We start from the raw sequence: 144179 nt of genomic DNA, 5'->3' as shown, positions 1-144179 counted from the left end.
TCGCCCTCCCGCCTCCCAGCTGCTCCTCCCTCCCACATCCCATTATATGGAGGCCGCGCAGCAGGCGCGCCACTAGTGTGCAGAAGGTGCGCCTAACGCAAGCCCGTCTGCGCCCGTCCGCACCTGGACCGCGCCCAGCACCAGGACCCCTGGCCCCCACAAATGCCTCGACACCCACCTCCGCTATGCCTCCAGCACCCTCCATGCACTCAACACCGGATGATCACGCACCTGCTGCCTGGCCGCCCCAAAGCGCACCAAAGGACCCTTCTCCTGCCGGAACTGCAGCTTCACCAGCTCTGGCCCGCCAACCCACCTACCCAAGAACCCAAACACTTCAGATGCATGATTCTCAACACCCGCTCTGCCCACAAACAGGCCGTTGAACTCTGGGACCTACTCCACACCATCACGCCAGACGTCTCCTTCCTGATGGAGACCTGGCTGAACCCCTCTCAGCACCCGACATTGCCCCAACGGAGTAGGAGGAATTGCCATCGTCCACAGAAAAACTCTCAAAATCTCAACAAACACTAATGACAACCTCAGCACTGCCGAAAAACACCTGCACTTCCAGATCCGCACCGACCCCACCACCCTCAGAGGAACCCTCATCTAAAGACCCCGCGGACCTCGACCACTATTCAGCAACTCCATCGCCGACTTCGTCAGCACACACACCCTAACTTCCACGGACTTCATCCTCCTCGGGGACTTGAACTTGAACACAAGCGCTATGCAACTCCCTGAATGACTTCTTCCGCGATAAGATCTTAATGATTAAACAGAATATCTCCACACTTCCAGCCTGCGCCCCTGTGGATGACATCTATTTTAATCCCTCAACTTTACATTTCTTTCCCCTTATCGATTTGGAAACTTTCTCGGTACTACTGTCCAGAGTCAAATCAGGCTCCCCCAAGGATGTCTGCCCCCCTCAAATCATGAAAGAAATTGGTCGAGCCTTACCCAACAGCATGATATCCTTGCTCAACGACTCTCTCACTTCAGGGATAGTGCCGAGCAGTTTTAAGCAGGCCCTACTGATTCCCCTCACCAAGAAACCCGGTATCGATCCACTGGACCTCACGAACTATCGGCCCATATCCTTACTGCCCTTCCTATCGAAAATGCTGGAGGCGCATGTTACCAACTGCCTCTCTAACTTCATGGAGGAATCGGAATACCTCCAACCCAACCAGGCAGGTTTCCGGCCTGGTCACTCCACCGAGGCAGTAATATTGGCCGTCCAGAATACCTTGAGGTCCAACGCTGATAACAACCTTCATCAGGCCCTAGTACTTCTTGACTTGTCCGCCGCATTCGACACGGTTGACTATTCCATCCTGGTCAACCGTGTCGAACAGGCGGGTCTCAGAGACTCTGCCCTAACCTGGCTGAAATCGTTCATCTCTGAACGCACTCAGTCTGTCTGCTTAGGCTCCTTTTCTGCTGCCAAAATCAAGTCTTTCTGTGGGGTGCCCCAAGGCTCTTCATTATCCCCCTTGTTATTCAACCTATACATGCGGCCCCTTCTCTTCGCTCTGAGAAAGCACAAAGTCACTGCATACAATTATGCAGATGACTTGCAGCTCGTTTTCATTCTTAACTCCCCAAATGCGGTAGAGGACTTCCAAGCCACTATGACTCTAATCCAGAGCTGGATGTCCTCAAATCACCTTAAATTAAACCCAGGGAAAACTGAGTTGATCCTGCCCGGCAAGAGCGAAATCAGTTGGAGCCCCAACTTCTGGCCTACTGATATGGGCCTCCCCCCTAAGAAATCTCTGACTGTAAAAAGTCTGGGGATTACCATCAACGAGGACCTCTCGCTAAGATCCCAAATTGGAACCGTGGTTTCTTCTGGATTTTTCCAATTGAGGAAAATTAGGAAAATCGCCCATTTCCTCACTCCCTCCGCCTTAATCCAGGTGGTCATGGCCCTAGTTCTCTCCCACATCGACTTCTCAAACAGCCTATACCTTGGCCTACCTGTAGGACAACTTAGAAGACTGCAGTACTTACAGAATCAGGCCGCCAGGCTGATCTGCAAGGTACCCAAATGGGAATCGATTAAACCAGGCATGGAGAGCCTGCACTGGCTACCTGTGGCTCAAAGAGCCGAATTCAAAGCCGGATGTATCATCTTTAAGGCTCTGCAAGGCAAGGGACCTCTATTCATCAGACAACTGATTGGAAAATACGTTCCCTCACGGAACCTTAGATCAGCCCACAAAGACCTTCTTGAAGTACCGCGCTTTAAGAAAAAACGACAAGGTGGCAGCGGCTTCCACTTCCTAGCAGCTACCCTATGGAATTCCCTGCCACTAGCCCTCAGACAGAGTAGAGACCTCCTTGCCTTCAGAAAGGCATTCAAGACTCACCTCTTTACAAAAGCCTACTTGAAATAACGCTCCCGGCAGACTCACCCTCTGTTATGTTTTTTATCTTTCCAGCGCCAAGAAGCCCTCGGGCGTATGTGCGCTTTACACATTTTTAATAACATAACATAACATAACATAACTTCACCTTCGAGAAAATTAATGACTCCAACTCCTTCTCCCTGATCGACAACCTCAGACTCAGACAACTCGTCACAACACCCACCCACTCCGCCAGCCACATGCTTGACCTCATCTTCTCAGCAAGCTCCCACGTCTTCTTCAACCACACCACCAAATTCCACTGGACCTACCACCGTTGCATCCACTTCATTTTCCGGAAACCCACCACACACCAGCGCACCCAAGAGATGCCTTGCCGCAGCTGAAGCAAGACCAGCTAACCACCACCCTCGCCCGAAGCCCACCCGCAGACCCAACTGACCCCTACGCCACAGCCCGCAACCTCAGACAGTGGATCAACGGCTGTGCCAACACCCTTGCCCCGCTCAAGAAACTCTCCAACGGCCACATCAGAAAGAAAGCGAGCTGGTTCTCCGAAGACCTCCAATCCTCTAAGCAAACCTGCCAAAAGCTAGAGAAGACCTGGATCTGGGAACGAACACCGGACATTCACAACACCTTCAACACCGCGCCAGCCGCCTTATCACCTGGACCAACATCAATGACGATGACACCATCGAGATTATGAACTCGGTCCACTTCGGATCCCCGTCAGACCCATGCCCAAACTACATCTTCAACAAAGTCAGCACCACCATCGGACCCCATCTCGTGGAAAGCCATCAGCATCTCCTTTGAAACAGCAACCCTCCCTGAGAAGTGGAAGCACGCCGAGATCAACGCCTTACTCAAGAAACCCAGTGCGGACCCCAAGGACCTCAAGAACGTCCCTGCTCCCGTTCCCGGCGAAGGTCGTCAACAAACAACTGACCAGATTCCTAGAGGAGAACAGCATCCTGGACCCGTCCCAGTCTGGATTCAGCAGCAACCTCAGCACCAAAACTGCCCTCATCACTGCCACCGACGACATCAGGACCCTGCTAGACAACGGAGAAACCACGGCTCTCATCCTCCTGGACCTGTCAGCTGTCTTCGACACGGTCTACCACCGCACACTACGAACACGCCTCCATGACGCCGGGATCCAAGAGAAGGCCCTGGACTGGACTACCTCCTTCCTCTCCAGCAAAACACAGAGCGTCTGCCTCTCCCCCTTCTGCTCCAAAACCAACGAGATCATCTGCGGAGTACCCCAGGGCTCATCCCAACGCTGTTCAACATCTACATGGCACCGCTCACCCACGTCGCACGACTGCATGACTTCAACATCATCTCTTATGCCGATGACACCCAGAGGATCCTCTCCCTCACCAAAGACCCCCACACCACCAAAACCAACCTCCACGAGGGAATGAAGGCCGCCGCCAACTGGATGAGAAACAGTCGACTGAAGCTGAACTCGGACAAGACGGAGGTCCTCCTCCTTGGATCCACCCCCTTGACCTGGGACGACTCCTGGTGGCCGACAGCACTAGAAACAACTCCAATGCCCACTAACCATGCATGCAACCTAGGGGTCATCCTCGACTCCACCATCTCCATGACAAAACAGGTCAACGCTGTCTCTTCCTCCTGCTTCAACACCCTCCGCATACTCCGCAGGATCTACAAGTCGATCCCCACAGAAGCAAGAAGGACGGTCACCCAGGCCCTCGTCAGCAGCCGACTGGACTACAGAAACGCTCTCAATGCAGGATCCGTGGCCAAACTCTTGAAACGGCTCCAACGCATCCAGAACACCTCAACATCCCTCGCAGCAGTCAAATCACACCCCTCCTGAGAGACCTGCACTGGCTCCCCGTAAACAAGTGCATATCCTTCAAGCTCCTTACCCACTCACACAAAGCACTCCAGAACACCGGACCAGCGTACCTCAACAGCAGACTCAGCTTCTACACCCCCACCCGCCAGCTCCACTCCGGCAACCATGCCCTCGGCACTGTCCCCCGCATCTGAAGATAGACCTCCTGCGGCAAATCATTCTCCCACCTCGCCGCATGGAACAATCTCCCCACCAACCTACGGCAGACCCAAGACCTACTAAACTTCAGAAGACTCCTCAAGACCTGACTCTTCGAACAGTAGCAGCATTCCCCCTCCCCTTAGTGCCTTGAGACCCTCACAGGTAGGCAGTGCGCTTTACAAATGCTTGATTGATTGATTGATTAAATGAAGAGCTTCCACAGCACATTTAATGACCAGACATTCTTTTTCGATCGTGGCATACCTTATTTCTCTAGGGAATAATTTTCTGCTAAAAAAAGAATAGGTCTTAGATCCCCAGAGTCATTTGGTGTGATAGTATAGCCCCTAGACCCCTTCCAGAGGCATCGGTTTGTAGGATGAAGGTCTTCTGTAAATCAGGAAACGACAGGACCGGGGCATTACATATGGAATACTTTAGCTTCTGAAAACTCTGTTCATGAGGTTCTGACCAATGCAAGTGTCTACTTGCGTATGACATTTTGAGGTGATCTGTGAGGGGACTTGCTATTGTTGAGAAATTTGGTATGAACCTTCGATAATATCATACTAGGCCTGGAAAGGAATGGATGTCTTTCCAGGTCTTGGGGCGAGGGATTTTTGTGATTGCTTCCAGTTTGTTTCTCTAGGGTCTAATTTTACCTGCCTGGATGTCATAGCCTAGGTATTCAATATGATCTGTACCAAACAATGTTTTCTTTGGGTTGAACTGCTTGTTGTAGGATTGGTAGGACATCCTTTAGATGAAGCATGAGTATTTCCCAATTTGGACTATGTATTAAAATATCGTCTAAGTAGGTGATAGCATAGGAATGGTGGGAAGATAGGATAAAGTCCATCAACCTCTGAAACATGGCCAGGGCACCATGAAGACCGAAGGGAAGTACCTGAAAAGAAGAAAACAACCCAAATGATGTAGAGAAGGCCGTCTTTTTCTCGGGCAGAGAGGGACAGCGTAATCTGCCAATACCCTTTCGTCTATGGTGGTCATTACCTTGGCATCTCCAAGACGTTCTCTAAGTTCATCCATCCGGGTCATGGGGTAGGCATCGAACTTTGACATAGCATTTAATTGGCGGAAGTCTATACAAAATCTGATGCTCCCATCAGACTTGGGTACCAGGACAACTGGGGAGGACCATGCACAGTGTGACAGTTCTATGATGTCTGCTACCAACATAGACTTGATCTTTTGTTTCATGGCTTGCCTCCTGGCAGCTGGGATGCGATAAGACCTTAACTTGACCTGTCATGAGTTGGTAGTAATAGTGTCATGCTCCACCAGGTCCGTTCTCCATGGTACTCCGGATATTACATTGGAGAAGGAGGCACATAGGGTTTGTAGTTGTTCTTTCTGCTCTTTCGTTACTTGTTTCCCTAAATTAAGGGGTATTGTTTCCACTGGAGTTTCCAGAGCCAAGGATATTTCCAAAGGTTTATCTACCGTCACATGGTGTAAAGGCTGTGTCGTACATAGCGACACTGGCACAGGACCATTCCAGGCCTTTAACAAATTGACTTGATATATCTGTGCTGTTTTTATGTGGTACAGCTACCCGGTGCGTGACTGGGGTGATCTTCTCTAATACTGGATAGGGTCCCTGCCAAGTGGCCAATAGTTTCTTCTCAGTTGTGGGCAGGAATATCAACACTTGGTCCTCTACCGTGAATTCTCTTAGTTTACTGTTTTGATTATATAACCGCTTTTGTTGGGCTTGGGCTTTTTCCATACTGGAATGGGCTTCTTCCCAGAGTGTCGACAAGGTCTTCCTAAGGGAGGTACTACATTGTAGCAGGGATTTTCCCTCATCCTCTTCTCCAGTCCATTGCTCTATTGCCATGTCCAAGAGTGTACGGGGTTTCCTTCCGAACAATAGTTCAAAGGGAGAGAAACCTGTGGACCTTTGTTCCTGTGTCCTAATGGCACAGAGGTAGTTGCCGGTCCCAGCCCCTTCCAGTCTTGTTTATGCTTTTTCTCAACATTGTTTTTATGGTTTTGTTATATCTCTCGACTAACCTGTCTGTCTGAGGGTAGTATATTGATGTACATATCTGTTTTATTCCTAATAACTAACATACCTGCTTCATTAATTTAGACATGAAAGGCGTACCCTGATCTTCCAACCGGGCCACGCACCGGTGGTCCGACCTCCTGGACCGTGAACACGATCTGCTCGACCTGCTAGGCGTCGAGTTCCCCGGGCTTGGTGAGTAGTAGTAGCTATTTAATCACTACTCTGTTTTCTCCTGCTCTATGTTTTATCATATTGCAAATTTTTATTTTTTCCGAAGAGCAATAATGCTGCCGATTAGATTGTAGGTAAATTATGTTTCAAAATGTTCTGTGATTGCATTTCAGGTGCACTGCTCTCCTGCTCAGTGGCGGTGCTACTATGCTTATTTGTTTTCGATTTTTTGTGCTCATTTCATTGGCCTGAGTAAGTATGTATGAGTGTACTTTACAGAACTGCGTAATGCTAGACACTAAGGGGCAGATTTACAAATACTGGCGCATCCCTGCAAATTAGCAGGGATGCGCCAGTAATTGTGCACCACGCCTCCACCACCCATGGTGCACCGCATTTACAATGCGGCGCACCATGGGCAAAAATGACACAGAAGCATCACGCATCTGTGCCCTAAAGGCAGCGCATTGCTGGAGTTGCGTCGCAACCACGACGCAGCTCCAGCAATGCTCTGGGGTGCCCTATCTCCCCAATGCTGCGTCAAGCCGTATGTCTGCTTCAAGCAGGTGCAGGGTTTTGAGTGACGCCGCATTGGCCTAAAAGTGACAAAGTGAAATCTTGTAGATTTCACTCAGCCACATTTAGGATGCGTTCCTGCGCAGGAACGCACTCCCTTGCGCCGGAACGCCCCCTGATGGCGCAGGGCTTTACAACGTGATGCATCTCCCAGATGCGTCACGTTGTTAATATACCCCACACCATGATGCCTCTTTTGCGCTGCCGCTGCGTCACAAAAGTCATGCAACAACGGTGCAAAAGAGCTGCAAGGGACTTGTAAATCTGCTCCTAGAGACTCAAGTCCAGTCCTTTCTTTGTACACCTGCCACTAAGAAGAGATAGTGGTGGTGGATTGATAGTTTGAGTATTTTAATGGCTGGTTATGCTTTTTAATGTTCTCACTGGTCTGCAATCACGATGGACTTTGTCACTTCGCGTGCTGCGGAGTGCTGCCTGCTAGTCCTAGTCGAACCTTTTTGTTGTTGGTTTAGTAAGTTACATAACTTTCCAAGTCGCTGGTCCGCGAAACCAGCAATCAGCTTCCCCCAGGGGCAAGAGGACAGAGGAAGAGGTAGCAGCGCCGGCGGAGGAGGAACAGGAAGGTCAGGATCGGTCCGGCGAGGGCTCCTCTGCTGGCCCCAGTAAGTTTTCATGTTAATATTAATAATTATACTTCCCTATCTTTTAGAGTACCTATTTTTTACTAACGTTCCTCATTTGATTTTTTCTAAATCGTCTTTGATCTTCTTATAGACTGTTTCTAAATTCTTATCCTGCCTCTACTATGACTCCCTGTGGTACTACTAGATTATTATTATTAGTCTGTCTGTGTAGCTAACTAAGCTTGCACAGTTGGCAAAAGGTGTTAAACGAAACTCCCATTCTATTCAGCAATAGCTCAATGCACTGAGTGCAGTCCTCTGGGTTGTCCATAATGTTTTTTGAAGTCTTCTAAATGTTTATGCTTTGACAATTCCCAACAATAAACTGTCAATGACCACCAAGAAAGAATAAGATACTTGTTTACTTTTTGATTGGATAGGAGGACAATCCATACTACTATTGTTGCAGGGACAATTCTGCACAAACAGAACTATGGACACTAAATAGTGCATTGTTTATCAATTATAATAGGTGCAGTTAGACTTTTGACATACCTCAGTCATAACAGAATTTGAACCCCCAATCTCCTTACTGACTAGCTGGTGTGACAGAGTCATTTAGCTCCCTAATTCATCGATGATTGATCCCCAATGATGATTATCCAAACCAGGACATAAGACAACGGAGTCAGAGTCCAGAACTGTCAGAGCCACGGACTCATGCTTGCAGATTGCAAACCCTTTCGCTCACTCACTTATGACTGAAAACCACAGAGTCTATGTAAGTTTTAAAACTTTATTAAAAGTAAAAACATTTATTAAAATCAAGTTCATCATACAACATAAATGGTGGATTGAAAATGGAAAAGTGCTTAGTGATTTAACACATTAATTGTGGGCGAGCCCTCACCTGGTTGGAACTTCAAATATTCTTTGTGGTGCTGAATCATTGCTGACTCCATCCTAGTGATGATGATCTGATGTTGCTCTTGTTCTTAGAAGGGAAGCTTCTGTCTGTTATGAGAAAAACAGTGCATGTTAAAAAGCAAGCATTCATCAGCTGTGGCAAAATGTGTAGCAAGACAACACCCTTCCCTGAAAAAAAGTGCAATTTTTAGTTTTGACTAGACAGTCACAAATTATTACATTTGTTTGTGTAGTCGTAGTGAAATTTTTTCATTCCTAGACAAAATACTAGGGACTGGTGTATATGGCATCTAAGAATCTGAAATGTATGTTCTAGGCGAACATCGGCACAACCATCCACCGGTGCCGGGGCCAGCGCGGAGTTGGGCACTCCTAGGGCGGAGGCGGTACAAAAGCCAGCGGAAGCTGCTGTGGGGGATGCCACGGTAGTGGTGGACAGTGGTAAGCTAATATATTCCTTACTTATTGAGATTGCAGACTGCAGCGTGTGCTCTCTGCAAGGGTGTATATGGTGTACAGTACAAGTATACTATACTGTTAAGAAGACTTACAAATTTAGAACTACGTTTTTATTAACCAGGTAGTAGCCTCCTCTAAATTGACTTCAACTCAGCTGTGAAAGTTTTTTCGAGAATCCAAGTCAGATCAGAGATGAACTTAATGGATGGGATGAACGAAATGTAAGTAAGTGTGGAAGGACGAGCAAGTTAAAAGTAATGATGACTGACAAAGAATGATACGTGTTTTTGAATGCTGCCCGAGGTGGCTGGGAATATGATGCATGGCCGGTTGAAGGATGAAGCAAGTATGGGTGGAAGGAGAAAGGAAAGAGGACTGCCTGGGTGGGTGAAACAGAAAATGTATGTGTGCGCAATATATCCTTTGGTTGAAATTCAAATGCAAGTCAAGCACGGATGCATGGCTTGCGGTTGTTTTCCCGTGAGAAAAAGTAAGGTCTGTCTACTTGAGACATTAAGAAGAAGGATTGACATTTACTTTGAATGGATCATGGTACTATCTGACTCATAGACAGCATATGTGTATGTAGAGAGAGTAGACGGTCACTGGATGAACTAAGTGTTACTTTGAAGAGCATGTAACACCGCACCCGCACGTCCATTCCAGTGTAGGAAAGGCAAGGAAAAGAAGTTGTAATTTTTCCGAATACTACCATGAATAGTATCAGTACTTTGTATTGCAAGCACAGCATATATCCGGCGATTACGGGGGCCACTCACTACCTCTGTTAATAATTTTAGTACAACTCTGTCATTCATATGTGGCCTATCAGTGTTCACTCAATAAAAAACAAAGCACCTAAAGTCATCCCATGTGTAATCAAATACATATCCTGTGAAGGGATAGATAATCATATTATTTACATTCTTCATTTTCCTTTTCTAGTAGTCATTGGCACTGTAGGGTGAAAGTTAAATTAATTAAGCAGTAGCCCTTGTAACAGAGTATTCTCAGTGCCACCCGCAATAGAAAAGTAAGAGCTTCACCACCTGGAATGGTACAGTAATGCAAGCCTGTGTCATCATGGCGTGCGTCTGTTTTTCTCGGGTGCAAGTTGACTGCGCTGGCATTATGCCGGCTTCCAGAAGTTTACGTACCAATTTTGCTAAACAAGAGAGAAGAATAAGAATAAGACTGGTGTACAGTCATAGTCGACTCTAATGTAGTCAGTCCATAGTGCTCATAGAATTGATTCCTGAAACTCCAACTAATGTTAGAGCAAGGCTGAAGAAGTGGGAGGTTAGATAGATACAGGCCACAAATTTTATGTACTATGCTTGCAACTTGCTAGTTCTACTGTGACACAACTTTCAGCTGAATTATTTTGTGTTAATCTTAAAGAGCATTGGTTACAGACTATGGGGCATATTATCAAGCCTGTGCGCTAAAATTATCGCCGCTTTATCGGCCGAAAACGGCCGATAAAGCGGCGATAATGGGCTTGATAATATGCTCTATGGAATTCCAATCGAAGCACATGTTAGATGTGAAGACATCTAACATGGGCTTCGATTGGAATTCCACAGAGCATATTATCAAGCCCATAATCGCCGCTTTATCGGCCGTTTTCGGCCGATAAAGCGGCGATAATTTTTGCGCAAAGGCTTGATAATATGCCCCTATGTTTTTCTTTCTTCATATAGATGCTCCTTCCAAACTGTCACGGAAGGAGCTGGCTAGACGGGCCCGGCAATGGAAACTGGAGGCGACTGTCGCCGAATATCGGCGGCTGGTGGCCCAGGAGGAAGAGGACACGCAGTCGACCTCCACAACATCCACAGTGACAGCTGCATCCTCCTTCGCGCTCCCTGGGTCAGCCAGTCAGCGCAGGCCTCCAGCAGTACGGAGCCGTGGTACCGCAGCCACCTGCCACCGTCAAGCAGCCAAAAAATCAGCTGCCCCCGTCAGCAGGTGCAAGGCACGCATGTACCGCCTAACCTTCAGGGTGTCCTACCTTGAGCAGGAGCAGAAGAAAATGAGAATCCTGCTCAAGAACCTCCGCAAGGAGCATGACCACCTGGCCCAAAAAGTACACCGCCGGCGGCATTAGAGGAGGAGAGACTGTCCCTTGCCCCTTTTTTAAAGACTTTCGGGGGTGGGAATTGGGAGTTGGGTTTTTTGGACTTTGGGGACTTTTTATTTCACGGACATTCTTTGGGGTTAGGTAGGAGGGGTGGGTCGGGTCTTGCGGGATAGTTTATTTTTGTTAGGGATATAAATAATTATTACTTTCAACTTAAACATAGCATACGTGTTTTTACTGCAGTTGAGGCTGGAGGGGGGCTTAACTGTAAGTTTGTTTTCCTGAAACTTAAGGGGCTTCTTAATTCAAATTGTGTAAGTAATTGCCCAAATGTTTACAAAAGTAAGTGCCTCTCACAGAGTTAGTGAATTCAATTGTCCTAGGACTTTACTAGTACTACCGCCAGTCTCTCATCTCTCATACAACTCCATTATTCTTCCTCCCTCCAAACGCTTATCTTACCTGTAATTCGTGTTTGAAAATAGGGCTAGGCACAGGGCTGGCTGCATGGCAAATGGCGATTAAGGTTGGCAATCCTGGGCGGTTGAAATGGCATCATTGCGGTGGTACTAGTGGTGGTACACAGTGGCAGTTGCAGCATAAGAAAAAAAAGAAATTGAAACCTTGATTGGCCTGAGCGGAGCATTAGAACGGTACGATAGATACTATAGCACGTGACAGTACACTACAACAGTACCAAAATGTAGCCTTACAAAAACTAAAGTATTGAAAGTACAACTACTACTTGCGTGGAATTTGACATTGGCTACTACTACAAGAAATAGTACTGAAGGTAAAGGACACAGCAGCGTAATCATTTGCCACGTGTAGGAGGAGGATGTTCTTCATGATCAATCCAGTTGATGGTGCCCATGAAAATCTGCTTTGATTTGCCAATAGTCATGGGTCTGTGTCAAGCTGAGTAAGAATATATCCATTGATTCCTTCACCAGCCTTGAAATGTAATTCATTTTCAGTTGCTATGACCTTATCCTCCCCAGCAAGTGTGTGGAATTATTGCTGCCATTTACTCACACATCAATGAAAACCACACAGCCCTGGGGAAGAGGGTTAGGGTTTGGAAAAGTGGATGGGAATGGGGTTTTTTGGGAAAGTTTTGTTGAGAGAGGAAAAAAAACTCAGCATGGACAAACAACAAATGAAGATAAACAAATCTTTGGATACGAAGATATCTATAAATATTTTAAGGGACATAAAGGAAGTGCATGCATTTCTGCAGGCATGAAGTTGATTGCTAAATGGATGCTTAGGTTACTTAAACTAAGTAGTACTTTCTAACGAATGAAAGAATGCGACAGTACAGGGCTGCAGTAATTATGCGTTTTCACTTGCCCATCTCTGCACTCAGAGAAGCACTTTGTTCATTAAATTAGTTTGAAAAATAGCAAAGTAAAACTATACAATGGCTGTAGGGATGAATTTAGAAGCAGAGAGCAAATAAATGCAGAGTCACACTCATAGAAGTTCACAGCAATAACATTACTTAAAAGATAAGTAGAAATGAATGGATACTGTTACAGTATGTTGTTATACTTGTCCTGTTGAATTTGGGAAGTTGCATGCATCAAGCCATTCTTCTTATTTGCGGTACTCCTCCGTTCCATCGGACGCTCCATCGATCAATGCTGGTGACCAGAAGACACGCTGTCCACTGCCTGCCTGGCGGATGCTGAATTGCGTGTCGCTAATGTGAAGACTGACTTCATCCTTTTTTCCATTGCACAGGGTGAAAGCCGCCCTGTAAATGTTGATGGAAAAACAGGAAGTGATATTAAAACACCACTGAGAAAAAAATATAAGGTACGTACGCTGTGTAGTGCAAAAAGTCACACTTTCAGTTTCAGAATCGACAGTACAATAGTTTTGAAACGGCGTACTCTGAGTCTCCTTTTGAAGGATAAATAAGTATGGGCGAATTTTGCGGATCTTTTCCCTCAAGCTAGGTGTAGTGTATACTACGATTTTAGAACAAAATGAGACCTTCCCAGCAGTGCTCCCAGACCCTAAAACAACGACGCTAAAATGTCGAATACCCCCAATCAGACAACAAAAAATGTGTAATACTGCTACCTGTCTGAGGCCTAGTGGAAAATGGTGACAAAACGTACTTTGAAAGTAAAGTAGGCCCAATTCCCCCCTTTCCCACAATGGATTTTCTTCGAACCACTTGCAACCAAAATTAGACATTTCTCGACAAGTGCTCCAAGAGTAGACCCCAGAACCCAGTTGCCAAAATCTCGAACACCCCCAAACACATGCATTGCTGCTAACCCTAACGACCCCTAAGTTAAAAATAGTGTCAAACGCTTTCTTCAACTAGGCCCTAACTCCCCTTTGCCACCATGGATTTTCTCCAAACCACTTGCAATCAAAAGTATCTATAGCCAGCGTTGCTCCAAGACCCCAAATCCCCCCCATAAACATCAGGAACCACCCAAACAGCCCCCAAAAACGCTAAAGTGAGCAAAATGCCTGAAAATGGAAAAACTTTTTCACCTCCGATTTTCTCCAAACCACTTTTATCCGGTATTAGACCATCATAGCAATGCCCCCAGACCCGTCAACCCAGGCGAAAACAAGTTTAACCCCCAAACAGCCAAAAAGCAAAACCACAAAAAAGTGAGACAGCAAATTTCGGGCGTACCTGGAATTCAGTCCAAATGCGCTGTGCAGCTAGGCCCTAACTCCCCTTTTCCACCATGGATTTCCTGAAAAACAAATGCAATCAACATTAGACTGTGCCAGCAGTGCTCCCAGGCCCCAAAACCCATCCACAAAAACATAGAAGCCCCCCAAACAGCATCCCAAAGACAGGCAAGTGAGCAAAAACGAAAAAACTTTTTCACCTCCGATTTTCTCCAAACCACGTTTATCCGGTATTAGACCTTCTCAGCAATGCCTCCAGACCCGTCAATCCAGGCGGAAACAAGTGTAACACCCCCAAACAGCCAAAAAGCAAATCCGCAAAAAGTGACAGAATTATCTAGCCCTCAATCCCAAATCACTCCATGCGCGCTCTGCAGCTAGGCCCTAACTCCACTTTGCCACCATGGATTTTCTTCAAACGTCTTGCAATCAAAAGTATCCATGCCCAGCGTTGCTCCAAGACCCCAAACTTCCCCCACAAATACCAGGAACCCCCCCAAACAGCCCCCCGAACACGCTAAAGAGAGCGAAATGCCTGAAAATGGAAAAACCTTTTCACATTTGATTTTCTCCAAACCACTTTTATCGGTATTAGACCTTCACAGCAATGCCCCCAGACCCATCAATCCAGGCGGAAACAAGTTAAACACCCTCAAACAGCCAAAAAGCAAAACCGCAAAAGGTGAGACAGCAAATTTCGAGCCTACCTGGAATTCAGTCCAAATACGCTGTGCAGCTAGGCCCTAACTCTCCTTTTCCACCATGGATTTCCTGAAAAACAAATGCAATCAACATTAGACTGTGCCAGCAGTGCTTCCAGACCCCAAAACCCACCCACAAAAAGCTAGAAGCCCCCCAAACAGCAACCCAAAGACAGCAAAGTGAGCAAAAACGGAAAATATTTTGCTCCATGGATTTGGTCCAAAACCCTTGATTCCGATATTAGACGTTCCTAGCTATGCCCCCAGACCCCTGCAGCCACCCGCCAAAAAGCAGAACACCCCCAAACAGGCAAAAAGCTAAACTGGGCCTACCTTCAATTCAGTCCAAATACGCTCTGCAGCTAGGCTCTAACTCCCCTTTTCCACCATGGAATTCCTGAAAAACAAATGCAATCAACATTAGACTGTGCCAGCAGTGCTTCCAGACCCCAAGCCCCACCCCCAATAACCTAGAAGCCCCCCAAACAGCACCCAAAAAACAGGCAAGTGAGTAAAAACGGAAAAACTTTTTCACCATGGATTTGGTCCAAAACCCTTGATTCCGATATTAGACCTTCCGAGCTATGCCCCCAGACCCCTGCAGCCACCCGCCAAAAAGCAGAACACCCCTAAACAGGCAAAAAGCAAACATGCAAAAACCAATACTTAGAAAATTTTCAGCCAACCAGTCAACATCGGTCCAAACGCGCTCTGCAGCTAGGCCCTAACTCCTCTTTCCCACCATGGATTTTGTTCAAATCACTTCCAATAAAAATTATGCTGTCCCAGCAGTGCTCCCAGACCCCCACAACCTCCCCCACAAATCTAGAACACCCCCAAACAGCCTCCCAAAAACATGCAATACTGGTATATTCAGAACATGGCAAATTGCGCTGTTCACAAAACATTGCTGTTTTTCGCACTTCCACTACTTCGATCCTCTTGAAACTCACCTGGACAGTCAGTTGTTCCAGCGATTCACAAGAATCTCAGCAAGGCAGAACAAAATCGAACCACTGCGCTCTTTGAAGAAGAAGAAGAAGAAGAAGAAGAAGAAGAAAGTCTACGACTAGTTTTCACTTAGTTTTCACCCAAACACACGTGCCCGCAAAACACCCAAAAAGGCTAAAATTCTGCCAATTCTGGACCAAACAACACCAAACCCGCCTTAAACATTGCCAACATCATTATAAACGAGCCTGCATCGGGCCCCGAGCCCTAGAATCAGCGTGAACCATACCAACTTAAACCCAAAAACCCTAGTAAATCGCTCTGAACCCTAAACCGTAGATATGCTATGTCTGTCTGTGTCAAAGAGCCTAGGTATGCTACATCAGGAGGATGCTTGACTCAGCGGTGCCTGCCTTGACCATCTGCATGGCCCTGCCGCAACCATGGGCCAAAAATCCGTTCCGCTCAAGAATTTGCGAATTTTCAGCAATTTCGCGAGATTCTCTGATTGTGAATTTCGCGAGATTTGCGAAATACCTAAAAACAGCAAATTTTGCAAACATAACGGATGTTTGGCCCAAGCTTGAGGCAGTGCCATGCAGAGGGTCAAGGCAGGCACCACTGAATGAAGCATTCTGATGTAGCATACCTAGGCTCTTTGTCAGACAGACAAAGTATATCTAATTGAATGCAGCAAGCCACATAGCCCCAATTTTACATGAACTGCTGTCTGGAGAGGACTCTGCCTGGCATAACAACAACAGTACACTGCCTCGCCCTCGACCAATACATACCATGAATAGACAGACATGTAGTCCTGCTGTAGTAGTTGTTGTAGACTGGTTTACCTGTTTGCCACTCACGAATTGGCCATAGTTCTTCCGTAAACCGACGCTTATGATCCATCCATCCCAGTGAGTGACTGTAAAGAAAAAAGATATATTATTTAATCAATCATCATGGTATATTGGCAAGTGAGTCCACTCCAAGGACATTTTGCATATTTTGTGAAATGCAATATAGTGGCCCCTGAATTTGAAGTACAATTTTAATTAAACAAGGTAAAAAAAGCAGAGTTGTTGACATGAGTTACAATTACGGTGTGAAAGATTAAATAATAACTAAGACAAGACATATAAATCATCATTTCATGCACAAAAAACAAACAGCAATTGGTTTCATCAGAGCCAGACAGCCATTGATGTCCACTGCATGCCCTCTTCTCAATTATTCATTACCTGTTCTACTTTTTGTCCGCATCTTCTCTGGAAAGTGATTGCCCACAGGGCAGCCTCTCCTGTCAATATCAGAAGTAACTCTGTCAGCAATCAGCAAGCATGTAGTCAGTCAGTAATTTCAGTACCACTTGAGGGGACTCGTCGTAATCCATCCATCTGCCTTGAGGGAAATGGATAGGGGGAGTCTGGAAGAGGAGTATTAAGGAGCATGATTGAGTTGTGAACTTGTTCAACCTCAGGAATGCAGACTGCGGCACCTTCAAATCAATAAGGAATATAAGATGAAGATAGTGCTGCTGATGGACTTGTTGTGATTAGGTGATTAGAGTTTTGTTGTGGTAAAAGTTGCAAAACAAAGAAAGACACACAGGAATAAAAGTGAATAAGGACGAAAAAAAGAAGTCATTTTCAGGGCTCGGTGTCAGGTAAGTAAAGCTCGTCCTCAAACTCCATGAATTGAGACGGGAGTAGGTCAGGTAACAGAGAAGAACTTCCGACACCTAAGTCGGTGTCCTCTTCTTCCTGCGTGCATTCAAGTACATTGTTGTCTGGTGGTATCAAGTGCTGATTCATCTTGATCAGTGTTAACCTCTCCACATTTTTGGCCGAGAGGTGGGTCATTTTTGAAGTTACAATGCCACCAGCAGCACTGAAAACACATTCAGAAGATGCACTTGCGAGTGGGTAAGACAAATAATTTATAGCCAGGTTGGTGATCAGTGGCAATAGAGCCATTTTCCTGTACCAATACAGCAATGGGTTTGTATTAACAAAAACCTGTGTTGGGTCATCCAGATAGGCCGGCACCACCAACTCAAGGTTCTCCACGGTTGCTCCACTTTTTGTACCATCTGTGGCCTTCTCAGCACTGGAACGATGAGTTAGCCAATCCACTTCCGACAATATTATGGCCTGGCCTAGTGCAGGTGAGGATGATGATACGGTTGCTGCTGGTGTCGCTAACGGCTGTGAGGACAAGTGACTCCCTTCACCCACAGATTCAGAAGTGGCACTTGACGCTGGATAGCCTGCTGATTTTCTGCCGATCTTTTTCGAACCGACTGGCTGACACAGCTAGCCAATGTTTGTTCTTTGAAACAACTGCTTCATCAAAAGGAATGAATGCTTTGCTGCCCACTGCCTTTTTGTACAGTGGATTCAGAATAGCGGCACAAATGTAATGTTGTTCTGTATGTATGTTTTTACACCTTTCATTGGCAACTAGGCGGCTTAATAAGTTCTCCGCCAACAGATATGCATCTTGCTTTCCAACATCATCTCTGAACGTTGAAGACACCGCCTTCAGTTGGTGCTCTAGCATGACCAATAATGGGATAGCTTTGCTCAAAGAACAGTCCTCCCTGCTGACTTTACGCGTGAAGACCTCAAAAGGAGGAAGCATGTCTGTCAGGCTTTTAACTAGCTGCCATTCCTCCAGCTCTAGCCTCATGTCTTTCATAGTAGAACCTAGTGAAAATATATAGTCATTGATTACCATGCACTGCTCAAACAGACGCTCAAGCATGTAAAAGATTGAGTTCAAACGTGTTGCCACCTCCTGGATGAGTCCTTTAACTGGCACTTTACGTTCATGTTGAATGCTCCTCAGCTCCTTCACAGGGCCTTAAAAGAATGGCTGAAATGTGTGCAGGATTTTTGGCAGGTGGTCAGTAACTTCTTGACTGGGTTTTCATTTTATACAGTGCGCTAAACACGGCACTCTGAAATATTCAGCTTCCTGCATGGCCTTAACTATATTACTGCCATTATCCGTGGAAACATAACCAACTATGCGTTTTCTTGGTTGCAGCTATTCAGAGACCTTACTGTTAAACTCCTTCAAAATGTTTTTTGCAGTATGAGTTTTCTCCATGGCAAACATGGCTAATGTTGCATGTTTCCAAGTAGCTTGAAAAACTGTGTCCAGGTCAACAACTGCACTTGACTTGACTCTAACCCCTGCAAAATACCCTGCAAAAGAGACCCAGTGTGCAGTGATGCACATGTTATCAAGGGTTTGGCAACTGGTCTGTTGTCAAGTGGATAGTGTGAAGAGCACTCTTCTGCAAAGCTGCCCCAATCACCTCCAGCACATCTTGATGTAGTGCTGGAACCGCAACTCTGGCAAAATAGGACCGGCTAGGAACCTTCCATTTAGGGCAGACTGTTGCCATTAATTCTAGAAACCCCACCCCTTCCACGAAAGAAAAAGGGAGAAGGTCCAGCACTAGTATTTTAGCCAGGTTTGCGTTATACAGACATACCGTTAGGTGGTTGCGTTCAAATGGCGCCTCAGACCACAACATTCCGCGAATGGTGGGCTGGATCATTTTACGTGATGATGATGATGATGATGACGTCTTCAAACCAGTTAGGCCCAGTGATGTAGTTTTTCGCATTGGTGTCTCTCCAACACTCTTAGTGTGCCTCATAGATGTTGCAGGGGTAGAGGGTGTGGGCGATACCACTGCAGTGCAGCTGCCAGCAGAACTGGGTGTACCAGAATAAATGTCTGTTGCTTCTTCACTTCCCCCCTGCACGATCAGCATCTCGTCATCATCAGATGCAATATCAAGGGATACCTTTGGATTTGTTTTTCTTTTGCCTTCCTCGATCTTCCTCATGTGTGATGCCCAAAGGATAGTGTGGTGTTGCTTGAGATGACCTTTCTGGCCTCCGGTACCTTAGTTGGTACCAAGCTTACCCCGAGTAACACATGCTTTACAAATCGAACAAACGACCATGTTTTCCGCCTTTGCGCTAACAGTAATGAAGGCCCAAACTGGGGACTAGTGATGTCTGCTGAAGGTGGAGTTGCTACTTTGACTTCCAATGCCAGATGAAGTGGAGGACGGGCGTGGCTGAATTTGTTTCTGTTGTTCACTTACAGCACCACTACTTGAGGTAGAGCTGGATGGAGGTCCATGCCGGCCCTTCTGACTAAAAAAGATGGAAGCTGTAGATCGTGCTGGTGTTGTAGTTAACGGTGGTGGTACCAGTGCCACGCCGCCCATATCCCCCTCAGCAGCCATTCGGGATATGGTCAAAATGTGGGTCTGCTGCATGCCCGCTGGGGCTGGAGTGATGACTGTGATGACTGGGTCGTCGTCAGACTGTTCATCAGCAGCAGAAGACACCACTTCTTGTTCGTCGTCATCACCCATAAGTCGAAGCTTTGCGGGAGCCTTCCTTTTAGGCTTAGCTACCTTTGTCGGGTCATGGTGTGACTCACTCTCAGACTGCATGGCTGGGTTCCAATCATGATCAAGGTCATCAGAATGAAGAGGGCTTGAAGAAGAACTTGTAGTAGTAGTAGTATCCCTCCTTGACCTTTTTCTTGCTGGGGATCTGGAAGACAATGGATAATCATCATCAGGAGAAGTGGCTTCCTCGGATGGTACCTCCTCTTGAATATCAATTTCCTGATGTGCCCCTACTTCTGGAGGAACAAGCGTTGTAGGCAGTTGTGCCGCTCCATGAACCTCTAGTTGGACCTCTCCATGCACCTGTCCATGTGCCTCTCCTTGCGGCTCTACTTGCGCCTCTCCTTGCCGCTCTACTTGCGCCTCTCCTTGCCGCTCTACTTGCGCCTCTCCTTGCCCATGTACTTGCGCTTGTACTAGTTGCACCTGTGTTTGTGGCTGTGGTTGTTGAACACTCGTCAGCTGAGTTACACCAGGCGTTGATTTGATGGTACTTTCTTGTGATGAGCCAAGATCACTGGTCGATGGAGATTGTACAACCAAAGGGGCTGCCGCATCAGCACTCATGTTCTTGGACCTAAGTTGTCGTGGTGGCACTGAGCCCAATGAAGCGGAGGTGCTGCTTCCAGCTTGGTCCCCGGCGGACACCGATGCTGCTGCCGGCATAGTTTTTTTTCCCAAAAAAGGTGTCGGTGGGCACACTAGTCTCCTTGCTAGGTGGTGCCACTTGCTTCTTCTGCTCCTTCATACTGGCAGTGGCACTGGCAACTTTTTTCGCTGAGGCGCTATGGCCAACTTTCTTTGGGGCCATCTTCTTGAGATGTCAGAAGAGCAGGCCGCAGTTGCACGAGTTGCAGAGTTGTCTTGTATGTGGCCACATGTGACGTCACGTGACGTTGTGCTGCACACTGCTGCAGGACTTGTTCCTGGCACTGGTGGTTCTCTTGTGCACCTAAAGGCAATGGAAGCCAGAGGAACATCAGTTATACACCCCAAAAAGTCGAAAAACATTCAAAAATCACCACAATCCCATGCCATCCATATTCTTCAATGATGTTTAAATTCAAGGCACCCCACAGAAAGACTGGGCCCATGCACCACTGAGTACCCCTAGGAATAATGGTTAAAAGCAAGGCAAACTGGGTGCAGGCCTGAGCACACTGCCTGGCTTCAAAACGGCCCCTTGACCACCACCACATAGCCGGGCCCTGCCTGTACCAGGCCTCAAAATGGCGCCCACCCACACGGCCAGGCCCCAACAACACCCCAAAAAGTCGAAAAACACTCAAAAATCACCACAATCCCATGCCATCCATGCCCTCAATTATGTGTAAATTCAAGACACCCCACAGAAAGACTAGGCCCATGCACCACTGAGTACCCCTGGGCATAATGGTTGAAAGCAAGGCAAACTGAGTGCAGGTCTGAGCACACTGCCTGGCTTCAAAATGGCCCCTTGACCCCCACCACATGGCCAGGCCCTGCCTGTACCAGGCCTCAAAATGGCCCCCACCACATGGCCAGCCACAACAACACCCCAAAAAGTTGAAAAACACTCACAAATCACCACAATCCCATGCCATCCATGCCCTCAATGATGTTTAAATTCAAGACACCCCACAGAAAGACTAGGCCCATGCACCACTGAGTACCCCTGGGCATAATGGTTGAAAGCAAGGCAAACTGGGTGCAGACCTGAGCATACTGCCTGGCTTCAAAATGGCCCCTTGACCCCCACCACATGGCAAGGCCCTGCCTTTACCAGGCCTCAAAATGGCCCCCACCCACATGGCAAGGCCCCAACAACACCCCAAAAAGTCGAAACACACACAGAAATCACCACAATGCAATGCCATCCATGCCCTCAATGATGTTTAAATTCAAGACACCCCACAGAAAGACTAGGCCCATGCACCACTCACTACACCTGGACCTACTGGCTAGTGAGGCTTTATAGGCACCGCAAAATAAAAAAAATCAACATATAACAGTGAGCTAAAATTCCATGACATAAATGAGAATTAAGTAAAAAAAAAATCACAGAAACAGTTGTATCATGCACCCATGACTAACCCTGGGCCTACTGGATACTGTGGCTACCCACCACAATATATATTTTGTTAAAGTTGTGAAAAAAGTTTTATAACTGTAGTTGCCTCAACTGCAATGCCCCAAACAAACAACAACAACTTACTTGTAAAATCTCAAGTCCAAAAGTGATCCAAACTCAAAAGTCCAAATGGTCCTCAAATACAAATATCCAGCAGCAGTCACAAAAAGTAATCCTTCCAGCTCAACAGACAAATGAAAAGTGACCAGTACATGGACAAAGCACTGGGAGGAGCCTGCTGGACAGGAACAGGAATTTGGAGACTCTGTTCAAATCTCCCACCGGAAGTCAGCTGCGCACCGCATCTACGTGTGCGGTATTGTTTACTCCAGCAATGTGTGATTGTGGGCCTTTATGACGAACTCGCGTTGTCAAACTCTCGCTGTGCAAGATGGCAAGCCGCGATAACGTAATTGCGTTCGAAAAACTCTCGCGCGATCACGCAGCAAGAACGAAAATGGCGCAGCACACACAAAACCGGGAGAAAAACAACTCGGCGGACTCAGAATCACCGTAAGTCAACGCCGCGTGCACAATATTGTATTTTTCAAGCGCGACCAAGCAAAATAATTCGTAGCTTGCGAATTTGCGGATTATTGGGTAAATTCGTGCGATTCGCGGATCGCAAAATCGTTAAAAATTCGCAAATTCGCCCGCAAAATGGATTTTACGCCCACGCTTAAGCTAAACGCAGGACCCTGATCAGAATGTAGCGTGCCTATTGCGTATGTGCCGATAAAGACTCGCAAATCCTTCATAACAGTTCTGGCGTCAGCCGAGCGCTGGGGCCATAACCAAATAAATCTCGTACTAGTAGTTGTGTGGCCGCATTGGTCTGTGGGTACACCTGCGGGTAGATAGCCTAATGCTGCCTAACAGAGGTGTCTGTATTTGGCTGGCTACTCTGTAGTCAGGTGTCTCTGGCGGTTCATTACTGAGATCTCTGTTGCAGTATGGGCAAATAATTGCGAAATTGTATACATTAACTCCCAGTCTCGGCCACCAGTAAATTTTTTCTAACTCTATTAGAGATTTCAAGATCCCTTGGTGTCTCAGACCCTCTCCCATGTGCGCTTCTTGAAACAAGAAAACTCTCCGCTTCCTGTTTAGAATTACTCTGTCCCCCACTCCAGGGATTTGAGCAAAAGGAACGGAGTTTGCATCAATTATGTATGTATTTCCAAGTGGATAGTGTAGAGGTAACGCTGCTTGATTGCCATCCATTGAAGATTTTACTGCTAATAGCGTTTCACCATCTATATATCTTTTTGAGAGTTTAATTGTAGCTACGGAAGCCGCTTGCACAGCCGACTTAGCCGCTTTATCAGCCAATGAATTCCCTGCAACGTGAACGCCATCACGCTGATGACTCAGTGTATGTATCAAATCACTTTATTCGGGTTCCATAGTGAAAACCATAAAAGTACATAAAAAACAGTATAAAATGTTAAAAAATCATTTTTCATTCAATATAAAAAGTTATTAAAAACTGTTACACATCATTACAGGTTCGTACGGTGCCTAATACAAAGTTTTAGATATTGTGCCACAGATTTTGTCATCATCGAATTTTCCAAAAGTTGCAGAGCTAAATAGGCAGGGCGACATCTACGGATGTTCATGACTTTTAGTAGTGGTAATATCCACCTCCTGCGTGATTGCGTATAAAATTTGCAAAAAAATATGACATGGATTGTGGACTGTGAGGACATAGAGTCACACGGACATACTGCAGTGTTGTGAGTCCATACATTCTGGATGGGAAATAAAACCAGAATATGGTATATGTTAAGCCTAAAACGAGTAAGGAGTAGCTTTTCATACTGCGATAAGTCGTATTGTAGATAAGGTTGCATAGTTGGAACCAACTGTATCATTAAACATTGTTGCACTGAGGGTTTACCTATTTCACATAACATTCGGATTTCAGATAAATGTGTCAGGCACAGTGTTTTTAGGTCTTTTTTTGAAATGTCTGTTACGGATAATGGGTCTTCAAAGAAACTCGGACGGCCAATGTCAGTGAAAAATGATTTTACATATGCCAGCCATTTTATCTTTTTCATATGGTCTAGTTTCATGCAATCCTCTATTATTGTTCTCGTGAGGTGGCATTCTTCCGTGGCCCATATTCTACGCCATAGCATGATAGGCTGAATCTTAATTATGTCCGATATATAGTGTACTCCGAGTTCAAGGTGACACCCAAATGTGGTAGTGCTTTTAGGAACCGCCAAGAGAAACTTTAAAAAGGAGTTTTCAGTCTTTTGAAGTTGCTCTACGTTCGTTGTACCCCAGACTCCTGCTCCAAAGGTGGCAGTGCTGATCGATTTTGCATTATATATCTTAATCATTTCGTTAGGTGGTCTTTTTCCCAAGCGAAGTGAGAATGCTTTTAAAGCGCCAACTGTTCTTGTGAGGGCTAAGTTTCTGGAGTTAATTGCCTCTCTCCAATTAAACGCCTCATCGATGGTTATACCAAGATAAGGATAGGTGTTAGCTCGTTCTAGAGGCAGGTTGTCGACAAAGATTTTTTTCTCTTTTTTTCCTCTATTACCGACGTGCATTACATAGGTTTTCCTTATGTTCACCTTTAAATTGAGACTGGTCATGAAGGAACAATAGTTGTTAAAGGCCTTCTGAAGCTGGACGGGTGTTCTTGCCAGGATTACCGCGTCGTCGGCGTATAATAACGCTGGAATCTGTCGACGGCCGGCTTCCGGCAGATCTTTAACGCCTTTTAGCAGCGCGACCTCTAGGCCATTCGTATAAAGTGTGAATAGGAAAGGGGCCAACACGCAGCCTTGTCTGACCCCTTTCTGAATTTGAAAGCTGTCTGTTAGTTGTCCTGTTATTCCATATCTGACCTTTCCAGTAGCGCCAGAATATAGCTCACAAAGGATATCCACTATAGGTGGTTCTATCCCCATTTGTAACATGATGGCCCAGAGCTTCGAGTGTTCCACGCAGTCAAAGGCTGCTGTAAGGTCGACGTACACCATATGCAGGCAGGATTTCTTTGCTGTTACATATTTCCCTACAAGTAATGTTAAGTTTAGGACTTGATCCACGGTGCTTAGGCCGGCCCTGAAGCCGTATTGGAGGTCTGAGAGTACCCCTTGCTCTTTTGACCACTCCTGGAGTCGATTTAGAAGTATGCGGCCTAGCATCTTTCCAGTTGAATCCAGGAGGGATATGGGGCGGTAGCAGGTTGGACTGTCTCTGTTGCCTTTTTTGAATATGGGGACCAGGATCGAAGTTGACCAGGAATCAGGAAAGCCAGTGTCTTTTGCTGCGTTAAGCACTTTAGTCAGAAGAGGGGCCCATAAATCAGGTAGGATTTTGTAGAGATCCATAGGGATAGAGTCTGGTCCCGGCGCTTTACCATTTTTTGCAGATTTTATAGCATTGGTTGTTTCTTTGAGTGTAAATTGTATCTCAATCGGGTGTTGCACCGGCGGAAGAAGGTCTTGAGAAATTGAGTCTTCAGTCCTAACCTCCCCAAAAACCCCTGAAAAGTGGTTTACCCAGTCTTCTGCATTTATGGCAACATCCAAGGAGGGGCCAGCGTTATTATCAGTTAGGAATGGAGTTTTAACTGTTTCCCAGAAGGCTGTGCTGTCTTTTAGGGTACTGCTTTTTAGGAGTTGTGTCCAGAGTTGTACTTGTACCTCCTTTTTCCTTTGTTTAATTGCATGTGCGTAGGCTTTCCTTAGTTTTATTACCTCTTCTCTGTTTCTTGGTTTTTTTGTTAAGGCTTTCTTTAAATTTGAGTATGCTTTTGTGCATTTTGTGTTGAACCACCCACTTTTCGGATTATTGTTGTTTTTTTTGACAGGTCTGGTTAATTCTAGACTTATTATATTTGCTATTTATTGGTAGCTATTCATAATCTCTACTGAGTTTGAGGAAGGATCTAGACATTTGTCAATTTCATTCTTGCATGTTTTAATTATTTTCTCACTGGTAAGTTCTTGGTCTAAATTGCCCCACCTAAGGGTATATCCGTTTTTTCTGTTCAAAGTTAGTGCTTCTTGATGTAGCAAGCCGGGCAAAGTCTTTTCAGAGTTCTTTTGAAGTTCTGGTTCTTGGAATGTTAGTCTAAGTGGGAAATGGTCGCTAAGTGCATTTCTCTCCACTTCAAATGATTTTATACATTTGGCTATACTGCAGGATATCAGAATGTAGTCAATTAGCGATTCATATCCTCTACCATGGAAAGTAGGAGAAAACTTAGTAATCGGTGTTTTTAGCATATTTGCAAACCCTATGTCTATTTCAGCCAGTGTATGTATCACATGAGTCTTTTGTAGTTCTTTCTGCAAAAGAACTACGTGTTCCCAAAGCAGCTTATGCTTGATTGAGCCACCTTTAGCGTCTTTGAATCCGTTTTGAACCCAGTTATGCAGATACTCATTGTAAGATTAGACGCAGTAATACGAATCGCACACTATGAGTGTGGGGAATTCGCAATCGGTATTTTTAAGCACCATTTTGAAAGCCTGTAGTTCAGCTCGCTGAGCTGTACAGTCTCCGAGTGAATGAGTTTTTGTGACCATAGGTCTAAATTTGCCTTCACGCCAGCGACCTTTAACAATCGTGCATGCAGCACTATAGGCTTGTTTACCCCCAATTGCGGGCTGTGCTGATCCATCTGTATATATTATACAGCCATAATGTTCAAGAGGAAGAATTTCGGTCGGCAGAGGACATTCGTGTTCATATTGGAGAAATTCTTGTGTCTTTAGACTAGGGTCAAAAAAGTATTGGACGTCTGCTGCAGCAAGAGAGTTAACCCATTTTATCCATCTCGGATGTAGAGCTTTTGAATTAGGAATGCTTGCTCTTGTCACTGCCTCTAAGGCAGGTACAGGTGTAACGATCATTATGCGTTTACCCTGCATGAGAGCTCTCTCTTTTGCTACAGCAGTTTGAACCGCTGTCCGAATTTTCTCTGTAGAAGTGAACTTCATTTCTGCTTGTGTGCACAAGTGTGATTTGTAAGCTATTGGTAGCGTTTCTCCTTTATCAAAGGTTAGGTACGTGAATCCGAATCTTCCTTGGATGATTTGGATTACTAGGTTGCGCACGTTTTCGTGTGTGTCTAGTTTAGTTTTTGCTAACATGTCTGTTTGGGCTGAGCGCAAAATTTCTGTGTGTGTTTGAGTCCAATGTGATGGTTTAAAATTAGGTTTGATTAATTCGTAGAGAGGTTTAACCCTCTCTGCGTAATTCAGAACGTTTGTTCTTCCAAAATTCATGAAACCTAGAATTGTCTGTAAGTTTTTCAGCGTCCTTGGAGGTTGGAGCAGCGCACATTTCTCTAGAAAGTTTGCTGCTAGGCTTTTGCCTTCAATTGACAACTCATATCCCAAGAATATGACATTGAATTGGGCAATTCTTGATTTTTTAAAATTGAATTTATACCCCTCAGAAGCGAACCCAAGTATTATGGTGTTCACTCTTTTAAAGTGCTTGTCCAAGTCGTCATCAGTAAGATAGACGTCATCGACATAAGATAATGCCTCATCATCGTACGTTTGGAGTAACTCCGTTACCTCTGCTGAAAATAACCCTTGGTTATGTTAAATCCTTGGGTGAGACGACAAAATTGTCGCTGTGTTTCCAAAATTGAGAAAGCGGTCAAATGTCTGTTTTCTGGTGCAATATTTTGACAGAAAAATTCATTTGAAATATCTAATGTTGTTTTATATTTTTTGCGCACGATGTTATTCATTAGTGCTGCACTGTGTGAGTTTTGTACTGCAAATGTTTTGCAACAAGAGTTTAAGTGTCTGTAATCCAATACTAGACAATATGAATTGTCTGGTTTGGATACAGGAAACAAAGGATTGTTCATAGATGAGGTGCATGTTTCAATCACCCCTTGTATTCAAGTTGATTTAATATCTCTTAGCTTCTTGCTTAACCGGGTACTTCCTTTGTGCAGTGGGCTGGTTTTTTAACTGGATTTAATGGTCAGGAGAATCCTCATCCCCTCCTGAATGATTTTTACATAATGCTGGAGCTTGGGCTGCTGCCCATTTTCTGGCATACGTATATTTTTTTATGAATTGGAATGTGATTAGAGAAGGCTGGCATAATTATCTCTTCGACATGTGGGCACTCCCTGACAAATTCAGGTGGCCAGTCTTGTTCAGCTAGAAGAATGTCATAGCCCTTAGAGAGCTTCTCCCAAAAGAGTGCTCTTATTTTTCTAGTTATGTCCCCCTCCATCCGGAGTGTTACTTCATATAACTAACCCTGGTGTCTGCAGTTTTAACCTGAATGCATTCATTCAAGTCCACTGTCTCCAGATGATCCTTCAGGATCTTGCGAACTATGGTTACTTCTGCTGCGCTGTCTAGCATTGTCTGAGCTCACTCCCTGTTCTTGAGTTGTGTGCTCAAGATCCTCGGCATGTCTGACTTTTATGCTTGCTACTTTTTTTTGGGAAAACTGAGCATTTTTACTTTGGTGAACGGGTTCCTTGTCTTTGGACTTGACGCGTTTTTCCTTGTGTTCTGACCGTCCTCTTCTTTCCGATTTCTGTGAGGAAGTCTGAAAAGATCGAGTGGGACGTGTATCATTATCTTGATATCTATCAGGTTTTTTCAAATTATCCCTATTCCTAAGATTATATATCTTTGCAGAGGGCTTCCTTTGGGGAGACTTGTCTCTCTGTTGGGGAGACCTTGCTCTGGGTTGAGAATATTTTTCTCTAGGAAGAGCTTGTTTATTACTTTCCCACTTCTTCTTTGGAGTAGTGAGATTATTCTTAATAAATGATTTTTCAGGATTTTTAGTTAGTTGGGGCTTCAATGGTTTTCCACCCAAACTATTTCTACCTAATTCTTCATATGATTTTTCAATAATTCTAGCAAGTTCATATGGTTGGTCTGCTATATCTGTTTCTTTTAACTTCTGGCAGCAGGTTGGACTGTCAAATGTCAATTGAACCAATTGTCTATATGCTTTTGTTAATTGTTTTAGTTGAGCTAAAAGTTCTCTATCTGACATTTCTTCAATGTCAGGATGTGGTGTGTAGCTGGCTAGAACCGGCCATGTAGCTCCTGGTCTACCTAGTGAACCAAGCCTGGTAATGTGATTTTTATGTTTTAGGGCACCATTAAACCAGAGCTGATGCTCTTGGTAAGTTAGTGGAATTTCAACGTCCTCGAAAGGAACGTATTCCGCTGGAGGTTCCTCTATTTTGTAGTAGTGGAACTCCTGTGTTAGTGCATTTGCTTGTGGAAAAGTAATCCATGAATAGAATACCTCTGTCTGCCGATATTCATGTGCCTCTATCACAAATATAACTTTACCACCTCTCGAGGATACCCCATTTTCTACATGTTTTATAGTTGTGGTTTTCCTTATATTTGCCGGGATGAATATAGCATCCGGGTCATTTTGTTGGAGAGTTGTGTCATCTAAGACTGCTTAAACTGCTATTCTAGCTCTCTCCCTTTCGTCGTCACTCTCCGTCACTCTCCGACATTTTTATTTACTAAAACATCTGCAGAATAATTGTCAAGGAAACAAAGATTAGGTGCACAAAATTTTTGAACACTGTATCCTTCAGCGTTGACTAATCCAAAAACTAATACATAGGATTCTCGTCCTACTAAGTTTTTGGGATGACTGAAATACTCAACTATTGCTTCTAGAATACACCTACCCCGGTGTACCTAACCTAAGTCTGGTAAGAGGGAGGGAGTATAAGAGGAGGAGTTTAAGTTTAGGAGTTCTCTGCCAGGAATCTGATTCCGATAATTCTCTAAGAGGTCTAATCAGCTCTGTACCTTTGTTCTAGAATGATGGAGGTCTTGTATCTCGTTCTCGGGACTCGATTGCCCAAATAGCCGCAAGGGTAGCCTGGAAACACTGGAGCTGGATTTCTCGGCAGGAGAAATGACAGAGTCTCGCAGTGCGTCTGCTGGAGGGTCGGCTTCCTTCGGCACTTGCTGCTGCAGGGCGTCGGGCAAGTAGATAGTCGATATACTCCAAACCACTGTGTGTTTGTTTAGGCAAATCAAGTCATATTTATACTTTGAAGGTGCCGGGTTTGACGCATGTTTGGACTTAATAACGTCATTCAAAGGCTCATTTCTTGGAAAACACCGGGAGTTCTAGGAGAACTTAATATTCAAGCAGGGGGAAGTCCTGAGCTGCTGAAGGCGGGTTTTTCCAAGAAAACGTTGTTAATTCTTGGAGCTTAGTGGAAGTATCCATGCCGTATTTAGGCTGTATGGTTTAGGCCAAATATGGTAATGATTTCTATGCCTATATAAGGACATGATAAAGTATACCTATATAAGGGCATGAATCGCAAAATTTATACTAGGGTCTGAGATTCATTTACAACAGGGTAACCAGGAGAGAAAAGGGATTGGGATGCAACAGGGTGTGGAACAGTCGGGTCTTGCACAGAGAAAGCACCATGCCCGGTGTGGCTTGTATACATATACTTCTTCTAATAGACTATCTAAAAGCTTTTTCAGAATAGTTATTTTTTTCGACACTTTATTTAATTTTTTTTATATAAGTGTAACATCAAAACATTAATAAAAAATACAGAAACATAAAAGACACCAACATAATATTCAGTCTAGAAATCAAAAAGCAAACTATAGTGGGCAGTGAGTGTGAGGAGAGTAAGGCAAATCCACAGGAGAGCATCAAGGGCAGGGGCAGAGAGATAGGGAGAAGGTGAGCAAATCACAATCACAGACCAATAAGTACATTGACATCACTATACATCTTAGGTGTCTGACAAACCCCTTCCACAAGTATGGAAGTCCAACAAGTTATAAGCTCCATGATATTAATCAATATCCGGTTCATTGACCACATCAGAGGCACTTTAATCTGTTGAGCTAGACATGGGCCGGCAACAACTCTTCCTTATCTGGTTGGGCATATGTTGTACCATTCACCATCCTCCAACTTGCCTTTTTTATGTAGGTTCTGAACAGTGCCCATACAGATCTAAATTTGGATATTGTGTTTACACTAGCGGTTAGCTTTTCCAATGCATAAATGTTCCAGATCTTTGTCCACTACAGGCCCAACTGTGGAGGAGACACTATTTCCAACAATGAGCCAATATTACTCTACCCACTAGGATGAAATGGGTGAGGTCTCTTCCTTTATGTAGGATCTGTTCCTTAAGCTGAAAATGATGAACACAAACCAGGATATCAGCTAAGTGCACCCTCCTGTTGTGAGTGCATATGTTAGAATGTAACTTCTCTCGGGTGGCCCAGCAGAAACACAACCTGGGAGGGCAATTCTGGTGATATCATAAATAAGTCAGCAGGACTCTCCAAAACTCTGTAGCCGGTGGGTAACTTAATTGTTAATTTAATTTAAAATGACTTTTTCCCAATATATTTTTGCAATGGCTTCCACAGAAATGTATTTCATCATTTGTGTATACTTAATTGTGCCATAAATTCTTGAACAATTACTACACCCTCTGTGTGTCTTTCATTCGAATAAAGCTCGTAACTACAAAACATCAGTCTATATAAGATTCCAAATCCTGGGCATTACAGATGCAAACATGTTACAAATAACCTTGTTAGTACTTCTTATCGCCTACTCAGCAATGATAAGTCAGAAGCAGGGAAGATTGTCTGTCTCATCCATGATAGTTGAAACAACCTTATGCCCATTATAAATAATACACAGAACCAAGTAAGCACAATAAAGACCAACAAAACCAGTGGCTTCAAGCTCTGCTGGATACCCCAAAGTTTCATAGATTTTACTGTTGACAGAAACACATTTAGATGCTTCATCTTTCACCTACCCGATAGATAGAACATGTGGCACACTTAAAATTAATACTGAGGTCCTCCAACTTGTTTGCTTAGGGTATCCTGATGGAAGCCTAGTGAAAACTCAGTGGTACAGACTTATGAGCGAAACATGTTAAATATTGGAAGTATTAGAAGTAGTCGGAAAAAACAATTTACCACAATTTTAGCCCTCTAAATTAAAACATTTCAACTGGAATAAACAGTTTTGATACAGTTGCAAAAGCCTAATATTACAGTAAATTGAATTGCTTTGCATTAACCAAAACGTTTCCCAATTTGGAGTACTGCTGAACAATTTGAAGGGCGATTAGAGCTTGTTGTGGACACATGTCCCAAGGGCACCTCTTTCATTTCCCTGAACTGCTTCTGGTGACTTTTTCGAAACGCGCATTCTGAAAAAGAAAATTGGATTAATTGTAGTTTATTTTCTCAACAGAAATGATATATTTCCAAGATGTTTAATATGTATGTGCATTTTAATGTTTCTGCTCCTTATACAATGCCTCACCATGATGAGGTTGGCATTTATTTGATGATATACGGTGGCATTTGCGCGCTGTACCTACAGAGTATTAACCATTTTGGATGATGTAACAAAGCTTTGAGTATTTGCCTGGTCTACAATTCTGTCTGTACCAACAGGACCTCCTCATTGAAGAATTTGAAGTGGACAGAATATGTAACGCAGCTTATAATTTGATATTTGAGAAAACGCATGTCATGGGAGAGGAGTTGGCCTAACGGCTAGGGTGCTCAATCTCATACCTTGGGCTCTGGGTTCGAGTCTCTGTAACAACGGCAAAACCTACTGTTATTCGAGGCAAATCACTTGGGGCCAGATGTATCAAGGCATTTGCGACTCTCAAACAAACGTTTTGCGATTTTTGATATGTATGAAAAAATCGCAATTTAAGGAATCGCAATTATTTGCGATTCCTTATTTTGCCATAGCATTTAAGGAATCACAAATTTTGCGATTCCTTAAATGATATGTATGACACATTTTTGGTTTGCGAATTTGTGTTAAGAAATTGCAATTTACCACCAACTTGTAGTTGGTGGTAATTTGCGATTTCTTTTAAAAATGCCCTAATTGGCATTTGTAAGGGTGGCATGTGACACTCATACATGCCCATAGGGCATGTATGTGTGCCACATGCACACACAGGTAGATTTGAGGGGTGCAGCAGGGTGTCTTTGAGACACCCCTGCAGCCTTGAAATAATTCTCAAATTGCGATTAACAAATAGCGAATTCGCAATTTGAGAATTATTGCATAGGAATGCATTGAAAATTATTCTTTATTTGCGAATTCGCAAATAAAGAATAATAAGGAAACATTTGCGATTTTGTACATTCATACCGTTTTGCGAATTCTAAATAGCGATTCGCAAAAAATCGCTATTTAGGATTCGCAAAACGGTATCTTGATACATCTGGCCCCAAATCTCGCCGTGCCTAAAATGAATGTGTGTCCTCGTGTAACGTAACTGGCGCTCTGATACCCGATGCGTTTCGGGTCTAGTTTGCGCTATGTAAAACTCTGTAAAAAAAAATAAAAAGATTCCTCTGGGAATCATTAACTATCTCCGGCTATTACCTCTTCTTAAGTAATTTTAAATGTTGTAAGAACCTAAGTGCTGCACGGAGACAGATCAGATCGTTTCCATAAAATGATGTCACCGCATTTTGACAGAGACTGATACGATACTTCTCATGAGTGTCAGGATGTTTAACCCTATCTGGCACATGTTCTGCCCCGCTGTAACATTCTTTCTAATGGCAGTTTGGAGCGAGGCTTACAAATTGCGTCAAAGTTGATATTTTGGGGAAGTTCAAACACCTCTCAATACAGATGAAGGCCTTTGTTTAAACTAGTTAAGGAATGATGTGCCACCAATAGACACATAACAGCTGAATGATGGACCATAGATTTTGCTGCGCTCAAACTCACTAATAGGTCTTTGAATGAGTTCAGGTTGTTTACTTTTCACCATAATCCTCTCAAACAATGCACATTCCGTGAACTGTTCCACATGAGTCCCTGGTAGCACTTTTGCTCTTGAAAATGTCCTTTACCAAACTTAATCAATTCCATTGTGTTCACTTTCCACAACCATGCAGATGACAATAAAATGATTCAATGGCTAACTGTTGAAAATTCACTTAGTCAGAACCACCTTAAAGTCAAATCCACCAAAATAAAATTCTTGTTCATAGAGTGAGTGACTATCTCAACTAGGAAAACACATTAACTTGCCAGTATTGTCAGAAACCTCAGTATTAAACTGGACACCAGCATCCTCTTGGCTTACCTTTTAATTATTAGGAAACGTATGATCTATTGCAAGGGCAAGAGACATAGTGGCCAATTACAATGTTGGGTGGAAAGCCTCCGTCCAACAGTCGGATTCTTTTCGACCATGTCAGAACCCTTCTGACTGAATCTGTTGATTTACAATCCACCCGACGAATTACGGTGTTCGCAGTCAGATTGTGAACCGCACGGTCATTCCAAATTGGTTCCAACTGATTTTCGGAGTATCCATTTCTGATTAACCGCATCGTACACCTCTATGGGCAGTGATTCCGACCGCACAATTTCAATGCTGATTTTGAACAGCCGTTACAAGTCTGCCTGTCCAACACAGAAAAGGCTGTCGGAAACTGACTTTGGGGGCCCCTAGCAGGGCCCTCTTCATTCTGCGGCCTCCAGTTGGAAACTGAAGTCGTACCTAAGGGGCTTCCCTGTGAAACCCTGCACTGTGTGGCAGGCACAATGGGGTACCTGAAACAAGGTGCAGGGTTTTCTGCATACACCCAATTTCCTCATAGGAGCCTGTGTTATTGTCGGTTGTCGGTCGGAACAAGGGCTCCCATAGGAAACAATGGGACTCTGAATGAACAGTGTTCGATCGCATCATAATCGGTTGGTTGGAACCACCGAGACAGTGTCGGGCGGAAAGTTTTCACCCAACATCTTAATGAGCTCCTTAATGACTCGCGCAAAGAATAATGGTTTCTCATATAAACATTGGACCAAGCACTGATGCCTACCAAAACAGGAAATCCAAACACTGCTGCTAGTCCAGATACTTAGATAATCTCTTCACACTTGAACCTGCCTCCATATAAATCCAACAACCAGAAGTCCACCCTTCCAAACTTAGGCACCTTTAGGCTTTTAGACTGACTAATTTTACTACCAATAATTTTTACTTTTACTTCATTTACTACCCATAACATTGGGTTCATGGTCCTGGAGAAGAAAACATTGTCTGCCTGAGATTACATACCAGTGGCTCTCCTCGATGGAGCTGAAATCTACCAAACATCATTTTCATGGGTGGAGTAGTTAAACACCCATTAGCAGGGCCGGCCCTAGGCATGTGCAAACTGTGCACCTGCACAGGGCCGCCAAACCCCAGGGGCCGCCACGACGAGGATCCGTTCGTGGCACTGGCGGCCCCCTGGCAGGATTTGGCAGCCTCCCGGCTTCTATTATTTTTTTGGATATCTCGCGCTTCCCCTGTCTCTCTCTCCATCTCTGAGCACGTGTTGTTGTTTTGGGGGGGGGGGAGCAGTCTCCAGTAGTTGAAGGGGGCCCCTCAGCTGAGCCCTCCGGTAGAGAGCTGTGTCTCTCTCTAAAGCAGCTGCTGCTGTCTGCAGCCTGCTCCTCGCGCTGCTGACCTTTGACTGAAGAGAAACAAAGTATCAACTTCCATTGTTTCTCTTCAGTCAAAGCCACGAGCCAGGCCCGGAAAGAGGAGGGGGTGGGGGCCCTCTCCTCAGGGCACTATTCCTTTGAGAAGGGAGGAGGCCAGGGCTGTGAGGGTTGGGGGAGTGGGGGTTGTCAGGGTTTGGGGGCCTACATGGGCTGAGGACCTCTTAATGTGATTGTGGCACCCTTAAAAAAACTGCTTCCCTGCCTCCCCCTACAAGTTATCTAAAGACACAATTACAATGTTGAAGCTGGCTCTGTGTTTCCACATCAGCATTTTAAAAGCATGCTTACATTTTCTGGATGATTTTAGCCGGCTCGACTACGCATGTCAACATTGCGAAAGTGAAAGCGATTTGCACACCCCTCTTGAGTGGGCCTCGGTAAATGTGGAGAGCTGGCATGCTGGCATGTGGAGAGCTGGCATGCTGGCATGCTGGGGAAGACGCAGTGTTCTGCTGTGGGCCTTGTGCACAGGTTGGCCCATGGTGAATTATAATTATTAGAAAGAACGCTCCAGATGCAGAAGCACTTCCTCAGCCACCAAGTTTGGGACAAGGAACGAGAGAGTGAGTAAGTTTATTTTTATTGTTGAAAGGTGAAACAGAGGTCTCGGTGGAATGGGATAATGGGCCTGCAAGTAAGGGAAGATTATCTGATCTCTGTTCAGACAGCCTGTAGGTCCTTTCTCCAACATAGTGCCTGTGTAATATAGTTTGTAATCACTGTGACATTTTTAGGAACTTTTATACATAATAGAAACTGTGTTTTCTGACAAGTCATGATTCTTTTAAACAAAATACAATTTTAATTGCTTGCTTTATCGTAGTTCGTTTCACGCTCACCCTGACATCTGTTTAAGTCCTCCGAGTCATTTGTTATTCTCTCGGTGTACCAAGTCAACCTTCCCTCTGAGTTCGGTAAGCTGAGTTACAGTGACAATCGTTATGCACAGCATATAGAGGTGTCAAAATGGCATTTGTACAAACATTAATTTTATTGTGAGAGAAAAGCATCCTCATTAAAACATGAATGCATGTGAGGGTGATGTGCTCTCTGCCCACCCTTGTTTGGCCGATATATTGTTGGTAGTTCTTAGTATTTAGTGTGTATCCTTGGCTTGGGATGGTGGCACTTTCCTTGTATAGCCAGAGTACATATGGATACTGGATGAAAACTGCAAACTGATAGTAGAGCACCTGCCATGCATTTACTAAAAATAAAAAGCTTGTCTATTAGGTCAAAATTATTTTGTTTGAAGAAAGTGATCAGCTTACGTTTTGGAGTCCAGGCGGAGGGGGAGAAGGGTGCAAGGCAGAGGGGAGAAGGGTGCAAGGCAGAGGGGAGAAGGGCAAAGGCAGAGAGGAGAAGGGCACAAGGCAGAGAGGAGAAGGGCGCAAGGCAGAGAGGAGAAGGGTGCACGGCAGAGAGGAGAAGGGTGCAAGGCAGAGGGGAGAAAGGTGGAAGGCAGAGAGGAGAAGGGTGCAAGGTAGAGAAGGGTGCAAAGTAGAGAAGGGAGCAAGGCGGAGGGGAGAAGGGTGCAAGTAGGCATGGGCGGAAAATCCGTTCCGCTCGCGGATTTTGCGGATTTTCGGGAAATCCGCAATCCGCGAGATTTGCGAATTTCCTGCAAAATCCGCAAATCCGCGAGCAGCGGATTTTGCTCGCACTGCTCGCACTGTTCGCGTGAGTTCGCGCCCCGCGAATAAGTGCGAAATTGCAGAAATATGATCTAAGCAAAACTGAAAGTAACTACTTACCAGGTTCAAAAGTTCAGGCACATCATTAGTAGCCATTTCCTGTAGTGCTTCCTGAGGGGCCCCTCCAGAGTTCACTTGCCAGTTGAAACTATTATGTGACCCTGCTCTGAACCTCAGAATAGTTACACATATGCCACAAAGGTCATGAATTACAGCTAAGGGAGACCAGCAGGAGCCAGGCTGGAAGTTAAAATCCATTAATCAGCCCCTAATTCATTATTGTCAGTTGGGGCAGGGCAGGTGTTGTAACTAATTTTGCAACAATGAAAGCACTTAGCAAGTGCAAAAGATCACTAATCAGGGCGCACTAAGGAAGCAGGTGCCAGCTAAAAAAATATTCTGTGACACATTAATCAGCCCCAAATTAATTCAGGTCACTTGAGGCAGGGAAGGTGTGCTTTGCTTTGCCGAAAATAATGTACACTGGACAACCAGAGGGTGTGGTGATGAAACAGAGGGTGGCATGGGTGGGCCAGAGGGTGGCATGAGTAGTCAGAGAGTGGCAGTGGTGACAGAGAGTGGCAGTGATGAAGAAGAGTGTCCCAAACAGGTTGGACACGTAGAAACAACAAGTTCGCAAAACTTGCGACCCGACAGGTAAGTTCGCAAATTGCGAAATTGTAAAAACCCTCGCGAACTGGCAGAAACACGGGCGAACACAAAAAAAAAAAAAATCCGCAAATTCGCGGGAATTCGCGGATTTTGCGGATTGCGAGTTCGCAAATCCGCAAATTCGCGGATTGCCAATCCGCAAAATCCGCTCATGCCTAGGTGCAAGGCAGAGGGGAGAAGGGTGCAAGGCAGAGAGTAGAAAGGGTGCACGGTAGAGAAGGGTGCAAGGCAGAGGGGAGAAGGTTGCAAGGCAGAGGGTAGAAGGTTGCAAGGCAGAGAGGAGAAGTGTGCAACAAGGCAGAGAGGAGAAGGGTGCAAGGCAGAGGGGAGTAGGATGCACGGCAGAGAGGAGAAGGGTGCAAGGCAGAGGGGAGTAGGATGCACGACAGAGAGGAGAAGGGTGCAAGGCGGAGGGGAGAAGGGTGTAAGGCAGAGGGGAGAAGGGTGCAAGGCAGAGAGGAGAAGGGTGCAAGGCAGAGAGGAGAAGGGTGCAAGGCAGAGGGGAGAAGGTGCAAGGCAGAGGGGAGAAGGGTACAAGGCAGAGAGGAGAAGGGTGCAAGGCAGAGGGGAGAATTGTGCAAGGAAGAGGGGAGAATGGTGCAACGGGGAGGGGGAGAAGTGTGCAAGGCGGAGGGGAGAAGGGTGCAAGGTGGAGGGGAGAAGGGTGCAAGGCAGAGGGGAGAAGGGTGCAAGGCAGAGAGGAGAAGGGTGCAAGGCAGAGGGGAGAAGGGTGCAAGGCAGAGAGGAGAAGGGTGCAAGGCAGAGGGGAGAAGGGTGCAAGGCAGAGAGGAGAAGGGTGCAAGGCAGAGGGGAGAAAGGTGCAAGGCAGAGGGGAGAAGGGTGCAAGGCAGAGAGGAGAAGGGTGCAAGGTGGAGAGGAGAAGGGTGCAAGGAAGAGGGGAGAATGGTGCAACGGGGAGGGGGAGAAGGGTGCAAGGCGGAGGGGAGAAGGGTGCAAGGTGGAGAGGAGAAGGGTGCCACGGGGAGGGGAGAAGGGTGCAAGGCAGAGAGGAGAAGGGTGCAAGGCAGAGAGGAGAAGGGTGCACGGTAGAGAAGGCTGCAAGGCAGAGGGGAGAAGGGTGCAAGGCAGAGGGGAGAAGGGTGCAAGGCAGAGGAGAGAAGGGTGCAAGGCAGAGAGGAGAAGGGTGCAAGGCAGAGGGGAGAAGGGTGCAAGGCAGAGGGGAGAAGGGTGCAAGGCAGATGGGAGAAGGGTGCAAGGCAGAGGGGAGAAGGGTGCAAGGCAGAGAGGAGAAGGGTGCAAGGCAGAGGAAGGGAGGGTACAAGGCAGAGGGGAGAATGGTGCAAGGTAGAAAAGGGTGCAAGGGGGAGGTGGAGAAGGGTGCTGCAAGGCAGAGGGGAGAAGGGTGCAAGGCAGAGGGGAGAAGGGTGCAAGGCAGAGAGGAGAAGGGTGCAAGGCAGAGGGGAGAAGGGTGCAAGGCAGAGGGGAGAATGGTGCAAGGTAGAAAAGGGTGCAGGGCGGAGGTGGAGAAGGGTGCAAGGGGGAGGGGGAGAAGGGTGCAAGGGGGAGGGCGAGAAGGGTGCTGCAAGGCAGAGGGGAGAAGGGTGCAAGGGGGATGGAGATGAAGTTAAAAACATTTCTGCGGATGCCCATGGAACGCACACTACTTTATGAGAGAGAGTGGGAGAGAGTGGAGAGAGAGAGAGTGGAGAGAGAGTGTGGAGAGAGAGAGTAGAGAGCGAGAGTAGAGAGCGAGAGTAGAGAGCGAGAGTAGAGAGCGAGAGTAGAGAGAGAGAGTGGAGAGAGAGGGTGGAGAGAGAGGGCGGAGAGAGAGAGTGGAGAGAGAGTGGAGAAAGAGTGGAGTGAGGCAGTGGAGAGAGAGTATAGAGAGAGTGGAGAGAGAGAGTAGCGAGAGAGTAGAGAGAGAGAGTCAGTGGAGAGAGAGTGGAGAGAGAGTAGAGAGAGTGGAGAGAAAGACAGTGGAGAGAGAGTAGAGAGAGAGTGGAGAGAGAGAGTGGAGACAGAGAGTGGAGAGAGAGTAGAGAGAGAGAGTGGAGGGAGAGAGGGTGGAGAGAGAGAGTGGAGAGAGAGCGTGGAGAGAGAGTAGAGAGAGAGTGGAGAGAGAGTAGAGAGAGAGAGAGTGGAGAGAGAGTGGAGCTATACAGTGGAGAGAGAGAGAGTGGAGAGGGCATGGAGACAGTGGAGAGAGTGAGCAAGAGAGTGGAGAGAGAGAGTGGAGGGAGACAGTGGAGAGAGAGTGGAGAGAAAGACAGTGGAGAGAGAGTAGAGAGAGAGTAGAGAGAGAGTGGAGAGAGAGTAGAGAGAGAGAGAGTGGAGGGAGAGAGAGTGGAGGGAGAGAGAGTGGAGGGAGAGAGAGTGGAGGGAGAGAAAGTGGAGGGAGAGAGTGGAGGGAGAGTAGAGAGAGAGAGAGTGTAGAAAGAGTAGAGAGAGAGAGTGGAGAGAAAGTGGAGCTAGACTGTGGATAGAGAGTGGAGAGAGAGAGAGAAAGTGGTGAGAGAGACAGTGAAGAGAGAGAGAGTAGAGAGAGAGAGAGAGAGAGAGAGAGAGAGAGAAAGAAAGAGAGATAGAGAGAGAGAGAGAGAGTGGAGGGAGTGGAGCTAGACAGTGGAGAGAGAGAGAGAAAGAGGAGAGAGAGACAGTGGAGAGAGAGAGTGGAGAGTGGAGAGAGAGAGAGAGTGGAGAGAGAGAGTGGAGAGAGAGAGTGGAGAGAGAGAGTGGAGAGAGAGAGAGTGAAGAGAGAGAGTGAAGAGAGAGAGTGGAGAGAGGAGATAGAGAGCGGAGAGAGAGTGGAGAGACAGTGGAGAGAGAGTGGAGGGAGACAGTGGAGGAGACAGTGGAGAGAGAGATAGAAGAGAGAGAGTGGAGAGAGTGGAGAGTGGAGAGAGAGAGTAGAGAGTGGAGAGAGAGTGGAGAGAGAGTGGAGGGAGAGTGGAGGGAGAGAGTGGAGGGAGACAGTGGAGGAGACAGTGCAGAGAGAGAGTGGAGAGAGAGTGGAGAGGGAGTGGAGAGAGTAGAAAGAGGGTGGAGAGAGTAGATAGAGGGTGGAAAGAGAGTGAGACAGAGAGTGAGAGAGAGAGTGAGAGAGTGGAGTGAGAGAGTGGAGAGAGAGAGGGAGAGAGAGAGCGGAGAGAAAGAGAGAGTGGAGAGAAAGTAGAGAGAGAGTGTGAAGGGAGAGAGTGTGGAGAGAGTGGAGAGAGAGAGTGGGGAGAGAGTGGGGGAGAGTGGAGAGAGAGTAGAGAGAGTGGAGGGAGACAGTGGAGGGAGATAGTAGAGAGAGAGTGGAGAGAGAGTAGAGAGAGAGAAAGTGGAGAGAGAGACAGTGGAGAGAGAGTGGAGAGACAGTGGAGATGGAGTGGACAGAGTTGAGAGAGAGAATGGAGAGAGAGAGAGAGTTGAGAGAGAGACTGACTGACTGACTGACTCAGAGACTGAATACTGACTGACTGAGAGACTGACTGGCTAGGAAACTGACAGAGAGAGAGAGCAAGATTGGCTGACTAAGAGAGTGACTGACTGACTAACAGAGAGAGAGAGACTGATTGAGAGTGAGACTGACTGGCAGATAGAGAGACTGACTGAGGTAGAGAGATACTGACTGACTGAGGTAGAGAGATACTGACTGACAGAGAGAGAGACAGAGAGAGAGGCAAAGACTGACTGACTGAGAGAGATAGACTGATTGACTGCGAGAGAGACTGACTGACTGAGAGAAACTGACTGAATGAGAGAGACTGACAGAGAGAGAGAGACTGACTGAGAGAGGGGGATTGACAGGGAGAGAGAGAGAGAGACTGACTGAGGTAGAGAGAGAATGACTGACTGAGAGAGACTGACTGACTGGGAGAGAGAGAGACTGATTGGGAGAGAGCGAGACTGGCTGACAGAGAGAGAGACTAAGAGAGAGAGAGAGAGACTGGGAGACTTACTGGCTGAGAGAGAGACTGTCAGAGAGAGATAGACTGACAGAGAGAGAGACTGACAGAGAGAGAGACTGACTGAGAGAGAGATTGACTGACAGAGACTGACAGAGAGAGAGACTGACTGACAGAGAGAACAGAAACTAAAGAGGGCCCATGGGGGTTTGTTTACTTTTCTGTTGTCTCCATTTCTTGCTCTTTCCATAACACCTCAAGCAGTAAATAGGAGGCCGTCGAAAGTCCAAGGTTAGACACGCCTGTGATGTCACTGGGTGTGAAAGGGAGTGACATGTCGCTTTTGTCACCCATAACATTTTGGCGAATCGATGTCCATGAGGGTCCGGACCCCCTCTTCCGGGGCCCCCACCTACGCTCCCTGCAAAGGGCCACCATGAGCCTAGAGCCGGCCCTGCAATTACAAATACTCTCATATACCTGACATGTTTAAAACACTCTTTACTGAGTCCATCTGTGTGCTACTGCAACTCTGGACCCATCCCTATCTTAGAAGATCCACTCTTTCTGCAACATTTGTCAACCATCCCCCAGCTCTCAATCTGTTACCATCGTATGGCTTCATTACAATGGAGATCTCATAGACAGTCTGTGTAGTTGATTTATTGTTTACAATCCACAACCACACAACAGCCGTATTTAAAGAAAAATAGCCAAAGCCCTTTACCTGGAAGAAAGCCTAAATGGACACCACCCGCCACCACCCTCTACCCAGTTTGCTTTTACTTCTGGAAGTCAGTCATGTTGACCCTAGGGATGTCATCCTTCCCAGTTCCACAGGAAGGTCTTCAACCAGTAACTCATGTGGGAAAAGAGTCCATATGTCTTGAGTTTGTTTACTTAGTTTTAAGAGCTTCTTCTAAAAAGCAGAGGGGAAGTTCTATCAGTGCATCTGTAATGGGCCTCCCTTTCATGGTATTTACACTATGCTCCATACCTTTATAACAACCTAGCAATACGAAAAGTCCATTAGGAAGACTTGTTTTTCAGAGTACCCCTAAGGACTTTCAATCAGATGTTAACTACACCTTTATCAGTACTGCTAACAAAGCTGTAGAATACTGGTGCAAATATTCCAAAGCCTAGGATTAACTCAAATGTGTTCAACCAATCACCCGCGTATGTATTGTAAATTGAAACTCTTGTTTTTCAGGGAGAAAACATATTTTCCACCAAGACACTGATTTTGAAGATTGTGGTCTTCAATCAACATGTTGCTCAATGACGAAAATAAAAACAAAGTTGTTGATTTAAAAGCATGTCTGTACTCCTGTGGATAGACCACAAAGATGCCTACCAACACCTGGTGAAAAATATTATATTTGGTGAACCATACTGGTAAAACACACTGGTGGAGTTCTAAATTACATTTATTTTGCATGTTACATTACAAATATTTAATTAGATGGTTAAGAAGCACGTCAGTACAAGGTGCAAAAGCTGTATGATGCACCATGCCTTCACCACATGCATTTAGGTAAAGGGCTTAAAATGGCCAAAGGTTTAGATTCCCTTCCATGGCCTTTGAAAACTCTTATACAGATTGTGTACTATACCCATTGAGCAGTACAGCGAATATGTTTTAGATGTGACGCTAGGGACAGTTGCTGCTGGATCAAGTTTTCTGCTGGGTTAACTTCATCAGTGGGCCCAGGCATTTTTTGGGGCAGTTTTAAATACGTCATACTCGACCCAAATGTATTGCAGTGCTTTACATGAGCACCCGTTACATTACACAAGGACACATTCCTCATTTGTAGGCATGGGGAGATTATCGGCCAGATTCATCAAGCTTAATTGCTCTCGCAAAGGGCCAGATTCTGAGAATCTGGCCCTTTGCGAGTGCAATTTTTGCATTTGGGATTCATCATCCCAAATGCAAAATTCGCTAATAAAGAATTCGCGCATTTGCGAGCAATTGCATTTAAGGAATCTCTATCTTTGAGATTCATTAAATGCAATTCATGAACCATCCGCTATTTACCGCGAGGTCAAACCTCGTGGTAAATAGCAAAAAAGTTGCATGTTACACACACACATGTCCTTTGGACATATGTGTGCGCAACACCAATGTAGATTACATTTCAGGGGTGCAACAAGGTGTCCTTTGGACACCCCTGGCACCCTTGAAATCGCGTCCTTATTTGCGATTAGCAATTTGCTAATCGCAAATAAGGAATAACTCCCCGTTCGTTCCTATGGGCGTAGGCCCATAGGAATGAATGGGGAGTTATTCCTTATTTGCGATTAGCAATTTGCTAATCGCAAATAAGGAATGTGTAGGAATCGCAACTTATTTAGTGATTCCTACATGAATCCCGTTTTGCAAGTCCTTAATAACGATTCCTTAATAATCGCTATTAAGGACTCGCAAAACAGGACTATGATGAATCTAGCTGTAAGTGATTTGCCCAGAATCACAGGATGTTGAGCAGGAATTCAACAGTTCTGGCCCCTACGCCACTGAGGTTCCGTGACAATTGTAAGTGGTGTTTTCGACTCGCACGGATATGGGCGAGTCTGGTATCTATGAACCGCAAATGACGAGTTTAGTAAGTGTGCGCAGTTTCGCTGTGCTAACTTAAACCGTTCATTCGTTATGTGGGTTTTTTCATCTGTACCCACGGGTTCCATCTTAGATACGGCATCCATTTTGTCTCTTGCCCTCAAGTAGCCAGCGAACGGACGCCGTCCGCTTCGCGACCCTGGGACTCCCAAGATATCTGCGGAAGACACGTGTTCTTTGAAAGTGTCTTTATGACAAGGGGGTTGCTGCTGTAAGGCAGATGGCGCCGCTTGAGGCTCATCTTGCCGCACGGGCTTATTGTCTCAGCCGTGCATCTCATTAGGCACATCCCTTTGATGCCTGTATCTCGTGTTTCCCGATACCTCCCCTTTTACACCCTTTCCGATCTCCCCACTGTCTCCGTCTTCCTCTGCACCTGTCCTCGTTCCTATTTCGATCTACTCTACTGCTGATTGGAATTTGTTAATGGTGGGAAGATGGGTTTTTACAGTTGGGAACCGCCAAATGTTTCCGCACTTATGTTCCGGACCTTGTGTGTTTCAAAGTGACCAAAGCGACCCCTCTGGGAGCTAAATGTGGGAACCGGGTTGTAAACCTTTGTGTTCAATGTTATCATATGGGTAAAAACTGTATAAAAGGAGCGATCCACAGAACCAATTTGAAGCAGTCTCCCCGAACTACACTCGATGTACTTCCTGTGACTTCTGTGTTCCCTGCAGCAAATAAACCTTGAATCTTTGACGCCGAAGGAAGTGTCCCGTGTCTCTGTGACTTGTACGCCGGAGCAGGTTACCCACGAAGGTTTCAGGTGTTGTGCCCTGGCACCGCTGGGTCCAAAAGAACCCAGTCCTTCAGTTGGCGCCCAACGTGGGGCTTCATCAGTGGTACCGGTCCAAGCCCGACGATCGTGAGGAACTTCGTGTGAAATCTCCGAGGGAAGGTGCACCCCGCTTCATCGATCCTGTTGTCGAAATAAGTGGCCCGAAGACTTTTCCCGCGAAGATTCCCGCCTCCTGACGGCTGCGACGGACTGCTGCCCTGACTGTAGACCTGTTTTGGCGCCTGGCGTAGACCTTGGTATAGCGAGACGATTAACGGGCCTTCCTGAGGACGCCATCGATCTTTGAGTTAAGTATTTGTGGGTCGCTCCCAGAGTTCTTGGTTGTTGACACTTTAGCGAGTGTCTTTGTTGTAAACGCTGTGTGAGTGTTTTTGTCGGTGACACTTTGCTAGCGTACTTTGTTGTTGTATTTGTTTGACGACTGCAGCCGCCAAAGACCGAGGGTTTTGTTCTTTGCTGGGACTTGGTAAATCCCGTAACCCTTGAAGTTTGTGAAACTCGGCTAGTGTGCAAGATGCCTGGTCGCAGTACTTTGTTCAGTTGTTTTAGACCTTGTGGTGCGGATTCCCTGCTGGAGGACTCATGTCCGATACCTCCGGTTGGAACTCCTACTTATGATTTATATAGCAAACATGGGCTAGGCCCGATTGCTTTTAACGATTATTGGATTAAATATACAAAGAAAGACGGCGATCTTCGTTGGCCACCTCACGGTAGCTTCGAGGCGTCAATCTTAGATAATTTGGAAATAAAGTTGTTCGAACGTAAATCTAGGCCGGCCATGTTTGATGCCTTTCGGTTGTGGCGCAAAGAAGCCCGACAGAAAGAAATCAGACAGAATAAACGTAGTCAGCGAGATACTGTTGCTACTATAGTGAAGAAAGCTGAGCAGTTTCAGCGTGATAAGGAGGATAAGGATAAGGAAGTGTTTGAGAGGCTGCAGCGTATGTCCATAGATAAATGCTATCCTGCTCTGCCTACGGAGTCGGATAAGAAGGAAGAGGCAGTTGAGGATCCTTTAATGTCCTATCTTATGAAGTCGCCACCTCCGTACGTACAGGGTACCGCAGCTCCTGTGGTCCCTGCCGTACCTGTTCTTCCACCTATTATTCCTCCACCAGTTCCTCAACCTGCACCCGCTCTTCCGACTGTTCCTGCTCCTTTGTCTGTTTCTATTCCTACTGCTCCTCCGCTTCCACATACTCCTGCTCCCGTTACTGCTCCTGTGTTGTTAACCCCTGCTGTTGCTACTGTCTCCACTCCTTCTCTTGTTAGTCCTGTGTCTTACTCTTCTCCCTCTACTCGTAATCGTAATTCTCCCCTTGCGACAAACTTCTTCCAGTCGCTCGGACCTGTTTTTGGGTCCGCTGGATCTGATGGTCCTCAGAGACGTAGTCAGCTTCCTGGTAACAGAGAACGTGTTGCACTATATAATATGGCGATGGGTTGGATGGTAAACCCTCTTAGAAATCCACCCCGTGTTGTCCTCGAAACGTTTGATCAATTCAACATACCAACTCAGAGATATGTGTTTGACGAAATGTGCAAGTTCCTTCATGATCAGATAGTGGCCAATGCGCCTGACGAGGTGCTGACCGCCCTGTCTGAACTTCGGCTTCAGTTCGCAACTGGACTGATAGTAGATACTAATGTTCGACGTGCTATTGAGCGGTTGCTATCTCTTCGTCCCGCTCCTATTCCTCATGCATTGTTCGTTGAGGACATTGAACAACAAGACGAGTCTGGCCAATATCCTATGCGTGAAGTTCCGCCGGTTTGGATACCAGCTGATCCTAATGCTCAACCTCGTCCGATAGTGGCACATTTTGAGAGAGTGTGGATACACCTTCCATGGAAACGATCGGAAGTGCTTCAGGTGAAACAATCTTTGCCCGATCCTCGTAAAAATCCTACTGGGTATTATAAGGAATTATCGCAGCTCGTAGATGCTACGGTAATGAATCTTGCCGATATCGACATGTTGTTTGGCAACGTCGTACCGCAACCGGTATGGGCTAAGATTCGTCACCAAGATCACGCGAATGAATTAGGTGGTGATTGGGCTGCCATCACAGCGGCAGACGCTGGACAAGTGGCTGCTACTAAACCCGATCAGTTGATTGCTGCTCTCCCTCAGCGAATCATTGCATTAATGAAAACGCTTATGCCAGCTATGAGGGTAAATTGGGACAAGTTGTCAGCCTGTAAGCAGAAGAAAGATGAGAGTGTTTCCGACTTCTTCACGAGGTTCGAGGAAGCATTCATTGATCATAGTGGACAGGATATGGGTACTGAGGGTGGACAGAGGCTGTTTGTGGATAAATTCGTGTCGAACTTGTTGCCCGATTTGAGCAATAAATTAAAGAATTCAGAAAGTGCATGGGCCGTTTCTACCTCAGCTCAGATATTGGCTACGGCACAATATTACGAGAATAGAGAGAAAGAGGAAAATGACCGTGCTGATAAAAAGACGAAAGAGCTAAAAACTAAAGTGTTGTTACAACAAGCGTATCCGCCACGTTCTAATCAGAATGCGTCTCAGCAAGATAGATCACAGTCGCAATCGAATCGATCGCAGTCGCGTAATGATTCCTCTTTCCAAAGATCTTCATTAGGGTACAATCAATGTGCTTATTGTAGACAGGAGGGACACATTAAATTCAATTGTCCTGCTTTAAATGAACGTAATAGTGGTAATTCGTCTAAAGGAGGCCGTGGTGGTTCACAGCACGCATCACGTGGTAGAGGTCGTGGTGCTCAGAATGATCGCTCTGACCATTCATCAAATTCTAATAACTGTTTCGATCAACGTGGATCATCGCAAGGACGATCTGCGCAGTACAATGTAGACGATTATTACGTCGATCAGGGAACTGACGACAGTAATTACTAGGACAGCCAAAGGCAAGGAAAGGGAGTGGTATCAGTTCCGGTTGATCAGAGAGGGCCTTACGTCGCAGTTGCTACATCGGGCGTCGTTGAGCCTTTTCTGTTGGACACTGGTGCAGCGAAAAGTTCCATCATGCATTCGAAACTCCCTGGCGCACCTTTGTCTGGCTTAACAAATGTCTCCGTTGGATTCTCTGGCGCCCCCGTTAGCAATCCAGTTTCGCGCCCTTTGCCCCTTAAAATTGGGCCTCGTGAGCTCGAAGCTCCGTTGATTTTGACTACTGGTTGTGGCGAAAATCTTTTGGGTCTGGATTTGCTAAAACGTTTGTATGCGACTTTGTATTGTTCCCCTACGGGTGTGAAGCTTACGTTAGGAGAGAGGGTAGTCTCTCCCATGTATTTGTCCCTCGATAAGCTTCCACCGGAATTGGATTCTCTTCCTGCGTCTTTGTGGGCGACGGGTCCAAATGATGTGGGCCTACTTGATATCTCCCCTTATGTTGTGCAGTTGAAATCTAATGTGCGATTGCCACGTATTCCCCAATATCGTATCTCCCTTGATGGTGAACGAGCTTTGTTAGCGATCATCTATGATTTGATCGAGAAAGATGTCATCGAAGAAACTCGGGGAAACGTGTGCAATAGCCCTGTACTGCCTATTCTTAAACGTACTGATCCTACCAAACCGCCTGTTTATCGTTTTGTTATCGATTTACGGGAGGTAAATAAAATTGTGGTTCCTCAATTCCCTGTTGTGCCTGACATCACGGCGCTACTGACTCTGATTCCAGCTACTGCTTCATGGTTTTCGGTGATTGATTTGAAAAATGCGTTTTTCAGCATCCCGATTGCCGAAGAGAGCAGGGACCTTTTCGGTTTCTCTCTTGGTGGACGTAGCTTCCGGTTTAAACGCGCTCCTCAGGGCTACTGTGAAAGTCCATCGATTTACAGTCAAGCTTTGAAGGGTCAACTGGATGCGTTTAAGTTGCCGGTTGGTGCGGCTTTAATCCAATATGTCGATGACTTATTGGTGGCTGCTGATACTCAGGACATTTGCAAAATTGCTACAGTGTCGTTGCTGCAACATCTCTGTGAGTTAAATCACAAGGTGTCACCTTCTAAACTCCAATATTGTTGTCAAGAAGTAACCTATCTAGGTCACTTATTGTCAAAGGAGGGAAGGAGATTGACCCCAGAGAGAATTGCAGCGATTGCGCGAATGGCTGTGCCACAAACCCAAAGAGATGTGCGTGCCTTTCTAGGTATCACGTCGTACTGCAGGCAGTGGATTCCTAATTTTTCATTGCTAGCGAAACCATTGGTGGCTCTTACGTGCAAGGATGTTTCAACTCCTTTACCATGGACGGAAGAATGTCAGAAAAGTTTTTCTGAATTACGTGATTCATTGTGTTCGGCTCCTGTGTTAGGTACCCCTGATTACAGCAAGCCGTTCACGTTATATGTTCACGAGAGGGAAGGTTGTGCTTTGAGTGTCTTAACGCAACCTTTTGGTGGTAAGCAACGTCCATGTGCATATTTTTCCTCGACCTTAGACCCAGTAGCTAGAGCATTGCCGAGTTGTTTGAGAGCAACTGCGGCAGCTGCGGTCTCCATCCGACAATCAGCAGGATTGGTCATGGATAATATGCTTACGGTGATGGTTCCGCATGCAGTCGATACTCTTTTGAATCGAACGAAAACTCAGCACTTGACGAGTGCGAGGTTGTCTGGGTACGAATTGACGCTCTTGGCAAGCCATATTCAGATAAAACGTTGTAATGTCCTAAATCCGGCAACTTTGTTACCAATTAGTGCAGAGTCAGATGAAGTAGCAGAACATGACTGTTACTTGCGGACAGAAGAGGAAACAAAAGGTCGTGTGGACCTTAAAAACACCCCATTGGAAGACCCGGATGGCACCCTGTATGTGGATGGGTCATGTTTTAAGTTGCCGAATGGCGATGTGACTACTGCTTATGCTGTTGTAACATTGAATACTGTTGTTGAGACTGCAAGATTGAATCAGAATTCTGCCCAAGCTGCAGAGCTGATTGCTCTCACTAGAGCATGTGTGTTAGCAAAAGGGAAACGTGTGAATGTGTACACCGATAGCCAGTACGCTTTCGGTGTAGCGCATAGTTTTGGACGATTGTGGCGAGAGCGTGGTTTCTTGACGTCGCATGGCACGAAAATCCAGCATGGCCAGCTTGTGAACGATCTTTTGGATGCATTGACTTTGCCTGCACAAGTTGCAATTGTTAAGTGTAGTGCGCATCGTAAAGTGACGGATGATGTTGGTCGTGGTAATGCGTTTGCAGATGAGATTGCTAAGGAGACTGCCCGGAACCTTAGCACTCGAATGTATGTGACGAGTTCGGTTAGGTGGCCTGCAGAATCAAGTATGTGTGAAGATACCATAGAGAGCGTGAAAGCAATTCAGAATGAGGCCACCGACACTGAAAAGACGAAGTGGAAAGAAAGTACGGGAAAGTTGGATGTGAATGGTTGCTGGATTGATTTGTCGGATCAGAAAAGATGGATGTTGCCTGATGCGTATGTGCTGGCCGTTGTGACAATGGCACATGGGTTAGCACATATTAGCGCGAAAGGCATTTGCAAGTTGCTGGCCGATGTATGGAAGAATGATGGCATTACAAAGTGTGCTGAACGTCTGGTGAAGAATTGTATGGTGTGTATAATGTACAATCCTGGCAAAGGAACCCCAACTCCCCCTGGCAGTTTTGCTCCTCCTTCGTATCCCTTTGAGGTGATCCAATTGGACTTCATCCATATGGAGCGATGCAATAACCTGAAATACGTTTTGGTTGTGGTTTGCGCATTCTCCCGATGGATCGAGGCCTATCCCCTCAAAGATAATACTGCTTTGTCTACTGCGAAAATCCTACTGAAGGAATACTTTCCTCGGTATGGAATGCCTAGAGTCGTGTGGTCAGATAACGGAAGTGAGTTTGTTGGAAGTGTGATGAAGAGTGTGTGTAAGGGCCTTGGAATTAATCAAAAATTCCATAGCGCCAATCATCCCCAGTCAGCTGGATTGGTTGAGGGGTACAATGGCACCCTTAAACTAAAACTAGCGAAGATTCAGGCTACGACTGGACTTTCGTGGCCTGATGCTTTGCCTCTAGCATTACTGTCAACTAGGGCGACTGTACACTCCCGAATAGGGCTTAGTCCCTATGAGATAGTGTTCGGCCGTCCTGCGAATGTGTGGGGGGTTCCTAGGCCAGGAATATTCTCTGATCTTGAGTATCCGATGTTGATTGACTACTTACATGACTTGACTGCTAAACTGAGGTTAATTCACCAACAGGTTTACGACGCCTTGCCAACGCAGACGGAGGGTCCAGGCCACCAGCTCCAGCCCGGGGATTGGGTGGTTACTCGTAACTTCTCACGCAAGAACAATCTGGACCCCCGATTCACCGGACCTTACCAGGTACTCCTGGCCACGAGGACTGCCGTTCGTCTTGAGGGGCGGAAAAATTGGGTACATGCTACCCATTGTAAGCGAGTCCCTATTCCTCTGCCGGCAGACCCGTGGGTAAGGAAAGGCATTGCGTCAACAGAAACAGAAACATTGCCGGCGTTTGTACCTTTTAGCGACGCACAGCTTGTTGGAGAACCCTCAGCGCAGCAGAAAGCCACTGTTGAACACTTGTCAGCAAAAGACTCAAGACCAGATCAACCAACTGATCAGCAGGACGCTGTTTCCTCAACGGATCCTTTGTTCGACGAGCAGACACGTCCCGGGAAACATCGATATTCTTTGCGATCTCACACTAAGGACAAATAAAATTTTCTTGCTTTGTTGAAATTGACAATTGCAATATTCTCGTTTCCCATGATCAATTTTGAACATTCGTATCATTGAAAGTTTTTTTGTACATATATCAAGCTTCTTCCTTGTATCTTTTTACTTCCACAGCTGAGAAATATTGTGCTAATATATATACATATTGTGTATTGAGGGCCGTAGGGCCGCGCGCGTACTTCCTTCTGGACAGTAGGTCTTGACGCTAGGTTAAAGGCCGTCGGTTCCTAGGAACTCCTGGGGATTGACTATTGCTGCACAGAACGAAGTGCGTCAAGAAACGTTGCGGACGGTCGTAGGGAATGGCATTTTCGAAGCTGAATGATTTGGAAGGAGCTCAGGCGTACAGAGTCAAGCTGCAGCAACTCAGTCGTACCAAATGTTTCATATTCCAATTGTTTGTGTTGTTTTTGACTGCTTCTGCATTTTTGACGGGTGGGGTGTATTACACTATGTCTTACTTCTTACTTGCTACCCCTACTCCTACTCCTTACCCTAACCTTACTTCTACTGCTTCTCCTCATTCCTTTCATATGTTACCGGAACACGAGCAGGCTAGACGTGTAGAATTCCGCAACAATTCCTTTATTCAGCTCCTCCATCAGCATCAGTTAGTGGTTAACACTACTAATTGTTGGGTGTGTGGGTTGATGCCACATACTGCGGGTAAGGGAATTCCATATCTGGTATTACCGTATAGTTCCCAAGGGTCAGCTCGAGCATTCCAAACAATGCTTCGAAGCACACTGGGTTTCCACCCCATTCAAGAACAACGTTCCCCCAACTCTGGTCCTACCTCGTATCAGAGGCTGCTATCGATGGCAATAGAGGATATGGAAGATGAGATCCATGATCCTTTTCTTATCCCTGATGAAGAGAGACAAGCCTATAGGGTCCTAAGTAGAGGGGAATATAGTATGTTCACTAGTGAAAAGCAGCTTAAAAGCTCGCCTCCAATATGGGTCGTACCCCACACAGGTAATCTTTGTCTTGTGGGTCGTGGTTCGCAAGCCCCACTTGGAGCAAGTGCCTGCACTGAAAGTTACGTTCTGCCAATGTTCTCGTCCCCTGTGTTTCTGGCTGCCAAGGGTACCTACTTTATCTGTTATGATCGTGCATATACATGGTTGCCCGCAGACTTCATGGGCTCATGTTTTATTGCAAATTTGTTGCCTCCGACGTTCACTGTAGATGCCGATTATCATAAGACTAGAGTTGTACGAGGCGTAATTAGCGAAGAGGATACTGCCGGTCAAGAGGCAGGAGACTTTTTCAAGGGTTTCCTCCCGTTTTGGGGACCTATGGTTAATAGTAGGAACCTGAGACAGTTGACTCGAGTGGTAGAATCGACAGCTAATATTACTGCCAGTGCCCTTGGTAATATCACCACAGAACTTCAGGCGGAGAGACTTATGACGTTACAAAACCGTATGGTTTTAGATGTCGTCTTAGCAGATCGCGGTGGGGTATGTAAAGTGATCCATTCGAGCTGCTGCATTTTCATTCCAGATAATGCTCCTACTGTCTATCAAGCCATCTCGAAGTTGCATAAGATCTCCGAATCCATACACGTGGATGTAGGGGATTGGACGCTACTTGGATGGTTTTGGGGCCTGATGTCGACTTGGGGTTGGAAGATTCTGGTGATCATCGGGGTTGTGGTAGTGTTCCTGTTCATGTGTTGCCTTTGTGTACAGTGTGGTCCTGCCTTATGTGGCCTCTGTGCTACAACGTGTATGAGACAACCATCTGTTACCAAGGGGACTCGGTTGGACAGAGCTATGCTACAACAACATCTTGATGGTCTGATGAATATCGAATATGATTCCGACTAGTGCTTGCCTACATGAGGGCAAAAGGAGCGTCTGAGGTTCCGTGACAATTGTAAGTGGTGTTTTCGACTCGCACGGATATGGGCGAGTCTGGTATCTATGAACCGCAAATGACGAGTTTAGTAAGTGTGCGCAGTTTCGCTGTGCTAACTTAAACCGTTCATTCGTTATGTGGGTTTTTTCATCTGTACCCACGGGTTCCATCTTAGATACGGCATCCATTTTGTCTCTTGCCCTCAAGTAGCCAGCGAACGGACGCCGTCCGCTTCGCGACCCTGGGACTCCCAAGATATCTGCGGAAGACATGTGTTCTTTGAAAGTGTCTTTATGACAAGGGGGTTGCTGCTGTAAGGCAGATGGCGCCGCTTGAGGCTCATCTTGCCGCACGGGCTTATTGTCTCAGCCGTGCATCTCATTAGGCACATCCCTTTGATGCCTGTATCTCGTGTTTCCCGATACCTCCCCTTTTACACCCTTTCCGATCTCCCCACTGTCTCCGTCTTCCTCTGCACCTGTCCTCGTTCCTATTTCGATCTACTCTACTGCTGATTGGAATTTGTTAATGGTGGGAAGATGGGTTTTTACAGTTGGGAACCGCCAAATGTTTCCGCACTTATGTTCCGGACCTTGTGTGTTTCAAAGTGACCAAAGCGACCCCTCTGGGAGCTAAATGTGGGAACCGGGTTGTAAACTTTTGTGTTCAATGTTATCATATGGGTAAAAACTGTATAAAAGGAGCGATCCACAGAACCAATTTGAAGCAGTCTCCCCGAACTACACTCGATGTACTTCCTGTGACTTCTGTGTTCCCTGCAGCAAATAAACCTTGAATCTTTGACGCCGAAGGAAGTGTCCCGTGTCTCTGTGACTTGTACGCCGGAGCAGGTTACCCACGAAGGTTTCAGGTGTTGTGCCCTGGCACCGCTGGGTCCAAAAGAACCCAGTCCTTCACCACATCCTCTCCTGCTGTAACTGCATTTGTGCTTTTCCAATTAGACCATACCACCACAATATCGCTAACGATGTGATTTGAAAATCTAATGGCTCCCTAAATAGACTAAACAGGGTTTGGAGTCAGCATTTATGTGATGTAAATTAAACACATGAAAGGATTAAGCATACATACTGATCTCTCATTTCACTACTAAAATGAAGTAAACAACTTTTTGTGTTGCTCCCAAATAAATGCTCAATGTAGATGTCTTCATACTCATCATCATTAACTCATCTGATAGAAGAAAATTACTTTATTGGGGGGTGGGGTAAGCACCTGATCTATTATGATCTGCTATGTATTTCAACAAGACTACTGTTCTCTATTATTTTAGATCGGAATTGAAGAAATCAAATGTGATTGTACAACCTATGACGCTGCTAGCAGTCTCTCCTCTGTATTGCAAGGCTCCAAGGTAGTGTTATTGCCTTGGTTCACTGTCATTGGATAAGAACCTGCTCAAGACATTACAAATGTCCATGACATTCTCCCTGATAGGAACACTAGGCAAAGCCCAGTATTTAGACAAACTCTGGAAGGAATCAGTTGGGAATGATCTCACGCCTGCTTGTATGTACTCATTGGCATCCCCCTTCTTACTGTGCTACCAGACTAGGATACAGCTTTCAGGAAGGAGATATCCTAGGATGAGGTCATGGGAAAAGTGAAGAATGTTAATGTACTTGTGTGAATGTGAGCCGTAAGGGCCAGTATGTGATGTACACAGTATTTATATAGTTTGCAGGGTAAAAGTGAGTATAGAAACCTTCGGCAAACCCGTGGCCCTGAGAATAATTGCTGATGCTTACCTTCTGCAGAGACATATTTGTCTTGTCATTGCATCAGTGTGAAGCTTGTATCTTGCTGTGTCTGAACGCTGATAAAGAGGTTTATTTCAAGTTTATTTCCATAGAATGCACATTGCATACAACAAATTTCTTTCTGTGAAGGTTACTGCCAAATCCAGATAGACATCACAAATAGGAGAGCCATCCTTGGCTTGGTTTCCCTCGGCTTTTTGCCGACAATCCTCCTGTTTCTGCTGATTTAATTTTTGCTGGCCTTAAATCTGCACACTTTATGACTGCTACCCAGTGCTGAAGTGTAATAATAACATTTAGGACACGAATAGAGAGTGGGAATACCTCTAACATCTCCCAGCTGTGCAAAATGGAGATAATGTATAGCCAGCTAACTTGGGCATGTGGAGTTAGAGGGAGATTCAAACATGCTGTAGGGAATTGAAATCAGATGTAGTAGATGATATCAGTCTGATTGCAGTGAGTAAGGTAACATTTAAAAGAATAGTAAGGCAGGTCTCAATGGAGGAGGACCTTACTTACCCGAGAGAAAAGCAAGCGGTTTCCCATCTGTTAAGTTTAAGGACGGATGGTGAAACCTTTCCTTACTTGGAGAGATTACCAAATATCAAGATGCGTCAAAGGCTTCTGAGATTTAGATGTGGGCTAAAATATGCCAATGTGGCCTTAACATGAAAGGGAATTCAGTTCACAACCTTGAGGATTGTTGGTGGTTTTTATCCCATCCGAAGTCTTTTTTAAATCCTTTGTTTATTAAATCCAATCCAATCCAATCCAAACAAACTTCATTGGACATATTAGTCATAAAAGCGTCATACAAAACATATTATAAAACACAGAATATATTTAATTGAAAATCTAGTTAAAAAGCATGTTTGGTCAGTACATGTTAAAAATAGCTAATAACATTAAAACAGTTTAAAACCTTCTTTAAAAAGCACAACCTTATCTTAGATACGTTGTCACAAGATAAACAATGCATCAAATAACTAATATTACTCCCTACCTCACAAAGTAACTCATTAACTTTCTAACAATACTAGGGATAGGGGACAAGCAAGTCTACGATTGGTTGAAATGAGATTCCTAGATGTGACTTGCCATGGGGTGACATTTATTGGCTGTTGACATTTTTTATAGTCAATCTGAGATAAATTTTGATACCCGAGGGGAGACCTTCATTTAATTCATTGTTGGTGAGATTGTACATATTTTATCGTAGAATGAATTGTGTCTTATTGTATTTTAGACTTGTATTTTACATTCAAGGGTGTGCATTATTTTATTGTAATTTAAATATTGTTTAATAAGACTGGGGTCTAAATAAACATCACATTCTACTACCAACAGTGCTTAAGTGCTTGTGCTCTCTTCTTTAATCATTTATTTACAGAGACAGTGTCCCTAGACCAGTCTTTACAGAGACTGGTCTAGGGACACTGTCTCTGTAAATATATAATCACCCAAGGTCCCTAGCTTATTGCAACTTTGGGTACCCTTGTGTTCTATGTATAACTCTTCTTTAATCATGGCAACATTGGCTTACACTCAATTGGCCCATTTAATCTATGTGCTAGGCCCTAGTAAAGTGGTACCACCTGTTCCCATGGCATAAAAATTAAATACTGCTGGTGGGCCTTCAGTACTTTTGTGCCACCCACTTAAGTATAACATGTCTCAGGTTTGTCATTGCAGCCTGGTTGTGCAATTTTAAGCTGCCATTGCAGCCTGGTACAATAGACTTTTTGCTGGCTGAAAACGTCTTTTTTAATACATATAAGTTGGCCCAAAGCAGCCCATAGGTGCAGGGTAAAATGTTCTCAAAAAGATGGACATGTAATCTGAGCTTTTATGTGTCCTGGTAGTGAAAAACTCTTAACTTCGTTTTATATTACTGCAAGATGTGCCTCTCCCATAGGTTAACATTGGGTTACCTTATTACATTTAGTAAGTGATAACTTTCAATTGGGAGCCGGTAGAGGCATTGAGTCTGGGCTCTAAAGAATTATAATTTAAAACCTTCTTTTTTGTATTTTAAGTCACAATTCAGAAAATTCCACTTTTAGAAAGTTGGCAGTTACTTGTCCCAAACAATTGGGTCCTGCAGCCTGTGCACTGGGTCACATGACTAGGTGTAGCTCGCAGTTGGTCTTTGTGTATTACTCCCCGACAGTGAGCCAGAGGCGCAATACGTGTTGGCAGGATGGCCATCTCTGACTTGATGAGAGGTGGAGCTATCACCTACCACACCTACCTATCACAATGTCTCTGCCTCAGCACACTCACAAAGCATTTTACCCTAGTCTTTCATGCTCCAGACAAGCTGTGACCAGAGCAGGGAGGGAGGGAATTCCAAGGACCTCTGTAGGGGGAATACTCTAGAAGTTTATCCAATTTCAAAGGTGGCACCATGAATATATAATGGACGCTCTGACCCAACCCTTCAGATCACTTCAGGACCTGTGGACTGCCCAGCTGTGACGTTTGCTTCGCTGACTTGCTTGCTGACCAAGGACTGCTTTGCTGCCCTTGCCCTGCTGGTCCTGCACCAGGACTCCTCTTCTGCTGTGAGCTGAACTGATTAATACAGCCTGCCTGTTTGAGCCCAGAACTCCAGTATCTCTCCTAGGATCAGTTGGCTGGTGCACTGTTCAAAGCCACATTGACATAGCAGGCTTCTATAGACATCGACGCATCTCCCTGCATCTCGGAGCAGCTCGCCATCGACTCCGGTGCAGAGCACCGCAGCTCATCCTTAGCACTGAAGAATCTCAGCGCAAGTCCTCACTCACACCGGCAGCTCCTTTGCTGCCAGCACAACCATCTGCCAAGCGCATCCCATCTAGCTCCCTACTCCGATGCACCACAGTTTCCGCAAGTCCGATTTACTTCCTCAACGACAACACAAGACCTCATAACGCACATCATCATTGGTGGTCATCGACTCCGCTGCTGTGCGATGTGGCTCAACACATCTTCAAACCGGTATCCAGCTCACACTCCATGTTGGTCATTCTGAACTTGAGACTTGGACATGGTCTACCGCAAACAGATAACCAAGGTTGGTGCTTTTTTCTTCTTAACACTTGATTTTCACAAAACCTTTGAAATTGCATATCTCCTGTTCTGCTGATTAGCTTTTTGTCATTTTGGTGTCAAATACTTTATTACGTTTTATTCTATTGTTCTAAATTGGTGTGTGATTTTTCTTGTGGTGTTTCACTTCATTACTGTTTGTGCGCTTTATAAATGCTTTACACATTACCTATAAGTTAATTAAGCGTGACTGCTTTTGTTCTAAGATATCACAGGCTGGAGCACAGGTACATTTGTGGTTTGCATGTGTTTCACCCTAACAATTGTAGTTGCTCTTTGAGTAGGGTTTCACTTTCACCCCACTCAACCAATAACCCAATCTCCTACATATGCTTGTTCATAAATAACCTTTGTGCTACATTTGATCAGTAGACATGTTCAATTAAACCCAAAACCCACCTCTGCAGCAGCTGTGGGGGAAAACATATCCGTTCCTCCTACATTTGGAACCTGTTTTGCTCAGGTGCCTGGTGAAAAACGTGTTTAGCCTTTAGTCTTCTTTGTTTTCTTTGGAGCTAGGAGGAAAACATCCGAAGACTTTGGAGCACATTCAGTAATGTGTTTAAACCTTATCATCAAAGTTATAGAGGTGTGCTTAATAATTATTTTCAAGGCTAAGATGCATTTTGGAAAACAAGTTCTGGCACTTATCTTCAGAATGTGATTTATCCTAACTTAGATGTTTTAAGGAATGTACAGAAAGCTCTGGCAAACACCTAGAATGACACATAAGGAGTGTCTTGAGTCTGGAATTTATTGATCTCACAGGAGGCAGTCCACGGATACCTTCAGAAGAAAGACCACCACAGACCTAATACATGGGTCTTATTACGATATGGGGTGGACTCCGGAATCGGGACCGACTGACCTCCAGTCAATGGTCTCTGATGCAGTATTACAATGTGACCCCACACAGTGCAGTTGCATACTCCCATTTCCCTATGGAAGCTTGTGCTGTGGCCGTAAACCGACCGTAGCCCAAGTTCCTATAGAGAAATGGGAGAATCTGCTTATGCCTGCACCGTGAGGCAGGCACCTAAGGTACTTTTCAAACAGTGCAGGCATTATCGGGGGCACCATACGTGCCCCCTTGGCCCCCAACCATAGGCCGCAGGGAGACCGGGGCCCTGCTAGGGGCCCATAAAGTCACTTTCTGACAGGCTTTCAGTGTCGGAAAGCCCGATGTTGAAAGCCTATTGAAAACTGACATCGTAAATTTGTAATCCCAACGGCTGAAACGCCATCCATAGGGATTATGGTGAGGTCTCCGCCTGCCAGAAGGGCTCCTTGAGCCCATCGGAATCCAGCCGGAATGATTGTCAGTTTTACTTTCGACTGCCTGCGTTGTAATGTGGTGGTCAGAAGGGAAACCCTCGATGTGACTCAGAAAGCCCCAGGAAGGCCTCTGACCTGTTGTCGGAGGCTTTCTGAGTCACATCATAATGAGGCCCTGTGTCTTTACACTGCCAGAGTTAGCTCTTTCTTGTTCAGATGTAGCACCTTGAAGTAATGGTTCTTGTGCAAGAGCAACCTAGTGCTACCTCTAGCTAGTGGCTGACAGCTTCATACATAGAAGGTGGCATCATTGTGGGTCCTCCAGGTTGTGGGAAGTGAGAGGGGGCTCCTATAGGTAACATGCCTAGACTTCTGTGGTGAACTGTTACATCATGGGCTAGACGAAAATAGCTCTATGGGCTCCCACTATAGCAACTCTAGAATGTGGGAAGTAAATGAGAATTCTACAGTGTCATGGCCAAAATTCATTGAGGATTGAGGTAGGGATAAATACAATTCAGACACTTGTTCATGTACAACTGATGTATGGCAATAGTGTTGGGTCGTCTACTGACTCCAAGAAAAATGTATTGACACTATGAGGTGTGAGTACCTCATTTTGTTTGAATTGCTATGACGTTATTTGAGGGAAGACATGAGATCATATGCATTGCTGCACACACTGCGTGGACTTTTTAATGGTGGGTACTGTGGCAAAGGCTTGAGCAAGAGCACCTCAAGAAGAAGGTTTGGTGTGTTATTTAAAACTAATTGCTACTTCGCACGTGCATGTTGTGAGGTAGTGTGCTTCTCAGTAATTTTTATTTATTGTGGTGCATATTTTGTTCAACCTGAGGCAGGCTACGCCAACTGAAATCATGCTACCTGTGCATCACATCTTTACATATACATGATCATGGGTCTAACTGCTTCAGTATGACCCTGCTGGTGGCTCATGGCTTCATTATATCTAGTGCTACATTGCTAGAATTGTTTTTTTTCTGCTGGTAAAAAGTTGATAAAATATTTAAACATGAAAAAACTGAAAGGTGAGGTTTCAACAAGTTATTTCATACAAACCTCTTCGAATTGACTCTTTCTTGCAGCATTGACAGCTGCCATGGCCATGTATTCACTACCGGGCTCATGTGAGGCAGGTGCAGACTTCGTAAGCTGTATTGAAGAGAAAAAAAAGTAATGAGGTTTCTTATACTGTTTGCTCTCTTCCCTCTCTTTCTTATGTCTTATCGTCTTTAATTCTACCTTTTTCCTACCATTTTCCCTCCCATTGAATCATTGGTTTCTACCCTCCTCCTCCCAGTAGCTACCTTCTTAGATTGTGGAGGACATCACAGGTGAGTTAGAGATCTTGGAGTAATCTTATCCAATCACCTAAATGGTTTAAAATGTTGCTAGCACCACTAGGCCACATAAAGAGGCAGAGGGATGCTCAGATGTTCGTTGGGGAAATTTACCCTACCTGGGAAATCATGTTATGTCACAGCTGTATAACTAACTGGTGAGACCTCATCTGGACTGTTGTGAACAGTTCAAGAGGCAACATCTCCAAAAAACAGAGCATAAACTATCGACTGTTCAGAAAATAACTATTAACACGTTGCAACTATTAAACATATTCTACATAAGAAATTGTGTGAAGAGAGGTGCAAGTAGTAAACTCTGTAAGGTCACGAAGGGAGGTTGGTGATTGAAGACATGGTGAGAAATTAACACACCCGGAGGAAATAACTACAGTGGAGAAGGTGAGTATATTCCATTGGGGATCTGGGTCTGGAGTAAAGGAGAGGTATGTGGTGAAGTACACCAGGGTAAAACAAAAAGTAACATATGGCGGCATGGAAATGCCCTGTATCTGAGGTGGCCTCATGCAGGCATTCTATGCTATACAATAATGTGCTACCATAACATACATTTATGTATATATATTAAAATATCTTTTTCCTTGGATTATTCAAAATGACTCACCCTCATTCGTAGGCACAGAGCTATGAGGAGAACTGGACAAAGCAGTACTGTCACAGCTATACCAATTAGCAACCAGAAAGGCAGAAATGGCCCACATTCACATCTCTGCAACTCTTTGTCTGAAAATGGAAATTAGAGCTTGTGTCAAAACCCAGACGCATATTTACAAGAACCTTAACACCACTGGAGCGTCACTTTTTTTGGGGCTCTATGCAAGCCCATCTATGCAAGACTGCGCCAAGCCACTATGCATAGCTTAACACAGACTTGTAAATATGGCCCTCTTCAAAGCAGTTTTTCTGCGGCAAAGGGGCGTGCAATGGGTGTTGCTTTTTGATACTGCTCCAGATTTACAAAGATATATAAATCTGAGGATGGGCCAAAAATGAACGCCTTCCAAAAGGAGGCATTAATGTGGTGCAACAAGGAGAAATACCATCATTTCTCTTTATTTTTTGCTCTTTCTATCTGTGCTGCATTCTGCAGGACACCCAGAAGGAGAAAAAAACCCTTAATTATTGTTTTTGTGCAGAAAGCTGTCTTTTACTGCACAAACGTAATCATCCCTGCAATGCAGGTGGTGCAAGGGTGCATGCATTGGTGCTTGGCCGTTGTTTTAGTGCTGGCGGAGGGGTGAGAACAGGGATGCACCATATTCTTGTTAATATGGCGCACCCCTGCATTTTGAAAATGAAACAGCTTGGTGCAGCAAAATTGCTTGCGGCACCATGCGGTGCCATTTTCACTTAAATATGCCCCCAGTTGGGTGGTGTTGACTAACTCTATATACATTTTATCTCTATTAATATAGCAGAGAACTAGCCGTAATAAGTCTGTCTCCTGTACTGTTCCTTGAAAGCACATAGTCCTGAATCATCCACAAGAGCAGCTGGGTCGCATAAGAGGCCACCAAAAACTGCAGTTTTGCATACCTAGCAAAGACAATAACCAGTTCAGATGGGCAGCATTACACTAGCAACCAAAATACTCCACAAAAAGTAAAAACACCAAAAAATAGAAAACAAGAATACATGCCTTTCCCATTTCCATGCCTAGGATTTGGAGCAACATCCCTGTCAATATCAGAATGATCCCAATCCTTTTGCCATTCAAAAACACTTTAAGGACACAGAGATGATTTCTTCTTCACCCGCTAAGAACTAAGGGGCTGATTAGGATGCCAGGCGTTCTTATGTCCGCCTGCCACCCTATTGGATATCGGTACCACCGAACAGGCTGTTGGCGGTCCCAACTCAGGCATTTTTTTGCAACTGCCACCATGGAGGTCGCTATGCCTATTCTTTGCTTTGCAGCGGGTGCTGCTGGCTGCAGCCCCCGCTGAATTTGTAAAGTAGGGGCACCTGACATATCCCTGCTCTACGTGGCAGGCACCATGCGGTGCCTGCCACATGGTGGAGGGATATGTGGGGGGCACTCTGACCCCTAGTGGCCATATCAAAAGGCCAGGGAGCAAGAGAGGCCTGGTGCGGGCCCCCAAAATCCCTTTCCATCTGCCTTTTCATGGTGGGGATAAAGGGACGGAAAGGGACAACATAATCCCTACGGCGTAGCCTGGTAAGCACCGCCAACATTGTAGGGATATGATCCCACTCTGCCACCCCAGTGGCAGACCCACTGTCAAGACTGTCACTGACAGGAGCCTGTCAAATGTGTGGTGGTTGGTCTTTCCCACAGCCACCCATCTGCCCGCCATTACAATATGGGGGGCAGATACTATGGGTCCGTTGGCGGTGGAACCACCACCGACGGGCTGTCGGTGGCAGTCCCATCGTCATCATAATAAGGCTCTTACTCCTATGAATGTTCTGCTTTCTTTAAATGTCAGCAAAAGACACACAATTGATTGTAATTGTAATACAGAACAAATCAAAACACTCACCGCAGTCAAGAGATGTGGTTAAATCCATCATTCTTTTGCTCACCATGCCACCCCAGTTTAGACCTGGCCATATGCAAATCAGTCTTGACCCTGTGCCTCATGGGAACAGTCCAGCCGAACTGCCAAGCCAGGACCTGATGAGGGCTGAAAGCCCGAAACCAGTCCAAGGATGCTTGTTTCCAGTCCAGGGAGGACCTGGCCTGGCAGTCAGGCTGGACTGTTCCCATTGGGCACAGGGTAAAGACTGATTTGCATATGGCTGGGTCCAAACTGGAATAGCATGGTAGGCAAAAAAAATGGATTTATGCCCATATCTCTGTCCTGGGTGAATGTATGACATTGTTCTGCATTCTGTTCATCAATTGTTCTTTTTGCATTTGTCACCCCGAGTGGGATAGGTATGCCCAGACGTGGGTCCCATGCTCTACATGCCACTGGAGTCAAGCTATCTTGGCCGATAAGGGCTGAAAGCCTGAAACCGGTCCTAAGATGCTTGTTTCCAGTCCAGAAAGGACCTGGCCTGGCAGTTCGTGCAGGGCAAGACTGATTTGCATATGGCTTGGTCCAAACTGGAAAGGCATGGTGATAAAAAAAACAATGGATTTAGGCCCAGATCTCTGTACTGGGGTGAATGTATGACATTGTTCTGCATTCTGTCCATCAATTGTCCATTTTTCCTTTAAATGTCAGTCATCTCTTGGGGCGTACATCCAGAGTTCTATTACCCATTAGCTAGGTTTGCTCTCTAGAAATTCTGTCACATGAATTAAATACATATGGCACATCTGTCACCAGGAGCCATGTCATGTTTCAACCAAATGATGCCAGTGTGGAAGCCTTGTTGCTATCACTAGCAGCCAATGTGTCCTGCCTTTGAGTTTAATTGCGGTGCAGGGTCAGTACGCACCATTTCAATCCAGGCATGACAATGAGGTAAGGTGTCTCTAATGCAGCCAACACGTGCTTTTAATGGATGTGAATATGATGCGATATGTGGCGTCATACATCATCAACAGCAGCACTATTTTTAGAGAGAGTAAATAAGTATTAAAAGAGGCATTGATGTGAGGAAAGGAAATTATGTTGTTATGTTATGTTTTGTTGCATTAGGCTATGCTAAATTACAATCTAGGATTTCTGGTTTCAATGCTCCTGCTGAGGAAACAAATCTGTACCAACTTGGGGAGTCAACAAACTCCCATAAAAACAAAATGAGGACTGACGGGCAGTCGGTATTCAGACAAGATATCGAAAAAAAAATATCAGCCTACAAAAACAAGTGTTAAATGTTGTGATATAGAAATATCGTGTGCAAGAATATCGTTATCAAAAATATAAATTTTACATAAGTAGTATCAGTGTTGAAAATATCGAAGTCATTAATATAGTTTACTAAAATTTGTACCTGATTACGATGTCAGGTGGAATGTCATGTGGAATGGTGGGTTTAACTTCCAACCCACGTATTAGAGTGATGGTGGTAAGAGTTTAAACCTGCAGGAGGATTCTGATGCCTACAAAAACTCTTAACAGCTCTGCCATCGGGATTATGATGTTGGTTTCCGACAGCCATTCCATGTCGGCTTTTCCGACATGAAAGGCTGTCGTAAAGTGATATTGGAGCCCCCTAGTACGGACCCCTTCTCCCTAGCCCTCCTCTACTGGTCCTAGGGGGAACCTATGGCTCCCCCCTACAAACATCAATTTTTCAATGGAAGCTTGTGCTGTGGCCCTTTTCTGCCCGCCACACAAGCGTCCATTGTGAAATGGATGTTTGCTACCGCCCACAGGTAATAGTGCGGTCAGAATCGCAGACCTAAGGTTGGGCGGTTCCTTTCCACAACAGTGTTGGGCGGGCAAAAGTCCACCCGACATCGTAATACGGCCCATAGTTGTTAATAATATTGTTTTTTTAATTATTTTAATGTATTTTAGTATGTATTTGAATTGTATATGTTTTTGTATGTATAAATATTGTTAATGTTTTCTAAAATATTATTTAATTATTAGTAGTTTGGAAATGTAATGTTATCATTTATTTTTCATTTTTAGTACCATTGCGGGTTGAGGCGTGAAGTAATTAGGGCTTCCGGTTTCATGGAAAATATTTTTTTAATATCTCTGTATATTTTTATCCATATTCACTTTTTGGCCATCGCATTGGTATTTATCCATATTTATTATGTTTTTGAGAAACAATGGAGCTGTAAAATGTGCTATTTCCACTTTTTTCACTCCTGATCGTGCAATTAAAAAATGGATGCCTGTCATGATTTAGCAAATTAGGAAGGCACATATAGCAAAACACTACACTCACAGGTACATATAAGCGATATACTTCAAATATGGAACTCATTACGATGTTGGTCGGAAAGGCTCTGAACGGCATTCGGTTCGTCTAAATCTGTGTGGGTAGCTTTGTTTCCGACAGAATCTGAAACATTTCTGACCGACCAATTATGATGGTTGGAAACCGTTCGGACTTTATGATTCGGTTCTGACTCATGTCCGACCGGTATTCAGAAAACCTAAGTCGGTTGGAGTTGAATCGTACAGGTCAACAGACCGCATTTCCGACCAACGTATTACGATGTCGGGTACAGACAGCCGTTCCAACTCAGTTTCTCCAACACTGATTGGCTGTGGGAATCTGACTTTGGGAGCCCATAGCAGGCCCTCGTTCACCTGGAGGCCTCCATTTGGGGCCCGTGGGGGTACCCAAGAGACCTTCCTTTCCAACCATGCACAGTATGGCAGACACCATGGGTTGTCCACCACAGGGTGGGCAGCTTTTTCAGCATCCACCCCTTCCTTCAATCGGTGCCTATGTTGTTGGTTGGAATGCAGGCTCCCATTGAAGTTAATTGGAGTCCGACCGAACGGTGTTCGTAATTAGTCAGTCGGACTCCCCGAATTCAATTCAGTCACAAACCATTCCGAGACCAACTCAGGTGGAATGATTTCCGACCAAAATCGTGATGAGGCCCTACATGTTAACATATGCCTGAATTTAAGGAAATCTCATGCTGAATCACCATGTTGTCTATCTGCATTAGTAGTTGCCTGGAATTCAAAAAAGACAGCACAGAGAATTGCTCACAACAAGCAACATTTTCAGTATTTTTGGGTTTTAAAAAATAAATACAGACAGGAAATACATTGTTTTCTGTCTCCATTTAACTGTAAAAATCAGTAAAAACAGAAAACATTATTTAATAATTGTTTTTGCTAATAATTCCTTTCTAAATTATATTAATTATTTAAATGATAATTAAGTCAACTGTGAAATATATTAAACATTTTTATTGTTTTTGTGTGTTGTTATTTTTGTATGTGTAAAGGGTGTGTAGGAAATTAATTTAACTAATTAATAAATAATGTCTATTTATTTTATTTATAGAAATGACAAAAAGCTTTATTAAATATGTAAATAAAATATTATTTAAATTATATATTATGTCTGAGCTGTTGAATTTGTAAGAATAGATTTGAGAAGTTATTTAAAAATTATTAATTAAATATGAGTTCAATATTAATTGTTTACTTGTGATTTAATTATGAAAATGATGGAAATAATAATTTGTTAATTTATATAATTGTTGTGGGGGTATTTTCATTTTATGGATAAATGGTGGGGTGGTGAATAACTATTATTGTTCAAAGAATAAACAATTATTATTAATATTTTAACTAATATTTAATTATGTAATGTGTAAATAATATTATTTTAATAACATTTTTTAGATAAGTGTTGTGTACTTTGGTGATGAGTAGGATAGAAAGCTAATTCAGTACTAACGAATTCAAATACGTAATTTGTGAAAAAAACTGTTATTTAGTATTGTATGTTTACATTTTGTTGTGTTTTTTAAAAGTAAATACTATTGCATTTATTAGTTTTTAATATTTGAGAATATGGTTTTGTATTTAAATTATAAAAATATGTGTAGTAATTTATGATATTTATTTAACTTTGTAATACATATTTATTGTATTTAATGTTCATTAGGAAATAACATTATATTTTCAAATTTGTAAATATTTATATTTTTAATTGTTTAGTGTGTTGAAATTATGTTATTATGCTGAAGTGAATTCGTTTGTTTCTAATGTTGGATAGCCTGGAGTGGGAACAGTACATTTTACCCCTCTCCAATCCAACTCTTTCCCTACTGTTGCAGTGATTGGAGAGTGAATAGTAAATTTTACCCCTCCACAATCCAACACTTTTCCTACTGTTGCATTGACTGGAGTCAGAATAGTAAATTTGACCCCTCCGCAATCCAACATTTTCCCTACTGTTGCACTGACTGGAGTGGGAATAGTACATTTTACCCCTCTGCCATCCAACACTTTCCCTACTATTGCAAAGACTGGAGTGGGAATAGTAAATTTTACCCCTTTGCCATCCAACACTTTCCGCACTATTGCATTAACTGGAGTGGGTGTAGTAAATTTTACCCCTCTGCTATCCAACACTTTGCATACTGTTGCACTGACTAGAGTGGGAATAATAAATGTACCCCTCTGCTATCCAACACTTTCCATACTGTTCCACTGACTGGAGTGGGAACAGAATATTTTAGTACTGTGCAATCCAACACTTTCCCTACTGTTACATTGAAATGGGAATCGGAAATAGTACATTTTACAAGTTTGCTATCCAACACTTTCCCTACTGTTGCACTGATTGGAGTGGGAATAGTACATTTTACTCCTCCGCCATCCAACACTTTCTCTACTGTTGCACTGACAGGAGTGGGAATAGTACATTTTAGCCCTGTGTAATGTAATAGTTTACCTACTGTTGCATTGCGTGGAGTGGTACTAGTACATTTGATTCCTCTTTAGTTTGTGCACTTTTGTATAAATTGTATTGGGGGTAGTATATGTATTAAGGGCCTCATCACGATGGTGGTCGGAAAGCATTCCGACTGACTTGGAATAGTTTCTGACCAAATCGGATTCGGGGAGTCCGACCAACCGATTATGATGTTTCCGAACACCGTTCAGTTGGACTCCCATTGATTTCAATGGAACTCTGTGTTCCGACCGACAACAGAGGCTCCTGTTGAAGAAAGGGGTGGTTGTGGAAAATCTTGCACCCTGAGGCAGGCACCCCATGGTGCCTGCCACACTATGCATAGTTGCATGGGCCCCAAAAGGAGGCCTCAGGGGGAAGGAGGGCCTGCTAGAGCCCACAAAGACGTTTTCTGACAGCTGTTCTGTGTCAGAGAAACCGAGTCGGAAAGGCTATCCGAATCCGACATCGTAATCGCTCGGTCAGAAACACAGTCCATAGAGCCGTACTGAGTCGGCTCCAACTGACTCAGTTTCTCCGGATACCATTCGGAACTCAGTCAGAACAACTGAATGGTTTTCAACTATCATAATCGGTCGGTCGAAAATGTTTCCGAGTCGGTCTGAAACAAGGCTTCCTACACAGATTCGGACAAACCGAATGCCGCTCGGAGCCTTTCCGACTGCCATTGTAATGAGGCCCTAAATGTAAAATATTACAGTTTAATTTATATTACTACAATTTATATTAATATGTTTGTGTTTATTTAAAATTATATTTTTAATTATTAATGAATAAAATAATTTTAGTAAATTGCATTTTTTATGTTGTTTGTTTTTTAATTTGTATTTTTTTGTTATTGGCTATTTGTATATGTATATATATCTTTATTTTTATATTTTTGAAATATATAAAAAGTTATAAAATTATAATATAACTAAAATTATTAGTTTAATAGTTTTATTTAACAAGATATATGTAATATATATATTAATATATGCTCACTTGAGAGGCCCACCACAGGGCAATACTGCTAATTAACAAGCTAATAGGAGGTCCTGCAGGAGTGTTGGTGCAAAGGATCAAGGAAGGAAATGGGTTAGGCTAAAGAAAGGAACATCAATGCTAAATGTCGTTTTTCAGCCACTTTAAATACATTACCTGCCTGGGAGTACATCTTCGAATCGTGGATAAAATTGTGTTTGATTATATATATATCTGTGTTGAACTTTTTTCTATCAGTTTAATGTACATTTGTTTAACCCCTTCCATGCTGATGACGAACCCCAGCCGTCATGCACTACAGTGCTCGTGTGCTGATGACGGCTGGGGTTCGTCATGACCCGCCCCTGTTCATTTGTTTACAGCACAGGGGCGGAATCGGGCCAGCAGTGAAGGGGTTAAATAGATATTACATATATAATAGTTTTATTATATCAATATATAATGTAATGGTATTCATATTTAAATCTATATATATTTAAAAAACAATATTTTATACTACTTTGGGGTCGATTCAGATGTTGTTCTGAAAGCATTCCGACCGAGTCAGTTCCAAAATGCTTTCCAGACGACTCAGATCGGGGGAGTCCAACCTGGTGAGTGTGATGCATCCGGATGCTTCCAGTTACGATTCGGTCTGGCTCCCGTTGACTTCAATGGAGCCTGTGTTCGGAACGAGAACACAGGCTCCCATTGAAGAAAGCGGTGTTTGGGAAAATGGTGCACCCTGTGGCAGGCACCCCATGGTGCCTGTCACACTGTGCATGGTGGGAAAGGAGGGTCCCTTGGGTACTCAAATAGGACTGATTCGGAAGGGCCTGAGTGAAGTGGGGCCTGCTACGGTAAAGCCGAATCCGATCTGGAGCCCTTCTAACCGAGATCAGAATCGACCGCTATATGAGTCACAAAGATAATTTATGTTGATGTTTTTGTACTAACTATAAGTATAGAGTGACAATATTGTTAACATAAATATCTATATCACAATAATTTTGAATCTCGATATTTCCAGAGGCAATATTTTGTCAATGAACCCAGACAGTTTTTGATCAATAGTACATCAAATAGGTAAAGAAAGGAATTCCAAAAAGTGGGGATAAAAATGGCAAAGTTTCTGCACTATAGGGATCTCTGAAATTTAAGAATGATAATTACAGTCCTGGCCCCTTGGAATACCTCCCAAAAAATTGATTTGAGAAGTAATTTAACTTGGGTAGACATTGCTAATCCATGCCAAACTTTTCTGGCTGACATTTTTAGAAAAGATGGAGCTGTTTCAGTCATGATGTAATATTTCAGGAACCATGATACCTATATACTTCATTTTAGTGTCAAAACATAGGTTTTGGAGTTCAAGTAGTCTTATAGAGACAGAAAATATCTCCTCAGAGCAACACTTCCACACTTTCCAAAACGTCAGTTCTATAATGATGTGTTTTTGCCATCATATTGGAAATTTATTTTAATGTTATTTTTGTTGAAGGTTTTCCATTGATTCAAATTTGTAAACATGAGCAAAGCAGGTGGTAGGAGAGGTTCTTTACCTCCCGACAGCTTACTACAAAAACTGAGGACTCATTCAACAAAGAAAAATGTGTCTTATGCCAAACTAATCTGAAAGAAAATAAAACTGCTGCTGGACAGAAGAGAGTTCAATATGCTGCAAAAATTCAGCAAGACAAAGTTAAGAAAAGATTGAAACTGATAAGTGAAGAGGATCACATATTTTATCACTGTAACAACAAGTGCTACAATAGAAAAAAGTGTGGACAAAATGTGTCAATAAATGGAACCACAACAAGAATCAGAGTCAATCAAACCCAATGCTATTCACTTAGAAGATCGATGGCTACTCCTCGTCCACCTCCGACAACTGACCAGAAAGCAGAGGATCTTCAATCTATTACCTATGGTTTTCCAGAACAAGGGCCAAAGGAATTGACAAAAGAACAAAGCACAGAGTATGGGAGTCTTAAAGGGCAAATATGTTTTTATCTGCAGCTAGTTTCCTCCAAGACAAAGTTTTCAGGGGAGTAGTTGATCTAAAAATAAGGTGTATGTATCTGCATGCCCACCCGAACTGCTTGCGTGGATTGATTAAAAAATAAGAATGTACAATAAGCTCTCAGCAGCAACGTAACTACCAGCCTTCAGTTAAGTTTGCACTCATTGAACATGCAAATTAGGTTTTAAAGCCACCCCTGAGTGCTGGCTACAGGATCACACTCAGTGAGACCAAATGATGAAATTATATTTAGCCATAAAAATTAAATTAAGACTTTTCTGGTGAGAATGTACAATACCAGAATTTTTTTTGGTCAGTTTTACAAAAAGTATGAACCGCTTATGGTGTTCTCGGCTGGTTTGACTCCTGAAGTTCTTGCTGCCAAATAAGATCACAGGATGCGGGAAAATCAGCAGGAACCATTTTAAGAAACGTTCTGAAAGATTTCGGATTTGGACTTAATGACAAATTTTGTGCTGTCCCAGATGTCCGCAAATGATCTCAGTCAACAATAATGGCCGATGTTGTCTTAACATTTTTTACATCGTTGTCTGATATCAGCAAAGCTAAACTGTTACAAACGAAAGTTCTGGAGTTCGGATCAGAACCAGACAACATTGCTGATGGCTTTGAATATATAAGCAAATACGTGGAAGACAATCCCATGAGCCAACAGACCTATGCTGTGTATATGTATTGTCTTTTCCAAAACATGTCTTATGAATTACATCAGGGCAAAAAAAAACTTCGCTACACATGATGACTGCACACACAATCTATGACAAGTGCTAAAGTAGAGAGCTAATCGCTTCAATGAATAGGATTGGTGTATCAACAAGTTATAATAACATAGGGGCCGATTACAATGTTGAGAGGAAAGTCTCCTCCCGATACCATCTCAGAATCGGGACCGACCGACTCGCGGTTGCCAGTTCCACCCGCCTGATTGCGATGCGACCAAACACTGTTCGGTCGGATTCCCATTGTTCCCTATGGGAGCTCGTGTTCTGCTCGACAACAGGCCGTAACACAGGCTCCTATGGGGAAATGATGTGTGTGTGGAAACCCTGCACCATGTCGCCGTCACCCCATTGCACCTGTCACACAATGCAGGGTTTTACAGGGGGGTCCCTTAGGTACCCTTTCGGCCCCCAACCGGAGGCCACAGGATTAAGGGGGTACTGCAAGGAGCCCCCAAAAGTCACTTTCCGACAGACTATTTATGTGGGAAAGGCCGGCACAGAAAAGCTGTTGGAAACTTACATTGTAATCCAGAGGACGGAATTGCTGTCCATAGGAGTGTACAATGCAGTTCCGACCGACACGGATACTCTGAGAGCTGGTCAGAAGGGATTCAGAATAACTGCGTGGTTTACATTCTGACCGCGAACATCGTAATCAGTAGATCAGAATGTAAACCGACCAAGTCGGTCGGATAGGTTCTGATGCGGTCGTGGAAATTCTGACTGACAGAAGTAGGCTTTCCATTGGACATCAGAATCTGCCCCATAGTATGGAGCAGGAACTGGTTAGCAGCTCATGCTGTAAAGTCTTGTGAATCCGACAGCACACCACTTCCAAGTCACTTTACCAGAAAAGGATTTACAATTGCTGCTCTTGATAATTTTAATTCTGAAGAGAGCTCTTCTTTGTCTGGAACATCCAGCACACATGCTACTGCCGTGGTGCTTTTTCAAGATTGTACCAAGGAAGAAGCTGCTGGAAAACAAGCTGTGTCAGCTGTAGGCACAAGCAAACAAAGTTGCAAACTTATAACCCAACTGCCTTGCAAACATGTGCAAAATCACTACAAGCCATCAAGACCTCAAAGCCTACCAGAAAGTTTAATTGTAGCTGAGGACATAGATCTTCTTCTACCTGTTGCTGTGGTCTGCAAAGCTGATTTAACTGAATTTCTCAAATAGATTATTTGATGCGGGCTGAAGGATGATGAAAAGTCAGTTCCTCCGTGGCCTGTAATTCATGCTCTGATCTCCCAGAATACAGTCCCACAGAAGAAGGTTGGGTTTTTAGTAGTACGTTCATCTCCAGTCAAAAACTATGCAACAGCATACACAGCTCTAAAGAAATTCTAAAATGTGCACGCTCAGCTTAAAGAACAGCCTATCCTGCCAATGTTCTGCAATTAAGGTGTTTTCTGAATTGTAGATAACATTTATATGAGCAATCCAGTAGAATTTGATGATTTTTATCCAATGATGGGCGTTTTCCACATGAAAAAAGTTGCGTTGTGCAGGAAGTTATATCAATAGATGTGGAATAGATGATGCACTAATTGAGGCTGAAACCTTTGGAAGCAAAACTGTCCAGTTAGTATTGAGCAGAACTCATTATGTTTGTTTGTTACACAGTATTTTGGTCATATATGAAGCTATGGAAACCTTACATTGGAATGCTTTCGGTAACAAGAATTAGAGTTTGCAAATCTTACCTCAGAAGTGAACAGGGTGCACGTAATTCAAAAGACATAATGTAAAGCCAGACAATGTTCAATACACACCGTTCAAAATCCGAAAACCTGAAAACCAAGTTTGCAGAGTTTGTTAAAGAGTATGTAGATAAATCTGAACTTTGCAAGTACTGGGAAAATGTTTTACACATGTTAGCTCTAGTGTAAAACATGGTACATGCTGATCTGAAAGGTCATTGGGAACAGCATGTGAAGACTGTGGAGTAACTGATGAATGTGTTTCACAAATTCGATAGCATAAACTACTTGAGATATGGGTTCTGGTATTTGGAAAGAGTGAAGAAGCTCAAGGTGTAAAAACTATACCACTACAGAAAATCCAAAGACTTTTTGTGGTATAAGACAGAGAGGGAAGTTTCAATTCTGTAACTCCAGATATAACAATGGAATAGACGATCCAGAGACCACAGCAAAGCTCCAAGCGAATTGTTGGTCAGACAGCTAAAAGTGGATATATTGCTCAATGGTAGCTAGTTTACCATGAGGTCCTTTCTATTTGCAATGTTTTCAGAGAGATGACAAATTCAAAAATAATGGACCGTCGTCAATCTGTTCCTCACCACAAACTTGGGGGAAAGAGAGGGCAACATTTTAATAAACATGTTGGCAGCCTTCTTCATTTCATGAAGCAACAAGGAAACCACTTTGAAATGACTGAACCTGTGCAACTACACAACTTTGTGACCAAACAATATGCAGATAATGATATAAAGACACGTCAACCAGATGTCTTTGAACATGAATCGAATCTATGTGCAGAACTGAAGCAGGAGAGATTTGTGTTGAAAAAGAAAAAGCTGTTTAACCCCTTCGATGCTTGTGACGGAACGTGTTCCGTCACGAGCGCCGGTTGGGCTGTGCTTATGACGGAACCATTCCATCACGGCCATGCCCATTTCTTAGAATCTTCAGCACAGCGCGAAAATTTGCGCCGCGCTGAAGGTGTTAAGATAATCACTAAAGCCAAACTTCCAGGCTTTAATTGCCATAGTAAGAGTTTGGTCCAACCAGCCACTACAAAACAGGTTACAAAAAACACACCTTTTGCAAGCACATAAACAGAAAGGGGCAAATTCATCCAGCACATTCTGTCGTATGATTTTCTTCCAACAAACTCATTATTTAATAGAGTTGCTGAAACAAAACCAGTGAAGCACAAACTCATAGAAGAGCTCCAAAAAAAACTTTCAGCTGAAGAATTTCAATTCGAAAAAGTGTCCTCATTGAAAACTACTGTTGTTTTGGACTATACCTCGCAAATGCAAATGGTCAAGAATCTATCCATGCAAAGCTTCGGAGAGGCCATTCTGACTGTTCTATATATATCAAAGTCAGTGTACATCTTGCAAGAACTGCACATTGTCTTTGACAGTTATTCAGTCAAAGAATGTGAGAAAATCAGTCCTATGTCTACAAGTGGAACAATTGACCTTGCCTGCATCAAGAATTTGACACACATACCTGTGCAACTTGATACATTCTGGTCATCAACATCGAACAAGATGAACTTGGAGATGTTAACTCGTCATAGCATTGCTCATGCTTCAGTGAACACTGAATTTCCTAATATTTCAAGTGGAATGATTGTTAATGAGGAGTTGGTGCCTGCAGAGATATCATGTTAAGAAACTTAACAGCAAATTGGAGGAAGATGACCTTCATTTGGTCCCACTTGTTGAGTGGGCTGTTTGACCTTGCCTGTATTAAGAATTCAACACATATACCTGTGCAACTTGTTACATTCTGTTCATCAACATCGATCAAGATGAACTTGGATATGTCATTACATTGCTGATGCTTCATTGAACACTGAGTTTCCTATTATTGCTAAAGGAATGATTTTAATGAGAAGTTGGTGCCTGCAGAGCCATGTTGTTAAGAAACTTAACAGCAAATTGGAGGAAGCTGACCTTCATGTTGTGGCTCTTATTGAGGGGGCTGTTCAAAATGGTTCCAATCGAGTCATTGTAATGTCAATTGAAACAGATGTTATTACTGTGCTACTTCGATTTGTTGCTAAGTTCATAAGTCAACGATTACCAGAGTTATGTATACGTTATGGAACAGGAGATAAAAGACACTTAATCCCACTTCATGCTTCATGTTCGGTACAAGAAACATGACCCAGACATGCCCAGTTTTCTTATCAAGGCACATATTCTTAAGGGTGATGACACTATGAGCAAAATTGGAACAAAGCTTGGTGCTTCAACTGCTGAATATGTTAAGACTCTAAAAGGATTTGCTGAGACAGAAGAAGAATGTGACTATAAAGATGTAGAAGAAGACCAAGATCTGACTGTCACACATTTGATGATCTTTGGTACAGTGAATTTAAGAGATCAGTCCCGCTAAGTGACCTCCACCAACATCAAATTCTGTGTGTGGGCACATTAAAAGAGCAGTGTACTTGATCAGATGATGTGCAAATGTTTTGGACCATGCATATGTAGAGAAAGATCCTTGTGAATTTGGTTGGGAAGATATTGCTGGGGTGCTAAAACCTATGAAATTTCTAAAGCTTCTACTCATAGAACTTACAAGTATGTGAACCGGCAAAACCTGTGCTACAAAAAGATGTCCCTGTCGATATGCTATTCTCAAATGTCCAACATTCTTCAAATGTACCACAAGTGATTGTCAAAACCAATTAATAATGTATATTATGAAACAGGAGTGATAAACATTTTTTTCATATTCAGATCATAAAAATTGCTTGGTGTATACATAAAAGGATTAAAAACCATTATTATTTATTTCATTTCTATATATGTCTCTACTTGCTCTTTTATAGCCGCCATTTTGGAAAATGCTGGAAGGTTACTCTGAATAGTTATTTTCGGTCTCTATATGACTACTTGACCCCCAAAGCCTATGTTTGGCACCAAAATGAAGTATATAGGTCTCATGATCCCTGAAATATTACATCACCACCGCAACACATCTGCCATTTTTAAAAATAACATCCAGGGATCAGCGATGTCTACCCAAGCTACATTTCTCCTCTAATGATCCAAAAACAAATCAAAAATGAAAATATTTGGACAACACTTTTTTACGAAGGTATGTCAAGGGGCTTGAATTACTCATATCAGACAGCAACAGAGAAAAGAATAAGCAATCTTTAACAATGAGGCTTAAACAGGAGGAAAAAATGGCCTTATCAAAAGCAAAAGAATGCTGCTGTACAAAGGGACATTGCTGATTTGGAAGATCATAATTAAAGGAGTAACTTGCATATTTTTGGGCAGCTATAAGTTATTAAAAATGGTGTGAACTTGTGGGAAGGGATCTGGGAGGCTTTCTTCCTGAAGATTTTAGGCATTACCTCTGCAAAGGAATTTGAACTGCAACAATCCCACAGAGCGCTCTCATGCAATATGCAAGATGCTAAATATTCAAGAGTTATTGACTGTAAACCCCTTTGATACCAACATAGGAAGCCATGGATAAAACTATCTGAACCCGTCTCCTCACCCGCTCATCCTGCATCTTCTCACCAAATTGCTGCCAAAAACAGAAAACACCTGTTTGACTCACACACTCATGCCATATGCTCTTTATTTTCCTGTGGCCCTTTGTTGGACAAGAGACAACAATAAAGATGAAACCTAGACTCATCCCAGTGCATCAAATGCATACAGGCCACTGATATTTTTAATACCTATTTCCCAAGACACGAACACATATACAAGTACTCTCACCCAGTCACTACCCTCACTTAAATCCCTGTTTCTTAGGGGTGCTGCACACATGTAAATAATAAGAGAAAGGCAGAAAGAATAGGGGTCTCATTACGATTTCGGTCGGAAACAAAACCGCCCGACTTCTTGTCATATTCGGTTCCGACCGACTCGCAACCAGCAGTTCTGCACTACCGATTACGATGCTTCCGAACACTGTTCGGAAGGACTCCCATTGACTTCAATAGGAGTCTGTGTTTCGACCGACAACAGAGGCTCCAATGGGGAAAATGGGTGTCTGCGGAAAACCTTGCACCCTGAGGCAGGCTCCCCATGGTGCCTGCAACACTGTGCATGATTTTAAAGGGGGGTCTCATGGGCACCCCCATGATCCCCAACCGAACGCCTCAGGATGTAGTGGGGGCCTGCTAGGAGCCCCAAAGTCAGTTTCTGACAGCCATTTTGTGTCGGACAGACTGAGTTAGAAAGTCTGTCCGAATCCGACATCATAATCAGTTTGCTCAAAACATGGATTCTCAGATTGCCGGTCAGAACCGATTCAGAATGACCGACCGAAGCATCGTAATCGGTCGGTAATAATTATTTCCAACCACATCAGGTGTAGGCTTCCAACCTACATTGTAATCAGCCCCTAGATACGGAAGATGAATCAATCATTTTGCAGCTGGGTGGGAAGTGTCCACATGAGGATGGGTTTATAATAAAGAGTGCAGTTTTATGGGATTAATATACCTATTGTTTATTTTGTAAAATGTATAAGAGTACAATGCATCTTTCCATGACTTGGTTTCCAAACACAAAATGCAAGCTACTATCTCTTTGGTTTTCTGTCTCACCTCAGACTACACCAATTGACTACATTGAAAACCCCTTAATCTCTTCTCTGCAGACTCCAGTGAATCCAAAAAGAGCCTGTGAGACAGTTTTTAGCCACCTGCATTTACGACCACATTACCCTCTACTAGCTCCCTACTGGCTGATTGTGAAAAAGTGGACATCTTGTAGTGTAGTTCCTATATTCCCAATAGGCTATGCGCATTGGAATATTATATCCTATAGTTTAGACGTAGGACTGAGGTCAACTAGGTGTCTATCGACTATTTTAGACTTAATTGTGAGTGCCAGCTAGCTCAGAGGTCTCTAGAAACTTTCTCGAATTCACGAGAAGGGATTAGTTTCTGACAACCGCATAAACATGACAACTTTGTTTCCTCAAGATAAAACTGATCTTCAGAGTTGTGGAAACAATAGATAGATATTTCACTCAGTCAATCGTGCATGCTTCGTTTCACCAGAGTTGCAAAGAAATAGATAGACGGGCGTTTTCAATAAAAAGGTTTTATTGAACAGTCTGCTTTCTCAAGCATAAGAAATGAACTGCTACAATCGTAAAACTGGTTGTAAAACATAACGCATACAGTATGAAGAGTAGAATAAAATAATACTGTAAGAGCATTGTATGGTTCCTAAACCATAGATAAATACATTCATAAATAATAGAGGCTAAAAGTACTCAACTGGTGCTTCTAAAATACGCCTAACCTAAGCTTAGTACGAGGGAAGAAGTAAGTGAGGTGCAGCATAAATGTAGTATTCAATTTCCAAGAATCTGTCCAAGATTTCTCTTAGGGTCTAATCAGCTCCATACCTTGATTTGGAATGAAGAAGGTCAGGCTCAGGACTCGATTTCCCAACAACCCGCAAGGGTAGCCTGGAAGCACTGGGGCTGGATTTCTCAGCAGGAAAAAAGACAGCGTCTCTCTCAGGGCATCTGCTGGAGGGTCAAGTTCAAGTTCAGGAATTTATATAGCGCACTACTCACCCAGAGGGTTTCAAGGCGCTTTTTGGAGGGGGAGCGTTATTTATCGAATAGCCAGGTTTTAAGTTCCTTTCTGAAAGAGAAGTGGTTCTGTGTGAGGCGGAGGTGAATGGGGAGAGGGTTCCAGGTCTTGGCTGCCAGGTAGGAGAAAGATCTTCCTCCCATGGTGGATCTGTGGATGCGCAGAACTGTGGCGAGCGCTTGGTTGGAAGATCTTAGTTGTCGGGTGGGTGTGTAGAAGGACAGTCGTGTGTTGAGGCGATCGGGTCCTAGTTTGTAGAGGGCCTTGTGTGCGTGGGTGAGGAGACGGAACGTTATTCTCTTGTTGATGGGAAGCCAGTGGAGGTCTTTCAGGTGGCCTGTAATGTGAGCTTGGCGAGGGATGTCCAGTATGAGTCTGGCTGATGCATTTTGGATGCGTTGGAGTTTATTCTGTAATTTGGCTGTGGTTCCGGCGTAGAGGGTGTTTCCATAGTCCAGTCGGCTAGTGACCAGTGCGTGGGTGACTGTCTTTCTTGTCTCAGTGTGGATCCAGCAGAAGATTTTTTTAAGCATACGAAGTACGTTGAAGCAGGAAGATGAGACGGCGTTAACTTGTCTGGTCATCGAGAGGGAGGAGTCAAGGATGAAGCCTAGGTTGCGTGCGTGGTCTGTGGGTATGGGAGCTGTGCCTAGGGCCGTTGGCCACCATGAGTCGTCCCAGGCAGAGGGGGAAGATCCTAGGATGAGGACTTCTGTTTTGTCTGAGTTGAGTTTTAGGCGGCTGTTTTTCATCCATTCGGCTACTTCTTTCATGCCTTCATGAAGATTGGTTTTGGCGATGTTAGGGTCCTTGGTGAGGGAAAGGATCAGCTGGGTGTCGTCAGCGTAGGAGATGATGTTGAGGTTGTGTTGTCGAGCGATGGATGCGAGGGGACTCATGTAGACGTTGAAGAGGGTGGGACTGAGTGATGATCCTTGTGGTACTCTGCAGATGACTTCGGTGGCTTCTGATTTGAAAGGGGGGAGGCGGACTCTCTGGGTTCTTCCGGCGAGGAACGAGATGATCCAGTCCAAGGCTTTTCCTTGTATTCCGACGTTGCTGAGGCGTTGTATGAGGGTGCTATGGCAGACTGTGTCGAAGGCTGCGGAGAGGTCGAGTAGGATGAGGGCAACTGTTTCTCCGTTGTCCAGTAGCGTTCGGATGTCGTCTATTGCTGCAATGAGGGCGGTTTCGGTGCTGAGTTTGGCTCGGAAGGTGGACTGTGAAGAGTCGAGGGGGTTGTTGGATTCCAGCAAGGCGGCGAGCTGGTTATTGACGGCCTTCTCAATGACTTTGGTAGGGAATGGGAGGGGGGAGATGGGGCGGTAGTTCTTAAGTTCAGAGGGGTCTGCTGTGGGTTTCTTCAGGAGGGCGGTGAGTTCTGCGTGTTTCCAGCTTTCTGGGAAGGTAGCGGAGTTGAAGGAGCAGTTGATGATATCACGGAGATGGGGTGCGATGATGCAGTCTGCTTTGTTAAAGATGTGGTGGGGACAGGGGTCGGTAGGCGAACTGAATGGATGGAGTTCATTAGGCGGATGGTGTCTTCAGTGGTGATTGGGTTCCAGGCGCTAAGGTTGTTAGGGATCGGTTCAGGTTTGGAGGTGGGCGGAGTGGAGTGTTCTATGGAGATGTTCCTAAAGCTGTTATCTATGTCAGTGATTTTGTTGTAGAAGAAAGAGGATAACGAGTCGCAAAGGTTTTGCAAGGGAGTGATGTCGTTTGAGGCAGCGGTGGGGTTGGTAAATTCTTTGACGATGTTGAAAAGTTCCTTGCTGTTATGGGCCTGGTTGTCGAGTCGATCCTTGAATGCTGATTTCTTGGTGGCTCGGATCAATTGGTGGTGTTTGCTGGTGGCTGCCTTGAAGGTGGTCAGGTTGTCAGTGGTTGGGTTTTTTCTCCATGTTTTTTCGAGAGTGCGGCATAGTTTCTTGGATTTCTTAAGGTCATTGTTGAACCAGGGAGCCTTTTTGTTACCTTGTTTGATCTGGTGGTTTTTCAAGGGTGCTAATTCTTCAACGCTGTGAGTGATCCATTTTTTGAGTTTGGTGGCAGCTTCGTTTGGGTCCGATGGGAGGGCGGGAGGGTTCTGGTTGAGCGATGTGAGGAGTTGGTCGTGGTGATTTTGTTTCAGTTTCTTTGAGGAATAGGATGTGGGGTGTTGTGGATCGTGGTGGTTTTGTAGCTGAAGTGAACACATCTGTGGTCTGTCCAGTGGAGAGCTGTGGTGTGGTCGAAGGAGATGTTTTTGCAGGAGGTGAAGACAGAGTCTAGCGTATGTCCGGCTACATGAGTGGGGGTGTCAACAAGTTGTTTGAGTCCGAGGTTAGCCAGGTTGTCCAGGAGGGTGGTGGTGTTGCTGTTGTTTTTCTTTTCCAGGTGGAAGTTGAAATCTCCCAGTAGAATGTAGTTATCGGAGGGGAGGGCATGTGGGCTGATGAAGTTAGTGATGTCTTCGCTGAATTGTTTGCGGGTTCCTGAAGGGCTGTAGATGAGGGTGCCTCTAAGTGTGGTCCTGGGGTCAGTGTGGATCTGGAAGTGGAGATGTTTGGCGGTTGAAAGGTTGTCGTCGAGGCTGGTCGTGATTCTGATGGTGTTCTTATGGACGATGGCTAAGCCTCCTCCTGTTTGGTTGGTGCGGTCTTTTCGGATGATCTTGTATGCGTCCGGGATAGCAATGGCTATGTCGGGTGCTGATGATGCGTTCATCCAGGTTTCTGTAAGGAAGGCGATATCCGGTGACGCAGTGTCTAGAAGGTCCCAGAGTTCAGTGGCGTGTCTGTGGACCGAGCGGGTGTTCAGCAGGATGCCCTTCAGGTGGTTAGAGTCCGAGATGTGTGTGGAGGAAGAGGGTTTGGTGTAGGTCTTGATGCAGGCGAACTTGCAGGAGTGGCAGGCGAAGGGACCATGGGTACGTCCTGGGGCAGCTTCGTAGAATTGAGGAGTGCGACGGGGTTAAGGGCTAAGAGGGTGGCGGCGTCATACGTAATGCGGGAGGAGTGCGGTTTGCAGGGTCCAGGAGGTCTGGCGCTGGGCGCGGTCCAGGCGCGGACGGGCGCAGACGGGCTTACCTTTGGCGCACCTTTGGCGTGCATGGGGCGCGTCCGCTGCACGTGAACGCTGCGCGCAAATGCATCTGTCATAAGTGGAGAAGTGGAGGGGGAGGGGCGAGGGAGGATCAGCTGGGAGGCGGGTGCGAGGTGTAGGGGACGGTCTCCAAGGCAAAACAACAACAAAAGGGCCGGAGCAGCAGCAAAAGCGAAACTAGAGAGAGGTTGGGCCAAAATCAAGCAGCTTCTGCGATTATTCAATTAAGCGCTACAAATATACAGAGCACAATTCAGTAAAGTGCTAGAAATATTCAAAGCACAAACTTCTGAATAAGAGCAACACAGCGAACGCTGAGAGTATAAATATTAATGCAATTCGGCAGGGCTTATCGCGGAATAGCGCGATTGTACACAGCAGCCAGCACAAGAATACTTATCTAATGAGGGCAATGAGCGCAGCCTAACGATACCAGGAGTGAAGCAGGGAGCCAAACGATGCCAGGATTAGAGCAGGGAGCTTGGGGAGCGACCGCTACTGAGAGCGTCAGGACGACACTTGCTGTAGCAGGATGCGCGGGCAAGTAGATAGTCAAACTGCTCCAAACCACCGTGTTTGCTAAGGCAATTGTGGGCATATTTATACCTTGAAGTTGCAGAGTTTGACGTAAAGGTGGATGTAATAACGTCATCAAAGAGTCTTGGGGCCAGATGTAGGTGGCCCAATACCGGTCGGAAACGGCCGAAAATACAGATTTTCGGCCGTTTCCGACCAGTATTGGGCTATGGAGATGTAGGGGCTTAAAATACATACAGATTCGGTAATTTTACCGCATCAGTAAAATTACAGAATCAGTAAATTTACTGATTCTGTAAATTTTACCGATTCGGTAATTTTACCGATCGGTAAAATTACTGAATCTGTATTTTCAGATGTAGGTAGCACTTTTAACAGTGCTACAGGCCTTTCAGGATTCGGTATTTACCATGTAATACAATTACATGGTAAATAACAAATCCCTGTGTACATGCACATCTGTGCATGTACACCTGTGCCATGTGGCACACAGACATGCCCGAAGGGCATGTATGTGTGTCACATGGCACCCAAGCCTGAAACAGGGGTGCAACAGGGTGTCAAAGTGACACCCTGTTCCCCCTGTCAATTCGGTAATTTTCCCGATTCGGTAATTACCGATTCGGTATTTGCTATTGATTCCAATGGGCTTTAAAGCCCTTAGGAATCAATGGCAAATACTGATTCGGTAATTACAGAATCGGTAAATACCGAATCCTACCGAATCAGTAAAAATTACCGAATTTTTACCTACATCAGATTTACAGATTCATAAATACCGAATCGGTAAAATTCTGTATTTATGAATCGGTAAATCTGATTTACCTACATCTAGCCCTAAGTTCTTTGAAAACTCCATGAGTTCTTGAACAAGTCAGTTCTCGAGCAAGGGAAAGTCCCTCGCTGCTGAAGCCGAGTTTCCCAAGAAATCATTGTAGATTTTCGGAAGTAGTGGAAGTAGCCCTGTCGTATTTGGACTGCATGAGCTAAGCCTAAATATGGTTATGATTTCTATACCTATAGGATATGGTGATTTATACCTATATAAAGGCATGAATCGGGAAAATTACAATAGGGTCCTAAAATGATACACAACACCCACTCCACGTTATCATGTTCTTCTAAGTTCAAGCACTAAAACATATAATCGAGAGCATGTGTTTATAACCCCCAAAAAATCATATAAAATGCATTTGAAATGGATGCACACGGAAAAAATGAGCATTTTGTACAGTACTCATTTAAAGGCAATGATTTCATTGTAAGCATATAATATGATATGATATATGATATGATATAATGCTAACCGAATGAATCCCAAAATTTAAATTTATGAAATGGGTCTAGATACAGACCATCCCATAGCAGAAAATACAAACTAGTCTGATTTGTGTATTGGGTTAATATTTTTTCAAGGAAGTAGTCAAAGAATTCTTGTTCTCTAAGAATAGTTCTACTTTAAGCAGATTACTTTGTGCCAAAGTTCAGTCTGTTTTGGAAAAAAATCCAATAAATCTGTAGTGGAAATAGATTTTCAAACTTTGGAAGCTTTTGTTTTGTAAAATTGAAGGTCGAATTTCAGAGTTTCAAAAGAACGCTGTGTGATAATTTCAAAAGTTATTCTCGGTGTCAGGAGAAAACATTAAGTCATCAAGGCTGGCAAAGAAATTGTCTACCATAGTAGGTGAAAGTTTGACCACTTCATTAAGAAGGTCAATTGTGCACAGATGTGAAGCATCGCCATCAGCATCAGCCGCATTAGCAATGTTCATAGCAGATGGTACCTGTGTGCCTGTCGGTCCGCGTATCTCACCTCCGGTTGGATTTGCCGGGGAGATCTCAACGAATGCCTTCATTAGAATTGGTAGCCGTTGGGTTGCAACACAACACATGAGCCGGACCCAGTAATGCATCAGCATCCGTTGGCATAGCCGATGGTAAAGTTAGACAGAAATCTAACACGCCTTCCTCTCCACAAACCAGGCATCGTAGAACAGGTAAGATGCAATCTTGCCAGATTGGTCTGAATGACAGGAACCATTTGGTATTCATATCTCTTAAATGATCTAAGCCAAGGATCTGTGTTATTCTGTCACGACTCACGATACTGCATGGCCAGGAGAGCATTCTCCATGGTAATTTGAGTATCGCTGGTGGCCATATTTGCCATAACGGAGCAGGAGGAAGAAAAACAGTATCCCTGCTACGAGTCCCAAAATGATAGGCAGGCCGCCGAACACAGAGTGTACAAAAATAGGAAAAATGCCCAGGACTGCTTCAAATGGTGCTAACAGTCCTGAAAAAATCGTCTTAAATACATGTGAAATACCGCTGGTATCAGACATGTTAAAGATACGACCTAAAATTTCTGTGAAATATATTGGGCAGTTTGTTGATAATAAGGCATGTATCTCTGCAGAGGACCTTGCAACTTGCAGATCATACGTCTCTCTGGACGGAGTCAGTGGCACAGTTTTTTGCAAAAGAATGGCTTTCATTCTGCTTAAAGTATCAATTCGCAAAGAAGAGATGTTCAGTGAAGCCATAGTGACGACTCCCCGTCTGTCTTGGTTTTAGGAAACAATACTTGCATACAACAAGTGACCCTGACTGACACAGTAACGAGATAGCCTATTCCTGGCATCATTCCACAACAGCTGTGATCATTTAACATAATGTAGCTACCATTGGAAAGCTGCCTGAAAATTGGATCTATCACCGCTTTGGGCGAACCCTGCAGGTGGCAAGAAAGGTTATTGGAAGAACCCTCACAGGCTCCGTGTAAATTAATACCTTGACATAACAGTGTAACGCTTAGTGAGTTTTTACAATTTTTACCACTAAGAAATACCTCCTTTCCGCCACTCCAACATTTATGTGTGTATGGTAAATCCCAGGTCTACTTAATGTATTCTCTACCCAACCTTTCATACAGGCCTGCTGGTATGTGTTCTAAGCAATACTGAAACTGAAAAATCGTCACTGATATCGTGATGGTGCCATGTATTATCCATTCAACTGATGCTTTCTCAGAAACGGTCAATGGTAATCTCTCCAGTTTTTCTATGCTCAGCACCGTATAGTCTGCTCCCTTCTGTGCTGACGAGATTTGTTTATCTGTAAGGTTAAACACAGTAAACAATGATGTAAGGTTGATTAAACGCCAAGGCACATAGCCAGAACGAAGGTTTTGCAACGTCCAGCCTAATAGCATTATATAACGTAATTGAGACTGGCCATGTTGTAACATCAGCAAGTCATGTTTCATTATGTCTATGGCAGAGGATACAATGCGGTCCAAAGAATATATATACAGAGTTGTTAACCCATTGTCAACTACACAGAGTGATTTCTTTAAATTAATATGATCAATTTCTCGTATTCTTTCAGCTGTTTCCATTTGCGTGACTTTACATGCTTCATTGTATGCAGCGTATATACCGGCGTATATGAAATGTTTATGACGTGGATTACGAGGTCTCAGTAAGAATTCACATAAATCAACACCATCTTTAAGCAAAGATAAGTGTTTTTTTTTCTGGAAGTGTAGATTTCTGCAGCCACTCAAGGCATAGTTTTCCTACACTATAAGTTATTATCCCTGGATGTTGTCTTTGGATATATCTTGGATCTGGCCGAGTTACTGTGAACCCTTGTTTCTTGTTCAGGAATCTATCTTGACAGTTATTCGTGTCTATGGGCCAGATTAACCATTTTTTCCATTCAGGATTTGTTCTGTTTTGTTGTAGAATATAATTTAAGTCTACCTCCTCATCCGAAGTTAAATTACTATTAGGTGTGGGATTAGGTATGGACGGTTTGTTTAAATCTTTTGTCTTAGCAATGCCAAGACAAGATGTCTGTTGAATAGTGTCATTTAAAAACATCATTTGTTCTGGGATGATGCAGGCTCTAAACAATGCTTCTAAACCTTGTATCTGCCAGTCTTTTGTGCCCCAAACAGTTTTTGTCTCAATGTTGTCTTTCCAAAAGTCAAAGCCTAAGGTGGACAATTGAGCATAAAAGGCTGCAGAATACAGTTGTTTAGTATTTGTCAACATACTTTTCATGCCTGTCTTATTCACATTTTTAAAGTAAAAACTTTCTGGGTTTGTAACATTAAAACCTGTAAAATATGGAAATTTTCTAATAAATGTTTTAGAACTACCTTTTGGAGGTGTTGGGCAATATTCCCATTGATTATAAGTAAAAACATTTCTAGGGTTTGCAGATTTGTGCAAGTAATGATGACCAAAATGATTAAAACAATATCTTTCTTCATAATTTGATGAACCTTCTAAGTATTCATGTTTTGTAAATTTAACTGACATTTCTAAGTCTGCCATCATATCATTAACAGTTTCAAAGTCCCAATCATCAGAAAATGTGCTGGGTGAAACAAAATCACTCAAGTAAACCTTAAATTGGTGTGGAATTTTCAGCAGCTCGACAGGGCCATAAATGTCATAGTCAGTTGTATCCCAAGCTATTTCACCAGGTAGAGGAACCGCTGTGATGTTCACTGATGACAGGTCTCGTTGTTCACGATGAGATGATTTGTGTGGCTCTTGGAGCACGTTGATGTTCTTACTTGCTGTGTCCATTTTAATGTGTTTTCCATCTATCAGCTTTCCCAAACTTAAAACAAGAATGAGCCATAGCAGGAGATACAATACACCTAATTCAATCCAAAATTCAACCCATGGTGAAACCAGATATGTCTTTGCAAGCTCTTGACCAAGTTCCGTTAATTTTTCCTTGAAAGTTTTATTTGCTGGCGTAGTTTCAGGTGGGATTCTCAGAAAAGTTATCAAAGTTGATAAAATAGCCAGAGGCAGTTCTGTCAATAGTTGGTATTGCATCCGGATTCTTTGAAATCACTAGAGTTGCTTGTTCCCGTGACATGTTTGTATAGTCAGATGCTACATCATTGTAGATGGGAGTTTCTTGACGAACTGTTATTTGGGTTTCAAGAGGCACAAGTTCCATGGCTTTGTTGCATAGTCCTTCTTTTCTTACTTTTGAATCTTCAAAGGTGATGAGTCTTTCAGTTTGAACTTCTTGGATGGTAGCAAGATTTGGTCGTCTGCTACATCTTGGTAGCCCACTGGGCCTACTACTTATTATCGGCCACATGGTGTGGTTTTACCAGGTCAATTGATACAGACCGGTTCTCCTTTCTTCTAGCAAGGGGCGGCAGTAGCACAGTTCTTGATCCGTGGATTGCTAGTACAGGTGCTAGTTTTCTGTAAGAAGGTTCAAACTCCTTCTTGTCTGCTATTTTCTCCCTGACCAGATCCCCAATCTTTGGAATCCAGACAGGTCTTGCTGGGACAGGTGGTTTTTCTTCAGTGGTCGTTGGCTTTTCGCTGGTGTTGCTTAGACTTCTTCTTGTTTCATTTAAGTCCTGTAAAACAGCCAAACGATCTTTGATATCAAAGGGTTTTTGTTCCACCACTGAAGTGTGACGATCGAGGTCTTCAACCAACATTCTAGTACCAAAAAGCATTTCATATGGAGTGATTCAACCCAGAGAATTTCTTGCAGGTTATTAAGACTATGTTGGACATTTATTAGATAATTGACCCACCCATCACCCAAAACTAATACCCTAGCTGTCATAGATGGCTTTATGTCATGGTTTTTTCTCTCCACAACCGAATTTCCCTCAGGATGGAATGGACTCGAAAACCGCATTGCAACGCCTAAGCTGGCCATGGCCTCCTTGTAAGCCCTAGAGCTAAACACAGGACCCTGGTTAGAATGTAGCGTGCCGATTGCGTATGTGCCGATAAAGGCTCGCAAATCTTTTATAACAGTTTGGGCGTCAGCCGAGCACTGAGGCCACATCCAAATGAATCTTGAGCAGGGATCCACTGTGACCATGTTGTATTTATAGTTACCATCCCTCTGTAAGGGACCACAGTGGTCCAGGAAAACACATGCTAATGGTTTATCTGAAATTAGAAGGGGCGTCTGCGCCGAGCGTTTCACTGTTGAAACTTTCATTTTCTGGAAGATTTCACATTTCAAAACATAGTTTCTGGTTTGTTTCCTCATGTGCGGCCACCAGTATCATTGTTTTAATAATGAAACTGTGGAGAAATACCTGCGTGTGCAGAGGCAAGACCTTTGTGTGCTGCCAAAATTAGTCCTAATCTATGTTCCATGTTTGGGATTACTTTATCCCCGACTCCAGGGATTCGAGCAAAAAGAATAGTATTTGCATCAGTTATGTATGAGTACTTGAGTGGAAAGCCTTTTGGTAATGTTTTGCCACTGTCCTTTATTGAAGCATTGACAGCTTGCATTACTTCGCTGTCTATTTTGGTTTTTGAACGAGTAATTGCAGCTACGGAAGCCGTTTGCACAGCTGCCTTCATGGCTTCATCAGCCAATGAATTACCTTCAACGTGAATGCCATCACGCTGATGACTCAGTGTATGGAACACGTGAGTCTTTTGTAGTTCTTTCTGCAAAAGAACTACTTGTTCCCAAAGCATTTTATGCTTGATGTGCCACCTTTTGAGTCTTTAAAACCATTTTAAACCCAGTTCTGCAGATATTCATTGTAAGACTGGACGCAGTAATGCGAATCGCACACTATGAGTGTGGGGAATTCGCGATCTGTATTTTCAAGCGCCATTTTGAAAGCTTGGAGTTCAGCTCGCTGAGCTGCACAGTCTCCTAGAGATTGAGTTTTTCTGAACATCGGTCTGAATTTACCATCGCGCCAGCGACTTTTAACAATCGCGCACGCTGCATTTTAAGCTTGTTTACCCCCAATCGTGGGCTGTGCTGATCCGTCTGTATATATTATACAAGAGGTAGAATTTCAGTAGACAGAGGACATTCTTGTTCATATTGGAGAAATTCTTGTGTCTTCAAGTAAGGGTCAAAAACGTATTTAACGTCTGTTGCAGCAAGAGAATTAACCCATTGTATCCATCTCGGATGTAGAGCTTTTGCATTTGGAATGCTAGCCTTTGTCACTGCCTCTAAGGCAGGTACAGGTGTAACAACTTTTATGCGTTTACCCTGCGCGAGGGCTCTCTCCTTTGCTACAGCAGTCTGAACCGCTGTCAGAATTCATTCTGTTGAAGTAAATATCATTTCAGCTTGTGTCTACAAGTTTGATTTGTAATCTTTTGGTACCTTTTCACCTTCATTAAAGGGTAGGTATGTCAATCCGCATCTCCCTGGGATGATTCAGATTGCAAGGTTGTGTACATTGTCTCGTGTTTGTAAGTGTGTTGTTGCCAACATGTCAGTTTGTACATGTCTTTGCCTTATCATCTATGTATTGAACAACACTATCATAAATTTCGCAAAGATTTAAAAACTTGGCTCTTTAATCAATAGGCCCATCTCCCTTACTGTCTCATCTGTTTTCTCACCCTTCTGCGATTCTAGCGCCGGGAAACCTTTGGGTAGCTGTCGCGCTGTACAAATGCAATAAAAAAAAGGTACTGAACGCAAAAGTTCTGCATGTTTTTGAGTCCAAGTAGTAGGTTTAAAATCCGGTTTTATTAGTTCATAGAGAGGTTTAACCCTTTCTGCGTAATTCAGAATGTAAGTTCTTCTGAAGTTTAGGAATCCTAGGATTGACTGTAAGTTTTTCAGCATTTTTGGAGGTTGGAGCAGCGCATATTTCTCTAGAAAGTTTTCTGCCAGGCTTTTGCTTTCACTTGAAAGTTCGTATCCGAAGAATAGGACGTTGAGGTGGGCAATTCTTTATTTTTTAAAGTTGAATTTATACCCTTCAGAGGTGAATCCAAGGATTATTGTGTTCACCCTGTTCAAGTGCCTGTCCAAGTCATCATCTATAAGATAGATGTCATCGACATAAGATAATGCCTCATCATCTTATGTTTGTATTAACTCTGTTACTCTGGCTAAAAATAATCCAGGACTGTTCTTGAATCCCTGGAGGAGACGACAAAAGTGTTGCTGTGTCTCCATTATTGAGAAAGCGGTCAAGTACCTGCTTTCAGGTGCAATGTTTTGACAGAAGAAACCGTTTGAAATATCTAATGTAGTTTTATATTTTTTGTGAACTATGTTATTCATCAGTGCTGCACTGTGTGCATTTTGTACTGCAAAGGTTTTGCAGCAAGAGTTTAAATGTCTGTAATCCAAAACTAGACGATATGTGTTGTCTGGTTTGGAGACAGGAAACAAAGGATTGTTCATTGACGAGGTGCATGTTTCAATCACCCCCTGGTATTTAAGTTGATCTAAGATCTCCCTGACTTGTTTTTTAGCTCCCTGTTTTACTGGATACTGCCTCTGAGCAGTAGGTTGATTTTTCAACTGGAGTTTATGGTGAGGAGAGTCCTCATCCCATCCCACATGATTTTTATATAATGCTGGAGCCTGTGCCACAGCCCATTTTCTGGCATAGGTGTATTATTTATGAATAGAAGTATGATTAGAGAAGGCTGGCATAATTATCTCTTCACCATGTGGGCACTCCCTGACAAATTCAGGTGGCTAGTCTTTTTCAGCTAGAAGAATGTCATAACCCTTGGATAGTTTTTCAGAAAAGAGTGCTTTTATTTTCCTAGTCCTTCTATCCGGAGTGTTACTTCATATAACTGGTGGGGTACACTAACCCTGGTGTCTGCAGTTTCAACATGAATGTTTTCATTCAGATCCACTGTCTCCAGATGATCTTTCAGGATCTTGCGAGCTATGGTGACCTCTGCTGCGCTGTCCAGCATTGTCTGGGCCCACTCCCAGTTCTTGAGTTGTGTCCTCAAGATCCTCGGCATGTCTGATTTTAATTCTTTCTACCTTCTTTTTGGAGAATTTAGTTTTCCTATTTTTTGGAACTTGCTAATCGTCTTTGGACTTCACGCGTTCTTCTTTGTGTTCTGATCATCCTCTTCTTTCGGATTTCTGCTAGGAAGTCTGAAAGGTACCAGAGGAACGTGTATCAGTATCTTGATATCTATCAGGTTTTCTTAAATTATCCCTATTTCTAAGGGTATACCTCTTTTCGGAGTGCTCCTTTTGAGAAGATCTACCTATGGATTGAGAAAGCTTCTCTTTAGGAAGTGACTGTCTACTATTTTCCCATTTCTTTTTAGGAGTAGTTAGATTATTTTTGATAAAAACTTTTTCAGGATTTTCTGTTAGTTCGAGCTTTACAGGTTTCCCTCCCAAACTATCTCTACCTAGTTCTTCATATAATTTTTCAGTAATTCTGGCAAGTTCATACGGTTGCTCAGTAATATCGAGTTCTTTGAATTTTTGGCGGATATCCACGGATGCTGCTTCACCTTTAATGTTAGCTAATAAAATAGCTGAGACCTGTTTGAAATCTTTCAGTAATTTCATACCAAGATTCAAGGCTGGTTCTGGACCGTATTCATTTTGAATCTGTATCAGAACGTCTGGTATCACCACCATAGACGGGACACCATGTGTTTTTGTGTAAATTGGAGCAAAGACTGTACCCCAAGTGTCACAGTCCTCCACGTGTGGTGCAATCCCCCGTGGTAAACAGATTGTTAGAATCCTGTATTTCTCATGAGGTGTACTATCAGGAAATACTGCCTCTATTTTAGTAATTTGTTTTGAGCTAACCAGAACGGAATTTGTTCCATTTTTGCGGGTAATTTGCCAATGACTGATTGTATAGTCTGTGGTATAATTTTGTTTGTGTTGCCCTGGTGAGGGGTGTGCTGTGGAATTCTTATTGTAGGTTGGACTGTTAAAGTCTGCATGACATTTTGTACCAATTGTCTATGTATTTTAATTCATTGTTTTAACTGAGCTAACAGTTCTGGATCTGTCATTTGTTCTATGGCAGGATGTGGTGTATAGCTGGCTAGTACCGGCCATGTTGCTCCTGGTCTACCTAGTGGACCGAGCCTGGTAATGTGATTTTGATGTTGTAGTCGCCTTTAAACCAGAGCTGATACTCTTGGTAATTTAGTGGAATTTCAACGTCCTCGAAAGGAACACATTCCGCTGGATGTTCCTCAATCTTGTAGAAGTGGAACACATGAGTTGATGGATTTGCTTGTGGAAAGACAATCCATGAATAGAATACCTCTGTCTGCCGATATTCATGTGCCACTATGACGAATATAACCGTACCACCTCTTGTTGATAGGCCAATTTCTATAAGCTTTATAGCTCTGGCTTTTCTTACCTTTTCCGGGATGATTATCGCATCCTCATGTGTGATATGTGATAAGGAACTTTTATAGCGCGCTATCACTCCGAGGAGCATCTTGGCGCTTTTGACTTGTGTATTCCAGATAGTGAGAGTTGTAATACTCTCATCGTCTTCATTAAACCCTGTAACGTCTAAACCCGGTTGGGCTGCTGCAGCTCCACCGGTTGCTTTGTTGTCGTTATTCAACATTGTTTAATGAAAGTTTTTGCAGAGCAGGTTTCAAGGAAATAAAGATAAGGTGCACAATATTTTGGAACACTGTATCCTTCAACGATGAACAAAACCAAAACTAATACATATAATTTTTTTTTCTACTCAGTTTAAGGCAGATTTTTTATCCTTTTAACTCACTCCAGACGTCTATTGGAGTTTTTACGGGAAAAAGGGGTCTTTGTGAAAAGCACGACTGAGTTATTCTAGTATATAGCATTAAATTAGTTGGGCGCCATGTAGTGTAGTTCCTATATTCCCAATAGGCTCTGCGCATTGGAATAATATATCCTATAGTTTAGACGTAGGACTGAGGTCGACTAGGTCTCTATCGAATATATTAGACTTAATTGTGAGTGCCAGCTAGCTCAGAGGTCACTAGAAACTTTCTCGAATTCACAAGAAGGGATTAGTTTCTGACAACAGCATAAACATGACAACTTTGTTTCCCCAAGATAACACTGTTCTTCAGAGTCGTGGAAACAATAGATAGATATTTCACTCAGTCACTCGTGCATGCTTCATTTCACCAGAGTTGCAGAGAAATAGATAGACGGGTGTTTTCAATAAAAAGGTTTTATTGAACAGTCTGCTTTCTCAAGCATAAGAAATTAACTGCTACAATCGTAAAACTGGTTGGAAAATATAATGCTTACAGTATAAAGAGTAGAACAAAATAATACTGTAAGAGCATTGTATGGTTCCTAAAAGATAGATAAATACACACATAAATACCAGAGGCTAAAAGTACTCAACTGGTGCTTCTAAAATACGCCTACCCGATGTACCTAACCTAAGCTTTGTACGAGGGAAGAAGTAAGTGAGGTGTAGCATGAATGTAGTATTCTTTTGCCAAGAATCTGTCCAAGATTTCTCCTAGGGCCAGATGTAGGTAGGCATTTACCGGTCGGTAACGGCCGAATTCGGCCGTTACCGACCGGTAAATGCAATTTGAGATGTAGGGCCCTGTATTTTACAGAATCGGTAATTTTACCGATCGGTAAATTTACCGATTCTGTAAAATACCGAATCGGTATTTTTTCCGATTCGGTAAAATTGATATGTAGGTGGGACTCTTCTGAGTCCCACAAGCATTACAGAATCGGTATTGTACCATCAAATACTATTTGATGGTAAAATACCGATTCTGGTGTGCATGCACATGTGTGCATGCACACCTGTGCCATATGACAGGCAGACCTGCCCTTAGGGCAGGTATGCCTGCCACATGGCCCCCGAACCTTTTTTGGGGGTGCTAGAGGGTGTCAAAGTGACACCCCCTGCACCCTTGTCAGAATCGGTATTTACCGATTCGGTAAATACCGACCGGTAATGCCCCATTCATTCCTATGGGCTTCAAAGCCCATAGGAATGAATGGGGCATTACCGGTCGGTATTTACCGAATCGGTAAATACAGATATTTACCGATTCGGTAAAAGGAACATCTGGATGTTCCTACATATCCACCCCTCAGATTTACCGATTTTTAATTACCGAATCGGTAAAATTCGGTAATTAAAAATCGGTAAATCTCATTTACCTACATCTGGCCCCTAATGTCTAATCAGCTCCGTACCTTGATTTGGAATGAAGAAGGTCAGGCTCAGGACTCGATTTCCCAACAACCCGCAAGGGTAGCCTGGAAACACTGGAGCTGGATTTCTCGGCAGGAGAAAAGACAGCGTCTCTCTCAGTGTGTCTGCTGGAGGGTCGGCTTCCTTCGGCACTTGATGTAGCAGGATGCGTTGGGCAAGTAGATAGTAGAACTGCTCGAAAACACCGTGTGTTTGTTATGTTATGTTATGTTAGTACAAATTTGTAGAGCGCACGTTCACCCCGGGGTTTCTTGGCACTGTGTACCGCTGGAGAACCCGTCCTGGCTTTCCCTGTGAGATGGTCCCTATTGGGCATCCCCAAGGTGAAGCCAGGCATCCCCGGCAGCGAGGGGGCCGTTGTGGAGATTAAGCAAGCTATTGCCCAAAGTTGCAGCATGGGACACATGGTTAGAGAGGCACCGAGGCGAGATTTATCGAGCACGCTGACATTGGTTCCGTACCTTGCCGCGTCGGGAATTGAACCCTGGTCCCGGGCCGATCTCTGCTTCTGGGTCTGCCCCCTCTAACCCATGGAGCCACACTTCTCCACTTTGCTTAGGCAATTGTGGGCATATTTATACCTTGAAGTTGCTGAATTTGATGTAAAGGTGGACATAATAACGTCATCAAAGAGTCTTAGTTCTTTGAAAACTCCATGAGTTCTTGGACAAGTCAGTTCTCGAGCAAGGGAAAGTCCATAGCTGCTGAAGCCGAGTTTTCCAAGAAATCGTTGTAGATTTTAGGAACTAGTGGAAGTAGCCCTGCCGTATTTGGACTGCATGAGCTATGCCTAAATATGGTTATGATTTCTTTGCCTTAATAAGGATATGGTGATTAATACCTATATAAGGGCATGAATCGGAAAAATTACAATAGGGTCCTAAAATGATACATAACAATCTCTATAGGTTCTTACTTCTTTGCACTGCACAATAGCCCACCCACAACAAGGAGTCAATTGCTTTCACACCTATAGCCAAGGAAGGGCCCCTGGCCTCCCTCCTGTCCATCCATGGATTTAGAAAGTTTTGCATTGGTGGAACATCATTCTCGGTATAGACGACCCTGATCTGGAACATCCATTAATAAACAGAAAATATCAGAGGCATGCAAATTCAGATGCAAAGATTTTACTGTATCAGACAAATTACTTTTCACCCAGCACCATGTCGACCAATAATTATATGGTATGTTTCCACAAGAGAGACGCTATAAACCCTATACTTTTCATCCTCAGTTGAGACAGAAATGCAGAGCTAACACTTGATTAGATCACTGATCCAAAACCCATTCTTGACACTCCATGCTTCGAACATAGGCCAGACCATCAAACCTCATTCTACAAAGTATACACAACAGATGAAGACTCCACTTACCCAACATCTACCACCCCGCCCATTCTATTATAGAGCTTCAATGACTATTCTGTATTATAGAGCACTATGCAAATATTACAGCTCAGCCCACGGCTATCTATACCCTTTTAGCTCGCTTCCTTACTTACCATGCACATACACATAGGTTGTGCTTAAATTTGTATTCCTGTAAGGAGGAGGGTAAAAAATCTCCACGTGGCAGATATAATAATCATTGTGATTTTTATCCAGCTTGGTCAGAATGAAAGATACGCTGTTGGTGGACCTTTGCACTCCACAGTGAGTCCCACCCTGACCAGGATCGATCTCGGTTTTGTTCTTTGTCCAGGCGACAGTACAGACAGGCTCCTGATGATTTTCCTTGCGAAGAGTTAATTTGAAGACTGCATCCATCCTGTCAGGAACTGGTTTGCAAGGCAGGTGGAGCTCCCCATTGCGGAAAGCTACCAGCACAGATGGTCTGGAGCCTTCATGTTGGGCTGCAAAAAGATCAACACAGTTTACTTTGACTTAAAAGAATAGAGTGCCACCAAAGTTCATGCACAGTTCCTACTACCAAGACAGAATTGGGCGAATGTATTTAAGTATTTTCTTTGGAAGATTTACCATGTATCGTGTGCAATTCCTTTTTTCCCTTTTAACAGGTTCCTTCCCAATTTTTTTGCAATTTCTCAGACTTTGAAATTCTGATAATTCGATAGAGGTTGATAAAAAAATTTTTACTATATTGTGTATTACATATTCTTAATTTGGCGAGAATTCAACATAACATTTGTTAAAAATACAATAGCAATACCTGCACCGATGCACGTACTTGCGCCGGCCCCACCACTTGCAGATGACATCTGTCATTTGGTAGAAAATGGCACCGTCTGGCTAATGATGGTAGAGCCAGAGTGTAGCGGGGGTGAGCCGGCACTGAGCAAGGCTCAAGAAGAAGTAAGTGCTGCCAGAGTTGGGGATGAGTCGAGAAGCACAGTCGGCAGGCGCAGGTAATGTTAGTGCCGCAAAAACCTCTGTTAAGTGCAGAAGCGGCCGACATTAGGCCGGTGTGACTTGTGCCACCGGATGTCGGTTCCTGCAGCTGCCTGCCTAAACACCAGGGGGCAGATTTACTTTTCCTGGCGCATCCCTGCAAGTCAGCAGGGATGCACCAGGAAAGATGCGTGACGCAAGTTTACCCTTACGCCACCACAGATGTGCTGCATTTACAATACGGTACAAAAGGGGGTGGTGATGGACGAAGCATCTGAACCAATTAAATACTCACACCCAGTCAACAGATCTGGGTTTAATCCATCACCGTTCTTTAGCCGACTCTGCCACCCCAGTTCAGACATGGCTATATGCAAATCTGTCTGACCATGTGCCTCATTGGAACAGTCCAGCCGGAACTGCCCAGCCATGCCTTCCCTGGACCGGAAACAAGCTTCCGAGGACCGGTTTCTGGCATTACAGCCGTCTTCAGCCCGGCTTGCTTGAATCCAGTGGCAAAGTGAGCAAGGGACTCACGTCTGAGCATACCCTGCCAACTTATGGCGAACAAAGCGGTACAAAAGGGGGTGGTGATGGACGGAGCATCTGAACCAATCAAAACTCACACCCAGTCAACAGATCTGGGTTTAATCCATCACCGTTCTTTATCCCACTCTGCAACTTCAGTTCAGACATGGCCCTATGCAAATCAGTCCGACCCTGTGCCTCATGGGAACAGTCCAGCCCGAACTGCCAAGCCATGCCTTCCCTGGACCGGAAACAAGCTTCCGAGGACCGGTTTCTGGCATTACAGCCGTCTTCAGCCCGGCTTGCTTGAATCCAGTGGCAAAGTGAGCAAGGGACTCACGTCTGAGCATACCCTGCCAACTTATGGCGAACAAAGCGGTACAAAAGGGGGTGGTGATGGACGGAGCATCTGAACCAATCAAAAACTCACACCCAGTCAACAGATCTGGGTTTAATCCATCACCGTTCTTTAGCCCACTCTGCCACTCCAGATCAGACATCATCATATGCAAATCAGTCCGACCCTGTGCCTCATGGGAACAGTCCAGCCCGAACTGCCAAGCCATGCCTTCCCTGGACCTGAAACAAGCTTCAGAAGACCGGTTTCTGGCATTACAGCCATCTTCAGCCTGGCTTGCTTGAATCGAGTGGCAAATTGAGCAAGGGACTCACGTCTGAGCATACCCTGCCAACTTATGCCGAACAAAGCGGTACAAAAGGGGGCGATGATGGACGGAGCATCTGAACCAATCAAAAACTCACACCCAGTCAACATATCTGGGTTTAATCCATCACCGTTCTTTAGCCCACTCTGCCACCCAGTTCAGACATGGCCATATGCAAATCAGTCTGACCCTGTGCCTCATGGGAACAGTCCATCCCGAACTGCCAAGTCATGCCTTCCCTGGACCGGAAACAAGCTTCAGAGGACCGGTTTCTGGCATTACAGCCATCTTCAGCCCGGTTTGCTTTAATCCAGTGGCAAATTGAGCAAGGGACTCACGTCTGAGCATACCCTGCCAACTTATGGCGAACAAATTGGTACAAAAGGGGGTGGTGATGGACGCAGCATCTGAACAAATCAAAAACTCACACCTAGTCAACAGATCTGGGTTTAATCCATCACCGTTCTTTAGCCCACTCTGCCACCCCAGTTCAGACATGCCTATATGCAAATCAGTCTGACCCTGTGCCTCATGGGAACAGTCCAGCCCAAACTGCCAAGCCATGCCTTCCCTGGACCGGAACCAAGCTTCAGAGGACTGGTTTCTGGCATTATAGCTGTCTTCAGCCCGGCTTGCTTGAATCCAGTGGCAAAGTGACCAAGGGACTCACGTCTGAGCATACCCTGCCAACTTATGGCGAACAAAGCGGTACAAAAGGGGGTGGTGATGGACGGAGCATCTGAACCATCACCATTCTTTAGCCCACTCTGGTTAACCGTCCATCACCACCCTCTTTTTTACCTCAAGCCTCAAGGCTCTATGAAAGAGTTGCGCTACTAAAAGACTCATTTTGTAGCCATTACTGGCCTTCTGGTAAATATTCAGAGGCAAATTAAAAATGTTCAGGACTTACCTGGACTGACAAGCAACCTATATAACATGCGCAATCACAGAGCTATGGTCTTTCAGTAGCGCAACTCTTCCATAGAGCCTTGAGGAAGTCACTGGATGTGACGAAACATGTATCGCCTGTTCTCGTTCTCTGTTCCCTTGAATCAACCGCTTTCTCCGGGGGGAAAACTGTGGCTCTTTGCTTTTCAATTGCGGACATATCGCAGAGCGCATTGCTTTTGGGGAAACTCTGACAACTGTCTGCATGGTAAATTTTCTCTTTCTCGCTCACCACTCTCCTGAAGCCTCTGAGACCGGCTCACACTCCCTCTGCCCGCTTCAAAGGTACCGCAATAGCCGTCCGTTGCTCTGTGACCCTCTAGATGTCAAGCGCTTTGCCTGCCTCGCAGCGGGACCCAACAGCGCTTCTATCTGCGCCTCCACACTGCTGCCTGCATACCCATCACAAATGGTGTCTGCATCTATCTTCCGGAAGAGTAACTAATCGCTTGTTGCTAATTGCCGCCAGTCCTTAGCTCACCATTCCTCGCAACACGTTTGGGCCTGTGATATGCTCCGGCAAGGGAATCTCCAAATTATAACCCACTCTAGTGGGCGTCAAAGCAGCGGAGGACTACAGGCTGTGTTCTGTCTAAAGACGCTGAATTCCTCCTTCTTGGCCCTGGGCCTTTTGTCACTACCCCAGCCCCCCTACCGTATTGCTCAGTCACATCTACGCTTGGCCGACTAACTGGGTGATACCTGCTCGCCTGCACTGGGCGACTGGCGGGGTGCGATGGGGAAACCTGATGGCCGCCGGCTTTGATTGACCTTCGATACAAAGAAAGCTGCAACGAGGTCAGCCTCTGTTGATACTACCTCGGTCAGCATGAACCAAACACAACCACCATCGCAAACGTCTGAGGATGATGTTAAGACTCTACTTTTGGCGTTGTATCGGATTTGTCTGGAACTATGGACACTATGAATAAACATCTGGATTTTTTGGTACAAAAAGTTGACAAACATGATGGCCAGCTGAAAGAAGTCGAACGGTGCATATCTGAGAATGGAGACACCGCTACTCAGATGCAAAAGCAAGTAGCACAAATGGATAGATTGCTGAGAGTTATTGCAGCCAAAAACAAAGATATTGAAGCCAGGAGTCGTCGTAATACCATCTGCATATTAGGCATACCAGAGAGCACAAACACAGGATGTGTGGAGGATTATATTGAACGACTTCTAAAAAGCTCCTTCGGCGAAAATTCATTCTCGCCACACTTGTTGGTTGAGCATGTGCATCGCTCACTAGGTCCCCGGCCCCCGCTGGGAGAGACCCCAAGACCTATCAGCGTGCTTCTTATCAACTATTGAGATCGCGATGATGCACTCCAGAAAGCCTGTCAACTAAAACTGCTGCAGTTTGAGGGGAATGCATTCATTATTTATCCGGACTTTACACTGGCAATGCAGGAGGCATGCCGAAAATTTCTCACCGTCAAGCAGAAGCTTCGAAAGGCTCAGGTAGAATGTGCTCTTCTATATCCTGCACGTCTCCGGATTTCACGCAATGGCAAACATGTCTTCTACACAAACCTGCAACAGGTAGATGACTTTCTAAAAATCATCTCAAAATGTTCCCCACACCGAGACGCCACCTCCAGATCATCCTCACCGTCCAGGCTAGGGCAAGAGGGACACAAGCCTTGTCTACCTGGCATGGACCGATCCTGCTCTTACTGGTCCATATTCACTATATACTGAGATGCTGTCAACATGCATATCACCCCTCTAGCACGGATGAGGCTCTTGTCCACATTCTCTGCCTGGACCGGCATTCCTGTATAGAATCATGGACAGATAAGTACCCTAGAGGCTTCGTTCATTGACTGTGGATCTAACTGTATATTTGAATTGTCTGTTGAACTGTAAGTAGATAAATCTGTCACATCGCCAAGCACATTTTCCCCCTCATGCCACTCTCTCCCCTGTATGGGTTGACACCCGGGGACTGCGTTGCAGTCAAAATTTAGGATACAGGAAGGGACTACTGCCCCCTGGCTCCCCCCCATAGGAGATCCCCATTATCACGTACTTATTTTTGTCTTTTATTGTCATGATTTACTATTGCTCTGTTGGCCTACATTCCGGCACATTTGGGGTGCTGTTTTGGGTGGGGGTGGAATGGGTACTAATAGTTTGCTATCGAGATACCTCATAGAGGTCTTTTGTTCTGGGGTGAGGGATTGGGGTGGGAACTGTTTTTATCGTTTTAGTACATTTTGGACAACTACAGCTAGACATGAGCATCAATATGTGCTCGGATACATTACCCTTCGATGTTATCAGACTCGACATACATTATCACCACACCCGAAATGCCAATGCAAACTGACCTACCCTGCATCAAATTGATCACATGAAATGTCAGGGGCCTTCTCGACCCTCACAAACGAAGGCAGATATTATCTTATTTAGATAGACACCACATACAAATAGCTATGCTCCAGGAAATGCACATAGATCCTAGATGTCCTTCCTGCTTTGGCACTAAATGGGCCTCTGCACGGGCGTTCTCCCCGTACTCCACATACTCACGGGGCACGCTTATATTAATCAAGAAGAATACACCAATTATATTGGGAGGCACATATAGTGACCTCACTGGCCGCAGTTGCATACTCTGGGGCACTTTGGCCACACAATCCATTATGCTAGCTTGCAGTTATGGTCCTAATTCGGATGATACTGATTATTTCAGCACTGTATGGGGACATATCCTAAAAATAGGCTCCACACATATTATATGGGGTGGGGACTTTAACACTACCATTAACCCCTCTATGGATCGTTCTAACCCTCTTCCTCATCACTAAACCCATGCTCAGGAGGCCCTCTCTGGGTTGTTTGCGGAACATGGCCTTATAGACGGGTGGCGCCATGTGCATCCCACAACTAGAGAAGGCACTTTTTATATGGGAGGGCACACAACTTGGTCTAGACTGGATTACCGGGTTTGCTCCCAGGGAGTGACCCCCTGGATCCAAACGGCTAATCATCTGGTTCGCACATATTCAGATCATGAGCCGGTGTACCTTGAGATACTGCCCCCCAATTCCATTACCACCCACGCTGCGGGAGACTTATACCGGAAGCACTCCTGGACGCTGTGTTCCAGGCAGAATTAGGGGAAGAGATCACAGATTTTTTAACTAGAAATATGAGTTCTGTCGAAGATATGGGTATTCTCTGGGAGGCTTTTAAGGTTACGATCAGAGGCAGTTGCATATCTAAAAGTTCTGGAGTGCTCCGAGATATCAGGAGTAACCTACGCCGCCTTGAACTTGAAATCAAGCACCTTGAAATGGACATGTGGGCTGCTGATTCGGGTACCAAACGTGCTGCCCTCCGTGAAAAGCTTACAGAATACACAGACGCTGCAGACTGGGAGGTAAAATTCAAGGGTAAATATGTTATCCCCTGCCGATATGGGGAGGGAGAAAGACCTGGCCGAGCGTGGCGAGCGCTATTAGGAAACCTCGGTTTTCTAGTTATTTCCTGGATGTGGTGGGACACGGGAGACCGGTATAGAGACAGTTCTGACATAATAAACATATTTGTTACATGCTATAAGGAATTATACAGCTCGCAGTGTACAACTCCCCCTGACTTCTCCCCCTATCTAAATGATATAACTCTTGGTTGGCTGGGAGATTCTCAGCGTGAATTCCTAGCGGCGCCATTCGAGGATGATGAGCTGCGTGAAGCCATAATGCAGATGGTGTTGGGGAAGGCGCCGGGCTCCAATGGTCTCCCCGTTGTTTTTTATTAAATGTTTATTGATCAATTGCTCCCAGTACTGAAGGGGGTCTTTCTGGAAGCCCAGGAGACACAGATTTTACCCTCATCAATGAGAGAGGCGCTAATTACGTCATTATTGCAACTGGGCAAACCCGCGGATCGTTGCGAGTCTTATAGACCACTTTCTCTTATATCACTGTGCTAGCATCCCCATATGCATGGGGTATGTCTACCGGGCACAGGTAAAGGTGCTCTATGGTGCGAAGCTTTCCAACTTTCAAATAGACACACTTTTCCCAAAAATTCCTTTCAAAAGTTCATTTCAATATATATTGTTTTATTCACAATACTCTTCTTTCAAAGGTAAACTTCCGTTCCCAGAATGCATCATTCCCAGGTTGACATCCTAATTGTTGTCCCAATGCATTCCGGCCCACTGGCCTTCATCTGGGAAATATTGATAATGTCAGAACGGCGAGCTCCTCTCCCTTAAGCGGTTCGGCGAGTTTGTCATTCTGTCTAATACCTCCCCGCGAGGATGCGACCCATCATCCGTAGATTGCATGATCAAAGCCTGGTCTCGTATCGTAGATCATAAGCATGCACCCTGTTTATGCTCCCCTCTCCTACCACTTACATACCACCCAGAAATATCACTATTGCAAGAAGGTCTATTCAAGAAGGTTGCGCGTACACGGAAAATACACCCCTGGGGAGACCACTATACTAATGACAAAATCTGCACCCTCCAACAACTGTGCCCTGACCCCCTACCATCCACTATGGAAACATTTTTATATGCTCGCCTTCGTCATGGCATTCAAACTAGTAGCCTTGCCTACCCTTCAGAGCCTGCAACACTGACCTCTTTACACCACGTCTTGCGTGCACCCACTGCTTCACACTTGGTGTCCACACTCTACCACACCCTATATAGTGACGTTGTGTATCCCCCATGTCCGGCCCATGCTAGGTGGTCACCGGAATTGGGTCAAGATCTCACTGGTGCACAATGGCTATACTGCTGTAAACAGACCGAACAGATTTCTTCAAATAGCAGACTCTGCATTATTCATTTTAGATTCTTGCACCGCAGGTATTATAACCCGGCTAGGTTCCATAAATGTGGTATGTGAGACACGCACAGGTGTGGCTGGCGTAGAATGGAAAATGCCGATTTCTTGCACCTCGCCTGGGAATGCCCAGATATAAATACCTTCTGGAGCCATGTCCTCACAGCCATTGATTCCATGATCTCAGCGCCTATGGTGCGATCCCCACTTGTAACCCTTCTAGGATACACTGAACAACTCCCAGCTCAGCACCAAAAATATCTGTCCTTCTGTCTTACTCTAGCTAAGCGGCTAATAGCCTTCGGGTGGGTAGGGGACAGGCACCCAAATTTAAAGATTGGCTGTCAGACATGATTTTATGGCAAGATCGACTATGCACTTATGCTGAACTTCTCCCTCGCTCCTCATGTCCTCGTCACATCTGGGGCCCACTATGAACATATTTATTGGAACACCCATGCACGGCTGTGGACTGATCTTAAGCCTAATCTCACCTCCCAATAAATGTGCCTACCATCGCATGCTGCAATCCTCGCTAATGGTACTCCTGCTGTAAAATAATTGCTTCATTGCATAACGTTATATCCCCCTGATGCTCCAAATCTGCTGCGAAATATATTATGTCTTGTTTGCTCTTTGAATAATTGAAGCTCCTTGGTAATGTATCATTGTCTTCATTGCTACACTACGTACATGTCTACCATCACTTATGTACTCTGATTTAGTATTGCTGTATGTTTACTAATGTTCTAGCTGTGTGTTCACCACATATATTGAACTTTGATTGTATGTTACTGATGGGAAACTCAATAAATACATTTGAAAAAAAAAAAAGAAGGCGGACGGGGCACTCAGGGCCAGAGTAAAGTTTTTAAAGTTCCACAGGACATATACAGCCCAAGGTAGCATCAATTTTAAGAGGGGCCAAGAGCCACTCAATCACTTTGACCAGTACCCCAGGGATCAATTTAATTGAATAAAGCACCGAGGATAGAACAGTATGTCCCACTCTACATATAACCAAGGAATGGTCCTAGGTCCCCGGTGCACTTTTATCTGCTCCACATGAGAACTTGCTCAAGTGACAGAATATTCTCCTGTCCTTTTGCCAACTGCAGGAGTCCCTACTGTGTTGTGTCAGGAATACAGAGGGTCTTCTTAGAAAAATTGATGACAAAGACTTTTCAAACTTTAGCGTGGGCCCCAGATGCAACAGATCTTCCAACACATTTTTGCTTTAGTAAACCGGCATTTAGAACAAAAACAATAGGGGCCTGCCGCTGGAGGTTTGGCCTTATATGTATCGGTGGAACTCAACATCAGATAAGAAGAGATCAACATTTACCATCCTAATGTGCACGCAGTAAATGTCTGGGATAATAACTCACCAAGTGCACTCCCCTTGTTGATCATTAATGTTTACATCCATCCACAGCCTGGCAGAAAAGAAGACACCATTGAAACATACTGGGCTTTTCATCTGCTCAATGTACATCTAATCCTGTGCCTAATATTTTCTTGACTGGTGATTTTAACATGGAGTTGCTCCAGACGGTGACCAGGGATCAAATAATGAAAACTATCGCTCACATTTGCATTTTCCACCGATACAACCATTCAAACACAGAACAGACGCATGCAGAAAGAAATTTGCAAGCAACATGGAGCACATAGGTCTGAGAGTCTTGATTGGCCGGATGGCTTAGGACATCCTGGCTCATGCAACGCAACGCATCACTTAGCAAACTCGCAGTCAGTCATAGATTATACCTTAGTGTCTCTTCCTTTAGTTCATAACATGACTGATTATGAAGTGGGAAATAGGCTAGAAAGTGATCACCAACCACAAATGATTGGATTAAAACAAAAATGTTACTCGCATGAAAAAGTTCCACTGGATATTGGTTATCTCATAATGTCCAATTATAAAATGTTGTAGTGGTCGGTAGCATGCATCAACAAAGTGGAATATCTAGCCAGACTCCAATGGGATCAATTATCTGAATCCATTTTTAATCATTGGGAACAATTCTCAAAGCTCTTATTAGACAGTCAAGTTGGCTGTCATTTCGCTAGAACCACAACTTCTTCTGTAATTCTCCAGCCAAGGAAATTATTAGCCCAATTTATAACAGCATAAAAGTAGCTGAATCCTCCCTTGATATACTTGACTCAAACTCAAGTATATGGAGTGAGGTCCTACCAAAACTAAGACTGCTATATAAAAAAATTGTATGGATCAAAGCAAAAACAGAAGTAGACCAGTATTGGTGCAAAATCTTATTTGCTTACAAGCGCAAGGATGCCAGAGAATTATGGAAATTAGTGAACCAACCTAACAACTGGAAAACTCATCTCTCGTCTTTGAACATTTCAGAAGCCCCCTAGATCAATCACCTGGAAAAAATGTATTGGTGCACAGTCACAACCAAGGTTCCCCCAGAAACTGGCATCCAAAAATTTGATGAGGAAGTTCCTTTCAAATTTTTCTCATTTGGGGAGGTGGAAAAATTAATCAGCAATATTCTTTGAGATGAGGCCCCAGGCCCTAATGGTCTTCCACTGGTTCCCCATAAAAATAATCCTCAATTCTAGGCAGATACGTTGGTCACTTTATTCAATCATATAATCCACATCCAAGAAATACCTGCTAGTTAGCAGGTATCAGTATAGGCCCCAATACATAAAGCTTGTCAAACCTCCATCCCCTCTAATCACAGGCTGATTGCCTTAATGGATGGCAACACAGTTTTCTTGCTAAATGCCTCCTAACTGAACTCACAGCCTGGGTGGAGTCCAGCGCTTTGGTGGCGAGACACCAGACTAGTTTTATGAAAAGAATTGTTGCTTCTGCAAACATTCAGATGCTGGCTTTAACAATTGAACAAGCAAGGCTTCGCTCAGCTAACTTCCGTTTGTGTTCTGTTGACTTTCATTCAGCATTCGATGCAGTGCAGAGATAGATTATTGGGGTAAAGTTGACAAACTGGGGAATTTCTTCCTCTTTCCTCAGTGATTCAACTACTGCACACAGATACCTGGACGAGAGTTAGACTGGGAAGTGGTTCATCAGTCTCCGAAAAGATCCCTATAAGGTACGGTTTCAAACAAGGCGGTCTGCTGGCCTCCATTTTATTTAATTTGTACCTTGCTGAAATTACCCCTGCTTTGAACAGTATCAACTCGCACTCCCTGACTGTGGCTGGTCTCAAGGTCTCCAATCTGTTGTATGCTGATGATATTGCCTTGGCTAGCTATCCAAAAGTAAGGCTTCAGTGCTTAATTATTAAAACCGTTCAGTATGCTATAGATCATAGTTTAAAAGTCAACTTAAACTGACTGACTGACTGAAGTATTTATTAAGCACACTTATGCCGTGGCGTCTTGGCGCTGCAAGAGAGGGTAAGGCTGCTTCTGAATGACTAGGGTGTAGTAACCAGCCAGGTCTTCAATGCCTTTCTGAAATTGCTCTTATTAGATTGTTGGCGGAGCTTAGTGGGCAAGGTGTTCCATAGCTGAGCTGCCTGATGGGAGAAAGACTTGCCTCCCCAGCGTACTCTCCTTATTCGCGCGATGGTAATTAGGCCCAAGCCAGAAGATCTTAGAGTTCGGCTAGGGATGTAACGCGAAAAGAGAGCTTTCAGGGCCTCGGCTCCTCCTCCAACTACTGTTTTGTGAACTAGGCAGAGGGCTTTGAACTGTACTCTCTGCCGGACTGGAAGCCAATGGAGTTGGCGTATGGCTTTAAACAAAACTAAAACCATGCTAGTTACAAGGGGAAGAGCTTCTCTTCCAATATTTTACATAGAAGAGACAGCACTGGAATCAGTATTAGAGTACAGATATTTAGGGGTGATATTCGATTACAGAGGTTGATTTAAGAATCAGTGTGCTGCAATTGCTAGAAGGAATAGTTCACTAGTTGCTGCATTTCCCTCACTACGGAACTCCTTAAAAGCCTTATCCCTTTAGCTATTACTGCAAGTAATGGCCACTAAATACACTCTCTTCCTTCTGAGTGCGCTCTCCGATGTCCTTTCTTCTTTCACCTGCCGTCCTGGAATCCTGGGAGTTTCACTGTTTGAGATGCTTTTACGTGCGTCTTATTTACATGCCGCCATTGTATTTTGGGTGATCCTTCATGCTTCAGTCCAGATCTTCCCCAGCTCTTGTCTCTTTGATATCTGTGGAGCCTTATGTATGTGATGTACTTTGGGGCATTTTACTTTCCTGACTTCAGCCCGATTGCCGTCTGAACAGAGACGCCCTGCAGAGTTCTTCGCTGCGTCTCTATCCTCATCTCTTTATGTGGAACTTAAGGTTATGCTTTGTAACTCAAGCAACGGTGCCTTGCTGTCATCATTTGGCTCCTCTAGCAACAGTGTCTTTATTTATTTTCTTTCTACTTTCTTCTCTTTGCACCTGCATTCATTTCAATCCTTGCCAAGACTACTATGCTATGTACTGTTTACTTTATTATAGAATGTGTTACTTTTTACTTTCTTATTTTGTTTAGTTTAGTACTGAAATTATATTTCAGATATTCCTGCTTTAACATATTTCATGATAGTGTGTTTTACTACTTTGACGTTTACACATGACAGTGTTGTTAACATGTATCTTTCCTGAATTGCAGGTTTTTTGTTTTTCTTTCTCCCTGTTTGCTCCTTTACTTGATCTACTTTACTATGCATGTTTGCTCTTGTGCACTACTGGTTGTACGTGCATTTCTCTTTGTTTACTTTCCTGTGTGGTCTCATTTTGAGATGTGTCTGCACCATTTATCTTCTGTGGGGTGCGGTCCATCTAGATCACTCTCTTCTTTGCGTGTCCCGTTTGGTGATTTCCCTTACTTCTGTGGGGTGTAGATTTTCCTTACTTTCTGGTTGGGTGTATGCCACCTATTGCGCTCTTTCTTACCAGGTGTCAGTCACCTGTTACTTGCTTTTTGTTTTGGTGTCAGTCATCTGTTACTTGCTTTCTTGTTAGGTGTCAGTCACCTATTGTTTGCTTTCTGTTTGGGTGTCAGACACCCTTTGCTTGCTTACTTGGTTGGGTGTCATTCACTTGCTGCTTGCTTTCTGTTTGGGTGTCAGCCAACCATTGCTTACATATGATTGCTTTCTGTTTGGGTGCCAGTGACCCCATGCTTACTTTCTGGTTGGGGGTATGTCACACTTTACTTGCTTTCTGGTTGGGTGTATTCTCATCCTGTTGGGTGTAATTCACTCCTTGCTTGCTTTCTGTTTGGGTGCTAGCCACCCGTTGCTTACTTTTGTTTAGTTGTAAGACTTTGTTGTTTCATCTTCCTTTAGCTATGTTCCTTGTTTCCCATTTTCTTTGCCAGTCTGGCCAGTTGGTGTGGTTGTGGTGGTAATTTGGAGCACTCTTTCCTTGTTTGTTTTCGTGGTATTCTTCTTTCTTATTTATGTATGTCTTTTTCTTCTTTTACTTTTGTGTTGTTGGACAGTTTCCTTCTTTTTGAAATTTTCTGGTTTCAATTTTCACTGCTAAGGAAGGAGATGTGTGTCTCATCTTTCATGTATTCCTTTCTAAAACCTCCTTAACATCCAAGAACAATAAACGTATTCATCTGTAAGCTAACCAAGTCTACTGAAACTCCTTCCTATGATACAACAGCATTTCTGGTGTATAATTAAACATGATGGTTTTAATTATGACCAACATATAGTATTAAAATGAGAAAGTATTTATAAAAGGCAGCTTTCACTTTAATTATTATTTTGTATAAATTAAATCTTTGTGTACCTAATAACAGGGACGGTATCTAATTCTAGGTGCACTAATATTGATCAACAGACAACAAGGCTAACACTAAAAACTGTAAATGTTGCCCTCATAATTAGTTTTGGTGTATACCTGAATGTACTAATTAGGTTGGTCTATCCCATGACTAATGCATCAGGGATCCAGGAAGGCACGTTGCACTTTATTATCTAAGTGCACAGATTGAATAGTGTAAATAAGAAATATCAGGCATAATGGGTCTAATAAGTGCAACAAGATCTAAATGAAATAACTGTAGATGGTGTATGCAAGATCACTTCATACCTGGAAGCTTTGAATACATTTTGAAGGTTTTTACCTGTATTTTAGAATGGGGATTTTTAAAATGATATTTATGTGCGATGTGTTACATGTTAATTAAATTTTAAGCAAGTAATGAATCGCCTTTTTATGTTTTTTTGTTCAAAGGAAAAATGTGTCTCTTCGGAGAAAAACAATGGCATGATCCTACTAAAATGTCAGGTGTTCTTTTGCAACACCCAGCTTTAAAAGAGATTTAATCCTGGTAATTTTCACAATTCAAAATGATTTTATATTACTGCATTACAATACCTTCAGTTCAAGACAGTGGATACTTTAACAGCAATACATTTGTCTTTAGAGAGATTGACAGTGATCATGGTGGGTTGAGAAAGTGAGTTTAGCTGTTAGGATAGGTATATATTTATAATAGATAGAGCTAATCTGAAGGACTACTAGTACCAGACTGCCTTGCTGTGTGCAGGGGATGGAGTATGCAGACCTATCCCTTTGGTGAGCGATTTTTAGCGTGGACTCTTCTGCAGCGCTGGAGGTCTTCACCGATCAGGAGGAGGTTTGGCTGGACCACCCATTGTGGTTTTGTTTGACCATCTGCCAATCGCCAAGGTATCATTTCATGCTTTTAATACCATTTTGTGTGCAAGTGAATATTGCAAGCATGGAGAATAGCAAATGAGGGTCAACTAAATCCAACACAGCAAAACAATCTACATTGGATGGTGTTATTAAGCGGGCTGAGGGGGTTATTGACAAGGAAATCCTGTTAGCCGAAAGCCGTCTTTTCCTTACGGTGAAAAATTTAGAGCTGCCATCAACATCTATGGGCCATCATGTTCCCTCTCTTGGTGCCTCTTTATCATCCATTGCTGATGCCCTTGACAAGCTGGTGTTGTATGTGGAGTACTCTGCCTCAATGGTGCGGTTCAATCTCATTTTAAACACGATTTACAGGAAACAGCTCTGATTTGTATCTTGATTAAGTACCATTTAGTTTTTGTTTCTGTTGTTTGTTCAATCGCTTCTTCTTTGCTTCTTTGCTGGAAGGGGCATATTTAGTACTATAAATGTTATTCTTTGCTCTAAAGATATTACCATACCTGCATCTAATTTGTCTGTTTCAGCAAACTGTTTTAATGAACGTACTTCTCTTTTTATATCCATCCAGCTGGAAGCCACACACATATAAACTGACCTATGAGACTAAATTTGGCAAATGTATTTAGCTGTCTAGGTGAAAAAATTGATGCTGCAATAGTTCTCTAATCTTTTGACACTGTGTAACAACAAAAACACTTTTGACAGTTGCCTTGTGCCATATGAGGGTCAGGCCAGTGAGATGGATTGATACATTGTGTTCCCAAACCCATAACAACCTAATCTCAGGTCTGAAAAATAATCCAGGTAATGTTTAGAAGTGTGCGAAATTTCACATAGTTACAAAACCTTAAACGTGATTACATGAAATGCAAATCCGTCACTTCATGCTATATTTCAATGTGAAATGCGTCCTCGTGTCAATTTTTGCTATGAGGATGCATTCAAACAAGAGCATCATTAACAAAAGCCACTCATGTTCTGTAGTTGTCATGTATGTCTGGTAATGTTTTACTGCAAATTGCACCACTCAAAGAATTATGCATAGTGGCAAAATGGTGCAAATGTCGGAATTTTGCGTAACAAGATTAACACAAAAACACAGGTATAATTTACATTTCTCTATGGCCTAGTAATGCTGCAGATGTACAGGTCTACAGGTTAAAATACAAAAATATATGTATGCTAGGAAAGTATGTATTAAGAAAGAAGCCTGTGATTCTCGTTGGGTAGCTAGTACAACAAATGATAAATGTGCCTTTAGAAAGTAATTCATTCCCCATTTTTAGGTTGCGCATAGACAGCACTTGCATTGTTAGGAGATCTGTTGTGTATACTTTGTGGAGTCTGACTACTCCCATGCTTTGGATTTGCTTTGGTAATGTGTCATTTAAAAATCGGAGCCTGCAAATGGCTAATGGTGGGTGCATGTCCCACCTTTTCTGAAAAGTTAACGCCCAAGGCGATTTGCCATGGGAACAAGCAGTGGCGGGCAGGGATGGCTGCCACCTCCTCCCAAGCCAGACACAAACCAGAAAGCATGCAATGGCCCGCCTGCTGAATGGGCATTGTAGCCTCTGGGATCCTCCTGGTTCTCTTCAGATATGTTAGGTAAGAGAGCAGAAGGCACCAAGATAAGACTGAAGCGGGGGTGGCCAGATTTGGACAAGGGAACATGTCACTGCCAGAGAGGTTATGGTTATAATGAGCTTCCCCCTGTGTGAGCCCAAGATACTAGTGCACAACAGAGATGCATCCCTTTCACCCACTGGAACGGCTGGCCACCCTCCCCCCTTGGATGGTTGGAACCGGGGGATTATATTATACTTTGCTGGCTCGCGCTCAGTGCACATGACCCTGGGGTTTTCGTGCGTTGTTGGAGTGGTGTTTGTGATGCCTGTGGTACTTTTGCACTCTTCCTCACGAGCTCCTCTTCAGTGTGCTGCCTCCTCATCTCCATGGCTAGCACTCTCCCGGGTAGGGACACCATGGATGGGGGTGTAGAATGTGCATCCATACCCGGAGAGCAGGGGCATGGGGAGACGGCTCCGAGTCACTCATCTCCATCTGGGAGGGTGGGGGTGGCAGAGTTTCACAGCCCCCTCATTCAGGCCCTTAACACGTGATTCCCTGCAGCACGCTTGGTTGCTTCTGTGGCCTACTTGCCACAGGCAATATTATGCCGCTGGCCAGGCCTGGCTCTCACTCATGGTTTCGGCACAGTCAACTTTATCAAGAGATCATTTATTTACTGTTTTCCCCAGCTCTGACTGTGTCTTTAAATAAAAATAATAAAATGCGAGCGCAGCACCTGCGGGTCACGTGGGTTCCAACGTGACCCTCTGGTGTCACTAAATAAACAAAGAGCAAGTGCGCCTAAGCAGCTTCACTTGGACAGCGTGTTCTGTTGCTTTTTCAGGCAGGTATTCCAAAGTTAAATTGGCCCAAGCAAGCTGCACTTTGTTTCTTCCCTGTGCTGCCTGTGCTGGGAGAGACACTGTGGCTCTGTGGTCTGGCACAGCAGGTTGTTTTTGTGGCCGGCGCCTTACTACATGGCTCTCCTTCGCTGTGGTACCCCGTGCCAGCACTCTGATAACAGGGTCGTGATAATGCCACACAAAAAGATGATGAACGGAATGTTGAACATTGTCAAACATTCACCCCATGTCACAGATCTGGGTTTAATCCATCATTATGCTCACCACGCCACCCCAGTTCAGACATAGCCATATGCAAATCAGTATTGACCCTGTGCCTCATGGGAACAGTCCAGACCAAACTGCCAAGCCATGTCTTCCCTGGACCGGAATCAAGCATCCTAGAACCAGTTTCGGGCTTTCAGCCCTCATCAGCCAGGATAGCTTGACTCCAGTGGCGTAGTGAGCATGTGACCCTTCCCAATTAAGGTGAAAATGCAACACAAAAAGATGATGGAGGGAATGTTGAACATTGTCAAACATTCACCCCCAGTCACAGATCTGGGTTTAATCCATCGTTATTTTGCTCACCACGCCACCCCAGGTCAGACATAGCCATATGCAAATGAGTCTTGACCCTGTGCCTCAAGGGAACAGTAACACAGCAATGCTCTCGCACACAAAAACACAGGGTATAACATGGGTAAATTCTGGTAATACGTGTATACAGATAAAGCCAAAATAAACAGTTGCAGGTATTCCAGTAAAACTTGAACGTGGGTAGTTTATTAGGGTCCACAACCAGCTGGTTGTGGACCCTAATAAACTACCCATGTTATACCCTGTGTTTTTGTGTGCGAGAGCATTGCTGTGTTGATGTATTGTTAGAGCCCTTTGACTCTACTTTTGAACGGTCAAGGGTTTTACCGTTCGCTCTTACGCACCATAACTTACTTCGTTCTTTGTAATTACCCACAACGGACACACCAGGTAGTGCGCATGTTATCTGAGATTCTTTAAACCCAGACGAACGCGAGCCTCATGGGAACAGTCCAGACCGAACTGCCAAGCCATGTCTTCCCTAGACCAGAATCAAGCATCCTAGAAACGGTTTCGGGCTGATTTGCATATGGCTGCGTTCAAACTGGAATGGCATGGTGAGCAAACAAACAATGGATTTAGGCCCAGATCTCTGTACTGGGGTGAATGTATGATATTGTTCTGCATTCTCTCCATCAACTGTTGTTTTTCTATTTGTCACCCAGAGTGGGACGGGTATGCTCAGACTGGGTCATTTGCTCTCCATGCCACTGGGATCAAGCTATCCTGGCTGGAGAGGGTTAAAACTCCGAAACTGGTCCAAGGATGCTTGTTTCCAGTCCACGGAGAACCTGGCTTGGCAGTTCGGTCTGGACTATTCCTATTAAGCATGAGCGAATTTTGCGGATCTCGCGTTCGCGAATTTTGCGGATTTGCGGATTCGCAATCCGCAAAATCCGCGAATTCCCGCGAATTTGCGGATTTTTTTTTTTTTGTGTTCGCCCGTGTTTCTGCCAGTTCGCGAGGGTTTTGTACACTTTCGCAAATTGCGAACTTACCTGTCGGGTCGCAAGTTTCGCGAACTTGTTGTTTCTACGTGTCCAGCCTGTTTGGGACACTCTTCTTCATCACTGCCACTCTCTGTCACCACTGCCACTCTCTGACTACTCATGCCACCCTCTGGCCCACCCATGCCACCCTCTGTTTCATCACCACACCCTCTGGTTGTCCAGTGTACATTATTTTCGGCAAAGCAAAGCACACCTTCCCTGCCTCAAGTGACCTGAATTAATTTGGGGCTGATTCATGTGTCACAGAATATTTTTTTAGCTGGCACCTGCTTCCTTAGTGCGCCCTGATTAGTGATCTTTTGCACTTGCTAAGTGCTTTCATTGTTGCAAAATTAGTTACAACACCTGCCCTGCCCCAACTGACAATAATGAATTAGGGGCTGATTAATGGATTTTAACTTCCAGCCTGGCTCCTGCTTGTCTCCCTTAGCTGTAATTCAGGACCTTTGTGGCATATGTGTAACTATTCTGAGGTTCAGAGCAGGGTCACATAATAGTTTCAACTGGCAACTGAACTCTGGAGGGGCCCCTCAGGAAGCACTCCAGGAAATGGCTACTAATGATGAGCCTGAACTTTTGAACCTGGTAAGTAGTTACTTTCAGTTTTGCTAAGATCGTATTTCTGCAATTTTGCACTTATTCGCGGGGCGCGAACTCATGCGAACAGTGCGAGCAGTGCGAGCAAAATCCGCTGCTTGCGGATTTGCGGATTTTGCGGGAAATTCGCAAATCTCGCGGATTGCGGATTTCCCGAAAATCCGCAAAATCCGCGAGCGGAACGGATTTTCCGCCCACGCCTAGGCCCACGCCTAATTCCTATGAGCAGGGCTTTAAGTGGGATGAAAAAACTGGGGGGTCTCTCAAAGGGGCGTGGCCAGTGTAATTAGGGGCGTGGCTTTAAATTACTTACGCAAAAAATCTGTGCTTAGCATAGTGTGCCGCCCGACTTGTAATTTGCTGTTTCCGTCATTGCATCCAGATATTTGATACAAGTAACATCATACCTACAATAAGTAAGGACTATTGGCTTTGTCAATGGTTATTACTTGCAGAAGATAAATAAGCTGCAACTAGGACTTGTATATAATATTGACAAAGCTTCCAATTAAATCCTTGGTGACCCTACCACAATGTTGCTGTTCCTGAGTTTCAGAAAGAGAAGGGAAATCCAGAGAGAAAATGACTCTTAAAGGATTTCCCTTCCCCCACAACGCTCCCCTGGCATGACGTCACGTCACGCTGTAACTTCTCTACTACTGAGAAGTGAGCATTGTGAGCAGCACACATCGATTTGCCTGGTGCTGTCTCGAAATGGGACTCTATCAAGCTTTGTTTTGCGCCATGGCACTTTTTTCCGGTCTGCAGTGACAGCAAACAGCGGTCATTGCAGTCCGGGAAAAAACACGGTCTGCCTGTGTCAGGGCTCAAAACAGAGCCCGATAGAGACCCGTTTCGAGGCCCCCAGAAAAAAACTGCCGGTGCTCAGACCCCTTGAGACCCGGCCCACTTAAAGCCCTGCCTATGAGGCACAGGGTCAAGACTGATTTGCATACGGCAGGGTTCAAACTAGAATGGCATGGTGAGCAAAATAATGATGGATGTAGGCCCATATCTCTGTACTGGGGTGAATGTATGACATTGTTCTGCATTCTGTCCATCAACAGTTGTTTTTGCATGGAGATAATGCCACACATCAGCCCCAGTGTATTGTGTTGTTGACACTTCAGTGTCAACAACCTTTAAGAGTTGTTAGCCCGACCCCCTAGGTATGTGTACCGGAGGGGCTGTGTCATATGCCGAGGGATGCGCACATTAGTGCCAGGCTGCCAAGACACTAGGTTGCCACCAGGCCAGAATTCTACAGGCTGTCAGCTGAAACATTCAGGTTAGAGGCCAGTTCCGGTAATAATTAAATCCCTGCAATGCATATCAGAAGCATTTATAAATAACGAAGGCCAGCCTTTCTTCATAAATGAACAGCTTTTGTTCTGAACATGTGATGTTAAGAAATGTTTCAATGACATCATTTCAGTAGTAAACATCTGAGCTGGAAACAAGTGTTACCAAGAGATCCCCATCCAGATGCACATATGTGTTGGTCTGCATCAGTGTGCTTTTTGTTTAGGACAACATTGCAAATTGTGCCCTCGAGATGTACTAATTTTCCCAGGATCGCACAGCGCAGGAAAACCTGTCTCCGATGTCTGACTTTTAACAATTTCCGCCAACTAATTACTTTTTCATTTTAACCACCTCGTGAAATGTCAGTTTGCGGCTCTTATATCTTTGTTCATCATAACCCCCGCACTCCCCCATCCCGTGGTAAGTATCTACCCCAAGACCAATACCCCAGTCATCCCAATAACTTAGCCAACCAGGTCGTAGTTGTTGTGGTGGTTGTTGGCCGCAGTTTTATTGGGATCATAAATCATATCTGGGTCATATACATGTCAACACAATATCCCATAAATTATATCTGGGTCATAAACATGTCATACCACATATCTGGATCATAAATCATACATGCCATCGCCGTGGTCATAAATCATATTTGGGTCATAAATCATACATGTCATCATTTTCATAAATCATATCTGGGTCATAAATCATAGATGTCATCATCATTGTCTTAAATCATATCTGGGTCATAAATCATACATGTCGTTTTCATTGTCATAAATCATATCTGGGTCATAAACATGTCGATCATCATATTGTGCAGATCAATATCGTGGTACATTCAGTTCGTAGATGGCACGCCTACCAAACCAGTTCTTTCGTTGATCCTTGGTAGTCCTCATTGTCGTGTTACCTCTGGGACCGCCATTTGGCTGGTCACCCACGCCCTTTGCGTGTAGGGAGGGGTAGCTTCTCCAAGGAGTTAGGCCCAACTCGCTACCTTTTTGTGCCCTGCCGTCCGGCCGGGTCTGGGCCGCGAGCGCCGTCTCCGTTCGCTACTCCCCTCCTTGGCCCGGCCACCTCACCCTGCCGTGCGGCATCCCAAAGTGAGTGGCCTACTTCTACACACCGCCCTGTTGGTGTGTCTCCTTAGCCATCCGTTGTGACAATTTCCGCCACGCCGCAGGGAGGCTCACGTCTTCCTGCGGCTCCCCCCAGCTCCTGTGGTTAATGTGGCTTAAATGCCCAAGTGCGTCACCGGACGGCACCTCACTGGCTCTCAACCTTCCTTCCGCCGGCTACACTCGGTCGTGGCCGAATGGTTCTAGTCGACCAGGGGCAAACCCAAAGTGAAAACCGCCATACATATTCTGAGCCGGCCTTGTGTACTTGCGCGCGGCTGTGCTTTTTCCCTTTATTTGAGAGGCCGGCCCTCGTACCCCCACCGGGGTGGGAGCAGGATCTGTGCTCGGGGCACTCGCACCCAGCGCAACAGTCATTCCCTTTTGGCCCGGGAGACTAAGTGATTTGCCCAGAATCACCGGATGTTTGAGCCTCCTGGTCGAGGCAGGACTGTGGCTTATAGTATGCGCAACCTGCCCACTGTCTGGATTCCTTCCTCTGGCCTTATTAGGCCGCGCCATGTCATATGCATTTCCCTTTTTTTTTTTTTTTTTTTTTTTTAATTTGCCGTTGCACGATTGCCTCAAGTTCTTATGTACTCACCCTCTGCCTTTTGTAATTTGCCTACTTGTAATTATCCCCTCGCTGTTGCCGGTTGACCTAAAGAACATTCGCTTCATGGTGGGCAGGGCGCGATGGGTTATTGGATAGTCGTGGTCCGCCCTCTGCCGGATGTGTGCACCTGGGGAAAAGTGACTGCCCAGGTGGGGGTGAGCACCTTGGTGCTGACAGGCTTTTGTGCTTGGATCTAGTGGCCACGCGTATTCATGTGGCCATTGCTGTGAATTGAGTTTTTTGGCTCCAAAGTCGCCCTATCAAGTAATTAGGAGCTATCTGGGGGAAGCGGTGGCTTATATCCCCCCCATCTGCTCGTCCGTTCCGTGCAGCTGGTCCCCCATTGGAAGGTTTGTACCATGCTGTCCCCCCTATTGGCTGGGGGTTCCTTGGTGCCAACAGGATGCTCCCCTGTGGGGTGTTAAGCCTTCCTGCCGCTTCTGGGCGCCCAGAACCGGTTCCTCCACTGGGGCTCGGCGTGGGTTAAGGCGCCGGCCCTTGAGCCTCCGGCGGCCTCTGCAATTACTGAGGATAGGGCCTTGCTCAGGTGCTGGGAGTTATACGAAGCTGTCTAAATATCTGGGGGCAGATTTATGTTAACTGGCGCATCCCCAGGGATGCGCCAGTTAATGTGCGCCACAGTATGCCACAGCTCCGCCACCCATGGTGCAAGGCAGGGAAGATGCGTGACGCATCTTTCGGCGTACGGGGGGGCGCATTGCTGGAGTCATTTCGCAAGTGTGACATGACTCCTGCAACGCACAGGGGCCACCCCTACATTGCATGGTGCATCACCCCTACGCCTGCTACAAGCAGGCGTAAGGAATTGATGTAGAAAGTGACTCAGTGAAATCTCGTAGATTTCACGGAGTCACTTTCCAGGGGCGTTCCTACGACGGAACGCCCCCTCCCCCCTGCACCAGAACGCCTACATGAAACCTGACGCAGGTTTCATGTGGCGCAGGGTCTTACACCGTGATGCATCTCCATAGATGCGTCACGTTGTAAATGCCTCGTAGGGATGCGCCACGTTTACGCCGCCTTGCGTGACGCAACAGCGGCGTAAACGTGACGCAAGGACCTCATAAATCTGCCCCCTGGTGTGTGCACCATTCGCAGCCAGGGAAGCAGCAGTCTCTCTGTAGCTCGCATGTTGTAAGCTGCCATTTTGTTTTTGGGGTGGCCTGCATTTTTTCCCCCGTACATTGTCGCAGAGCTCCCGAAGGAGGACTCAGCAGTGACAGTGACAGGCCAGAGAGAGCCAGTAGGTGTCCATGCAGTAACGAGGCAAGCCGGCGAGGCCTCTCTCAGAGCACAGACAGCGCCCACCTACATTACTGCCTGCAGCTACCTGAGCCCCCCTGGCTGGCCAAACACCTGGTGAAAGCCACTCTATTGCTTACTCAGGCACTGTAGTGAAGATGAAAGCTGGTGGCCAGGCCAGAGTCCAGCAGAGCACTGAAGACGTGCTAATAGGGTGCGGGGTCAAATACAGTACATTCAAATACAAACATTCTGCCATTTTATCTTCAGATAAACACATATATAATTTGAATCACAATACTCCTTAAACGAATGATAAATCATGCAAGTTAAAGAAATGGAAAATGCTGTTTTTTCTTTTACATTTCCTGATAAAAACTCAGCTGATTAATCAACGCAGATGTTGTGTCTGTGCGTAACCAAAGAGAGAAAGAATTGAGCACTGGTTTGGCAGTGGAGAATAGTTTTGTATAGTGCTAAAAAGTCCCAGCCTGCAAATGGAAGCACTGGGAATATACAAGTCATTATTTTAAAACAGAATTACACAAAATGTGTAGAGATTTAGTGTTTATTATAAAATGTGTTAAAATCTATATTTTTTGTAATAGGCTATCAGACTTTAGTGCTAATTTTTACTGTGTACATTACAAGGACACACTTAAGAACCAAGCTTGTAACACCTTTAAATTATCTATGAAAATACTTTTTTGTCACCATGAAGCATCAAATGACTCTAAAGACAAACACAGCATATGGTGTGGTAGGGAAACTTGACATATTTCTCAGACAAGCACACCAGTCCTCTTTTCATGTTGAGATTTCAGACGGGGTTGTAGGCAAGTGACCTTCCTTTTCAGGAGTTTTTCCAGTAGTTTCAGCATCTTTATTGAGCTTCTCATTGCTCGAAGGCATGCAATTCCTGATATTTATCTTTTCCCGTGCACTCCATTGCTTGGTTTTACTCGCACCAAAGTGTCACACATCTGGTCACTGAATGTCACTCATAAGTATACCAAAACCATACAACAAAGTCATACACAAGCATTCTGAAAACTTGACAGCTATGTAAGGAAAGCCCTTCAGCAAAACATATCATTTTCTGCACCGGATCAATGCAACACGGCTAATCAGTTTACCAACTGGATTTATTTTTATCTTTCCATGTCTGTGTGTCCTGTGGAGAATCACAGATTTTTTTTTTAGACTGGGCTTGTACCAGTCAGGGGGATAATATTTACCTACCAGCACCACTCCTCAGAACACTCATTCTGCAGGCTGCTCTAGCTGACAAACAGTGCTATCTATCTGCAGGGTTCTTGGCACCTTCATTGCGAGGAGAGCAAGAAAGGTGAATGAAGCTGCCCCATCACATCTCCATGTGGAAAGCACGCCATTTAAGCAATGCTACTCAAGAGATGAGATGCTGTGCCTTCTGAAAGCACGTGGTAATGGATGTGTGCGGACCATGCCCCTGCAGCAGACGGGAATCTTGTCCTTTAGCCCCCATCTGTGTAAAGTTGCACTGATACCACGTGTCAGTCACAACATAGATCTCATGAAATGGCGTGACTAATGACCTGAGAGGCAAAGGGAGGCTCATTTGCCAGGTTCTGGTCAGGTGACAACGAGGCTGACCCACTGTTCACAGTTATAATGCATAGCACAAAGATTAAACTGGTCACATTTGAGGGTGTATTTTTTTATTAAACATACAGTGCCATAAGGATGTGATCATTATATCACCCTAGTGTATACAGGTGCTTCCCTTCATTGCACATCCTGAGAGAAGGGCTGTTACACGTGGAAGGTGTGGCCACATATCAATAATGTATATTCTGAAATGTATTGTTTATGAAAAATATGAGATGTTCTATATTAGAACAAACTCTGCACCAAATAATGAATGAACACTTTAGTCCGCTAGCACACAGGCATAACATCCAAAGATGCAGGATTAGGGCATTGTCCTTCCATGTTCTTTGCACCCAGTCTCCCCCTCCTTTCTGCTGCCACTCAGTGTAATTTATTTTTTAACCAAACTCTTTACTTGTCCCCTGCACAGAGTGCTTGCTCTCACTATAGTACCACCATGGCATTACCTGTTCCAATGCTCCTTGGGTACATTCTTAATTTCCTTGTTTTGAATCCTTTTTCCATTTTCTGTGTAGCAGCAAGGCATTATGTGTTCCAGTGCTTGTAGAGTACAGCATTCTCTTAATCTCAGAATTCCTGTTCATGAATTCTGAAGCCTGTGCATAATTCCTAGTCTTGGTTTTCTCTCTGTCTCCTTTCACCCCAAAGTGGGTATTTGTATTTATTAGAAAAAGTAGTAATGACCCTGGGATTTTTCCTAGGATGTAGGGTCATTTGTGTGGGGTTACTAAAGACAGCTCCAGCTGTCTGTTCGAGACAGTATTGTTTACAATACACCACAGAGCCTTGCATTGCTCAAAATTGGATGCCTTTCGTGTCTATCTCTGTTGCTTTGCTCAGATTTGAGGCTTTTTTCTCTTTCTTTGTTTAACCCACACACAGGAGGTTGTAGGTTGAGCCCGGGCAGCGCATGCGCTTCTCTGCCAGGCATGCTGTATTTGAGTATAGACTTGCAGCTCTGCCCACTCTCCCCCCATATTTTTCATTGGCTTGTGACATTTATTTGTAAATGCTGGCTTCTGATTCATTAATAGGCTTGTTAGTCCCTCCTTAGTACCACCTTGTCTTCATTTGTAGCCTCCCATGAGGACTGGCCCTTTTACTTCTGTGGTTACACTGTACGTCTTTTTTAGTATATAAGCACTATTTTCTGTTCTGAGTTTCTCCTACTGCAGGCATGACATGCTTTCCTGCAACATTCAGCATGCCTTGCATGCTTTCACTTTCCAAGCAGCCTGGGGCAATGGCAGACAATTCTTTGAAATTAAATAGGTCTCGCATTTACAAGAGTTTGAGCTATTGATATTGTAAGTGACAATGCCTTTTATGTATGTGTTAATTATCAAAACAGATAAATAAAAGGCATTGTCATTTACAATGTCAATATCTTAAACTCTTGCAAATGGTTTCGCCTTTGGTAGAGACATTGTTCGTCCTGCTCTAAACGCAGCATTACTTGGAAGAAACAGTCAAGTTTAAACAAAATTCCTGCATTTCACTGCCATCTAGCGGTCACCAGAAAAACTACAGTAGAATTGTTGAAGATAGTAATATCGATCTGGAGAGACTACTATAAATAATAGGTCTTCCTCGATAGTATATAAAGGTAGGTGAGACTGATTGGCATATCCAATGATTGATCTGTGTTTTTCTCTTCAGGACCATCAGGTTTTTACAGGCGGTTTCTAATAGGAACAAAAGCTGTGCTCAATTTGTAAAAAAAATGTGAGGGCCCTCGTCAAGAGGCCACTGTAGCTTGCACCACCGGTTGCACCTGCCAGAGTTGCAAATGACAGCACCAACACACTACTAATCATCAGACTCTTAAAAGTGTAACCATTCCAGGCCCTAAAAGCTATAAAAATAGACTGGGTGGTAGATATTGGTAATTTTGTATAGTGTATTGAATTAATAAATAGTTGTTGTGCTTCTCTCTGCATTCGACTGACAGAACCACCCTGTGCCAGACTGTCATAAGTGCCAGTGTTGACAATTAGGTGCCAGTGCCGAGCACCGGAATCCACTGGCTCAAATTATGCACATGATAAAAGCACACCAGGCCACCATACTATCAAGTCTAAATAGGGTAGACTGTCTGATGTGCTTACACTGACGGCCTCAATCCCGACATGCGATCGTGTAAAGTATACACAGGTGAAACCAGTGGGGGCTCTACCAGCAGAAGCCTGCTAACCCTGACAGAGCACCATTTTGGCAGACAGGGTACTCCATTACACTTGTGTCGGAGTACCCAGTTTGCCAAATTCTAAATCAGAACTTTTGTTAAACGAGGTGAAATATACTCTTGAATCTGCTCCATTCACGAACTGTTAAAATTCCTTCGCACACCAATTATTAACAGGGTTTTTGTGGAGAGGAAAGCAAGCAGACAGAACGTATTACCCTGAGCTAAAAGAATATAGAAAAAAAAGTTAAACCTTTCCAGCCAGGGTAGACAAAACCTACAAATTATGACGAGCAAAAACCTAAACATAACTGAAAAGATTGAGCAAAACCTATGTGAAAAGAAAGGATGTATGACGTTACAACGCATACTTTTACCACGCATGCCTTTACAACGCGGTTTTTACATCGCAAACCTTTACAACGCATAACGCTTTGGGGTGCTGGATAGTGAAAAGTTTAATTTACTATTCCAACACCAGTCCCTGTGGACACTAGGGAAGGTGTTGGATAGTAAATTAAACTTATTCCCTATCCTAGAGCGCCCCCCAGCGCAATGCGTTGTAATGGTTTGCGTTGTAATGACTGCGCTGTTATGGTAGTGCGTTGTAAAAGTTTTGTTGTAAAGGTTGTTCACCGAAAAGAAATACACATTAGGATACAATTGATTAAATCTGGGATGGACTACAGGATACTTTAAATCAAACAAGCATAAACCTGAGAAGCAGATGGAAGGTCCATTCGTAAAGATTCAAAATTAGGAATAGAGAATCCCAGATGGACTTCCCTGCATCAGCAGTTACAGCTCAAACTTGGTTAATGGAAAGGGGCGACCACTCGGTCCCCCCGAACGTATGGCAGAGTGCCTCGATCCCCCCGGGAAGCCATTTTGGGCGGGAGGCGCGTCTCGGCTGGTATGCCCGAAGCGGCGTAGCCGGGGCGCGCTTTTTCCCGCCCTTGAGTGGGCTGGCCTAGACACTGACGCCACCGGCCACGCCCTCGGGGCAGGCAGGGGCGGGTTTACGCCCGCCCTGAAGATGGATAAAAGGAGACGCAAGACCAGAAGACATCCTCTTGTTCCTGTGCTCTGAAGCTGCACCTCCTCGCTGCACGTGAGCTCGAGACGGAACGAAGAGCCAATTTTGAGCGTTTTAATCGTTCTTGTTTGTTTTTCAGTTACTTTGTTGGAGAATGCCGAAGAAGGTTGGAAAGCGCATGAATACCGACCAGATGCTGCGTGTTCTCATGAAGGAGATGTCCGAGCTAAAGAAGCGGGTGGACAAGAATGAGGAAAGGGGTCCCAAACGTCCTTTGGCGGGAGCAGCCCCGGGAGGGAAAAACAAGAGGCCCAGGAGGGGGGCAGCGGGTGAGGAGACCCCCGGTCCCAGTGCCCCGCTCGAGGCTCCAATTCCCGTGCCAGAGGAGGGGAATCCGATCACCCCCGTGTCCGAGGATGATATGCCGCCCGAGTTGGCAGCACAATTGGCAGCGTGGTTGGGTAAAGGTAACGAGGGCGCCACGGCTGTCGAAGCGCAGGCGCTGATAAAGCAATTGCGTGAGAAACGGGACGCAGCCAAGGTGCCCGTGCCGGCTGCAGTAGGGGACAAGACACCAGGGACGATTGCGACCACAGAGGCAGCGTCGGGTGCAGGTAAGCGGCCTTTGCCGATCGCGAGGGATGAGTCAACACCCTCTCGGAGAGAAAAGTTGGGGCAACATGTTCCTTTGGCAATTAAGGAAAAGATTTGGGCGGGGGAATATGTGAACATTTTTTCATTACTTGTTGACCATTATGAGGTGGAGCATGTAAAAAGTCAGAAGGATCTCATGCATCCGAGTGTTTGGCGCGCAAAAATGGCCGCCTTTAAAGTGAATGAGAATATCGGCAATTGGGGCAATGCCTGGGGAATCTTTACGTCAATCTTGGGGGAACGTAGACCTGAGTTGCTTTCCGAGTTCCCAATCTACCAATCACGAATCATGGGGTACTCGACATCGCACCAGGGTAATCATTGGTTTTGTTATGATAATATGTTCAGAAAGGAAAAGGAGCATAATAAAAGTTTGACCTGGGATTGTTATGATGCCTTGACCTGGGATAAAATGAAAGAGTCAGGAATGTTGAAAATGCCGTTAGTAGGAAGTAATGTGGGCGAATCCTCCCGACAATATGCGGGGACGCCCTTTCGAGCAGGTTCGGGTGCCGACGATCACTCGAGACCTACCGGCAGTACAGGAAGAAAGGGTTTCTGTTTTAATTACAACAGAGGTAGATGTACGAGACCGCAGGGAACGTGTAAATTTAAACATGAATGTAGCGGTTGTGGATCGTCCCATCCTGAGGCCTCGTGCAGAGCCAGAACGGGTGATAACGGGGGGAGAGGAGGTGCCAAACAGGTCTAATATAGTCCGAGGGGCGCCTTTACCCACTCCCATTGATACCCTGGCAATGATTCCTTGGCTCAGTGACTATCCGGATCGTACTTCTGCTGGGGTGCTGCGAAACGGTTTTTCATATGGTTTCCGCATCCCGGTAGGGGACTTTCAGGGTGGGGATAAGTGTAAAAATCAACTTTCCGTCCTGCAGCATACAACCGTAGTACAGGATAAGATCCGGAAAGAGGTGACTCGAGGTCGGGTCGCTGGCCCGTTTAGTGTACCCCCGGTCCAGAATTTTGTTTGTTCCCCCTTAGGGGTAGTCCCCAAGAAAGACCCTGGAGAGTTCCGACTGATCCATAATTTATCGGCTCCACGAGGTCTTTCCGTAAATGATGCAATCGACCCAGAAGTGTGTTCGGTGCGGTACGCATCTTTCGATGAGGCCGTAGCCATTTTGAATCGCCTGGGGCCCGGGGCGCTGATGGCGAAGTCAGATATCGAGTCAGCGTTCCGATTGCTCCCGGTACACCCAGACGACCAGCGTCTCCTAGGTTTCATGTTTCAGGGTTGTTATTACATGGATAGGTGTATGCCAATGGGGTGCTCTATATCCTGTGCTTATTTCGAGAAATTCAGTAGTTTTCTACAATGGGTCTTCACTAAGAAAACGGGTTTCCAAGATGTAATGCACTACCTTGATGATTTCCTGTTTCTTGGGGCAGCTGGGGGTCTTGAATGTGGCCGGGCCTTGGCCGAATTTTGTGTGTTGATGAAACTGTTTGGTGTGCCATTGGCACCGGGTAAAACAGTGGGTCCTACGACTTGCCTCGAGTTTCTGGGGATCGAGTTGGACTCCATTGAGGGGTGTTTCCGTTTGCCAGCCGAAAAAGTGTTGAAGTTCAGGGCTGCGCTGCAACTGTGTATAAATACATCGAAAGTTACGCTGCAACAATTACAGCAGGTGGTGGGACAGTTGAATTTTGCCCTGAGGGTAATACCAATGGCCCGCCCGTTTTCCCGTTCAATTGCCCAAGCGATGGTTGGCCTTAAAGAAGGCCATCATCGCACGAGACTATCAGCCGAGATCCGCCAGGACATGCGTATTTGGTTAGCATTTTTGGCGGATTTCAATGGTAGAATCGTCTGGAATAAACCAGCCGTGTCTTCTGAAGAGCTGGGGCTGTGGACAGATTCGGCGGGAAGCGTAGGTTTTGGCGCCATTTTTGGCACAAAATGGTCGGCACAAAGATGGCCGACATGGTGGCATGAGAAAGGTTTGACGAGTAATATTGCTTTCCTCAAACTGTTTCCCATCTTGGTGGCCTTGAGAACATGGCCTGATGGGTTCAAGGATCACTCTGTCATATTTTGGTCTGACAATATGACCGTGGTCGAGTGCATCAATAGTCAGGCAGCACGTTGTAAACTGATCTTAAGACTGCTTAAAGAAATTGTTTTACTGTGTATGCAATTGAACGTGCTATTCAGAGCAAAACACGTTCCAGGGGTGTTGAATCAGGCGGCTGACGCACTGTCTCGTTTTCAAATGCAGGCTTTTTCGGGTTTCCTTCCCTCAGCGGACCCGGAGCCGGCACCATTTCCCGAAGCTCTCTGGTCTCTCGGTGCCCCGAACTTCGTCACCTCGTGGGAGAGAGTCTAGCACCAAGGACGAGGAAGGCATACGAAGGGGCGTTTAGGGCCTATTTAGCCTTTTTGGGGACTGTTAGAGAGCGACTTTGGAGTCACGAGGAATGGGTAGTGAATTTCCTGTTGTCCTTACGTAGGGCTGGGAAATCGGTGGCTACGGCCCAGAGGCATCGTGCTGCCATTTCCTTTGTTGCCAGAGCACACGCTATCCAAGACCCTACAGCGTCTTTCGTTGTGCAAAAGCGCTGCGTGGGTGGCAACGCCTGGAGGGTCGCAGAGTGGATCTGAGGCGCCCGATAGGTTTGGATAGATTGTCCCAGTTGTTGGCTACACTCCCTGCCACATGTTCATCTCAGTTTGAGGCGGTGCTGTTCCGAGCCGCTTTTACGCTAGCATTTCACGGGGCAATGCGGGTAAGCGAACTAGTTGCCAAACTGGATTTGGCGGGGGGTTTGTGCCAGGAACACGTTCAGATCAGGGGAGAAACAATGACTGTCTCTTTTGTAAGGTCCAAGACGGATCAGGATGGTTTGGGTGACTGCGTCATCATACGCAGGATTCCTGGGTCCTCCATATGTCTGGTAAAGTGTTTAGAGGATTACCTAGCACGAAGGGTGGCATCATGGGGGGGGACTTTGTTAAGACACGCGGACGCCACCCCACTGACGAAATTTCAGTTTCAGCGGGTGCTTGCGATGTCAATTGCCGCTGCGGGCTTGAACCCGGGCGATTTTGGGACCCATTCCTTTCGGATAGGGGCTGCTACGGAAGCTACAGCCAGGGGTCTTAATGTTGAACAAGTGAAACGAGTGGGGCGTTGGTCCTCCAATTGTTATAAAAGATACGTGCGGTTGCACATGTTGTGAAGCTGTAATTATGTACTCTGTACTCACGCTTCTTGTTTTTTGTTTGGTTTCAGTTACGCAAGCCTACGAGGCGGGGCGGACTACGCAGTCGACCCTACACCGGGCCAGCGGTCAGACATCACCGGCTGTGAAAAATGAGGTGTGGGTCGTGGGCCACTCATACGTGAGGCGTGCCGCAGACGTATTCAAAGCAGGTGACTTGGTTCACGTAGCTGGGGAATACGGGTACAGGATGTCCTTCCACGGAAGGGGCGGTCTCTGTATTGACCAGTTTCAAACATTCTTTGAGGATTTGTTAGGGCGGACAAGGTCACCGCCGTCTATAGTTATAGTACATGTTGGGGGCAATGATTTGGTCACCATCGGTAGACGACTACTCCTGGAGGCAATGCTTTCCACTGTAAGTTGGTTGGCGAGGAGAGTTCCGGGGTGTACGATTGCATGGTCCCATGTGATTCCACGAAAGGTGTGGCGGGGGGCTATCTCTATACCTGCTTTGAATCATTCCGTTAGGAAGCTTAACAATAAAATGAGTAGGTTGTTCCGTTCCAGGACTTTGCATTCTATTTCCCATGGCTGTATTAATAATGACAGGATGTATTCGGGGGATGGTGTGCATTTGTCTTGGGTGGGGAATGAGTTATTCTTAGGAGACTTCTTAGCATGGTTAAAATCTTTGAAACATGACCTTTAGGTAGGAGTTTTTGTGGGGAGTCCGGATAGCCGGTCAACTATCCGGCCTTGTGGCGGTAAGGTCATGATCGGTGAGCACTAATTGGAAGATCCCTATGAGTGGGCGTCACCCAACACGGATGGGAGCGCTCGGGGGAGGTGGCCTTTGGCCCCTCAACGGGGAGGCGGTCCCTTCTAAGGATGGGTCGCCGAAAGAAGAGGAAAGGCGGTCAAGGCCCCTTCCTGTGTAGGAGGGGGTACAGCCCCCTCCTGGGGAATTTCCCGGGGCCAGTGACATCTGCGACGGCAGATGCGGTAAGTTGTGTGGGGTTGGGGGGAGGTCTACGATACCTTCTAGATACCTCACACGAGTTCGAACGACCTTTAAATGGCGTCGAGTTGATAAGTGCCCCCGTCAAGACAAGGGAAATTGTAGTAGTTGCACGTGAGTACGCCTCAGTGCGGTCGCCCCTCCCAAGTGGGGGGGGTATGTCTGGTTAGGGATCTTGACACCGGTTACGACCTTGCCGTTGGCCCTTAAACGTTAGGATGTACAATTTCAATATTTCAAGTAAATGTTTTGTAGGATGTTAGATCGGCTAGGAGAACCTCTGTATTAGAGAATCTGTTAAAGTTAGCCAAACATCGCAATGTGGTATGAAATTGTACATTAATGTTTAACCGTTTTAATTTTTTGTTTTAATAAATACGGCCGGGAGGGTCACTCCCTCCCACTTCCAAAAACTTCAAGAACTGTTTCCGGTTTCCCTCATTTGGGGATTGTGTTGAGAGGGGGTGGCGGGTATCTCGGCCATATGGAAAGGGGCGACCACTCGGTCCCCCCGAACGTATGGCAGAGTGCCTCGATCCCCCCGGGAAGCCATTTTGGGCGGGAGGCGCGTCTCGGCTGGTATGCCCGAAGCGGCGTAGCCGGGGCGCGCTTTTTCCCGCCCTTGAGTGGGCTGGCCTAGACACTGACGCCACCGGCCACGCCCTCGGGGCAGGCAGGGGCGGGTTTACGCCCGCCCTGAAGATGGATAAAAGGAGACGCAAGACCAGAAGACATCCTCTTGTTCCTGTGCTCTGAAGCTGCACCTCCTCGCTGCACGTGAGCTCGAGACGGAACGAAGAGCCAATTTTGACCCACCCACCAGCCCCTGAGGACAGCTAGTTTTTTTTTAATAAAATTGATCAGTTATTCGATTTCATTTTCATGTTGTTTTGGTGTTATGTTTATATTTAGTGTGTAATAAAGATTGGTGTAATTTTCAGGATGTGAGATTAACGAATTTCGGATTTAAGGTCCATTTAGTACAGGTTTTCGGTCATAGTGGCCAATGTAGTGTCAGTTAAGTAGCATTTGTCGTATTTATTTCGGTCAGGCGGTAGGCGGTAAGGTCATGATCGGTGAGCACTAATTGGAAGATCCCTATGAGTGGGCGTCACCCAACACGGATGGGAGCGCTCGGGGGAGGTGGCCTTTGGCCCCTCAACGGGGAGGCGGTCCCTTCTAAGGATGGGTCGCCGAAAGAAGAGGAAAGGCGGTCAAGGCCCCTTCCTGTGTAGGAGGGGGTACAGCCCCCTCCTGGGGAATTTCCCGGGGCCAGTGACATCTGCGACGGCAGATGCGGTAAGTTGTGTGGGGTTGGGGGGAGGTCTACGATACCTTCTAGATACCTCACACGAGTTCGAACGACCTTTAAATGGCGTCGAGTTGATAAGTGCCCCCGTCAAGACAAGGGAAATTGTAGTAGTTGCACGTGAGTACGCCTCAGTGCGGTCGCCCCTCCCAAGTGGGGGGGGTATGTCTGGTTAGGGATCTTGACACCGGTTACGACCTTGCTGTTGGCCCTTAAACGTTAGGATGTACAATTTCAATATTTCAAGTAAATGTTTTGTAGGATGTTAGATCGGCTAGGAGAACCTCTGTATTAGAGAATCTGTTAAAGTTAGCCAAACATCGCAATGTGGTATGAAATTGTACATTAATGTTTAACCGTTTTAATTTTTTGTTTTAATAAATACGGCCGGGAGGGTCACTCCCTCCCACTTCCAAAAACTTCAAGAACTGTTTCCGGTTTCCCTCATTTGGGGATTGTGTTGAGAGGGGGTGGCGGGTATCGCGGCCATATTAAACCCATCAGCTCCTGGTGCGATCACAAAGAAATGTTTCTTTACTAAACCTCGTTGTTGTTTGCTGTTTCGTCCATACCTGCTCCCGCACCATGAATAATGTCTGCCTTAGTTTCTTGCTTATGGTCAGTTACTCGTTTAAGGTGGTCGTATTTTCAAATCCGTGAGTGAAACAAAAAAATTGTTTGCCTAACATCGCATTCAATCGAACGACCCAGCGACACTTGACAAAACGGAGAAACTGGAAGAAACTGAGACTTGTCCTACGTCACACCGAGTGTCAGTAATGAAAAACTTTGGAAGTGGGGACCTGGGTTCGAGTCTCGGTGTTGGCTCAACATCCTATTATTCTGACAAATCACTTAATCTCCCTGTGCCTCAAAAAAAAAATATATATATATGTATATATATATATATATATATATATATATATACATATCCGACACACTCGTTTTAGCGTTTGACTCCCGCCTCTCTCCACAGCAGGCTCCCGGCGGGATCGCCACTTCCCGAAATAGTTCAAACAAACTCCTGGTGGTTACAGAGCTAATAAATCAGCATGACACCAGAGCCGGGGCCCAAATGTTCGTTCTAAGTGCAAATATTTATTGGCACACGTGTGCCAATAAATATTTATTGGCACACGTGTGCCAATAAATATTTGCACTTAGAACGAACATTTGGGCCCCGGCTCTGGTGTCATGCTGATTTATTAGCTCTGTAACCACCAGGAGTTTGTTTGAAATATATATATATATATATATATATATATATATATATATATATATATATATATATATATATATATATATATATATATATATATATATATATATATATATATATATATCCATCCACTTTCCTCCAAAAAGAAAATAAAAGAAATTCCACAGCAGGGGAGACGTTGGAGACACCTTTATTCAGGAACAGATGGCAAAATGGAGTTCAAAACACCCGCTGTGGCGAATGCATTTCGGCGTTATGTGCCTTCTTCAGCGCCGTGGGTGTAGCGTTCAAAAAGCAGGTGAGTATCCCAAAGTTTATATGTCCTGCCCCATCCTGCTTCTGAAAAGACTGCTCCGCCCCCTAAGGTGAATACCAAACGCCTTGACCTCCATGCAGACACCAGTTGAACAGCGCCTACAGGTCCCAGCATGCACTTCATAATGCTGGTAGGAAATGCGTGGGGTGGAGCAGCGCCGCATGGAGCCCCAATGTCCAGCCGTCCCAAAGTCAGGTGCCCCCTCGAGTCCCCAACCGCATCACCCACCTTGCCACAGGATTTCTTACAGCGGGGGCAAGGCTACGATGTCACCTCGCCCAGCGTGATGCCGGATGACACCAACACCGCTCCTTCTCGTCCCGGGCTTGGGGGGTGGGCTTTGCTTGTTCCTGTAACCAGGATAGAAGAAACACCGAAGTGGGACCAGTGAAAACAAAGCCTCTTGATGATGCGTGGGTCTTTGAAACGTGACACTGGAAATCGCGTTATTGAATGTCCAGCCACTTTCCTCCAAAAAGAAAAGAAAGACCACAGCATATATGTGTGTGTGTGTGAATGCAACCTGGTGTAATGTATTGGTGCTCATGTAAAGATTGGGATCGAGTTCGCGCTATAAAACTGCAGAAATCTATATAAATAAAAATGTAAATGTTTGTTTGTTCAAAATCGTAAATCTCCGAAAGTTCTTCACCGATTGCTCTGAAATTTTGACACAACGTTGGATTCGAATACACGCGTGTTTTTATATACACAACGTTAGATTCAAATGCGCGATTGTCGAATACGCACGTTATATTGAACGAAAGCCCAAACAGACAGTTCTTCACCGATTGCTTTGAAATTTTGCCACAGCGTTAGATTCGATTAAGCGCGTGTTTATATGTACACAACGTTGGATACGAATACGCGCGTGTCCAATTTGCGCGTGTTTTTAATCAAATGGGCGAACATACCCTATCGATTTGCTTGCTGTGCAACAACAACAAGGGACGCATAGAGACAATAGTCACAAAAACATATTGTATACCCACAAACATTGTGAAATTTAACACATTAGAAACGTGCGCTTGCTTTTTTCTTTCTCTTCCATTTAACCAGACTGAGCCACAGCAACGCGTGGCCGGGTACAGCTAGTATGTAAATAATGTGCGTTCATTCTGTCTTCCCGCTGCCAATAGTTGCAGGTCACAGCAGGAGTACTGCAGTACTCTTGGGACATACATGCATTGTTGCTAATCACAATAAATAATGTTCCGCTCATGCGTGTAGGTATTGCCCCATTAAACATGTAGAAGTGCTGCCACATTAAAAGTAGAGCAGCCCTGTTGCAAAGTTTTAGAACGGAAGGTGAAATGGCGAAATGTGCCGCCGCAGTGATTTTTGCATAATTATAGAATTGCCGCATTATCATCTTCCGTATAATCTGCAGATTTTAACAATCAAAAAGTATTTGTTTCTAGCCTAAACATTTCAAAAGTTAGTTAAAACTCAGAGGCACGTATTGCTGGGTAGTGGAGGGTCCTTTGAAAAGGTTGACTGTCACCTTTCTGTTGCTTATTGATATATTTGTGAGTCAAACTGGTACTAATGGGGTGCAACCAATGTCCAGACAGTGCTAACAAGTTGTAAAAATTACAAAATAAAGAAGCAGTGCCGCATAATTTGCCTTCTCTTGCACTGCCTCATTGAAAGCAGGGCGGAGCTGCAGTGAAGTGCTGGAATTATGACGCGAAAGGTATCGCAGTGCTGCTGGGAAGAGGCTCATTTCAAGGAAACAAAAAAAAGCCCCATCTAAAAATGATGTTACTGCTCCGATTTAAGTACAGAAGTGCTTTTGAAAGTGTCTACCTGGTCACACATGCTGGTGCTGTGCCTTTAAGAAGATATCGGTTCTGCCGAAGAGTGCCACTAGCGCCCCCTGTAACACACCGCAGCCGTGCGTGGAAGCTTCAGTTTCACTCCATAAAGTACAGGGCGACCCAACAGCAGAGAGGTGTGGGCACAGCCCCCCTTTAAAAGACTGCAACTCGGCCGTAGAGTCATGCTACATTAAAGTGCTGCAGCCCTTCTGAAAAGCGCCTGTGTGGGCCGAATTACTGTCTTCCAGCACGACCGACCGTGAAGAATGGAAGTGTCTGCGGGGTCCCAGACACAGCACTGTTGTCTGCGCATTAAGAATCCTGCAGCCCTGATGGGAAGTGCTGGCCCTGATCAGGGAGTAGGGTTAGTGCTGCACCACCGAAGGTCTCACACTGCTTCTAAGTGCTTTACAAAGATGCATCTGCGTGCAGGCACTCACTATTCCACAGCAGCTGCTGCTGGTACTTCCCCGTTCATTGGGAGCACTGCATCCCTGCTGAGATGTGCTGATGCCCACTGTAGCAATTAAAGCGTGCCCGTGGGCAGTATCTGCCCATGGTAAGCGCTTGCGCTGTTGATGGATACCACTGCAAGAACTGGTCAGTATGGTCATCAAGTAGTGGGCAATATACAGCCATCAGCCCAGCCACCAACAGAGTCACCCTTCTCAAAGTAAAAGTGGCTTACTAGTGCTTTGCAATTGAAATATATTTGAACTGAAGCTCACTTACCACTCACAAGCTGGACAAAGGCCAGGGCAAAGAGGAGCATCTTTGAGCAGGTGTTGTCCTTCAGCGACCCCCACGGTTGTGCCTCTACGCTGTGTTCTGTCAAGCGCTAGCCTAGCATGAAATTCATTTTCTGGGGCACGGGTGGGGAGATGGTAGAAGGGTATGGGTCGTTTGAAAACCGAAAGGAAGTGACTAAGTGGGCTGTTTGTACACGGCACCTTTTTCACACCAGCGGTGGAAAGCCTCTGTCAGCAAAGAGTTGGTTTACAGGGTGCATACAGCAAAACGTGGAACCACTTGTTTCAGGTTCACTCACCGCCAGCAGAAATACAATCATACCAAGAAACAGAGGTGTTTACCGGCACCTGCATGATGTCGGTGTAGAAAGAAAGGTGTATTTTCAATGTTTTGCTCCAGGCCTTGAAATGTGAACCAGGTCAGCGGCGTACAAGGATGCCATGGACTCTTACGCAAACAAGGAGCATCCCAGTCTTCTCCACTGCTGATTAGTTAAAACATCTTTCTGATCCTAGTGGGAAGTGAGAGAAACTATGCCTGTGTGAGATTTATTGGCTTTGATAATGTTTTGAGCTATGTTGCAAATGGCTAAGAGTAATGTAAAAAAGCTGTATGAAACAGCTAGCATTGTCTGCGTTATAATGCTATTTTTCTTTTCCGTTATGCTGCACTGAAGCTAGTGCTGTTTTATTATTTATTTTAAGAGTTTTATATAGCGCTGGCTAGACCCGGAGGTATCAGAGTGCTTTACATGAGGTTCCACAAAATTGCAAGATTACATCAGTTCCAAATTACATCAGTTGCTAGACAAACAATTACAGGAGCATAGAAAACGAGATAAGTGAACTGTAGAGGGGAAGGGGGGAAGGGTAAAGGGGTGGGAGGGAGATAAGGCAGAAAGACGAAGGACAGTCTACCCAAAGTCCGGCTGGGTAGGTGACGGTCAAGGGGAAGCCCCAAAACCCATCTCCTCTATAGCTATCAGGTAGCTCCATCGAACTTTGGCAAAATAGCTGGGTCCCAATGGGAAACATTTAAAGAACATGGAGGGCAAAATAAATGGAGTGTAGAGGGGAGGGGACAGGGAAGGTGAGAAAGGGAGGATAGGGGAAGAGACAACAAGGAGAGACGAAATGAAGTCTGTCTAAAGGCCGACTGGGTAGGTGACGACCAAGGAGGGAGTCCACGGCCCATCTCCCCGATAGCTAAACCAGGTAGCTCCATTGGGCATCAGATACAATAGTTCAGACTCAAAACATTGAGAGAGAAGAGAAGGAGAGACATAAATAGAGGGAGGATGTGGGAAGAGACGACAGGAGAGACGAAAGGAAGTCTGGCTAAAGACCGACTGGGTAGGTGACGTCCAAGGAGGGAATCCCCGACCTGTCTCCCCTATAGCAAAACCTGGGAGCTCCATCGGGCATCAGACAAAATAGCTATATCTCAAATGAAGAGGTAGCATTCACATGTACACAGGGTGGGGACTAGGGCCAGGACAGGTGAGGGCAGAGGTCAGTGGTCATTCTGTCCATCAACTGTGGTTTTTGCATTTGTCACCCCGAGTGGGATGGGTATGCTCAGACGTGAGTCCCATGCTCTCCACACCACTGGATTCAAGCAAGCCGGGCTGTAGACGGCTGGATTGCCAGAAACTGGTCCTCGGAAGCTTGTTTCCGGTCCAGGGAAGGCATGGCTTGGCAGGTCGGGCTGGACTGTTCCCGTGAGGCACAGGGTCAGACTGATTTGTATATGGCCATGTATGAACTGGGGTGGTGTGGAGTGCAAAAAACGATGGATTTAGGCCCAGATCTCTGTACTGGGGTGAATGTGTCACATTGTTCTGCATTCTGTCCATCAACTGTGGTTTTTGCAATTGTCACCCCGAGTGGGATGGGTATGCTCAGACGTGAGTCCCATGCTCTCCACACCACTGGATTCAAGCAAGCCGGGCTGAAGACGGCTGGAATGCCAGAAACCGGTCCTCGGAAGCTTGTTTCCGGTCCAGGGAAGGCATGGCTTGGCAGTTCGGGCTGGACTGTTCCCATGAGGCACAGGGTCAGACTGATTTGCACATGGCCATGTCTGAACTGTGGTGGTATGGAGTGCAAAAAACGATGGATTTAGGCCCAGATCTTTGTACTGGGGTGAATGTATGACATTGTTCTGCATTCTGTCCATCAACTGTGGTTTTTGCATTCGTCTAGTAGGTGACAACCTAAAAGCAGTTCGCTGATACATCCCGTCATCAACTCTCCTTGGAGCATATTGTCTCTAAGTGTTTGGATCCTGTCTATCACGCTGTACTTGTGTACATAAGAGGGTAGTAAAAACAGTCATGATTTGGATGAAATGGGCACCTCTGGGGCGGTGCCACTGCATCTATTGAAAAACAATAACAACACCCCTGTAATGTTTCATCTTTACTCAAGCACAAAAGGACTTAAATAAAAAAGATATTTTGAGTGGTGCGTACCACACTCACAAGACTAAGCCGGTCACTGTTTGTCATTTCAGAGTATGGCGCTAGCGCCAATAGCATGCAAAGTTTATTGTGTGGGAACTAAGGCTAACCTGTTGATAGGGGCAAAGCCATGGGAAAGACCATGTAGGACTTGAAGGGGGGCATGGGAAGAGTAGGGGAGTAGTGTGGTCCAGCAGAATAGGGCAGGAGTTGAGAATAAGTGATTGTTGAGGTGATGTAGGGGAACATGTCAGTTGCCTTTTCCGCCGGAGTTCTCAGCATTATATGCTTTAATTCCAAAAGGTAGAGACAAGAAAGCTCTGAATGGCTTCAGGTTGCTCTAGGTTAACTCCTTAGGATGCTCATTTAGGTATCCTCAGCCAAGTAGATCTATAAGCAGAAGGCAGCATGCAGAAGAGCAGGGTACTGGACAGAAATTAGTTCAATCACAGGAGAAACAGACAATACTTCATCAAAGCTTTCTCTGAGGAAGGTCTCCTACTCCACTTCAACCTACCATTGTCACCCAAGGCATCTTCCCAGAAGCTCTCAAGACAAGACCAATCCTCGCATTTCTAAAGAAACCAACACCAGCCACTGATGGCCTCTCCAACTACCGAGCCATCTCTCATCTACAATTCATCTGCAAGGTCATTGAAAAAACACTACATTTTCAACATCATATCAAGGCTATCTATTTCCTGCACAATTACCAGTCAGTTTCAAATCATGCTGCAACATGGAGATCACTACCTCACACGCCATAGACAATGCCTTCTGGAACACAGATAAAGATACCCCCTGCTTTCTGATAATGCTAAATATTTCACCTGTTTTTGACACAGCTGAGCATCCACACACCCTGGAGTCTCAAATGGGATACACCAGAAATGACCTTCACAGGTTTATTGCCTACCTTTCTGACCAACAGCAGTTTTTTTACATGGGCACCTTCAGGTCCCAAAATATCCCTATCACCTGCATAGTCCCCCAGGTGTCCATACTCTCTTCTGTGGTCTTCAAACTTTACATGGAGCCACTTGGTGCTCTGCTCACAGATGACAACATTGAGAGTCAATTATGGATAATGGCCGTGTACTGCGGACTTTATTTGTGCGATTTGGGGAGTGTTTCGTGCTCCTTAGGAATACTCCCCACTCAGGAGTATAGGCAATGTATGAGGACAGCACTGGCACTGGATGTGCAAGTGTCTCCTAGGGCACTGATGAATTGGTGCTGAAATAACCAGCAAATGTATAGTCAATAAAGTTTTCAACAAAGTTTTGCAATAAAGTTTTATGCACTTTAACTCTTCATAAGTATTTTATTCATACTCGTAGGGATTGTTCAATATAAATGCATGATCACATTCATAAATTGTTCATCATGGATCATATATATCCAACTTATTTTTCAAAAAACATTCCTTTCATCCGACTTATTTTTCAAAAAACATTCCTTCCAATGCATTTCGGCCATGGGGCCTACATCGGGGAAGTCTGTGAAACAAAGCATGTATCTATCACTCTTTTGTATTTCACGAATAAATGTCAATAAAGTAAACAACACAGTATGTATATAATACGTAACACTGTTACTCTAACTAAACTGGAAAATAAACAAACAAATCACTACCCCATGAGTTAGGGAACTGTTTGATGTGGCGACCCTCCCTGTCTTTTACAATGTTGCTGTTGGATCGTATCTTTAAAAAAACGCTGTGGCGCATGATAGTTAGGCGTGTTTAGCTTACAAAAAACTGTGAAGGTTGGAAATATACGGAGATCGGTAACATTAAGCTAATTGTGGTCTGTACCCAAATATTCTTAGAAGTTACGCGCTTAGCTCTAAGCTGTTGTGCTCTGCGCGGGCTGCTTACCGGAATCGTGTTAATCGTGGCGTTCTATGGCGCTGCGTTGTGTGCTGCCTTCACTGCAGGAAAGTTCGCGTGTGACGCGCTAGGGGTGTGTTTAAACGAGGGTTGCGCGCGCATTATTTTAAAGGGACCATGCGATGAGATGCGTTGTAACGTGTAGTAAACCGACACATTATAAAGGTGCAACATTGTAAACATGGTCAAAAGGTAATCATAATATTTACGAATGTACAATGAAAATAAAGATGAAGTATAAACTGTGGATTTCTGACATCAGATAAATATCGGTATTTAGCACAGCACAAGACATGTATTAATACACTATGTTAGGATATTCATAGATAGCAACAAAATTCTGTCCGTTCATTAATCCCGTTAGGGCTCAAAGTCTGTAAGTGGTATATCCAGTGGTTTTCTCGTTTTAAAAGGGCTTTTCTGTTGTCTCTTTCTTCATTTTTTTCCACAACTTCCAATATGCAAGCCTTAATTTGATTCACTTGATGATTGTGTTCAACGAAATGGGTTGCCACTGCTGATTTTAGGACTTTGGTTCTGATGTTACTTTTGTGCTCAGTGAGCCGTATTTTAAATTTGCGTTCCATCTGTCCAACATAGGCTTTTCCACACGGGCACTTCATCATATATATAATGTTTTTTGTGTCGCAAGTAGCATTAACTTTTAACTTGATTTTGTTCCCTTTCATAGGGTGCAGTGGCGTCACTAGGGGGGTGCGGGGGTGCGGACCGCACCGGGTGTCACCCCATCTGGGGGTGACACCAATATAGTTACTGGCTGCTTTACTTAGCTGTCTGCCTGCCTGGCCAAGTGGCACTAGTGTGTTGCTTAGTGCACTGAAACTTGAAGCGCACGCCGCGACCACGACCGCGCCACGCACGCACCACACCAGATGTATATGGAATGTGATGATCGGGTCACTGGTGGTGGTGCGATGCGGATGCGCGAGGCGCGGCGTACGTACCCAGCAGTTTGGTCCCCGGGCCGTCAATCTTAGCGCTACTACCAATGACGGCCCTGGGACGCCCCCGCGTGCTGTGCACAGCGCACCTGCTGCTCTGACGCGTCACGGCGCGGTCACGCGCCCTCCAGGGAGTGGAGGCCTGAGTGTGTGCGCGGTGGTGACCGTGAAAGATTTCATCACATATCAGAGACGACCATCTTCTCTGTGATATCGCGTCGCGATTCGCGAGCGCCGTCGTGGTCTCTCTCCCCTTCAAATTTGGGACGCCAGGGACGGTGAGAGAGAAATAATATATTTACATTTATTTATATGATACTGCATGGACAGGGAAGTAAGTAAAAAATGTGGCAGTGCAGTGGCACAGAAATGAACGGAATCAGATTCAGTGCACAGTACATGCTTTTTTTTTTTACTGTAACTGGCTGCTGGCACAAGCCAAACGAAAACACGGCCCGGAAAGAAAGTATTTTTAGAAATTGGTGCACCGCTATAGCAGAGAACAACGAACTATGGGAAGGTAGAGGATTTGAAATCCTGGTCGAAGGAGAGGGAAATGCTCGGCGAAATGGCACCAAACCGAAAGTGAAACACACAGGGTCATATTACCAACAACTAGCGATACTTTTTGTCTCTAACTTGTTTAGAGACAAAAATTATCGCCGCACATCGGCGATTTTTATCGCAGATAAACCTTGCTATTAGCAAGGTTTATCGCAAATGCGATAAAAAACGGCCGCAATGCATGAATATCGCTGAAAAGTCAGCGATATTCATGCATTATCGAGCAAATGCTCTTAGCCATGTTATCCACCTCCCATTGGATAACATGGCTAAGAACTGCTCAGGGCAGGTGTTAGCTTTTGGAGATATTCGCGCTTAGCGCGAATATCTCCAAAAGTTGGTAATAGGAGATAGCGATGTTAGGGACTGTTTCCAGTCGCTAACATCTTGGCACGCCCACTTTGCATGTCATTAGTGATAAATATCACTGACATGCAAAGCGGGGCCCAAGATGGTCGCTATCTCCTATTAGCTGTCACTAACTGGTGTTAGCGACAGCTTGGTAATAGGGAGATAATTTTATCTCCGCTTTCTTGGCTTTTAAAGCCAAAAAAGCGGAGATAAACCCCCTTGATAATATGCCCCACAATGCGCTATAAGTGCACCATGTATTCTATCGCCTGTCCGCACCACCCATATCTTCCTTAATCTACCTATTGCTGGTTTTTGTTTAGATATCCTTTTTCTGGGCTTCTCTCGCAATAAAACGTATAAAAATAAAACATATTCCTCCAAAATATGTTCATTTTATTTGTCGAATGTAAGTATGAGTTTTCCAATACTGTATGCAAGCACACTGTCACTTGCAAACTGTTCCCCCGGGAATGCTTTCTGTAAATAGCCCTACTTGCATCCTGCACGCGGCGCCCTCTTTTAAACTATAAATCCCCGTTCACCCCAGCCCGCCTTCCTTTTGCAATCCCACTGCACTTTGAAATTGCAGTGCAAAGTTGTTATGACGAGTAAAGCTACCTAACTCTGGGTCACCCGTCCGCTCCCACACAACCGAAGCAGCACGGACAGCAGCAGTGCAAAACTCTATATGGGAAACGCCTTCTCTACCACCCACACGCTGCCTCTTTTGTTTATTAAGTCGATTTTATACTCCCTAGTCTGTCAAAATGACTGGCGCCGCTCTCTCTTGTTCTAATACCGACATCAAGATCCCACAACTTATCACAGCAAACACACGCACTAAAATCTGGAATGGATGCAATTTAATAATGAAATGAAATAGTCCAGAAGAAGCAATCACGTACTGTTATGCAAGCATGCTTCTGGTTGACGTTTTCTTGAGTCCACAGAGCATGGACTTCGACTGCCAGATGTACTGTTTTGTGCAGGCCACGTCTGCCCTTTCTCCTCTGTGTACCCGCGCCGATTCATTGTTGGTTCTTGCATTAATAAGCTGCTTGCCCCACTTTTATTTTCATGTCTGATCTTTACTGTGAGCTGTATTTTATCCTGCTACTTATTGAAACACGGTCAGTAGTGACATAGCTGCCAAGCTTTTTTAGATTGATATATGTGACATTTTTGTAATATCACCACATTCGTTTGCATCAGTTTTAAGGTCTTTTAGAGTTTTTTTCGTTACTCAAATGGGCCTTGTTTCTGATATTTTTGTTTCCCTGATCTACATTGCTTGATTTTTTTCATCACAAGAAAGTGTCACTCCTAGTCGTTGAAATGTCACTCATAATTACATTGAAATTATGAAAATGTCACACATAGCAATCTGAAACATTAGCAGCTATGGGCCCTCTTCGGGCAGGTGCACCAGGCAGCTTTAAGTTCCTTCCTTGGGCAGTCAGCACGATAGGCCTGAACTGCGCGGTAATGTCATTTTGTTTGATTAATTGCTTTGATACTTGCACATCATTGCACAAGTGCCACCATTGCTTACGAACGTAACGTTTGTTCTGTAGTGTTTGAGTGACGTGTCCAATGTCCATTGCAGTATTATCCTTTTACCTGCGTTTGGTACTCCTTTGTAACATGCACACGTCACTTTTCTCTTGTTGTAACACACTGTTTGCTACCTCCTACATTTTATACTGCTGCAACAAGTCATCTGAATGTCCATTACTTACTGGACCCAGGTGTATACATGAAAGCAGCTGCAGTACAGGTTCGTTTCATCTTTTATTTTGGATTTAGAAAATATCATGATATGCATTCTACATAAGATATGATGTATAAGAAAGAGAAACGTTGATGAACAACGTTTTACAGTAAACCAGAACCATCTAAAATTAATGATAAAAGAAAACCGGTTCGATTATTTGACTCCTCATTCTTTCAGAAGGATAAAAACAAAGCAAAAAAAGAAGTGGAAAAGGACATATATCAAAAAGATATGCATGAATGAAAGATGATGAAATCTTTCGAGAAGAATAACAATTAAAAATTGACAATTCTAAGCAAAAACACTGAATTGTATTGCATTAGCATAACATGGCAGCGACCATGCAGCTTCCAAAAAGACGCAAGAAATGTTTTTCAGCAAGCAGCAGGGGCCTTCGTAAAATTCCCAACTGACACCTAGAGTTCTTGTGTCCTCATCTGTCCCCTCCAACCAAATGCCTTCTTGTTGAGTGATACAATGGTTTGTTTAAAGGATAGCGTAGTTGCTGTACCTTGGCATTTCTCTGTTAAGTGCATTACAGTTTACCAAAAATACACTTCGGCAGGTTATGCTCAGACGTGAGTCCCTTGCTCACTTTGCCACTGGATTCAAGCAAGTCGGGCTGAAGACGGCTGGAATGCCAGAAACTGGTCCTCGGTAGCTTGTTTCCGGTCCAGGGAAGTCATGGCTTGGCAGTTCGGGCTGGACT

General features: G+C 44.7%; 1 protein-coding gene across 1 annotated transcript; it reads right to left on the bottom strand.

Moving 5' to 3' along the window:
* Window positions 1-29771: 29771 nt before the first annotated feature.
* On the bottom strand, window positions 29772-135592 carry ICOS (inducible T cell costimulator). The gene is made up of 5 exons (XM_086955301.1): window positions 135447-135592; window positions 96922-97272; window positions 62058-62176; window positions 61152-61244; window positions 29772-32352 (listed from the first exon to the last, which is right to left on the bottom strand). The coding sequence occupies exons 1-5, from the start codon at window positions 135484-135486 to the stop codon at window positions 32308-32310; spliced, it is 648 nt and encodes a 215-aa protein (XP_086811427.1). The 5' UTR covers window positions 135487-135592; the 3' UTR covers window positions 29772-32307.
* Between the last annotated feature and the right edge of the window lie 8587 nt (window positions 135593-144179).

This window comes from Lissotriton vulgaris, chromosome 2_1 (assembly GCF_964263255.1).
Source record: "Lissotriton vulgaris chromosome 2_1, aLisVul1.2, whole genome shotgun sequence".
In the NCBI taxonomy this organism is placed as follows: domain Eukaryota; kingdom Metazoa; phylum Chordata; class Amphibia; order Caudata; family Salamandridae; genus Lissotriton; species Lissotriton vulgaris.
The sequence above is the reverse complement of the archived record's forward strand: the minus strand, read 5'-3'. Positions and strand labels throughout refer to the sequence as shown.

Excerpts from the sequence above, each read along its gene's own strand:
- ICOS (XM_086955301.1), bottom strand. The coding sequence starts at position 135,486 with ATGCTCCTCTTTGCCCTGGCCTTTGTCCAGCTTGTGAGTG. Across the intron at positions 97,273-135,446 it reads CTTTGTCCAGCTTGTGAGTG|CCCAACATGAAGGCTCCAGA; the intron begins GTAAGTGAGCTT and ends ATCTTTTTGCAG. Across the intron at positions 61,245-62,057 it reads CTCTGTGCCTACGAATGAGG|CTTACGAAGTCTGCACCTGC; the intron begins GTGAGTCATTTT and ends TCTTCAATACAG.